The sequence below is a fragment of the Fringilla coelebs genome (assembly GCF_963513975.1).
Source record: "Fringilla coelebs genome assembly, chromosome: Z".
Taxonomy (NCBI): domain Eukaryota; kingdom Metazoa; phylum Chordata; class Aves; order Passeriformes; family Fringillidae; genus Fringilla; species Fringilla coelebs.
This window is the reverse complement of record NC_140031.1, coordinates 53623777-53767955: the sequence shown is the minus strand read 5'-3', so window position 1 is coordinate 53767955 and position 144179 is coordinate 53623777. Positions and strand designations below refer to the sequence as shown.

General features: G+C 39.5%; 1 protein-coding gene across 1 annotated transcript; it reads right to left on the bottom strand.

Moving 5' to 3' along the window:
• Positions 1 to 34156: 34156 nt before the first annotated feature.
• SNCAIP (synuclein alpha interacting protein) lies at positions 34157 to 120156 on the bottom strand. Its single transcript, XM_084225268.1, has 12 exons — positions 120066 to 120156; positions 85621 to 85723; positions 76148 to 76220; positions 64913 to 65775; positions 63086 to 63265; positions 61537 to 61650; positions 56064 to 56189; positions 50606 to 50775; positions 44045 to 44137; positions 40578 to 41646; positions 38763 to 38830; positions 34157 to 34511 (listed from the first exon to the last, which is right to left on the bottom strand). The coding sequence occupies exons 2-12, from the start codon at positions 85675 to 85677 to the stop codon at positions 34433 to 34435; spliced, it is 2892 nt and encodes a 963-aa protein (XP_084081394.1). The 5' UTR covers positions 85678 to 85723; positions 120066 to 120156; the 3' UTR covers positions 34157 to 34432.
• Positions 120157 to 144179: the final 24023 nt, after the last annotated feature.

Sequence of the window (144179 nt, the reverse complement as noted above, 5' to 3'; positions counted from 1 at the left end):
CTGGCTGCATTCCTACTGCTTGCACAAAAGCAGAGTTTATGTTAATGCCCAGATACTTAAAAAGAAAAAAAAAAAAGGAAAAGTGTAGTGATCAGTATCTATCATCTTTCCAACTGCCTTGTCACTACATCAATTAATACAATTGAGCAAAAAATGTCACCAGCCCAGTGGAAAAACCTTTACACAGCCTTTCAGGGGGAAGTTTACTCCCAGCTTTTTTTCCCTTGCATTAGCTCCTGTCATCCACAAAACAACAGAACCCAGTGGTGTCAATTATATTTGATTGACTGAGTAAAGCACACACACAAATAAGCAAAAACAATGGACACAAAAATCTATATATGACTCCCCTTGTCAGTGAGAATGCTTGTCTTCTCCATTTTCATGCTGCACGGTGTCCTGCTGCTACGGGCTTAAATGTTTCCTTCAGCCCCCAAACTATCACCAATTAAGTTAGCAGGGTCTTCAAAGGTGTCAAATGACTCCCTGGGCAATTGGCTGTAACTGCTGTTCAATAAATGAGGTCTAATTTATCAGTTTAACTTCACTTTTAAAAACCTAATGTCTCCTGGTACCATGTGCCATTTGCCCAGTGTGTGAAGGGATGCCTGCCACGTTGCATTTTGAAAGTTGGATGAGCTCATGTTAGCAGTCACGTGTTTTGTCTGTCATGCCTTTTCTCCCAATTTGAAAGACGGATTTGAATAAAATATGCTTGAGTGGTGTGGACTTGTGCAGTATGGTATCCGAATAAATCATTCACAGAAAAATGAATAAAAGGACTTAAATGCAGGCCATTGCTCATTTTGGCATGGGAGGGTTTGATCACACCTTAAAATACAGCCCCACGTTACTTTTTCTGCTACGTTTTTTCATTGACCCTGTGCAGAAACAATGGAATGTGTGTTGAGGTGCAGGAATTCTGTGGCCATCACGGGAGAGGCTCTTTCACAGGATACACTTTTCAAGGAATAAGGTGCAGGGTGGCTTAAAACCAGCACTCTAAAGGTATTAGGCAGTGTTTCAAAAGGTCAGAAAGGCAGGATAAAAATTTTGGATAAAAATATACAGGGAGCAAAACTTTAATGCCAGAAAAGTAGTGACTGTCTGGCACTAAGAAGTAAAATAAGCTTTCACTATAGACAAAGCTTGTGCTAGGAATAAAACTTTTGCTTTCACATGTGTCAGCATTAATATACATCAGTAGTAATGGCAATTCTGGTAACACAGGACAGCTTTAATTGACTATTTAAGTAAAACTGAAGTGATACTATTATGTGTTTTAGGGTTTTTTAATATAGAGAAGCCAAGTTGTTCGGTCAGGCAAAAACATTCTCATGTGAGCTGCTACTTCAATCCTTTTTCTTTTTTATTCAATCCTACCCTACCCAACACAGGATTTGAAACCTTTGGAAAAGATGCCTTGCTGATGAACTAAAACTGAACTAAAAATGACACATACTACATTGTCACATCATCAGATGAGGTGTAATACATTTTTTGTGTTACTTTCTCAATTTGTTAACCTCTTTTTTGATCCAAAGGTATGTGCAACATGCCTACTCCTAGCCTGAAACTGTTCTTTCATACAATGTAAGAGCCTTAAGTTAACATTGAGGTTCATTATACCATATATCATTGATATTAGCATGGCACCAAGGAAACATTTTAGACTTTAAGTCTCTTTAAACTACAACCAAATGTATCTGTATGCATCCACTCTGAAAACCAGCGTGGGAAGACAAACCACGGAAAACCTTAAAATAATAAAGCCAAATAATGAGCTATTTCTAGAATGTAAGCAAGTAGCTACAGGAGCAGGAGCATTTGGTCAATATCAGTTTGGGAATAATTAAAAAAAAAAGACATTCAGAACTATCTATGTGTGGTGAAGTACTTTTTCATCCCTCACCTCTCTGAATATATGTGTCTGACTAATTTCCTGCTGCTTCCTGATCCATTTTTCCTTTCCAGGAAAGGTTTGGTAGGCAGGTATAGCTCTTCCTTATGTCAGGGAGACAAGTGGTGCTAGCATGTCACAATAAACACTGCATAGTCTTTATTTAAAAAATATTGTTTATGGAAGCACAGAAGAATGACAAGCAAATGGACAGCTTCATTTTCCTTCTTGTTTTTGCCCCCGTCTACCTTCTGTCTGTTCAAGGTTTGCTTTGCTGATTGTATGATTAAACTCATGATGGTGCCCATGTGAGATCATTTCTGCCTAGAGCTGGAGAAGAACAAGGAAATCTCTTCTGCATGGTGGGAGAAGAGGCACGGTGCCTCCAGTGACAGGGTGGGCAATACACATCTTGGTGAGGAATTAAAATGACTCCTGGGCTCCAGAAAGTAGCAAATGCCGTGATAGAAGTGATCTTCTGAGAGAAGCTTGAGAGTTCTTTCTGGTATTGCCAGAGACAGCCACAGTTAGAGTGATTTACTGAAAAAATATCTATCGAGTTCTCGTAGTTCAGAGTCAAACATTATGTAGCATTAACAAAGCTGTGCAGGAGTTTTTGAAGCCTGGATGATGCTTGAAAGAATTTCTCTTTTCTTAATGTGTGAAAAGTGCAATGTTAAACAGTAAAATCAGAATAAATAATCATAAGATTTTATACACTTACCACACTCATCTTAACGCTGTTAGTAAACACCCATCAGGACTTATCCAAATTATACAACTCTGACCTATCTTCTCCTCACATGCATCCCATGCTGCTTTTCTTCAAGCATGCACTGAAGTCACATTTGGCATTTTCAGAGGGAAAGTGTCCTTTTTTTCCAAAAAAATCCCGACACTGTGTTGCCTGCTGTGTTTCTGGCAACCCTGGCTGACCTTCTGCACCTACCAGTGCTGGGGGTCTATTGACATGACTCCTGTCCTGCTGGTAGTATCAAGGAAACTATTGGAAATCATATTTTTAATTTTTTTCTTTTTGTTTTGTTGGGTTTTTAGTTTGTTTGTTTTGATTCGTTTTTGTCTTTTTTGTTGTTTTTAGTGAACACATCCCTACATACCCGTCGTGCTGTGGAGTATTGCCCTCTGGAGTTCAATGCTGGGATCAGCGTTTTCTCGGCGTGTCTTTTCTGTTCAGACAGAAGACTGCACTATTTGCCTCTTTTGCCTCGGCTGAGTGAGTTTACAACTAAGCAGGAATTTTTCTGGCTTTCACCGAGCCTGGTTTACCTGCAGACACAGCACTGAAATATTTTCTCCTTGGAATTACATGTTTTTCTTTGGGGTCAAGCCATCAGTGGAGCTAATCCTTGTTCATTACATCATTAATGCTTATCTCAGCCATAGAACTATTTTAAAGATGTTTAGAAGCCTTTGACATTTTTGGACATGAGTGATTTCTTGTTCCCACACATTAGTTATGGAAATTACTGCTCCAGCCTTAATGGACAGCTGCAGTCATCACAGCAGGGTTTGTGTGTGTGTGTGTGTGTGTGTGAAGACAAGAAACTCACATATCCTTTCAAATAATACTTTCAAGAAATAATATATGAAATTAAATATTGAAAAAAACCCAAAAAACCCTTGATGTGCTATTGCATTCTGTGTAAATTTGACTGTACAGAGCCACAGGTTTTTGTTTGTGCCCTGAGTTGTTCACAGAACTTCATCAGTAAACCATTTTCTGGTTTAGAAATACAGGAAAGATCCAGGAAAGAATGACATTTCACTTAGCTTTTTCTGTGTCTTATTGAATCATGTATGTTAGTGTTCACCTGTGTATTCCCTTTTAACAGCATTTGAACCCTTGATTGCTTGGAATTATGGGGGATGCAGCAAGAGTGGTATGAAGCTGAGTTAAATTCCTTCTGGTTTCATGAAAACAGGTGCCAAGACATGGCACAGAGACCATAAATCTGATAGGGGTGGTAACTGTGCCAGATACTTGCCTTCTTGGAATACTAAATAAATTAACCAGGAAACACAAATCCGTAGGAAATCATTCTCCCAACATTCTGGTCACCCTGAAACTAGTTATTTTTAAATCAGGGTTTGGTAGGAAAGTGCCACCCCTAGCTCAGGTTTAAAAACACTTTCAGAATATTTAGAATATACTTAACCATACTGCAGACTGCCCTCCCAGACTTGGGGATATGTTCCCTCTCCTAATTTTCTTCCAGAAATAAACTTTCATTTGCTTTGGTTTAGGTAGGGCTGGCAGGTGGTGAAATTGGCCTGTCCCATCAAGGGTCTGTGGAGGCAAAATGTGTGATGAGATTTCCTCTGGAGGAACAATTTAGGCAGCGATCCTGCCGCCATCAGGACCCGAACGAAACCATTCACAAACAGGCAGCAGGACACTGATATTTAAATGGTGTTGGAATATCTGTTCCTTAAAGTCACTGATAGGGAATACTTCACTTGACAAGAACAACATAATATCATCCCTGCTTTACTGTGGCATCTGAATAAAATCGCAGGCGGACACTGTTGTTAGCGCAGCTCCTAATGAAGATATACAGGACTCTATTTTTGGAGAGCCTGTAGCAGGTCTTGTGACAGCTCATGGAGATTTATACTGCAGGATGTCCTCAGGCATCTGCTGGTTTCCCTCCTGCAAAGGTATTCCATGGTCCTACAGACTTCGTTCTGATGCATCTCAAGAGAGAAGTCTGCTTATTAACTCGTCTAGTGTGGAGTACTAACTGATGGCCTTGCCCCACGTTTTGTCATGCATTAAGCTTTATCCAGTCACTTTAAAAAATCTAATCCATGCCCATGTATTCTGAATTCTTAATAGATATTTTACCAATAGTAACAGGAACATTTCTTGGCTTAACACCAAAAAAATCAGATTTTAAGAAGCTGAAATACTAATCAATGACGCTTCAGGCTGGCTTGTTTTTATACTACATTTAAAAAGTTCTGAAAATGTTTGAATCCCCAAAAGTCTGTGAAAAAAATGAAATCTTCTTCTCCCAGACCACAGTGTGGTGAAATAAATTAGTATAATGATTTATGTTTACGGTTTTAGTCAATTCTGATAGAGATTATAGAGACAAAATGACAAACTGCCTTAGAGGTAAACTTAAATCATGTCAGCCAATCTTTAGTTTTTCCTTACTCTAATTGCTCCTCTTGTTCATTTATCTTCCTAGGCAATCTTTAGAAGAAATACTAGTTTAATCAGTGCATGTGCAAACCACCAGAGATAAAAAGTTTAGTCTAATTTGTCTCACTAAATTGTAATGCCTCTAGTAAACAAATCTTGGCTTGAAAGGAAACCAAGAAATCTAAATAAACACCCTCCACAAAGTGTTTCTCTCCTCTTTGTTACGTATAGTATTGCTGATATTTTATAAACTTTGGCTTTTGATGCAAGCAAAACAAAAACATATACACTGTATGCTTTTGCAGTTACATCAGAGAGCTGCTTTCAAATATTCATGATCGCTTTTAAGCGCAAGTAATTTCATATTATTACAGAAAAGTAATGCAAATAACTAAATGGCAGAATTAAACACTATATTACAACTGTTTGGTTTATGATCAGAAGATATTAATTTAATTTCCTTTTCTATGGTTTTGAAATCAATACAGTTTTGCAGCTCACAGCACGCAGAATTTCTTAGCTTGGTATAGCTTTATTGCTGTTAATCTTATCTTCCTCTCACTCAAGAGAACAGTTTTGCCACTCACTTTGAGAGAAGTAGCTTCAATCCATTAAGCTCTGCTTCCACAAATGTGGAAGTGCTTGGCATGAAAACACATGTAAGTGTGTGAATCTCTGCAGAGTAGAGACGTAAGACAACAAACAATCACTGGCTTGAAAGTGTCCCAGGAATAAATTAATTCAGACCACTCTCTTAATTTCTGCAAAGTTAACGTCCTTGAATGTAGACTGCACTTTCTTAAAAAAATCCACAGGTCTAATGCTCCAACAACATGCAGTGGCTCAATTTTAGAGGACTATTTCAATTGCTACATTTTGGTTGTTTTTCTAAAGAGGCCTATCAATTGGAGAAATCTCAATAAAGGGAATTTTGCCCTTATAAGGATCCAGACTTTCTGGGCAACTCAGATTAGAATCTGATCTCAATAGCTAGGTTTTTCAAAATTCATCTGTGTGTCATTACTCATAAAACTAATCTCAGCAACTTGAATCAGACCTTATATGTGAGAAAATGAGCACATATTTTCAAGTACTGGTTGGATTTGGCCTAACTTTTTTTTTTTTTTAATGTCTAGAATTTTTTGGTACATACACACACACACACACACACACACACATATATATATATATATATACATATACATATATATATATATATATATGCATAAACCTTGATCCATGTCTCCTGATCTACAAGAAGGAGAGACTTTTTAAGTAAAAAGAATACAGCAGTATCTATAATGAGGTCATTGGCTGACATATTTTATTATTACACAGCATCCTTGCCAAATATATATGCAATGGGTGGAAAATATTCTTTCTTCCTAATTAAGAAATTAGAGAGCAAAGATAAAAGTAGACCATCTCCATTTCTGGATAACAGAGACATAACTCATGTCAGATGCTGCAATTCTTATCACTTTCTCATTATGCACATTTATCATGGTCATTCATCTACTTATCAGGTCTGCACGATGGTACAAACATCAAAAAAGCACAAACAGCCATAAGGCCTCTAAAGGAGCATGACTTTGTGCCTGACCTTTGAAAATATATCAAAAACACTTAATGTTCTGCCTCAGAGACAGCAAATTATAAAAATTTCAAAGATTAAAGACAAGCCTGCAGAATATATATATAAAACTCTATTATCAACATATTTATAATGGTCCATGTCTCATTTTCATTGCTTTCCTTGGTAAGCCAGCCTCTCAAGTGTTTTAAATTGTCACTACATTCCCTACAAAATCAAGTCACAGCTTGATCAATCAAACCCATACTCATTTCTGAAAAATAGTCGGGTCTGGATCCTGTTGTTCTATGGCTTCAAGAGAGCCTGACGACACTCTGAGAGCAGCAAAACCCCTCCAGCGATAACGTGGGAGCCGGTCCTCTCCAATCCCCTCAAAACTTCTGTGTGTGGGACCACCACAGCCCTATTCTGTGTGCTGCAGGGCCTCCACTCAGAGGCTTGTAGCCTGGCTGCGTGAGTGACCAGATAAAAATACAGCTTTCTCTCTGTTGGCTTTGTCAAGTGACCAGCAGGTTCAATAAATCAGAACCATATTCTGTAAGAAAACCGAACTCCCCTCCCAGAGCACAGTGACAAGCTGATTTTTATAGCTGTTCTTCATAAGGATGACTGTCAGAAGAGCAGTGCACAGGGTATAATTAGGAAAGACTGGTCTGAGACCTGTTGGTTATTACAACTGGAAGCTGGTGGGAAGCGGAGGAAATAGCTGAGCTTCAGCAAGCTGGTGTCCTTGTATCCATGTTATATATCCCTTGATCAGCTGCTGGGGGAAGTGACAGCTGAGTGAGCGAGGGCATCCTGCCTCCTTACCCTGCAAGGCACAAGCAAGGTAATGTGGAATGGTGGGAATCACTGAAGCAGGCAACTGTCCACCCTCTCTGGATTACTCCTCACATCTCCTCAGGGACTCACCTTGGGAGCTGGCAGCCAGGGGAATGTGCTAGGTACAGGCAGTTCTCACAGACACTCAGAAACTTTCTGATACATTGCTTCTGAGTAACTTTCTACGAGTTTATCTGAATGAGAAAGAAGAAACGGAATACTGTCCAAGCATTCTTCTTATAATTAAATTAAACAAGTATGGATAAGGCACCTGACATGCAGCTCTTTTCTGGTTTTGGTACAGAGACACAGTTGTTACGAGACCTCAGACATAAGTTTAGATTTCTAGGTGCGGATTACAGAGAATTTAACTGACTGTTGAAAATAATCAAACAAATGTAAGCTTTTAAGAATCTATTACAGTTTTGCAAAGTAATGAGTAGTCGAAATTTTGTGGTGAATGGTTAATTTAGTTGATTTAAAATGAAGGTGCATGTTGCCTGCTTGCAGGTTTTGCTGCGAACGTCGTATCTCTTGTCGCGTTGTGTGACACCTTCACTAAACAGCTTCAGCATCACACTCATCATGAGCAGCTAAAACATCACAAGGACTTGGAAGGTGATCAGACAAGAGCAGGCAAAACCTCTTGGCTTAAGCACTGCTTTAACTTCCAGGCACTGCAAAAATACACGTGCCCTGGCTGCTTTAGTCTTGAAGGATGTTGTGCCACAAGTACCTAGATAAAGGAATGGTGGCGTTTGTGGTCCTAAAAGAAATGATTTCAGGTGGAAGCAGTGTCACTGGGAGCTCCAGCTTAGACTCCTTTGATGTGATCTTCTGAAGACATGGTGTGACACAAAGCACACTGTTCTTGGCAGTTCCCCAGCGAGTGTCATTAAATGGTATGGGATGCACAACCCATAACGGAGAGATGAGGATGGAACAATAAACATGAAGGAAAAAAGAAGGTAGACCAGTAGTCTTGGAAGAAGACTTAATCCAAGAATCCCAGAATGGTCCTTGTCAACATCTCCAGCCTAGCAGTGCTGCCCTGCAGAAACAACCTTTGCAAGAAAAGTCATAACCTGTAGAGCTATTAAAATTCAGACCTTAATTTCCTGAAAATTATAGCAAGAGTCCAAATAAAAATGGTCATGTTTTTGCTATAGGGATGATTGACTATGACAATGCTGTTATTATGACGTGTGAAATAGGTCACCACAAACCTACCCTTTGGTACATATCACTGCATAAAGCTTGATCTTGTAGAATAAGGCTATTGGTGGCAAGAGAAGGCCCACAGCAAAAAACCCTTGTGAAAGAAAATCTGTGTTTCTGTTACTGATCCCAAGAGACCACAGAGCACATTGTTTCTGTTTTCACCAAACTCTTGCTGGGGCTCTGCAAGGATTTACAACTTTAGCACAGGATAATCAATTCAAACACTCTGAAAGCTCTGAAACTATTCAATCAAAGCCAAAGTGACAGTGACAAAGAGATACAGCGGGTGTTCGGAAGCTGACATTACCAGAACTGGTGAGAGTGGTGGCATTGCATCACCAGGCAGGGACAAAACGTATGGGCAGGAGACAGGCTACTAATGTGCACAGCAGAAAGAGATTAAAACTGCAACATGACAGGCTGAACATCACTGTTTTACAGGCTGGAGGCCACGCAGATGGTTAAGTACACTGATCCTTCTACACCACTTCCCACACGCATCTAATGGGCCTGATGCGTGATGGGGGAAAAAAGAAACACCCCAACATGGCTGAGATTGTAATACAGCAGTGAGTTTTCCTTTTTGCCCATGTTTGTTGGGTTTTGGCTGTGTTGACAGAGTGCACCATGTACAACCTATTAGCATTTTACAGAAAACGCTGTACGTGTTAACCTAAAGGTCCAATAAGTTTTACACAGAATATTCTGAGACGGTTTAATGAAGAAAAATGTACTTTAAAGTTTAATTCGCAGCAGTTTGTTCATTTGTTTGTTTGTTTTTCTTTTTTTAAGAGAGACTTACGGTCCCAAATGCTTATAAACAGACCATTCAAGCCCCGGAATGGAAAACACAATATAATTGCATGATTGGAAATGCATGTAATTGTGTAATCTTACTTCAGTGATGGTGGTAAGATGACCTGTTGGTATTAAGTATGAAACCTTTCTTGAATCTCAAATCTAACTTGGGGGAATTCATTTACTACTATTTTTGCACTGATGTAAGCATAGGCAATTTCTTTGTTTTCTGCTCCTAAAATATGCACCTTTCTGCAAGGTTAGGTTGCAGGGTAAAATAACTCGTAATCAAGAAGATGGCAATAAGTTATAAATAAGCAATAAATTTAAAAAAAAAAGGGACTGAAAGCTGTCCCTTTGTAGGTATGCAAATCAGAACAATTGAAATAAATGAGTAACCCTGCAGCTTTGTACAGCTACCAACTAAGAGCAGCAGAAGCTCACACTGAGACAAGATTCACAATTCTTCTAGGCAGATCATTGGCAACATTTATTCAATCAGGGCAAGATCTGTGTAAGTATGAAATTTTAAACACACAAAATTAACGCCTTGAGATCACTACAGGAATATATAATACATAGAATTTAAAAGGAAGTGCTGTCTTGGTCAGTGACAGAAGCCCTCAGTTGTGTTGCGGGCTGCAAAATGGTATAAACAGTATAGACAAAGCATGATGGGGCAATAGATCACAGTAATAACATTTGCAATAAACAATAACAGAACAAAGCAGACATCTATAAAAATCCCATGAGGAATTTGCCTTATCCATAATTTTTCTTTACATTTGAGAAACTGTGTCAGGAAAGCCATTACAGCCAATGGCACCAATTAATTTCTGCAACTTTTAATGACATGTTTCTGGGTAAAAACCTCAGATAATACCCCAGGCTCATGATTGATAGAAGCCTATGTTTGATTTGTACCAGACTGTTGATTTTTTAGTATTTTTAGAGTCCCAGTGCAGCCAATCAAGCAATCAACATGAAATACTCAGATCTTCTCTTGTAAAGTACAAGAAAACAGAAAGACAATGGGACTTCCTTCATAAAGTTGACAGAATATTGGTGATTTTATTTCAGTAGCTCTCCAGATGATGGATGAGCCAAATTTTTATTCCAGAAGCAAATGATAGCAAAAAAAGAAACCCTTGATTCTCTTGCCATTCTGGATATTATTTTACATCTAGAAGGGCTGTTGAAATGCAGAGGAGATAAAAATAATTGATTTTGAGGGGTGAAACATCAGCATAAACCGATTTCATATTTGGTTTTTTGGTTTTTAGCTAACCAACAGGTTTCAAGCATATTAAAAAAATCCAGCTCGGATTTTTTTGTTTCTCTCTCATTCATAAACATTGCGGAGAATTTTAGAAAATGTGAGCACTATTGCCTATTATTTTTCAGAAGTGTTCATCAACATCATTCTCTTATACATTGAGATCAGCTACAGAATTAAACTCTGAAAACCTCTGAAAACAGAGGTAAGTGCGTCTTTGCTGTCTAGTGAGCCTCGTACACCCATTGCAACAGATTCTTACATCCCCATCTCTGTCACAGTAAGATGTGGTATGGAAATGACTTAATTATTTAAATCTCTCAGTGGAAATGTGGAAAATCCCGTGTTTGGGAATGGGTTTGACATTTGGTGATGGCTGACTGCAGGTAAATATGCAACAAGAGCATGGATCTCATTCATGAAACTGCCTCAGAGGGCTCCAATAACGCCAATTTAATTTATTTATTTGGAATGTTTTCTGAAATCTGGAAAGTCTTGAAATACTATGAATAAAAACACATGTAACACGAGCAGCAAACAACAGTTCACAGTAATGATTTTTGGTGCATTGTACTTTCAAGATAAGTACTGATACTGGTACCTTACTACTGAGACAGTATTCATTTTATTTCCCTCTCACTGCTGATTAAGATCTCAAATTTCAGCTACAAATGGTAAGAAAAGGGCAATTCTACCAAATTTAGAACATGGTGGGGAGTTCAAAACTGCAAATCCTATGACATGAATATATCTCCTTCCCTCCAAGCCTTGCATGCACAGTAGTAGAATAACTCCTTTTTAAAAGACCCCTCTGTCACATTAAACTGATTTTAATCAGTACTCCCGAGCTCTTGGAAATCAAAATAACTCTCCCTAAAAAAAGTAATTTCCTTTTACAGTGTTTGCTCATTAAAAAAAAAAAAAAAAATTCTTGTCTATCAGTCCCTCCCTGCCTTAAAAAGTTACAGTCTTCCCTCCACAAACAAGCAGATTTTTTCATTTCCTTTGGACAAAACCAGTTTCCATTAAAGTCCTTATTTAATGCTTCTTTCATTACAGGAAATCCTTGTTGTATTATCCATTACAGGGGTCACATCTGCTATCAGGGCCTAAAATAAAACTGTCATATAACTATGATTGCATTTGAGGTTAAAATTTGACTCTCATAATATGTCTTCTATAAGAATTTTCAAGTTCTTCTTGTCCCAAGCATTGTTCCTTTCAATTCCTTAGTGCTTTCTCTTTGAAGAACAATTATCTACCATAGAAAACCAGTATCTGCTCTCATGCTTATCAGATATGACAAATACAAAGTCTGCAAGTAATGATAAATAGCCATGTTTAATTTTATTGTCAGAGTTATGCAAAAGAATTTCCCAGGAACTGCACTTCTGATATTAATTACTGTTTAATGACCAGAAAAGAGATTCTGGAAAAAATGCCACTAGATTTTGGATACAGGCATCCTATTTTTCTTTCTTGTTGCCTTTGTGGCAAGTACTGGGAATACTCAAACTAAATAATGAAATATGTCACAGATGACTCAAGTAAACCTGCATTTGTTTTGTGAAAAGACGAGCGTTTCATCCCAGAGCCTAATTCAGTAGATTTATCTGCTACAATTACAGTGCTTTGATCACTCCAGAATAGGTGGTGTAGTGTGGGGTGTAGCTGTCCTTTTCCAATTCACTCTCCTTATCAGGATACATGTCTGTTGATTTGTGGGAAGCTGGCTGTTTTTCGTTCCTGACAAACTCCAGTGATTAAAATGTAGTGGCTTGCTCTTGTTCCCCTGATAAAGGTGACAGCTGCAGAGTTTCCAGTGTTAGTGGATATGGTCCATGCAGATTGCTTTTTAATGAAAGCAATATATTATCTTACCTAGAGGCCCTGCAGCCTTACCTTGTTAATGTATTCTAGCTTGGCACCACATTCATCTATAAATTAGTTGTATTAAACATGCTTCTTACTATTTATCCAGTCTCTAAAGAGTTGTGGTTCTTTTGGTTGGTTTTTTTTTCTTCTTTTTTTTTTTTTTTTTTGTTTTGTTTTGTTTGGGTTGGTTTTATTTTTTTTAGTTTATTTCGTAACTTTGCTTCATATCTCCTCCAGCAGCACCATCATACGCACAATGAGCACTGGTGAAGAGTTTTCAGGAAAATACCTAGGATGAAATAATACAGTCAGAGATACTGTGTACTCTGTACTTGATGACTTGATAATCCTTCACATTTATCCATGAAAATATGCACCAAAGGATGTGGAATCAACATCACTTGATTATGAAAGTCATATCTGGAAAGGTTTTCCTCTTCAATTTTAAAATCAAGATGATTGGGGTAATTCATAAAATAAAACAAAACACAAGGTTAAGCTAAGCAAAATTGTGCTTCAGTTCTGTAGTTGAAACTCTTTTGAATTGTCTAAAACACAGCAGATTGAAAATTCCAGTTGCATTGTATGCTTTAAGAAAATACTGCAGGTCTCTGAAGCACTCGGATGTCAAATTCATTATCACCAAGAGTAGTCTGTTCTTCAGATATAAGCAGTGTCACTGCTAGTAATTTATATTATTTTCAAAAACCTTCATCTTGAACTAAGTTTCAAAAAAGGACTGGAATAGGGACCAACTTTGTTCTTATATTAGAGTATTTTTCTAGCAAAAGATATAAATATTAGCCAAATTTCTCTCATAAAATGCACATAAAAATAAATAAATTTGAATTACATTTCTGTTACTTCCTAAATTATAATGAGAATTTAGTGCATTGGTATAACCCAAAGGTGATCAATACCTTATCTTTACAAATATTTTGTATTTATCATAATTAAAAAAAGAAGAAGTGATTCAATAATTCCGAAATATGTGAGCTGCTAATGACTCTGAGAATGCTTTATTAATCTTGAAAACTAAGTATGCCTGGGTTAAATCAAAGACTTTTTCAGTGGTGGGCATTCTGCATTTTGTATTTGAAATACTGGAATTTAACTCCTTTAGCATATCTGTGTGCGTCTTTGCTTGGTTCTTTTTTAACAATGCATGTACAGTAGGCAAGATAAGTAAGGGATTAGTAAAGGATTAAAGGAAAGCCTTTGATTTATATCCAGTCTGAACACTGCCTCCACAGTTAATTTTTTTAATTTTTGCATTTTGTTGGAAAGATAACAAAAGGCAGTACCTGTTTATTTCCTCCATCTAAACCAGCGCTCCACTTATCTTCTCATTTCCCTAAAAAATGCCCTTTCGAGATATTTTATTAAAATAAGGATACTTTCAGCAGCGTGAAGTATTTATTTCTTTTCTGTCTTGCTTTTGCTTATGTTGTGAATTTTAAAGTCATCTGCTTCCGTCAAGTTTTCTTGTTTCAAGTGAATAAATTGTCATCTTTTGGTTAAATACCTAGCATCCACTGAGCCTGTGAATGCAGAGATAAAGACAGAGAAAGAAGGCATGTAAACCTGTAATTCTGAGAAGGGCCATAAAGCCCTCTGGTCACTTAACCCGGAAATACCAATTCACAGCTGGGGTAGGGACTGCACTTTCTCATGAGCCCTTTTTTTTTTTTGGGCAAGGTTTCTTTCTAAAAACAGATTCACTTTTTGCCCACGACAAATATGTGAGAGGTATTAAAGATATAAGCACACTTCATTTAGCCTTGCATTCTTTTATATCCTCTGAAATCCACAAAAAGGCTCCACCTTCCTAAGCTACTTCAGGCATGTTCGATCCCTCTCACTAAATACAATTTATTTTTGTTTACTTTGTAACCATCTGAACTCCTTATTATACCATGCTGACTTCTAAATCATATGTAAATAACCGAGGTCCCTGTCAAAAATCAAATGCTTAAACCTGTAAATTAATATCATGGGTGAATTTGAGTCTACAGATGCCAATTTGATTTCTGCTTTTGCTGGGAACAGTGTCATGAATTCATACCGGTACAAACCTGAGCAGCACTAATTTAACACTTTATGCCTTCTGCAGCCATCCAAGCAGGCTGCTTGCATGTACTGTGCATCATCATTCAACTGCTTACCACTCAAGTTGATTTTCTGAAGGAGTGCCTGTCTTAGTAGAATTGGTTCTAATACAATTGAAAACATTATAATTGCGACTTTCTTTTAAGCCTTAACTTACAGATTGCTCTTTCAATTTTGTACAACAGTATTAGTATCCTGCACTGTCATTCCACTGTCATATTTAGAGGAGAGTTCATAGAAAACAGTGTGTTTGACAAGTCTAAAGTGCATTTCATTTCAGTAAATTCTTGCATTTTTTTCTCATGAATAAAGAACTCAGTAAATGATTGGTAAAGAGCTTGTTAAATTTAAAATATTATGAACTGCAAAGCTTGATAATTGTGTAGAAAGCAATCAAATGGAGCACTATCATTCTCATATCACTAGGAGATGTTAAGGACTACAGTTAATGTATTCTACATCTTGCCTTTGGCTTCCTCACATAGCCTCTTGAGCACACAGCCTCGAGCCTTTGGGATGCATTCCATCCTCTTTTTGCTCATCATCTGTGCCTCAGGGGCACACAGCCACCAAACCAGACAAAACCCTCTGGGCCTCCCCAGCCTCCAGCAGGGAAGCACAACAGCCAGGACTCGGATGCACTCCTTCTGTCCCAGACACGGCCAGAAAGATGAGATGTGATGCAGCAAAGACAGAGGATATGACTCCACCACCAGGAAAAAGAAGGCAAAAGTACAAAGGCTCAAAAGGGGAAAAAAAGAGTTTTCATTTTGTGCCCATTAATCATTTAGACAACTGTACAGGTCCACAACACATACACAAGCAAACCCAGAGAGTGCTGATTGCAGCATTTGTTCTTTACATATAACTAACCATTGCTTTGCAAATTGGTTCCTCTGATATATTTTGCCATAAATAATCTGTTTAAAGTAAACATTAGATACACTATATGAGCTTTTCCCCCCTATCTTTTTTGTATATTGCCATCGCACAAAGAGAATTTGATTGACAAAATAACACACGGTTATAAAACAAGCAGAAATGCCATGTCATAAATCACAACAGAAAGAAAAGAGATTATCAAACAGCTAAATAATGCAACCCACAGCAAAACATACCAGTAAATCATACAAAGCAGAGTAAATTAGATAACACTGTCCATATACAATTACACCAGTTGGCTCCCACAACAGCCTTTAAGTGTGACATGTTATTTGACATGTATGCAATTAGGGCTTAAAATCAATTTTTTTCTATTCCATTTAAAATAAAAAATGTACTATTTCCAAATCAAATGCTACCTTTTTAGTCAAGATGGACAAGAAATAGTATCAGGTTAGCAGCAGCATCCCAGCAGCATAATGCAAGGCAGAAAAGGATGGCTTCCTTGAATGCTGTGAAAGACCATATCTCAGATCATTATTCAAGCACCCTATTCATGTTTATTTATTATTTCAACCCCTTTCCCCCCACACAGGGCTTATTGTAAAACCAGGACCCGTTGAAAAGTAAAAACTCTGAAGCACAATTATGTGGGTGACACATAAAATATCAAAGAAGGTTTAGCTCTTTCCAGTAGATGTGCACTGTTAGAGAGCCACAGCATCTCTAGTGTTCAGCTCACAGGAAAGTGACAGAAGTGACACCCTGGTACAGCACTGAGCACGGAGCTGGGAGGAGGAACATTGCTGATGTGATATTTCAGGGCTGTCAGATTCAAAAACTTCTCTGCCACTGTACTTTAATCAGAAACCTCAAAGCAGCAGTGCTTTGCCTCTTTACCCAGTTTAGACAAGCATGAGAAACACGGACTGGTTTCAGTGGAAGTTTGAGCATGAGGTCATTAGAAACTTGCTCAGTGTTCAGCATCACTGGGTGATAATTGCCAGCCTAGTCCCAGCCTCCTTGTGCTTTTTGGCTATCCCCTGACACGTGGCCACATCAAATGGTTCCATGGCTCCAGGCTGACAGATGGGTGACATGATGTCACCTGAAGATTGGAGAGACATGTGGGTACAGGTAAATGGTCTAGGTTTCTGGTTTTTCCTCAATTTAACCTGTTGTCTTTCCAGCCAGAGAGAGAACCTTTAACTCTCCATGTTCACAGTCTACTTGCATGGCTCTTCCAAAAGTAGTCCATTCCCTCCTCCCTGGCTGCTCTGTCTCCTCCTGACTCCACTTCTGCCACGGCTGCCTAAGGAGAGGAAGGTGGACAAACGCGCTTATAGAAGGGGCTGACAGTAGGTAGCAGACCACGCCAAGAAACAAGGGGTGTGCAAGGGCTCCTGAGCTGCAAGGAGCCACAAACCCAGTTTTAGGTCCCAGTCTCTGTGGAGTTTATGTTGTAGGGGCACTCTGGTATACCCATGCTGTGCTGTGGCATGCAGCAGACTCATGGCCCTGCTGGTCATAAGCGAGTTCAACTTGGCGATATCTTCTCGTGCTTTCCCAAAGATGGATTTGCTGCATAGCCCTGGAGAAGACAGGCAACTTTGATCTCAAATTCTTGAGTTGTATTGTTCCTCATTTTTACCTCCCTAGCAGTCGTCTTCCAGCTGGCTTCTCCCTCTTTATCCAAAGCAGGATGTGCTGACAAAACAATTCTGACAGTTTGAGGACTCCATTTGAATCATTAGCATAAAGTCAGCATCATTCTCTCTGTTCTTTCTGTCCTCCCTGTATTTGGCAAAGAAACCAAACCTTTCTAATCCCCAAAAGAGAAAGATGATAAAATTTTTCACACAAAAATTTTTTTAAATATACAGGTATTTCCCTTGTACTTAAAAAGACATACTTCATAAAGATCAGCCGTACACTAATGTTGACATTTCTTGTACATTTTCCTATAAAGTTCTCCAGAAATGCACGCTCTACATAGATTTTAAATAATCCAATGAACTACTTCCAATCTCTCAAACCCAATATTAGCTCCTTTAAGCATAAAAAATATTATTGGAGTAAGATATATATATATGTGTCCTGGTGCTTCTATCACTTTTTTTATTGCAGTCTATTTATTACCCTGATGGTTTTAAAAAAGGTAAAAAGGAAGCAGTTTAGAGTTTCCACACAAATTTTTTTCCAGGTCATCATGAAATTTTTGAGAAATGTTAAACATCTCAAGTAAATAAAAATGGGGGGTTTGCCCTTCATTCTTCCTTCCCTTTCTGTGTCTGTCTTGTCTCTGAATAGTGCGGCTGTTGCATTATTAACTGGTTTTCTTTTATGATCAGGTACATAGCACTTGCGTATTAAATACAAATGGAACAAGTGTGAACTATACATAACAACTCTGTAGAGAAGATGAAATCTCAGGAAATTATAATTACTGAAACAAACTGTCCTGAGGTGATGGCTGTAATCATGATCATATTTTAAGACTAGGTATTACAGTGGCTTCCTCTAGAATGCTTCTGTGCACTATCCTGTTGGCATTAATGCTGTGCTGTGGAATCACAGATAAAATGAATTCTAGTGGTGAGTGATAAATGAATTCCTCGCTGCCTTTCCTTTGATGCTATGTATGATTTAAAAAATGCTGCCTTTTTAGAGAAAGCTCTTTCTGTATCTCTTTTATCATTTTCATGCAATACACTTGATATGCAAAGGACAAATATTCTGGAGAGTCCTCATTTCAAACTCTCGATTTCCGATGTTGCAAACAAATAATTTTCCTGGAAAATCATACTAAAACTTAGAAAATTGCACCGTTTGAGGATGGTTTTCCTAGATACACAGGAAACAATTAAATCTCACTGCATTTCTCTTATTTCCTCTTTGAGGTCTGCCGATTCCAAAAACATGCGGGACCCAACTATGCCTTAGTAAAGGTGGTGAAACCACCAGATGTTCTGGCACAAGTCACTGGCCGTGCTGGGGGAAAGGCGTTTTCTCAGATTGCCTGTTGCAGGGAGGAGGACCGAGGGGAGACCCGGAAAGAGACAGCCGCTCACAGCAACGCATCTCCTGGGTTCCTAAGCCTAATTTTATTTTTGCGGAGGACAAGCACGCTACCTCCGCCGGCAGAAAGGTTCCAGCGCACCCTTTAACTCGGGGACAGCGCTTGGAAATCCCGTCTCCTTCCTCCGCCCCTCCCGGTCCCCGCGGCAGGCGGCAAAGGGGGCGGCGGGCGGGAAGGGTGCCGCGGCTCCGTGGGACGGGGACAGCCCGGGCCTCGCCTCTCCGCGGACCGAGGGCCCCCTCTGCTGCTTTCCTGCTGGAAAAAACGAGCTTCCAGGGAAATGTGCGCTCCCGCACAGGCCGGCGGCGCTGCTTCAGCGCGGAGGCTGGAGACTCGCGTCTCTCCTGCTGGGGGATGCCCGAAGGAAGGTTTGGCACCTCTTCTTTCCCGCTCGGCTAAGTGCGAAGAAAGAAGTGATTAGGTCACCTCACAGGATATTTTCACCTCCTGTGCCCTCAGTTCCCTACCTGACTCAGTCTGATGCTCTGTCATGTGAGATGGCTGGGCATTTTTTCTCCCCCTTCGTAGCTGCTGCCGCAAAAGCCTGAATGTGAAAAGACAAACAGCACTCTTCACGTGTAGGCAATCCCTTTTCTTAGCTATGAAAAAGTAGGCAGTTTTGCAGTCCTTATTTAAGATGTTGGCAGTAAGTCAATATACCATACAATCAATAAAGAATCAATTTTCATAACTGGAGGCAGACAGAAGGGCAGAACTCAGCAGTCATCTTCCCAGTCCTGAAGCGACAAATGGCAGTTCTGCTCATAAAACACTCCTGGCAGATCATATAAAAGATCAAGTCACTCACTTCCTGCATGAGAAGGGACACTGTTCTTACCACACTAAACAATCCTGGGCCAGTCTACCTTCGGTGCTGTGGTGGCAGCTGTATTTACTCAAGGAGTAACACAGCTTCTTATTAAACCTCCTCACTTTGTTGCTGTCGTTTGATAAGTTTTTCTGCTTTCAGACTCTGCATGGGCATCTTATTGCTCATGACTACAGTCAGAAAACCCATAGAAAGGGCTTAGATGAGGCCTTACCCAATACTGGAAATGCACCCACTTCTCACTTTTACTCTGACTGGCAGCTGCAGACAGTCATTGCTGTAGGAAGCTCAGGGGTGGACAGGAATTAGAAGTTCATCGTATCACACTGCAAAAGAGCAAAAACAGAGAGGATTCAAACTCAGAAAAAGAAAAACCATCACAAAACAGAATACCCTCACCTCTCTATCTCCTAGGGCCCACTCCAGGTATTCTCTGGGTCTTACCAAGTGTGCTACTTCAGTCTGATGCATTCATAAAAGTGCAGTAAGCATAACTGGAGGGACAGCCCCATCTGACTAGAAGTATGACAAACAAGCTTGTGAAGTCTTGTGGTCATTGCATAAGCAGAAACAGAGCTGAGAAGAAGTTACTGGGAGAGAAGTTGTTACTATTCTTGTGTCTTTTTCAGGTAGCAATGAAAGAGAAAAGATGTTTTAGTGTAATAAATACGTGGGTTGTCAAGTACTGGTGTAAAAAACAGCCTTAAGAAAATTGTTATCCTTCAAATTGGTTACCCTATAACTAGTGGACATGAAAAAATTCTTCTGGCTAGGAGAAGAAATCAAACCAGAACACTGCCTTTTCCTCCATGGCTGAAAAGGCTGTCTTGCTGCCTGAGAAAGAGGGTTTTTTCCAAAACAGGTTTCCTTTTCAGTCATAGGCAATAAAAACATTCTGCTTCTACTGACATCCTTCGTGGTTTTCATTTTGCAGTAGGTGTGGTTCCACGCTTTAAAATGCTCTGATAAAGATGATAAATTTGGGTGTCATTTTTCTCTGAACCAGACCAAAAGCAGAAAAGCAATTTCATCTCCAGCAGAGGCCAGTGCACATTTCAAAATAAAGCATCTTGCCAAAGGGTGTTTCAGAGACCTGTATAGGCATGTTTCTTGAACTGCTCTCAGCACTCTCTTGCACCAGGCACAGCACCAACATGTGGCACTACCCCTCAGTGCCTTGGTCATAATTTCATAGTCCTCTCTGCCAACTCCTTTCTTTTTCTGCAGTTCTCCTCCACAGTTTCTTTTCTGACACCAAGTTTTGTATTTGTCAGTGCATAAATAGAACCAGGATTGTAAAAATATTCTGCTTGGCAGCCAGGCTTGGCAGTTCCAATCAATTAGGGCTGGAAGTCATGATGGGATGGAGAAGGCAGCCCAGGCCCAGCATGTATAAATGTTCTCATGGCCCAAAAATTCTCTTGGCAACCCCAGCCCCAGGCGATTCAGTCTGCTTAAATTACTGTGCTTTCCAGTGTGCCTGTGCTGGTCCACTTTGTTGGACTCGTAGTTCTCGGGTTAGTGATACCTCCAGGATTGTTTCAGTGGTGCTGACTGGGGAAAAGAGAGGTGGTTGGCAGATCTCTGGTGAGCATTCCCTGTGGATGTGTAAGGGCATCCTGAGGCATTAGACAGCAGTGGGGCTGCAGAAGTGCACAGCATAACCACAGTGGTGTGGTTATGGTCAGTCTTCACAAAAATGGAGCAGGTGGCACTTCCAGCTCAGCTCCACTTGCAGTCTGTTCAGCTTCCACAGTGAGGCATGGTGCAGCCCCAACAAGCCATGGAGAAAAGCCCCATAGGATTTGCAACTGAAGAAAGTAACAGTGGTGGTGGTCCAGCCTGCAACTCGCTCTCACACAATTCCTAGCAAGGATTTTAGTGGCATGTAGTGCAACACGCAGTAAACTAATATTAGTCACTCCTCAGAACTGTGCTGGTATCTATTACACAAGTGACTTACAGTCAAGATAACTTAACTCTACTTTTGCTTACATGCCTTCAACAGATTCAGCCACAGGGATAAATGGTGTTTCCAACAGCTATCTGTCTGTCCACAGCTGAGTGTATGCAACACAGGGCTCTGATAGTCCATCTCAGCTGTCAGGCAGAGCAACAGGGAGAAGCCAGGACCAAAACCAACTACATTACCACTGCAGCTATGGATTTCACTTGGCAGCTGATGCACCTTGCCAAATATAGGTTCAGTTTCTCCCATGGGGACTGCCTTACCTGATACCAGCTCTTGCTGGGGGAAGCAGAGTGCAGTAGTGATTAAGTCAAGAACAGAAGAACTCAAATTCATCAGTTGGCTCAACAAGGAGTTTAGTTTTGAATTTAACATGGTCTATGGGCAGTAAGAAAAAGGAAGCATTGGCTGTCAAATCTCTGTCTGTGCTGCAGCCAGTGGGTACCTGTGTGCAGCTCTGAGTGTACGCTGTACACACAGATTTGTGTGTGTTCCATACTCATCATAAGAACTGCTTCTTTCTGTCAGATCCTAAAATGTTAGTTTTGGAAAACCATTCTGCTGGAAAAGGTGCTCTGGTTTCAGCAGCAATCTTACTCTGTTGAAATGGTGGTTCAGACACTGTTCTTGTGGGCTGATCACTCACAAATCATGGGATTGGCCAGAGGTGACTGCATCCTGATCTTCAGCCTGCCTTTCTCAATCCGGTAATTTCAGACAGGCCTTCTCTGTCCTCAGTACAGCTCCTAGAGTTTCCCCCTCCAAACAAGCCCAAATCTAAAATTATGACCCCAGGATCCGGGCAACAGATTCAGATAATCTCTCAGATTAACTGCAATGGAAGTTCATCCTCTTGGTTGCTGATTGCTGACTGCAGACTACCTTATGGGCATTTCCTGTGAAAATTTGTATCAGACTTGTTCAGTGGAGTGAAGTATTTTCCCAGTTTAGCTTCTTGCCCTCATAAAACATGCTTGAAATTATCTTTTTTTTTTTTTAACTCTGGTACTCTTTGTGTTAAACACAGTCTGTTTTAACACTGGCCTTTTTGGCCTACTCTTAACTTTTTTTATCCTGTAAAGGAAGTCTACGTTGTGTCCTTGTACTGTGAGTATTCAAGTTCTCTCTCTTAGGCCCTGTTTCAGCTTTTTTAAACCCTGTGTTGCTTACTCGCCCAACAAATACATAGGCTTCATTTACCTTTTACAGTAACCAAAACTGAAATTATTGATTACCTGTTTCCTTCAGGACACAGTGTTAAGCTGCTTCACTTCCAAACCAGAGAAACTGCACACAGCAGAAAATCCCCCAGAAAATGTAAAAAGGTCAGTGGTGCATTTGATGACATGAGTGCTTATGAAGCCACATAATTCATCATTTGTTACTGCAGAACTTGTTCCTAGGAGGATTAACATTTGCCAATAAATATACCATATGCTGGATTCTGCATGGAGATTTTTTTAAGCTACTTTACCAAGTCATTATGGATCTCCCATGACAACTATGACTAAAATGGGCCAAACCCACCAGGGTTCCCTAGACCAGTGAAGCATGTAGGTTAAAGGATGAAGTCATGTCTCATTCGTGTACCAATTCTTCAGTGAGACGTTTACAATTAAATAGTTTGGTTGTGACTTGTCTTTTGGGCAGAACTATTACTCCTCTGTGAGGTTGTGGTCTTAACCCTTCCTTCTCTCCAGAAGAAGAATGGAGAAAGAACACAGACAAAAGTAAAGTACAGTTTGAGCAGCTATTAGTGTCTGGTGAGGTTTAGATCCCAACAAGAATTTTATATTGAAGAAAGGCTATTAGTAGTTTCCTATTACAATTAAATTGTAACTTATTTTCTAAGTCAAAGGACCAAATTAAAGAAACACAACTAGTTTTTGGAAGTTGGTCTCTCACAGGAAGCTCTTATAGGTTCCACTTTCATGCTGTCATGGTCCTTCCTTAGCAAAGTTGCCTGAAACTGCAGAGAGAGAAAATGGGCTTTCCAGCAACTGCAGCAGGAAGCTCTGTGAGACAGACACAGGCATGAGCTCACTCACGGTCTGTAGCTGCTTGTACCAACCAGCTGAGAAAAATCCTTTTGCAGATGGTGAAAAAGCATCAAATTGCTCCTTTGGATCCCAGCTATCTTCCTGACTCCTGTGCCAAAATAGTTAATATTTCTGTCAGCCTCCGTGTTACGCTCTGCCAGTAAATGGAACAATGGCTCTTTAAAGCACACAACACGCCTTTGTGCGTCTGCAGACTCAAGCACTCACACAAAACGTGCTTGCTTTTGACGTAAAAACACTATATATACACACCCAACACTGCATGTGCTGAGCTGAAACCTAAATCACGTCACTGGAGACAAATTCTTTGAAGGATTAGGTATGACTGGGGGCAGGTCCACAGCATGTGAGAAACTCCGAAGATCTCTGGAGATGAAAGACATTACTTAATTTTAAACACTGGGAAAAATTCCCAGTATAGCTGGAAATTAATGACAATATTCCCAAGGAACTCCATTAGAAGGAATATTTGGCTCGTGTGACATAGTGCAGATGGTTAAATTTTATCATGATGGATACTGTGTAAATGACTAAATAAAGGAGGAAAAGACATGATGAAATAAAAACAATAGTAGTATATATTTTTTAAAGCAATCTTAAAATGGGTGATCAAAATAGATGTAATTCTAGGCTTTTGCTTTTGTGAAAAAGTCTTTCCCCTGTTTTAAGTTTCTATTTGCATGAACAGAGAGATTTCCTGAAGCAAACCATGCACTAGCAGAGTAAATTCCAGTTCAGGCAATATTCATGTGAGTGCATGTCCTACCTGTAGAAGTATATATGGCTTCTGTCCTTTGGCCGCTGTAGAATTCATTCTGCTAGTGAGAATCAGCACAGACTTGACATATCTGAGAGGAAATAGAGCAAGAGAACAGTATGTGTCTGCTTCTCTATTTCAGCTTATTTTTAAATGTGAAAAACACTCAGTCAAGCCAAAGGCCAGCAATTAACAACCAGGTAATCCTGTTGGCCTGACCGATCAAGAAATGACATTATTTCAGTGTTACAGAAGAAATGGTTCATAGAACTGGCAAGTGGGACACTTTTCCACACTAAATTTAAAACAGTTGCAATAGCCAAAATTAGCCAAGGCCACAGCCATACATGAAGGCACTGTTTTGAACAGAAAAAAATGAGCTATCTGATTTTAAAAAAAAATTTTTTGCTTTGCTGTATTTTGGAAGCTTCAGCTTTCCTTCTTTTCCCCTATTCTTCAAATAACTTTTCATACCAACGTGTTTGAACAGATAAAAGCTGTTTGTACCTGGTAACTTAAAATGGGTGCTGTGTAAGCAATCCATTCCTGCTGCAATCATGGGTGGTGCGCAGAAGAAATGATAGATTTTCTGTGTGTGTTTTGAAAGACAGAATACTTGAGAGTCCACATTATCCTGACCGTTACAGAATGGTTTTGCTCCAACACATGTCAGGGAAATGACACTGAATGGGCTTTCAGGGAAAAACTGTCTGACAGCCCAACTACTTGCAAATCATTAAGTCGCCAGTTTTTTCTTTCCTATCAATAAAGTAAGATAGAAAGCAGAATGAAGTAATTTAGCCACATAGGCAGTTAGCAAATGCAAGTTCTTGAGAGCAGAGGATGTTGATTAGCTATGGGACCTGTGAGAAGCCATCTCATCCAGGTAATTATGAGGCCTCTGAGACCTACTGGTCTATTGCCTGGAGCAGTACTATGATTTTTGGCTGCTAGATTTTTTCCAACAGTCATTGCTACAGCCACTGTAGACTTCTAAATCATTATTTTGGCTGATGAAACAGTAAAGGCTTGAGTTCATCATCCACAGGATGATCTCACTTCTCTGCAGGTGTCAGGCAGAGATCATCTCTGCTGTCTTTTCAGCCTTCTTGTAATACAGGTTAATTACAAGAAATGTAAGGCTATGAAAAAGAATGTGCTTCTCAGTATTCTACCACCAAAATTTGCATCATATTAAGAAGCTTTGAAATATTTAATTATTTCATTGTAGACATGTCCTTTTTAACAACAACATGTTCTCTCTGGTGTGAAAATGGGGTCTCAAGCACCCCTTTTGTTCTCTCTCAACAAGGCAGCACCCCAAAATGCACAGATGCACATGCTTCTGTGCTGATTTCATCAAACCGTTTGTGTTTACATATGTATTTCATTAATTTAGAATAAAACGAAATGATTACAAGTAAGTCTGCCTATATTCAGAAATATTTTGTCCCACGCTGGTATAAAGTTACTCATCTGTCTCCTGCCATATGCATGTCTGCCTGCCCAAAAGGAAACAGAGCAGAGCAGAGAAGTCCCATTATTATTGCTATCTGTCACTGTTTTGGAAACTTGCACGGTCTCATGCTCCCTTTACCTTGAGCACTGCTTGCCACTTCCAGCGCTATCTGGAAATTCCACACGCTCTGTCTCCCTCTGGTGATCAGCGAGGCCACAGGGCAGCCGGCATCCCCGTGATGTGTTTCTGCGCTCTACACACAGGACACTCCTCGTTTGCCACTCAAAATCCAAACTATTGCATGCAAGCAGTATCTGCATCCTTACCCACATACCTTCTATTTTAGCAGCATAGTGCCTGCATTTTGCTGACAGTTTGCTGAAAAATGTTCCTGTAATACTTCAGTGCCTGAAGTTAGAGAAAATGTTAGGCTTTAAAACCTGGAGCATGTTGTGTTGCATAAAAAAAACATCTAGAATACAGAAAACAATACTATGAGGATAGTTACTAATTGGGTAATCCTACTACTGACAAATGATTTTGCAGTTACTGAGTTTCAAATAGAATTCCAATGCAAAAGGTTTGAACTTGTCTCCTGAAAAATTTTGTATCTAAAATCTTTCCAAGCCATGTTGAATCAAATTCTACCTATATCATTAGGAGAACTGTGGCTCCTAAAGAGACTTTATGTGACGTATTTCTTAAAGAGCTCCCTATTGCCTTGCACAACATACTTTCAGTTCTTCAAAGTTACTGTTACTCTGAAGAGGCAGTGTTTGACTGACATATGTTCTGCTCCATAAATCTAGATGAAGATCATAAAATGCCAGAGAAGACCTGTAAGTTTAACCGTAGCTGTCAGGTTATATTTTGTGTTACCCCTGTGTGACATCTTCTGATGTGTATCTATACCTTTACATATAAATGTACGTATAAGAGTGTATATCTATCCACATACTTAGAGGGCAAGCGTAGAAATGAAAAATCAATCTCTGTAGAAAGGGATTTCTCCTGTTTCTGGAATTCTGTACTTTCCTTACTGTCAGAAGAAATTCATTCTCTTCCCCTACCTGACTTAATAGTCCTAAAGGAGGTGGCTTCCATCTGCTTCACAAGGTGAAGTTGCAGGAGAAGTGTGACTGCCAAGCACTTATCTGAGAGACAGCAATGGAAGTCTCCACATGGCATAGCTACTTGGGTTTTAATCAACACCAAACTCTCTTCTCCTTAGTCTCTGCTGGATATGGTCCAGTCTTTGTTTTAAAGGCTGCTCAGAACAAATAACTAACATGTTGAGCACACAGAATCCGGTCTAAAATGTTCATGTGGAAGTGCAAGTCTCTTGTCTTTCAGGAGAAAGGCTGAAATAGGCATTGAAATGCCTTTCTATAGATGCCTACTATTTGATTTGTCATGTGGCAAATTTCTACGCCCAACAAAACCAGAAATTTCGAAAAAGCGAGCTCACTACTTTTTCAGTAGAGGACTTTCACAAACACAACCTCAAATTAAATTAAAACACACATATGCATTTGATGTCCACATGAATACTTTGTCTTTTTAACACTGCCTAATGAAATATGTGCCTATTTAATGTTAGTTTTAAAAGTATAACAAAAAGCAAACCAGGAGAAGGCCTGAGGTTTTTAATTGCTATAGCATAGAAAGTATTTTCTCCCTGTTTCAGCATATGCTTACCTTGTTCATATGAAGACAGCAAAGGCTTTTAAGGTGAATATCTGCAATGGGATTTCTTTGTGGCAATCTTTCTTCTTAATTTCTTTTAATGCTTTGAAGTATGCTTTAAAGCACTTACCTTCAGTATCAAAATATTTGTGAAGACATATAGCTATTCTACTAAAAACTGGCAAAAATTATCCTCTGTGCTGACACTGGATGTCACTGGATGGCAGCTTTCTACCACAGAGTTAGAGCTGCTCATGAATGTTTGTTTTCTGCTCTGTACTGTAGAGGCAAAACAGCTTCAGAAAAGCCACTTAAGAGAGTATGCCCAGGAAAACATATCAGGCAAACACATTCAAGACACTGATGTATCCAAGTGACTTTTAGGTGAGACCAATCAGCACTTTTGCCACAGTGCTGTTTGTACTATTTTAAAAGTAATGCATGTAAATTTATTTATTGCAAATGCATTCCCAGTGGATCCAGAAATTACAGGCTATAGATTTTGAGGATATTTCTTTCTTCTGTTAGGATTTTAGGAAATCCAAGGACAATCGTGATCCGTAACATCACCTGTAAGGGGTACACAAAGGATTTGCTCATTATCAAGTGTCTCAGAAAGTAGTTCACACAAATGCAGCTGCCTCAGCCATGTTTTGGGGGTTTAAATCTTCATGGTAAGAGGAAGTTTATTGTCTCCTCTAGGTCAACTGTCAGATGTCATGCTCCAGGAAATAAAAGAATTGGCTGATTTGATTACTTTTTTACTTGGTAAATAAAGGACCTGGAATAACACAGATCTAATCAGCATCTTATTGTGTACTGCCAAGTGAGTTCTTCTTGAGGAACATCAGTGAATTATTATCCCCTGACACCAGCAGGAAACAGTGAGCACCACACCTTGTGAGTGCACAGCACCATGAGGTACCCAAGAGAGCTGGTAGTACCTGTGGCAAGTTCAACCAGTGACATATGACAAACTCTTCCCTCTGAAAAACAGGAAAAAAACCTGTGAACAGCCTGTTTTACACAGGCACTTCCACAGTGCAGATCTTTCTGCACAGCCCTTGCTCCCATTGCTAGGAAAGCAGACAGTTCATGTACAGTGAAACATGAGACTCCTGTAAAAAACCCTTTGCTTATAGCTCCTGGTGCCCAGTGAAAAGTGGGCATTGCACTGAATAAAAGGATTTCATCTTAAAAGACCAGAAGAATATTTTAGAAGCTGTCACATTTGGGTAGACATTTTCAAGAAAACTTAAAGTTAAGTCACTTATTTGATTCCTTAGCAAACCTGTAGGTGAATCTTACCTGACCACTGCTCTCAAAAAATAAATGCCATGTCATGGACCCCTGGCAGAATAGTTGGTTGTCTTGACAGTGCTATAAAAGTCACATGGTGTGAAGACATCACAGTTTTCTCTTTTAAGTTGATTCTTAAAAGGGCATATTGCAGTAGAATCACAGACCCATTAAAGGAGAGCTGCCTGAAAGGGATCTCAGGAGGTCATCCAAGTCCAGCTGCCTGCCTCATGGCATTTCTGATGGTTGTTGCTGGCATGTAATTTCAGACAGTTGCTTCTCCCACCTGTTCTTAAAATCCTCTGATTATGACTCTCTCCCATCTTCCCCCTGACTATTGTTTCCAGCGCTATCATTACTTGTGGAAAATTTTGCTAACACATGACCTCCGTATCATTTGCTATAGTTCTATATTTACTGCTTCTTGTTCTGCCCCTAGTAGACAATGTGCAGACCAACAAGGAGGGGCATTATTTCCATCCTCCTTTTAAGCTGTGTACTGGAAAAGAGTGGGCTTAATGTTTTCATGCATATGCAAACACATAGGTGTACGGCCAGGCCACAGCTTCTAGAACTGCAAAACCCCTGAATTTGTCCCCAAGCTGCAGTTTTTCCACACCCTATCTAAACATAAGGCTATGTTCATGTTTGAACAGGAAAGAGGGCAAACTCCTTTTGGGCCTTTTCCCTCACTTCCAGACCCACATGATTTTCTTTTCTTGGAGCAGTATTGCCTTCTGAAAACAGAGATAAAAAGCTAGCTCTGTGTTCTAACAACATCAGGATTTCTTATCAGTTTCCCAAATATACCCAGGATAATTATTTTCCTTCTTCCTGTACACTGCTTGCCAGTAAGCACACTGGCAAAACACCTAACTGTTAGACTGGGAAAGGAAGTGACTCTGCAGCTGTCAAAAAATGTTCTCCAGGAAACAGATGGCTAGAGCTATTATTTACAGCTGACCATATATGTTAGACAAAAGCCATCCATGCCGCAAAATCTGGAGTATCTGGAAAAGTGGTGATGCATTACTAAATGTGTGCAAAGAGGAGGGGTGGTTGGTGCTCTGTGCACAGCACCCTTCTTTACTTGGAAGAGGTTGTGTGGAATATTAAGAACCTCTTTAATTCCTCCTGTCCAAAGTCTCTGATAGTTGGATTAAAGTTACATATTGAGTAGCCATTATAATGAAGAAGAGATGGGTACAAATAGTGAGTAGTATGTCTGGTGTATGCAAGAAGGTGATAGGGCAGGGATATTCTACAGAGGCAGAGGATGGGCTGCAGGTAATCCCCTGCCTGGGCATTTACCCTTGGGCATAGAGTGCTCACCGTAGTTCTATGTCTGAAAGATATTTTGGTTGCAATGCCTGTGCTGTACTTCTCCTGCACAACTGTTTGCTTACTTCCAACTTCAAAATGGAGAGATTAAAAGTTATACAAAAGCTAACCAAGTCAAAGCCTATACTTGGGCACAGATGTGCAGTGGGAAAGACATTTCAGAAGAACTTACAATAGGAAATAAAATATATTTTGAGAAATTATCATTCCTATGTCATTGAGAAACCATTTCACGACAGACAATTAAGTCCTGCAGTTTGATGCTGCAAATGCAGGGACTACATTTAAAACAAATATTTCTGTTGATTTTTCATTAACTAGATTTTTAAAAGGCTAAGAAATATTTCAAGTGTATGAAGAGGTGAATCTTAGTCTATAGGCAAAGTTGCCTCACCTTTGAGATCCCTTCACTAATCCGTTAATTCATACCTGGCATATGATGTGCTGACATTTTTACTTTAGTTTTGATTGTGTTGCATGATCATATTCTGATGTTTCTTGTGATGGCAGGTGATGAAACATGCAAGAAATCAGCTCTCAGACAGCATATTTCTGAGACAGTTACCATCTTGTTATAAATTAGTGGATGTTGGGGTATTTTTTTTACTGTTATGCTGTCAGTCATATTTTGTTATGCCATCGATCTTATGCCAGCTTGATGCTACAAAAAGCTTTCTGAGTGACAGTTACAGTGAAGTGAATATTAAATCTAGACTGTCTAAATAGTGTCTTCCATCCACATCATACAACTATAGTTTATTGGTTAATACCTTACTAAACCAATGTATTTGACCTCTCACTTGGACACTGAAAGGCAGACAAATGGAGTATGATGAAAATGCTACTTTACTAATGCAGGACAAAGCACAGCCTACCATTCTGCTGATGAAATTAATGCACCATTCTTGCAGTTTTGATGCTGCATATGTGTCCATATGCTGCTTGTCTCAAATACCAGAACCAAATAAATCAGTCAACCATGAAAAAATCACAAGGTTCTTAGCAAATTATTTTCGTTTTTCCAAAAAGGAGTCAAAGATTACCTGAAATTGGGAATTCACTACAGCTGTCCAGCACCCTGTTTATCACCTTTGGTACAGAACTGCAGGATAAACACTGGGAGGCTTATTCTGACATCTTCTGGGTGACAGATCATGAAAAGTTATTCTTTGTATCTGTGGTGTCCACAGGTACAGTTTTACTAGGACACACATTGGCTCATTAGCAAATCACTGACTTCTTGGATCAAAAACTTCTGAGTGGGTGGAGGAGGATCTTTTGTGTAAGAGCTGTAATCATAAGGGGTTTATGTTCCTGCTAAAAGCTTTGGGTAAATGATATTTTCTGAAGATGTTTGATGGAAATTCCCTGATTATCTCTTCTGCCTCTGGGAAGTGCTTGTGCTTTGCTGACAGAAGCCTGACTTAGACTCATGCCAGAAGGGACATGCAAGGATTATAAACAAAACAAGAGAAGTAACAGCACCTGGATTTTATAGCTACTAAGGATACAAATACACAAAGCACACAGGCATCAGCCAGCTGAAGATCACAGAATCAGCATTTTTCTATAAGGCATGACATCAGATTATACCATGTGCAGGCTTTGGGGCCCTCAGTAGGAAAAAGTCTACAAATAAGGAACAATGAAATCAGCAGTTTATACAATATGAGTTCACCTTAAGCCTTCCAGACACTACTTTTCGTGCTTGCATCAAGCTTACTCTCTTCTGCACTAGCTTGTGCCAAAATATCTTTCTGTTGCAGTGTGCTCAGGAGCCATGGATATCCTTAACCACAGATCCCAAGCATCTCCTGGCATCATATTATCTCATGTAGTAATCTGCATTGTCCTAGCATACTTGCATTATACAGCAGATTCCCCACATGCTGTATAAGAATATACTTTGGAAATTGCTACATTGCAGAGAGCAGATAACTTTTAAATCCTCAGTCTCTAGAGCAGGCAGTTTCTTACTTTCAGATTTTGGTAATATGTACACCTTGTCCACTTCAAATCCTTTCACTGAAATTCAGTTTTACCCCCTGCTTCAGCTAGGTACAACAGACTGTGGCAGACTGTACACATCTCCAGTCAGTCAAGATCATTCAGCAGGACTGCTGCTTCTGCCATTCACGTGAACACGGTCAACCCTCTTCACATTCTCAAAAACTGCCAGTTTGTTTTAAGCCCCTCTACCAGGCACTGAATCTCTCCTTTTTAGCTCTCTTTCACCACCCTGGCAATTGCAGCACATGTGTCTCTTCTCATTTTGCTTTCAGATTTTTCATATGCACACAGATGACAGGAGGCCCAGTTAGAGGTACTGCTGTTCCTGACTCACAGATATTTTTGGAGGTTTGGTTGTTTCTTTAAACAGGTCAGCTAGGCTGCGAGGTTTATCACTTTAGCTAAAAAATTAGAGTCCTGCCAAGTGGCAGATAAGAACTGTGGAAAGAATTTCTGAATTTCATTTCTGCAAGTACAGGCTTTTATTTTTTTATATTGTGTGGGCTTAGGGCTGGGTTTTTAGTGTGTATGTGTGTATTGGACTTTTTGTTGTTTGTTTTGGTTTTTTTGGGGTTTTTGTTTGGTTGGTTGGGTTTTGTTTGTTTGTTTTTCTGATGCCTCAGTTGGCCCTGTGTTTATCCAGTAGTACTCTGTGCTTCCCCAAGGTGCCTGGGGCATTCAGACATCTTGGCCCATGCAAGCTGTGTGGCCAAATGTGACATCATCCCAAAGACTGACACAAAAAAGACATTTATCACACCTAATTAAACACATCCAAATAGTAAGAAACTATTCCTATAACTTTACTATCTCAGCTCCCCTGTAGTAAGTAGGAAGGAATTGGCTGATTCTCTGGGCAAATAAGACATATCTAATAGGCAGAATGAATCATTATCATGAAGTTTCTCTCTCCTCACTGACCATAAATGAAGCCCAACAGTCAAGATAAACACAAAAAAAGGCAAGAGAAACTGCACAGAAATCAACTCCATTGTACTTAATCAAAATCCTCACGTGCCCACATTTTTTTAGTTACTAGTTCTGCATTTGCAGGAATTTAATTATCACAAGATCATAATTTTTATGTCCCTGTCCACTACTGGGAAGTTGGAACTCAATGATCTATAAAAGTCTTGTCCAGCCCAAACCATTTCATGATTCTATGACTGTCTTTGTGACAAAGAAAGAATTTCCTTGGCAAACTTTCTTTGACTGCCCTGTGTTATATTAGAACAGTCAGCACAACAAATCCTCATGACTTTGAATCTTTCTCAGCAAACTGTAGCAGTCTTCAAATGGAAATAAATCAACGTAATCAAAACAAAATAAAGCAAATGTATGCACACATACTTGCTATAAATAAATGTGACAAGTAAAGATTGCCTAGTAGTCTGCTTTTGGATGTTGTGCTGTAGGATGCATTTGAAGAATGTACTCATAGTTTACCAGAAGCAAAGTGAAGGAATTCATTTTCAAAAGTTAAAAGAGCATTCAATAAAGGGATCATGACAGCTTTGAGAGAATGTGGATTAGAGTTTCAGGATATTATGCAGTAACTTCAACAAAGCTGAGCACACTGCCAGTGCTTGGCAAGTAGCAGTAATTGGTAATTTAAAACTGCATTTACACTTTTTTTTTTATTTCTACACGTTTTAAAGCTGATATAAGACTACTAAATATTAAAGCAACTTTTGACACAACTAATTGACTGAAATCCAGAAACTGGATGTTGTCTAATTATCAAATGAACATCAAAAAGAACAAAAATCCATACAGCTCAAAAGAGGAAATGAATTACAGGAAGTATCTGCAAGCAGTGTATCCTATTAACACCGTCTTTATTTCCTTTTTACAAAAAATAGAAATACCAACAGACAAAACATACTAAAAAAAAATATCAATGCTTTTGCCTTGATCTCACGGAGGAGCCGAGCAGGCAGAGTCCTGGATGAAACTTTGACAGTATATGCTGTTGACAAAGGGAAATAAAGATATATGACAATATATCCATGCAAGACACAAAGTACAAAATGTGTTCCGTGGCCTAACAAACATTTTGGAGGTTGCAAGTGTCATAACAATTTTCAAATTGTTACTTCTGCTCACCCATGCCTTTATACAGCACAGCTTACAAACAAGTTACATATACACATATATCATAAAAAAGATTTGTATATGGTCTAACTGATACAAATTAAGGCATCCTAACAGCTGCTGGTGAGGGGTATGTCTCATATTAGTGTTTCAAAAGGCTATATTTCAGGTATTTCAAACAAAGTGAGACATCATGACATGTTTTAGAGGAAGACTTCCTGCAGCTCTGGCTCTTCAATACTCTTTTGACTGTCAGATTTCTGGATTTTCTGGTCATCATGCCTGGAGAAAAAAATGGATAAAATTACTCAGTGGTAACATTAAAAATATAAAGGGGTTGTCAGTATGTTTATTTACCCTGTTTTGTTTTTCCACTCATATGTATTCAAATCTGAATTAACCTTTCTCTCTGGGCTTATTTTTCTAGACATATGCTAAACAAAACACTTTTCATTATTGTAGATTTTTTCTGAGTTCTAAATTCATTCTGAAATCAAATCTGAAAACCAATGGGATGATGAGGAGCTTTTTAAGTCACAGCACTAATTAGTGTGTTGTTGTCATGTTCTGGTGATAAAGCAAAGAATATTTTAAAAATTCCTTGTACTTTAGAGAAAAGTATCACAGTGACAGAAGGATTCACTACAATCAACATCAGACATATCTTATTGGTTTCTGAGTCTGCCTGTAATAGAATTATCACCGTTAATAATCATCAGAGAGAAATGAACCTCTCTATCTATTGTGTAGGAGATTTGAATGACAGCTTGTCAATTAGAGTAGAAAAATTAAGCACAACATATTTGTAGCACTCATTTTCTTCACTTCCTGTCATATGTTCTTGTTCTGAATTCCCAGTATGCTCCCCTTCTCTTCCATTAACTTTCCAACTGATTGTTCACTAAGCATCCAGTCCATGGCAATTTTCAAACCTGTTGAGAGCCTCACTTTTAGTTACTACTACTGAAGAGCAAAACTCCTGCAATACAACCATGACTAGCTGGTTTGCAGCTGCAAAGGACAGACCCTAGAATGAGAGCAAGACTGTGTACGAAGAAGTTTGCCTTTAACTCATAAGCCTTGACTCTTGTAAGCCAGAATAGCTTTATTTCAGTCTACAACTATCCCAAAGAATCAAATATTCCTAAGAAACTTATACTTAGGATGGTTAGTTAACCTGGTGGTTATTTCAGGGTTTAACAGAAGCTGACCTCATAAGTGCATGAGTGATCATTCTATTTTAAATCCCTCTTTATTCATCTAAATTACAGTTGTTACATACCCAAAGCAAGATCAAAAGGCACAGAATTGAGCCAGACAAGACAGATTTTGCAGGACTGAGTCTGAGGAGGTAGAAGAGGAGCTTAACTCTTTGCCATACCTACATGTTGGCATTTCAGGTGCATTGCTGTTATCATAGCATTAACTGTATATCTTTACTAAAGGATGCTTTATAAGGCTAAGACTAACCTGCTGCATTGGCCTAGGCTTGCAGTGTTGAAAGAGCCTGTGGGTGAGTTCCCCATGTAGAGGCTCACTAGGCACACCAAAGAGCCCCTTTGGCAGCTCTACAGCTGCAGTGTCACCTCAAAGAAGAAAATTTTTGGCTAATGCAGATGTGACAACACTGAACAGATATGCTTCTTACAACTGCGCCTCCCAACCTGGAGAAAATGTATTACTAATATTGCTAATTAGTAACCAAATTTCTAATTAGATTTTTAACATATTTTAGTGCCTGTATCACCACTAACACATCCTCTCATGCAACAAACAGTGATGCATGATCACAACAGTTCACAAGAGAACAGAGATAAATCTTCTGCAACAAAGCTAATTTCACATTCATGTTACACTCTACTAGTATAGTTACTAGCTACTGGTTAGTAATTAGTTAATGGTTACTATTTTGTTGGACATATAGAGAAGCATTCTTTTTCTGGAGAATATATTTGAAGTTGTAATTTATCCAGTATTAGGCCTAGCAGTGGGTTATGTATTAGGTTAGATCCACTTGCTGTTTTAGCAGCATGCCCATTTTACTATTTGACAGACATCTGATGATGGATTCTGCTGAGTGCCCCCACGTAAGAAGCAATTTTTGCTGTTCATAACTGTACCTATGTACAGGGTTTTATATTGATATGGTGAATTACTGCTTATTTTAATGTAATGCAGATCTCAGATTATTCAAAGTGTGGGAAAGAACTGTTCATTGGCATACAGGTAAGATGGAAAAAATACTACAAGTATTTGCTTGGAGCTGTAATAAGCAAAAAATTAGCTAATCCTTCCAAAAGAGGAAAAATACCCCAACCCATCTTGCACATCCAAAAATTTCCTCCAAGGCTTTAGGAAAAACAGGGTGTATCAAATTTAAATAGGCCACTAAAAAATTTAGCACAGTCTTGTACTATTAAGCTGTGACCAACATGAAAAAGTAAACTACAAAGCCTTAAAGTACTTTGGGTGTTTTGAATGAAAACAACAACAAGAAAAAAAAAAAGAAAAAAAGAAAAAAAGAAAAGAACAGAAGCTGAAGAAAAAGTGCTGGAAACTAGTTGGCAGGAACACAATCTCACTGAAAGCAGATTTTGTATAATGACTTCAGATTTCAGAAAATGCTAATGAAATCCCCTGTTATAAGGGTATAGTGTCACAATGGGCTTGGGACAGTGTTTACAAATATAAATTCCCAATGTAAAAATCTGTGAAGTTTTTAACCACCAAAGACTGTCCTGTTTTCCAAAAAAGGCTTTTATTTTTTTCAAAATAGTTCTGAAATGCTAATTATGTAGTGTCCCCAGACTTTACAGTGAAAATTCAGTGTCCAGGAGGTTGTAGTGTATACAATGGTGATGTTCTTTAAAGATTCAAGTATCACAACCACTGGGCATCATGTAGTTGACAAATGACAGGCACCCATTTTGCTATTCAAAAATGACAACGTATGCTAAAGGTCATTACAAGGGCTGACTTAGAAGCTCTGAGAACCTTTGGTCTGTGTCCTGCTTTCTGAAAAGCAAAATACAACTTCCATTCTTATGTGATATTTGGAAATCTCATGCCACAGACTCTAGCACATAGTTTGCCCACTTCCTAATTTGTGGGTACTGTAACACCTCCTCAAGATGCGCCATTCATGCACTCTGCTCCTTGCTTCCTACTCCCTGGTTCTCCAAGTGTCCATGGTAATGGAGGCAGCTTTAGGATATGGTGCCTGGACCAGCAGAGCCTGGAGGGATAGCCAGGAGTTTGTGCCCAACCCTCTCCCCCCCAGCAAGTGACTCCACAGCCCTGCAGTGGCAGCCAGACATTCCCTGTCTCTCATTTCTGGGAAAATGCCCCATGGCCATTCTCACACAAGAGCAGTTACACAAGGCAAGTGACAAACTACAACAACTGCCTACACCTAGGAGATGGCTCTAACATAAGGAGGAGATTAAAAATTTTGTATTACTCTACGATCTGGACAGGCAGCTGGATGTTTTGACTGGAAGTTGCCCACTGATGCACCCTCGAACTGCTGCCATACAGTTTTCTGCACAGAAGTTTCCCTCTTTGTTTTCAGGAGAGAATGAAACCTCTTGGAAATCCTGCAGTTTCTGGTTTCACACACACTGTGCCAATGGCTTCTGAACAAGACTCATATTTCCATTACAGAAATTGAGCTTTTAAGTATGGGAAGATCCTGGCAATAGAAAACTAGTGAATGGACCTCCCGTCCTCCTTGCGTTAGATGTTTAGAAAGCACTAACTTGAAAGTGACTGAGGGTCTTGAACTGCAGAATAACTAATATCAAACTAACTTTACATCTCAGTTTAACAGAAAAAGAAAAAAGGAATTTGTGAGTGCTAAGAGTTAAGTGAAAATGACAGGTCATTTTTAGAGAGCATTTGCTTATAAAATAAACATTTTATCAAGTGTTGTTTTTTCCAACATATCTTTATGGAATTGAGGGACTGGTTTTTATCTGCCTGAATAATCCTGATGGAACAGGACTAAATTAAAGAGTTTGAATATGTCAGAGTTATTCTGATATTAAAAAGAGTTAAAAAACAGATTTAACTTCAAAGTCTAAGGGAAAGTAAGAAAAATGTGTGAAAATAGAAGAGCGCTTAGACTTACAGTAAAGCATTCTGCTTCATGTTCTCTGTATTCTCTCTAGAGATGAACTGTGGTCTTTTTGCTCTTCTCATGAGGGGAAATTTAATTTCCATTCTCATCTGGTACTTGACTTTTATTCAACAGAGGCAGAATACTCAGCCAAAGTCTGCTATATACCCTGGTGGATTTATGAGCATGAATACTTTCTGTACTTGCTTGGAACTGAAATCCTGTAGCCAGTTCAATAGTGACATCAGCAGAAATCCATCATACATTTTTGCTTTTCTAGGAATTTAGATGTTCATCTACTTCCCCTCTTGTGAATCAATCAATTCAAGTGCTTCAGTTACAGTGTTAACAAACACATAAAATTTGAGAAAAGAAGGCAACAGAGATGCTAAACATTACCACGCATAAGCACATACCAAGCATAGTTACACAGCTCTTCATTCAACGTGCTAGAAGAAAGACTGCTGTAGCTGAAGGAAGGGTCCTAAAGAAGTACAACATCATAACAATTAGGAGCATGCACAGAACTTCCCACATGCATAACATGGAAATCAACTAAAACATGCAGTCAGATAGCCACAGTAGCATTTAAACAGATTTCTTTTTGCACCTGAATCTGTTACCTCTTTGAGATATGTGCTGTGGTCCTTTGGGTTGCCATGAAAATTCATTCTTTCCACAGTTCTGATGCTGGCAGCAGTGACATGCAAACATGGTCTTTTCACAGAACAAGCATTTTATATTGCAAGCATCAATACTGTTAGAATTACCTCATTCAATCCTTCAAATTTCTTAGGGAACTACAAAAAAATGCTCACGGCCCTGCAACCTATCAGAACATCTTTGAAAACAGACTATCTTTTCCCCTGTCACTATAAAATCTGAATCACCCTTAAAAAAATAAAACCATTGTGTTATAAAAATACTTCTTTGTTAAACAGGCTGTTCAACTAGATGGTGCATGTCTTTAAAGACTTAAATTAGTGGTCCATATTGTGATTCTGAGTAGACTCTAAGAAATGCAGTCCCACTTCCATTTAGCCCTTTAGGTCTCCTTTGAATTTTTCATTCAGTTTCATTTAATTTCATTTCAGTTTGCTATAGCACTACTGGTCTAACAGTACCCACTAATATGGACTATTTACTATTCCCCAGTTCTCTCTTTCCACTCTTTCTTTTGCCTCCTCTTTGCCTAAGATTTTCCTGTATTTTTCTCCCATTAACTTGTCATACTTTTACAGTATATAACTCACTACTGCTGCCCCTCCTCCTATTGGCCTACTTTATGGGTTTTTAAATCTTGAAATTATTGTTTCACCTCATGTCTTTCCATCTACTGCTTCCCTCCCTGCCTGTCTTCCACAGAGGATTAAATCATCAGCAATCCCCTCTCACTCATCTCTATTGTATCTCCAGATGCTCACACTTCTCTCCACTCCACAAACATACTGCACCCACAGTATTTCCTACATCTGTCTCTTCTATTCTGTACAAAATCACAGAATCACAGAATTAACTAGGTTGGAAAAGACCTTTGAGATCATCAAGTCCAACCTATGACCTAAAACCTTGAAAGATGCATTTGCTACAAGTATTTTCTCCTATCTTTTAGACAAGAGGACAAGCCTTTTAAGTGCACACATCCCTCTTTCCCTTAGGTTCCCAGAAAAGGCACTCTGTTCATTGAGGAGAGGGAATGATCTGAGCCCAGTATGTTTTCTGACAGGCCAACCATATGCTCTGACACAAGAAGACTCCGTGCTATGAGAAGAAGGTGGTCAAAGAAGACTTGCTGCCGACAGCTTATTGTTTTTCTTATTCAGTTGGCCTCATCAGTCTTTATAGGACAGGACAGGGCTAGTCCTTCAGTTATTTTCTCCTAAGAAAATGCATGGTTTCAAGACTGGCATTCTCATTGTATGTTTTGTCACTCACTGCAGCACCAAACATAATTTCCATGTGAATCACATCTCTGTGGGAAGCTTTCATCACAGAATACGGGAATCATGTGCCCTAGGAGCACAGACTCTATACATAAGTAATACCTGCCACTTCTTGGAAAATTCTTCCAAAACTGAAAAGTGGATGGGCTTTCTGTAGGTGAAATACAATAAAGTATTTGTGTACATCATTTTGCAATAGAAAGGTAGAAGGAAGAAGCTGTCAAACTTATGCCTTACTTAATGAGAAAATTAAAAAAAAGAGGCCCCTCCTTCCTTCAGTGTACTCACTGGCTTGTTTCTTCCTTTTGAAACAACTGCTGGATTTCCCTTGCTTTCTGTGGTCTTCCTTCCTAGTGAGGTAAAAGGCAGCGTTGAGGAGGTTTTGATAAGGTTTGCTGTTTGACAGTTGTTGTTGTTATTTTGGTTGCCACTCAGTGTCTCCATTATGGAACGAAAGGCTCCAAAAGGCCTTTTCATCTGGTCCCCTGCATGCTCCCCAGAGCTGGCTGGAGCCCGCACGACTCCTTTGCTCCGGTCTTTATCCTTTTCCTCATTTAGTTCTGACTCTGCCAGTTCCACCTGCACCACAGGCTCCTCAAAAGTCACTCGAAGTTTCAAATTTTGAGAGGTTCTGCGCTTTGAGGACGGAGATTTGAGAGCACTCTTTGGGCTGGTGGCAACCTTCTGGGCAGCAGCACTGTCAGCGCTGGATGGAGAGCTGTCTGCACAGAACTGGCTCTGAGGTACTGCCCCAGGCTGATATGGGGCTTCATTATCCACATCGCTGCTCTCCGAAGTCGGGGAAGGACTGTGGCCGTCCACTGACTTAGAGACCCGGATACCGAAAGGGAAGCGCCGTCCTGCTGTGGAAGTGTGCTTCTTAAGCATCATGTTCAAACTCTCTGTGCTCTCAACACTCTCCACTATAGGCTGAGGTCTTGGTTTGTCAGTTCTTTTCACGGGGGTGTTCTTGTGGTCCTCAGAATTAGCTGAATCTGTATCAGACTCGCTGAGAGACCGCTGCATCAGCTGCCTCAGTCGGGCCAGCTTCAACTCCCTTTTCTCTGGCAAAATCTTCTTCACGTTCTTGGAGGATGCGTGAGCATCCTGAAATTCCAAAGTCAGCTTTTCCTGCATACAGACATTTTCAGAGATTTCCTTCCCCAGCAACTGGCGCAAGATTTTATCAGAGTCCTCATCTTTTATCTTAGCCCGAGCACGAGTAGATGTGCTTGTTCCCAAGCTGCCAAGAATCTGAATCCCATCTTGGGCGTTCAATTTACTTTTTGGTGGAGACAATTCATCTGCTTCAGATGGTTTCCACTGAGGTTTGCCAGAAGCAGGAGATGACGGCAAGCTTAAAGAAAAAAAGAGGAAATGTCACAGCAAAATTAAGGCATATCTAAAATGTGAAAGTGGCATTTCCAATATATGTGTCTGTCTCAGTTTATTGTTACTTATCCTTTTCATCTCTACTCAATTCATTACTGTGATGCCACAGCAAAGATTCCATAGAGAAGGATGTAATACTGTTTCTACTCCTATGTAGAATTTGAGTATCTTCACTTTTTCTTACAACAAAAAAAAAACCAACAAACCTCCTTAAAATCAAAACTTAGAATGGTTATTCAAACACCAAATATGACTTTTTGAGGAAAACTCTAGAGAAATGACTCCTATTAGTGAGAGTTGACATGCAAAAAAACTCTGCAAGACCAAATGCCTACTATTCAAGTCACATCATAATACAAAAGTAGTTTATTAAGTCCTGTGAAAGTACCACCTCTCTGTATAGCATTGATTTCATAAATCTAAACTGCATCTGGTATTAATAATAACAACCATACAAGACCTCACAAAAAATCAGGGCAATTTGTACTGAAAACCTTTTCAAATATGAAATACTGAAAAGCAAGAGAAAGGTGACATGAATGTATTTCAATACTAATAGAATAATAAATTAAATTTAGAACTCCAATGGTTTTACAGAAGGAAACAGCAATTTCAACAATGCCTGGTTTGTGAAGAATGTAAATTGCAGAGACCTTTTCTCTTCCTGTGACATACGCTAGAGCTCATGACACTTCACATTCTTACTCCAAATTTCCTCTAAGCAAGGATAAGGTGACAAAATTTAGGTTCTTGTGAGGTTGGCAAGCATCTTCTGCTCTGATGAGTCCATAGTTCTCACAGTGTAAAAAATTCCCATGCCTATACTAAACACCTCATTTACAATTAATTTTATGCTTTTTTTTTTCTTGAGGAAAACCTACACACTCCAAAGAACATGCATTTATCTACAGTGCACATTCCCAATAAAAGGAATATGTTCTCTTAGATCTGCTACTGCCTCCTTGGATGATGAAAATATCTACAAGTAAATTCCAACTAAAAGGAAAAGTAGTAGCCAACTATGAAATAAAATAAATAGAGTGCAATTTTCAGACTTGGTGGCTTAAACAAAATGATATTGAAGCCTACCCTTTTACAGAAATAATGAATGATGACTGATTTGCTTTTGCCTGATTTACCTGATACTGAAAGTAAAACAGTCCTGGTGCACACCAGAACTCAAATGAGAGACCACTTGGAAAGATGAAGCAGCAAAAATCATAGAAACCAAATGAGCTGGAGAACAGCTTTTGGTCCCATCTGTTGAGCTGGCACACAGAGAAGACAAGGATTCCTTAAAAAAAGGCAAACCCCGCTTTTTCCAGTGTGGTTTTCTACTTCAGCAGGAGTTTGGAGTTTACAGCCCCTTCCTAGCTGAAGTTCCTTTACACAAATGCTTCTCCAATCCTAATGTCTTTGTTATCTACAACTGCAACTGTTTGCACTTGTCTGAAATAGTGACATGAAATTCAGGGCCGTGGAGCACTTCTACAAGAAATGCTTAGGATTCTGTGAGAATTGAAAAAAAGCAGTCACTGACCCTACAAGTTCATACTTGATTACCACAGCTCTGATCGTCAATGGCTGCAGAAGTTTTTATGCTGGCTTTACATTTTCACACACATGTAGCCCCCTAACAACCCTGAAAAAGGGAAAAGAACTGTATATGGCTTCCAGAGAGGAAAATAGATTAAAAAATAAGGATAACCCGAGCTCTACTTGCATGTGAGTTACTTTATTGCTTTCAAAATCATCTTCAGATTGCTGTGAGAGTGAAGTCATGCTTGCTTCATCTCCTTCCATGCAGATCTCTCACCATCAGAGAGACCCAGTCCTCTGTCTCCCTCTTTAATGTCTGAAACTTGTGTTTCTGTGACTTCTGTCAGGATATGTAAACAATAGTTTCCAGACTTTTGACTTTTTATACAAGCTACAGCAGGTAAAAGATTTAATGAGTATAAGGAAACTTATTAATATGAAAGCAGAGGTTTTTGACAACTTTTTATTACTTACTGCTAAAAGTAATGTATGAGAGACCAACAAAACATAAAACTTTACGTCTTTCCTAGGGTTTCTAGGATCTACTGCTGTTCATCTAATTCAAAACATACTACATTCCACTGTAAATTGGCTTTCACTCTATTGGGAAGCAGGGACTATCTAGTTTATGCTCAGAAATTTCCAATATTTATCAGCATTACTTACTGTCAAACTCTAGAAGCTCAGCTTCAAGTCCACAAGGTAGCCCCACATTTTCTTTACAGAACACATCTGCCATGTAGCCAGATCACAGCTTTTCCTGACAACTGATACATTATGAAAATGTGCAAATGCAGGCTGCAGTACAGTTCCAGTCTCCTTACCTTGGGGATGTGGGCAGTGACTTGCCCTCTGAGCGCTGGGCTTCTAAAAGCTGCTGGAGCTGGTTCTGTAATGTCACACGTTCCACAGTCTGCCTGCAAGAAAATGTAAGACTGTTTACCTCCAATTGTAGAACTGACTGCTAAGTAAGTTAAGAGGAAACCTGATACTACCCTTTCAACTCTGAATTAGAGAAAGAAGTCCCCCTCACCTGTACTTTATAAACTGGATAGAGAACTTATAAATATGAACATAGACAGTTTGTGCTTCTGTCTGAATCTCAGCTGACATTTTGTGATCACTGTGCAAGAACAACTGAGAAAAACTTATTTGTCAGATTAATTATTATACTTCATATAAGGACAAGGGTATGATCATAAGCATCAGTGAATTGAAACTGACAGACAAAAAATATGGTAAATTTAGGGCATTTGTTTCTTGCTTGTTTATGGAAAAGAATAGAAAGCACACAGATTAAGCAGTCACTTCCTACATTTGGTGGATGGCCTTCATCACCTGAGCAACAGCTCAGGGAACTGCTCTCTCCCTTTCTACTTGCAAATGAGCTCAGAGAAAAGTTTCTGCCCACTGGAGAGGATTGGTCCAAACTACAGCTGCAGGATGGAGTTGAGTATTTGATGTCTGTACCACATCTGCTTGTGGTGCAACCTTTTCAAAGGTCCTACCTGGGCTCTGCATCCACCTTATCCCTGTACCATACCTACCAAAGTGTGTCACTTTCAGTGTGGTGTTGTGATTTGCATTGTTTTTCAAATAACTTTAGAGACCAGAACTTTAAAAATTGCAATAATACCTAAAAATTGTTAATGAGAGTGATATCCACACTACAAACTCCATTTTCCATTTGTGACCTGTAATCACATCTGTTTGTCCTGCAACATACCTACTTCCCTTGGATGGTCTCAGTTGAGCATTATAACCTGCAAAGGCTGAAGTACAATAATCGCAGATTAATTTGTCACAAAAAGATCATCTTTTTCCTGCTTCCATACAATTCTGACATTCCATTCTTACATCAAAACATCCCTTTTTGTTGAAAACCACAGGTAACATCTGTTTAGTGATCTGTAATTTTCAATGTATCTAAACATTGCACTGACAGAATTATTTGAAAACTTCTAGAAAATTAGAGATTTGGAGATTTTTATTCCCTGGTCCTAACCAAATGATCATGGGAAAATTACTTTTTATCAGGTTCCCCCAGGCTGTGTTTCTGTTGCTGTCTATGTTTTTAGTACTTTTATTCTTGTTGGATTTGCAGAACTAAGGCAGTTTTCTACCAATGAGCTGGATATTTTCCTAGCTCACACTCCATCAGCAAAAGATTTAGCTGTGTTCCAAATGCAGTCCTTATAACTGGAAATGTCAAGGCCAGAAAAAATCCAGATCACTTTTTAGAGGTTGTACTTACAGAGCTCACAGAAAAAAGGTTTTACTTTTAATATATCAAAGTGAGTTTGAAAAATGAAATAGAAATAAAGGTGTGATCTTGACATACTGCCTTGCATTTTACAACACAGCCATGCTTTATGTAGATCCTTTCTTCCTTTAATTTTCCATCTTTCTTCCTCTGGCCTACACACTTCCTTAGACTATTTTAAAATTACTTCTTCCATCTGTCAACATTAGCTTATATTGCAGTTCCCCAGATACTCTCCTATAAGAGCCAGTGAAATTCTGTTTAGGTTGTGATGCAATTAATCTGTTTTCTTTTCCTTTTATCATTCCTTCAATTTCTTTTTCTAAATAATGCAGCTAACAGTTTTTTATGTTTTTAGCTTCAGTGGAGATCTATGTCTACCTCTTGAGGTAGTGCTCATTGCACTTAAACAATTTATTGTGCTAAAAGAGTTGAAGTTTACTCCATTTTCACAGTTTAACTAGTTAGTGCATAAGTCACAGACACCCACACTTCTTGCCAGCACTATCCCTAAAGATAAATAACATGTACATATATATTCCAAGATAACAATGGCAACAGGGGATCACAACTTCTTGGAATAGCAATAGTGCAAAGTATTAAAGCCAGACTGATCTGGCTTTAGGAGATAAGATCACTGTAGCTTCAGAGGTAAGAGGCTGTACTCGTTTTATTACAATTGATGGTCAAATTCTGGGGATCTTAGCTTAGCCAACATTCCCAGTGAGTAATATGTAAGGATTCTTTGGTGTCTAAGTTAGACATCTGGGGACCCCAAATACCTCCTTATGGAATCAGGGAGCTCAGTAACTGCAGAAGGAATAGGCTGAGGCACTGGGCTCTGCAGGAGTATCTCTCATAGCATGTTTTTTCATTTCTCAGGTTTTGGTTTTTTTTTTTTTCCAAATAACACAAGAATGACTGCGTTACAAAGCAGAACATAAAGTGGCTTAACTAAGTGAAAAAGAGATGAACATTTCCAAGTTTATATTTGGTTTCTTACTATATGTCTATATAACATGATCTACCCCAGGAAAAACCCCACACAACGAAAAATCAGACCAACCTGCACACACTTTACCATAATACTACGGAAATATTTATTCAGTTATTTTTACAGCTGCTCCTAAGATGTTCCAGAAAATAATGGATTTCTTTCTTACAACACAAAAAAGTGCCTACAACAGAGAATATTAAATCATTTTCTCAACCTCATCTTTTGACTCATGGTTTGTGTTGATCTCCATCTTGCCAGAGATTTTGGCTTGAGAGCATATCAGATGAATCAGTAGGTGTCTCACTCATTAATTGATTTGCCCATCCAGGTCCATAAATGTAGGACAGTACCATCTGGAAATGCAGGTCCATTTTCAGGCAGCATTGCAAAAGAAGTCTATAGAAGCACTCACTTTATGTCATTAATTCTGACATGCTTTTTTCAGATCAGGAAAGCCCAAATAATACAAGTTATACTGCAAGTAAGAATTTTCTACACTGGCAACTATGGATTTTTTTGGGCAGGTGAAATCAGTGAGAGAATAACGAGGATTGTAAGACCTGTGAAGATCTCAGGAAGTAAAATGAAAGCAAATTACTTTGTATAGCCTCTATAGGAAACATTTGTGACTGTTCTAAGTATTCTGTTTAGCTCAGGAAGTCATACTGGATTGAAAAAAATCTGTAATTAGCAAGAGATTTAAAGCAAAGCTGGCGTTTTGAAGCCAGTAACACCAGGCCTTTGTGGGCCACTTTCTACCTATGGAAAGAATTGCTTGTTTTTTTCCCTCTTAGTGGAAACCCTCAGCTAATCCTCCTGTGAAGATTTGATGGAACATTTGTAATTTCCACTTATTTACTTTTTCCAAATATAAAGGCTTTTGCCCCTGAAGGGAGACTTAGCTCAGAATATTTTTCTATACTCCTCTGAACTTGTCCTCTGAGCTACTTTGGTTCAAAGAGCTGAAAGATGTGAAAACTGGGAAAAAAATGATGATATTGTTTTGATTTTATGTCTTCTGTTAATAAATGGCTCCAAACAGTATGATGGCTTGGAATAACTTCTCTCTAGAACTCCTCTTTGTTGCTTGGTGGCTGGAAGAATTCATAAAAAGAGAATGGAGGATGATACATCCTTCCTTGGGTTAAAACCTTTGAAGATTCAGGTCTTGATAAGTACTTGTCTAAGAGAGTTTCTGCATTGTTTTTCTTCCTGCAGAATATCAACCATTCCAGTCTTTCTCAGGTTGGGGAAATAGTATTACCAGATGAGGCTCCTATATTTCATCAATAAGGCACTCAGAAAAAAGAAGATTGCATTATCAGCTCGTGCTTATGGAAGCTGAGGGAAGGCTGGGAAACACACAAGAGCCCTCAGTGTTTTGACCATTCAGATAATCCATTGTGACACAGTCATACCTCTTCTGTCTCTAGAGCAGTGTTCATTAACCCTGGGAGAAGTACTGGTGAAAATCCAGGAAAGCCAGCTCAACTGCCCAGGTTGCAGTTATTCCTACGAAACAGCTATGTTAAGAACATTTCAAAGAATGAGACAGCAAACTTGACTCCTATCTGTTGACATCTAATGTCTTCAGGATATTCTTAACTTCTTTCAGGATTTTCAGAGGTGTTGCAGACAGTGAATTCTCCTGCTGTGAATAAGGCCCCCTTGACAAGCTGCTCCATGGATGCACTTTGTACCATCCTTGGATTTTTCAGAAGGATGACAACTGCAAAACAGGGCAAGAGTCTTCTTCCATCATCCCTTCTGGCCCCTGAGCATGAGCCTCTGAACATGGTCCATTTATCAAAACCTCTTGTGGCCTGAGGCCTGCAGCCCAAATAGCCATGCAGAAGCTGCTCCTTCAAGCAGAAAATAGATAGTAAACTGCAACAGGGTTCCACAAGAGACACATCTCTGTAGAAGAGGGAGAAAAGGCTGCTGCTGCACTTACTGAAACTGATCTGAAGCCTGAAAAATAGGCTGCTGAAGGGAAGGAGATTTAAGTTGAGCTGAAACAAACTAAGAAACTCATCAGGAGCCAGATAAGAATAATTTCAATTACTACCTATGGATGCAGTCTGTGAGACAACAGGGATACTTCGTTAAGTGTTAATGCTTTTGTCCTGAAAGTCACAACTAGACTATTTCTCTGGGAGTAAGCAGCCTGCTGACTCAGATAACAACTCCTTTCTTTCCAAACGAGAGGGAAAATTTTATCAAGTACTGTGTGAGAACAGAAAAGAACTGAAATATGGGTATTCTGTGGTCGCCACTTCTACTTCCTGGTTTTTTTGAGTTTTTTCCTACTGAATTATGGAGAAAATATATTTCGTTATATTACTCATGATAGGAGTCAGCTGCTAATTCTGTCTTCTAGGGAAATGCCCTATGTTTATTTTTTTCCTTTATGTCAGAGGATATTATTTTTCAACAAATGGACAAAGTACAATGAGGTACATTGACATAACCAGGGAACATTGTCAGGGTATAAAATTATGAAAATGGTATATGCTATAATGATGCTCAGTTCAGTGTTTGTATTTTTGACATTATAAATGTAAAAGCATGAAAATATTGCAAAGGCAAAAAGTAAACATAAAGACAGAGTTCACTTCCTTGCTACTGTCATGGACAAAAGAGATTCGACATGGGGAACTTAAGTTAATTCATGGTTTTTTAGCATAAATATTTCATTACTGGTTCAGGTACTGGGAAACAAAGAAGGAATACATTTAAATTATCTATCCTCCCCTTTTCAAAGCTCAATTTCTCTCCCAGATTCACCTGCACACCTAGCTCCTCTTCACCATTCCCAGGCTTCGCTCCAGGAACCTCTCTTGCCCTCTTGTCATTGCCGCAGGTTACCCCCAGTCTTTTCAGCGAGCCAACATGCAGCACAGGTCAGGGTTCATATGCAGAACTTTCTCTCTGTTGCTCCTTTCTTCCCACCCTTTCCTATTCTCTAGGGTGGGTCTTTGACAGGCTGAATTCCAGTCAGGATATCCCTGGCTCTGGGCTTCTCCATGGGCTGCAGCCCTTTCAAGGGATGCACCTGTTCTACCATGGGTACTCTAGGGAGCATTTGGGAGTACGCCTTCTCCACCTTGGTGAACCTCCAGCCCCTCTGGCCTTGCTGTTCCCTCTGATTGTCACTCTTTTGTTTCCTTTGTCTCTCTGTCATTTTCTGCTCTTTTTTAGGTATGTTTATGACCAGTGGGGCTTAGCTGTGTCCTACAGTGGGTCTGTTTCAGAGAGTTCTGCCTAGCAAAAAGAAGCTCCTCACTCATTCTCACTGAGGCCACTTTGCAGCTCCCCTGCTAGTAGTGTATTCTAATTCAGACCAAATACAATTAGCTACACGTTTATCACCATAAAATGATATGGTGTCCTTGAAACATGTGGTAATTAGAAGTAATTTTCATGTACTGTGATAGCTGACATCTTGATCACATATCTGTGCTGGAACAACGTCAGGTCAGTGCTGATGGTTTCTAAGAGTCTTATGAGGATACTGACATGTTAAGCCACAGTAACGGTATCTACAAGTAAAGCAAGCAACTAGAATCACTTGTGTTTCAAAATAATAGGCTCTTTACAGAATATTTAATAAAAACCATACCAAAATATTAAAATCAGTTCATATGAAGAAATATAGAACAGAAAATATTTTCTGCGTAGCCTTTGTACGTTTTGGTGACTTTCCAAGACCAAAAAATATTCCTTGCATTTACTGTCTCTACTATTCCTCCCAACATCAACACCCAGCACTGTAACATATAGATAAAAGCATGCTATATGAGCAGAAATGATGATCTGTAATGATGTGATTGCCAGATATACAAAGGGAAAAGGGACTGGATTTCTTCATACATACCCCTTTCAGCTGCCATTCCCTTCATGTATGTCCACAGCAAACTGCCACAAAAAGAACTTCTGAAAAACTGAGCTGCTAAAGGTGAAGGGACAAATACTCGAGAGCAGGAAAGAGTGGAGAAATAAGGTAGAAATCCAACTTTAAAATGTCATATATAAGAAGAGGAAAATAGAGACTGCTCATAAACTGAAGATGAATTAGGGTACTGTTTTAAGATCAACCCCTCTTGCTAACAATGAAACACTTACTCCTTCAGCTGCTTAGTCAGCTTGACAACCTGAGAGGCCAGTGACATGCATGTCTCCACAACTACTAAGTAGCGGGAACACATGGTGTGCCCATGTCGCTCAGCACTCTGAGAGGGTTTCTCTCCCACGTGGTTTTGCATGGTGACATTTGCTCCATATTCAACCAATGTCTGTAAAAACATAAAAGGGAACAGTGACATCTGTAAGTGTAAATCTCTGCTGTGACTTTTGATCAGCACAAGAATGGCTGGACAAAAAGCACTCCTGAATAAAATCTTGAAATACAGTAGTCTAAGCCTGTAATTTTTGAAATTCAGTCACTGACAAATCTGTTTGCAGCTTGAATTCAAACCACATACCAATAAAATCTACCAGTCAGGTTCAACAGCAACATAGACGTGTGAGCTGCAGTTCAGAAGAGCTATAAAGAGACTATATTGTATATGTTATTCCTTCCTCTCCCCTTCAAGTTCTACTAAATGAATTTGTTTTCTGTTCATTCATTTGTACAGCATAGCATCACTTGTAGAATTCATACAGTGTGTGGGACTACCAAATGAAAACAGAGGACTTTTGTTTGGCCACCTATTGATTCTCTCCTGCACCACAGTAACAAACTTTTGCAGATGCACCTATCTATGCATTACAGATCATTGTGATAACTTTACACATAGCAGACCTAGAAAAGAAGACAAAGGACATCTGTTCTAGATGGCATCTGGGTCCAGAGCAGCAGCAGCATGAACGCATTGCTAGCCAGTTTATAGTGGGTAGTGATGAGCTGTAATAGCTTACCAGGTCTTTTCTTGGGATCTCCACACTGCAAAGAATTGCAACATACCCTTAGAATCTCATTTTAGTAATGTCTTTGCTACAGCATTTGCTTACTCCTTTTTTTTGTTTAACTCTCCATTTCCTACTACAGCAGAATCCCTATGTTTAAAACACTCCATAGGGAAGTCCAGTGTCCTGTCTCCTTACCTAAGCAATGCTTAGATATGAAAGACAGGGCGGACACTTTAGGTCAGATAGGCACAAATTTCTTACTGCACATAAAGAAATGTACAATGACTATACCAACCTAGTTGATTTTTTGGGGGGGGGGGCGAGGTTAGGGCACTGTGGCTTTTTAATGCTGAGAGAATCTTTTGAAGACATACTGAAATATGTGTCAGCTTTTAGACTTCAAGAAAAATAAGATCTTATACTCTTATGTATATCCCTGTGTTACTCACAGTGCCAGTAGAGAACCTTAGCTTGCTGCTGGAGAACCATCCAGGTTGTAAGCATGATGTTTGAGTTTTTCTGCAACTAGAATAAAGAGTGTTCTATGTGCAAAAAAAGTTCTGTCTGGCTGACCTCAAGATATCCAATAACTGAAGCAAGATTTGAGACCAAGTCTTCCCTCTTTATGATCTGTTTGTGATAATCAGGGTTAGGAGCTATTTGCATTGATGGATAGGTAAAATAGGACCTAAATATGCAATGCATTGATATGCACTGATACCAACCACTAGGAAACCTGTGATCCTGTACAGCCATCATTAACTTTAGGCATACACATGCAGAGGAGGAATTGCATGGCTGAGCTCTTAGTTGACTTATCCAAGCAGAGCTAGTAAACCACTGAGGGCTGGAGTGACTTGGCTGACCACAAACAGCAGACACAGAGACCTCAACATCTGCTGAGAGAGAAGTGGAATGAGTGATTTGTCTGATCTGCTAAAACCATAGAGAAAGGAAAGTTACAAGCTCTTGCACTGCATCTCATATCAATAGGTTGGGCTTAATTTATCAAGAAAGAAAAGAAAGGAGAGTTATGACCTTGCAGAAACCAATCATATAGTTTGAAACATGATAGGATCATCATATGGTCATAAACACAGTGAGTAAGCAGGCCAGGGAATCACTGACAGCCTGTGATTCTTCATTTTTTTATGCTGCTGCCTATAGTTCCTCTGTTTCTTTTATCACTTCTTTCTTCTTACCAGATTATTCACAGTACATTATTTTAAATTAGACTTCAAGCTTACTGGGCACAGAGCTTATTTTGTTTCACAGCCCAAAATATCAACTACATGTAAAACTGTGAGGTGTTAGTGAAGTGATACTACTGACATTGTGTACTTTTATCACCACTAGATATTTTCATAACTTATTTCTCATGGCCTCACTTCAATAAACAGCACTTGTTGAATTGCATATTTACCTAAAATAAAATAATCTTTAGAATCCTAAGCCATTATTATATAAATTCTAATCACTGTGTATTAAGATTCATTCTTCACAGGGAAAGCAGAGCTAATCTCTTCTTTGTTTAGTTTTATCCATGAAAACAGCCTGCAGATGTCACCACTCTGTTCAAAGTAATCTATACCCATTTCTCCTTCAATTAGTTAAACAAATGCACTGCACATCTTGATGAGGCACTGTTGAGATAGCAACCCTAAACACACACTCCATAGGAACCCTAAGCACCCCCTCTACCACAACAGTGCCCCCCACTAACAAATCATAAACATTTCTTCTATCCATTTTTTCCAACTGATCATAGCAATTGGCTAAATACAATAGTAAACCCACCAGATTCAGCATGGATGTGATGGTTTGTTTATTTTATTCTCGTATGAGTTTTTACAGGATCCATTCCTCATGTCTTTAAGAAAAAAGACATGTTCCCTCAACAAGAAAATGCAGAGATGGTCATGTCCTCCAAATCTATTCGACTGTCTTCTTTTCAAGTCTATTCACTCAGCTAAACCTGTTCTCCTCTTTATATTACGTGATACTCTCAAACTGGCTTTTACAGTGTTAAGTCTTCTGGGTGACCAAATATATAACTAGACTGTAAAAATAACAATAGTAGTAATAATAGTAGTAATAATATTATTACTACTACTACTACTATTATTATTATTAATATTAATAACAACAACAACAACAATAATAATAGCTTTGCAGCTGTAGATCCAACATAACAGTGTGCACAAATATACTTAGATCTCTGGAAAGGTTAGCTAATGAAAATTAACTCTCCTATTTCTTTTCGGGCTGGACTAACACAAATGTTCTGTATTTGCAGTGGCCTGAAGAGTGATGTGGATTGGTTCATGCATGGTTACAGGAATAGCATGTTTACTGATACATATCTGAGTCCCTGGAGAACTACTGCTCTTTCTTAGATATGTTTTCCTCCCTAACTTGACTTAATAACTTTAATTTTTATTTCTTGCCTTTCTGCCAAGAGATTATTTATTTTTTTATCTGTTCTTCTGCAATGTCTCGTTTATTTATGAAATACCCCTCTGCAATTTCCTGGAATAATTTTATTATTATTTCTTCTCCAAAAAGCTTTTGCTCAAAGTGCCGACAACACAAACACTGAAATGTACTCCTGTGACTCATGGTTCTAGCAAATTTGATGGACAGAGGGTACATCTGCAATTAACACAAAGTTAGCTGCTTCACCTTCAATAATTTACCAGAAGTGCTGATCAACCAAGGAGGTTCCAGTGACTGGAAGTTGCCAAACTTGGCACCCATGTATAAAAAGGGTTTGAAGAAGGAAGGATCCAGGGAAGAACAGGTCTGTCAGCCTGATCTCAGTGCCAGGCAAGTTCATAGAGCAGATCATCTTCACCATCCTCATGTAACAAGTACAGGACAACCAGGGGATCTCACCCATAGCATGGTTTTAAGAAAGGCAGGTTCTGCTTGACCAACCTGATCTCATTCTATGACTAAGTGACCTGCCTAATGGATGAGGAAAAGGTTGTGGATGTGTTGACCCAGATTTTAGTAAAGCCTTTAATATGGTTTCCAGCAGTATTCTCCTGGAGAATCTGGCTGCCTATGGTGTTCGCTGAGTGAAAAACTGGGTGGGTGGCAGACCTCTGAGAGCAGTGGTGAGTGTATTTACCTCCAGATTGTGGCTGGTCAGTGCTGGTGTTACCCAGGGCTCAGGGTTGGGGCCAGTCCTGTTTAATGTAATCAACAACATGGACAAGGGGATCAAGCGCATCATCACTAAATTCACAGATATATCAAGTTCGGCAGGGGTGTCGATCTGCTGGAGGGCAGGAAAGCTCTACAGAGGGATCTACACAGACTAGATCAAAGGACTGAGGCCAACTAGATGAGATTCAACTGCACTTGAAAGCCAAGGACATTGGCTTGTCTCCACAACAGTGTGGTCAGCAGGACCAGGGCAGTGACCATACTCCTGTACTGGGCACCAGTGAGGCCACACCTCAGGCCCTGTGACCAGTTCTGGGCCCCTCACAAGAAGAAATTGAGGTGCTGGAGCAAATCCAGGGAAGGGCAGCAGAGCTGGGAAAAGTCTGGAGCAAAAGCCCTGTGAGGCTGAGGGAGCTGGGATTGTTTAGCCTGGAAAAAAGGACAGCGAAGAGGAACATTGCTCTCTACAATTGCCTGGTAAGAGGCTGTAGACATGTAGGAATTGGCCTCTTCTTGCAGGTAACAAGTTCGTGATATGAGAGGAAGTGACCTCAAGTTGTGCCAGGAGAAGTTTAGAACAGCTATTAGGAAAACAAAATTTCACAGAAAGGGTTGTTAAGCACTGGAACCGACTGACCAGTTGAAGTGGTGGAGTCATTGTTACAGGAAGTGGACAAAAAAACCAGTGTGGATGTGGCATTTGAAGACAGGCTTTAATGGTGAACATGGTGGTGGTGCTAGTTTGGTCAGACTGGATGATTGAGGTCTTTTCCAACCTTAACATTCAATGGTTCTATGACTCTCTGACCAGCCATCCAATTCAACTCCACGACTTTTTTGGTGTATCTGCACTGAACACAGGTATCCAAACTGGTTTATTCTGGCTCTTTTAAGCACTGTAGATGTGTAAGCCTTCTCAGCTGGACAAATTACCATTTTTAGCCCCTCAATAAATAGAACTATATTTTTTTCAGTGGCCAAGATGATTTACTGAAAATTAGTTAGAAATCAGCATCATTCTTATTGTATAGCACAGATTCATTCCAGGATTATAAGTCTGAGAAGGATGGCTTATTCAAGGTGTAAATCATTCAACAAATATATCTTTTATATTTCCCCTGAGTGCAACAGCTACAATAATCGTTTTTCAATGGAAAAAGAAACAGAAGGAAAATATCAGAGAAATGAGAAAAGTATGCATATCTGCACTGGCTGCCCTTTTGTAACACAAAAACATACACACTAGCTGCTTATATATAAACAATATAATCATGCTTTCATCTTGCAATACAAGTTAGCTTAGGCTCACAACAGCATGCTCGAAAATAGAATCAAAACCCAGAGCTTTTCAGTATTTCAGTCTGACTCCTACTAGTTTAAAGTTCTTCCTTCTGATATATTTTAATGTATCAATAATTATTCCCACTTAAGATTTCTAATTTTTTTTTTTTTGTCATTCAAGCTTGAGGTTTAGAGGTTTCTGCTGTAGCTATCACTCTACCTGTATGCATCCTAGATAGCCATGTTGAGCAGCTATGTGAACAGCAGTATTTCCATCCTGGTCAACTTCATCCAGCGAAATCCCTTGTTCTTGCATAAACTGAAGAAGCCACAGAAGGATTTTCTCCTAAGGGCAAAGAAATGTCACAAAAGATAAGAAATAATGAAAAGGAATGCTGGTGCTGTCATTTATTACCAATACTATCCAATAGTTCCTAGTTTTCATCTCTCTTAACTTTGTAGGCTTAGTGCATCGTGGAACTGGTTTGTCTTTTTGGGGGTTCTGGGTTTCTTTTTTCACCCCAAGGAAAAAAGCTGAAATACTTTATTTTATAAAAAGAAATAATAGGAAAAATACGAGTACTGTAACACATTCTGAGAAATTGTACATGAAGATTGTGTGAGCCTCTGGGTTGTTGATGAAACCTGAGGAAGAATGACACCCTATATATCAAACTGAAAATCAGGCTGAGAAATTTGGTCAGACTTCACAAAAGCCTCTCTGGAAAATTAAAATAGGATTATGCTCAGATGACAGAGCTGAGCAGTTAGATTCTTCAAATCTATAATCATTCCCCATCTCTTTGTGGTTGGGCTAAAGAAGAAGCAATACAACTAAAACCAGAAAATATAGCTACCCTAAGAACTCGAGGTATTGACTCATGGACCTGTACGCCCTGCATGCTGGGAAGGATGGGAAGACTTGGACTGTAAAAACTTGTTACTGAAGGTCTGGAAGCTGAAACTGCAGTAGAAACATTTTTTTTTTAATACAATTTTTTTTGTGTGTGTATATAGGTGCAATACACATTTATTAGAGTATTCTTTTCTAACAGTGGAGAGTTACATATGTGCACTAAACTTTTTTGGTTTCTTATTTTCCCCGGGGAGTTTATTTGGAAAAAAATTTCTTCTGTCTAGGAACTTCCGATGCCATTCCAGATTAAATTTCATTTTGCCATGATGAATACAATACATATTGAAAATCTAGAATAAATCTACAGATTGCATATAAAAGTGGGGTCCATGAAAACTGACTACAGTTGCTTTCCCAGTTTTTCTATCTGAAAAGATGAAAAGACTAAATTACTTTCTAGCATAAAACTTTTTTTTTTAAACATGTATTTTTTAATGTCTTGCTTTGATATCTAGCATGTTATACTAACTCAGAACTCCAGTTCAAAGGGGCTTTGGGGATTCTAGTGTTGCTGAGGAAAACGCTGATCCACAGACTTAACCTGCAGCACCTCAGTCGCTTCAGTGATACATAAGCACACAATCACCCAAAATTAGAAATGTGGAAAACTGAAGTAGACCTAAATGAAACAGTACTGAAAGCACATATAGAACTCTGAGCAGTAATTAAGTAGAAAAGAGAAAGAATAAAAATGAAGGAAAAAAATTCTAAAAAGGTTGTATACAAACCTGCATTTTTTGTGTAAAAGTACTACAGAAATTTTAATCACAATGAAAAGGAGAGGATGCTTCTAGAGCTGCTCCAGGATGATTCTGCCCATTCATGAATCTGGGTCTCTGCTTACTGCTTCAGAGAACTACTCTGTCTGATGCTTATCTTCTTCATATCTTCACTTTAGCAGCAATTTTGTTCTTACTACAGGGTGAAGGCATAGGTATTTTGACTTCTCTTTGGCTGAATGATCAACACAGCTGACAGCCAGCATGGAGAGATGACTACAGATCACAGATCCCTTTAAAAATACTTTTGAGCATTTCTCAATATGCCAGTAGTGTGGGCCAGAAAGGAAGAAGGATTATACTACTCCTATGAAATGCCCCTATGTTTTAATAATGAAAAGAAAAATATTTTAGCAAAACTTATCTGCAGAATTGGAAGACAACTATAGCTTTGAAATCATATATTTCTTTGGAATGTCTTGGGAACGAGAATGTTAAGCATGTTCTGTAATTTTATTATCACAATCAGCATGGACCAAATGATGCTTTCTAGTAATTTATGTTATCAACAAGGAAATCAAGAGGCTGGGTGGCCCACTGATTGGCCACTACATGCAGGACTCTCTGTGCACTAAGTGATCACAGGCACAACATAGGTCAACTCAAACAGTTTGTGTTTCAACAAATTTATCCTTGACCAAAAAAAACCCAAGAAAACAAACATTTTTTTCACTTAAAACTAGAGAAAACAAAACCATCATATATCAAAATATGCCGCATTTCACTTTATTAACACTGATGTATGTGCAGGAAAAATATTTTTGGGAATAGATTTATAGTCTTTAATTTATTCAAAAAAAAGGAAAGATAGTAAGAAAATTCATCAGATGAAGACAATGAAAAATAATCACTTTTTTGTGAAGTAATAGAAACTGATAAATACTGATAAATTATTCAGTACATCTTTTACTTTTAAGACCTACAAATGCCTATGCTCTAGCAGTTATTAACACCTCTCTGGCATATTCTAGACCTACAATAATTGAAATCTCTCTCTGAAGAGATTTCAGGAAAATTTGGGAGGGGCTGCTGACTTTGGTCCCATCAGATGATTTTTGGAGAAGAAAGTACAATAACATGGAGCACTTAAATCATTACACGGCCTACAGAAGGAAAGGTTAGCATGCTGAAGAGTACTGACTCTATAGCTAATCCCAGCCCCATCACCTGATATTAATTAAATGAGCTGGCCTTCCCAGTATCTCTTCACAGTAGAGGAGCAGGAGTGAGTTAAAACAACACATTGCCTTTGTAAAAATGACATTAGACAGGAAAGCAAATATCCTGAGGTGTAAAACAAAGGTGTTTTGTTAGGTATTTGCATATCTGAATGTCGTACACTCCCTCCCACTGTGCTCTCCAGAATTGCACTACCATCCAGGTGTGCACAGGATCCCTTCTAGATCCTCAGCCATGCTTTAGGCTGGTTGCTCAAAGTCTCCCTAGATTCCCTGGAGTTCAGAAACCACAAATCCTTGGCATTCCCCACCCTCTGCCTCTTACCTGTGCAGTCCATACTACCACAACATCCCTGATGGAAAGAAGCTCTAAGTCGGGACCAGGACAATGTGCACCCAGGACAGCACCCCCACCTTCCTGTGGCTGGTGAACTGGGTCAGACACAGCAGGCATGCCCTATACTCATGACTTATGCCCAGTGTGAAAAAGCCTGCCAGCCATCATGGTTTCTCTTGCATAATCTCATGCTTAAAGAAAACCTTGCTAGGAGCTAAGCTGAGCAGGCTACAGGTTGACTTAGAGCTTTTGTTCTCCAGTCAGATTAACTTATACAGTCCCCTCTCCCACTGGAAAAATAAAATGTTGCTGACTTGTCCTTGGAGGCAGGCCATGACTGTAGTTTGATGACCTTTAACATAGGAACTTTGCTATGAACTCCCTTCTGCTGCCCATTCTAAATTATAATTCTTGAAGAAAAATATGGTGTGCATGTCTAATGCCTGGAGAAACAATGGATGGACTGACTCTCTTAGAAAAGGATTCAATAACAGGTCTTCCTTGTAAAAATATTACTCTTGTAATTCTGCCAAGACCAGTGTTTATATGGATTATCTCTCATGTAAGTAATGGTAAAATAAATTAAAGCTTCCAGGACAGTGCCAAGTAAGCATTTAAATTTCTCAAAGTTTTTTTCTTTTCTTAACACAGTTGGGTAAGATAGTCTGACACCCCTTCAGCCTTAATATTCCCTCATGTTTGGCGGCTGTTTATGGATTATAAGAAAAAAAGATAATCAGCATCACATATGAACTTTGTTTGGCATTCAGCTAACTAGGAAAATTTGGCAGCAATTTATCTATCACCTTTTCAAATTTCATGTGTGGCTGACTGTAGCTGGTGATTCTTAAGTGGTAGAGCTTCCGTTCTCCTTTGAAAAGAATCTAGATAAAGTGTGCCAGATCTGTTCCTGGCAATAGATAGCATAGCTCACTAAAAAAACCCCAAAACTTTATTGTCTTTAGTTTATATAAATATCTTTAGAGATGAGGACAAAATCAGGTTAATCAAGTGAAGATATGAATTTAAGTTCACATGCAACTTTCTCTTCCAAACTTTTTCTTCCCAGTAGCAAGCACTCTTTTCTCTAATCCAGTTGTGATCTGGCTCACATATTCTCTATCCTCAGTGCTGGGTTTACAACAAACTTGCTAACACCAGCAATCCATATATCCAGCAGGGTCCTATCTCTCACCAGGAACACCTGTATAGTAGGAAAGTGCAGAAAAAAGGAGATCTTTGCACAGCATGAAAACAAGGGCGTCTCTGTGCCTATGGAAACAGCAGGAGAAAAGGTAGATTCTCTGCTCCATAGACATCCAAATCTGCCTCCTCTCCTCCCCTACCCCAACAGTAAATTCATGCTTGGACAGAAGCAGTTAGCAACAGAAATATGCCATAATAATTGGCATTGAATGAGACAACCACACACAGCAAAGAATTATTTTCTTAGTGGTTATATTTTGTTTGCTGTCTCTTAAGCAGAGTAGAAAGCATTAGCACAAAATCAGTGAGGTTTGGTGTCCATGCCAATGTCTGGGGAGTTGGAACTGGATGATCTTTAAGGTACCAACCCAAACCAGACTATGATTCTGTGATTCTGTGATTAATCTAAAATGTCTGTCAAAGGAACTGTGGGAAAAAATGGTCCATCTGCCAAAGAGATTAGAGAAGAATAACTGATCACTATTTCTTTCACAGTAGATCCTGGAGAAGTCCCTTGAAGATGGGTTATTGCAAGACATTGTGGGAAGAGAATGTATTGTAAGTAAGTGGCATATATGTTCCTCCAGATATTAGCAAAGCACTGGACTGCTGTATTTCAGTGTGTCTCATTGTTATATTAACAGACAAGTTAGGTGTGAAACAGGATTGATTTACAATTAGCTCAGCTGGCTGGAGCACGGTACTAATAACAGCAATCTTATGGGATCAAGCCCTATATGGGCCATTTATTTAAGAGTTGGACTAGATAATCCTTGTGGGTCCCTTCCAAATCAAAATATTCTGTGAATCTACAACTTACTTTTCTATGTAGTTTTCAACTAAAGTGGCTAAAGCTAGACAGATGATGTTCAAGTTACACCATACTTCACTGCCAATACAATGAATTCTTAAATTGCAAAATTTTGTTGCTCTTCTGATGTATCCTATAGGTCCTCTGGATGACAGCTAATCTCAGTAGACATTTTTAGGATTTATTGGTTGACCTAATATGTCAGCTAATCTTCTTTTTACCATTATTCAGACCTTGTAAAAAAAAACCTGAACAACAAAAAACAATTAATGAAACAAAAACCCAAACAACTTTAGAGGGGAAAATGCTGAAAAAATTACACAGGTTAAGTTAGGAAAGATTTTGCTATACTTCAACTAATTCAGAACACCTAAATTAAAAGCCACAAAATGACACACACACTTTAATTCGAATTCTTGTACAAGCATCTAAGTAATCTATTTGAAGAAGTAAAAGAAAGTCATACCTGGCCATAGCAACCTGCATAATGAATAAGGCTTGGGTGGTCTTTTGAGCAACTGAGTTCTGCAATAGCTTCTGTTTCGCTCACCATCCACCGAACACACTCCAGCTGACCATTCTAAACAAGCAAAAAAAAAAAGTCTAGATTCCATTCTAAATCTAGCTGTTTCCCTTCTAAACACATCTACTAGAGAGCAAAAAGTTAATGAGAATTATTAGAAATTTCCAGTTTGCTTAAGAATTTAAAGAATAAGCCAATAACACCTTTTGTCTTTTTCTGCAGAAAGGCTGGTTTATTTAACAATTGTTTCCTTTACTTCCAATAATACTTGAGCATTTTTTGTCATTCACAGAAAAGAGTGTGAATATGCTGAAGTTCTTCCTGCAAGTGAGGGTGCCCCAGCACGAGTATTTCTAATGATGACCTACATAACTGGACTTGTCCTGGGTCATTGCAAAGTTCTGTAAGAGCCTTTAAGTCATCTGGCTTAACTAAATCTTGTGACTCTTGATTCTTACTTCCAGAGTGGTTTTCAACACTGATGCAATGATATTTATTTTTCTTGCCCTTCCTTTATACCACTGTAACTCCCATAATGTTGTACTATGTCAGGTGTACACCTCATTTCCACAACACATTATATACCTACCTTGAATAAACAAGAAAGAAAAATTGCAAAGATTTTCTGAGACTTTAAATTGGCAGACTGTAAATATACAGTTTGACACAGGCCAAGATTTCAGAGCGTTTCATTAGTACAACTAGGATCAGTTTAATTTTCTAATCATATGGCTTGGCCCAGAAAAATAAAAAACCCAACCCTGCCACCTGCACTAGGGCCCTAGGTCATTGAAATGATGCCTCAAACATACAAAACTGCAGGTTTGAATCCACCATTCTTCTCAGCTTCCAAACCTTACCCAGGAAGCAAGCAACAATAAACCCCCCCAAAGAAACAGAAACTCTAGTATTATGTTTCACTTTTTCCCTTCTTTGTCCTTAAGGTATTTAGAAGATAAAAGGAATAACATTTAACCATTCACTCTCACTAAGGAACCAGAACTACTATGGTTAAATCATCAACTGCTTTAGACAACTGGGAATTTTTTTGATGCAACTGCTTTAGACAACAGGGAATTTTCACCTCAAGGTGCTTTTATGCTTTGTAAACTTGTCCTCACACTTGTTTTACAAGATTATACCAGTACTTGTAAAAAAACAAGAAACTGTTATTCTCCCTAAAAAAACAAGTGAATCCAAGTTAAGTGAAAGCTGCTTGAAATATAACAAATGGTCTTTAGATTCTGTAGACTGGTTTAAAAATTAATGCATATGCATTGATAACAATGTAAAAATTGTCATTATTATACAGTGGATATTATCTTGTGTAATCCATTTTACTTTGCTTATATAGTACCAGCCAACAGGGTTTTTTCCCCCTCACTTATAAAGCTTGAAAAATAACATCCTGCTGGATGCATTTCTTACTGCCATCACAGGAGGAAACTAAACGACCTTTATGTCACTTTACAGTAGAGAAAGGGCCCCTTACCTTTATTGCCAGGCCAGCTGGAGTTAGCTGCTCAATGTTTCGCTCATTCAAACAGTCTTCACCCATCAAAGAAGTGAGATGCTGCAGGCATTCTGCATGTCCCTTTGATGCTGCTACATGCAACAGATTGTTGTCACATTCATCATGGATCTTATCCAGATTATCTGCCGCTAAATGTGGCTGTTAAAAAAAGCAGTATGTTAGTTACAACTAAGGATGAAAAGATACATTTATCCTCACAGCCCCAGACACAAGCCAAACACAAGGAGGTCTCCCAATAGGCATGTTCTTTTACAAGTCAAAATCCAGAGGTTTTCACTTCACTCTACAGAACCTGGGTACTATTAGCATAAGGACAGAAGTGGGATGTTCAGTAGCTTGATTAATTGTGAAGTTTCTCTCCTTCTCATGCAATTGTCATGCAACAGTGCAAGATCTTAAGTGCCATTAAGTCTTTGCAGTAGTCTAATCAACAAGTTAACTGCAAAAATACCCATATATTAATAATTCCTGTCTATTTTGCGTTTTCTCTCGTTTTTAATTTTTTTTTTGGCATTATATTGATAAGTAATTGAAGAGAAAATATTCATGACTTCTGAAAGACATTCCTGATTAATTTTGCTCATCACAAAAGTGGTGGTAGCTTATGCTAAGCACTATTTAAAACGTAGTTAAAGCACATGATAGAAGAATTTTGTATGATAGCTTGTTTCCATGAAAAAATTTGCGATATTTACTCAAAGTTCATCACCACTATGATGTAATGCATAATTTCTGCCCAATTCTAATTTAAAGACAAAACAATTGGATTGAGAAACTCCAAAAGAAAATCAGAAGATTGAAGACAGAGTCAAGAAGTAGCAATAACAAAGTTCCTAGAGTTATGTAGTCTTGCCAGAGTATTGTTCCGTACGTGTAATTTATGAAGAGGTTTCAACCAGTTTGGAAAAAACACATATTTTCTTACCTATTATGCCCTCTTTTTACCCCCCAATTTCTATTCCAGGATGAATTTAACTTGCTTTTATTTCTTAATGAGTAATCTAATATTCTCTTCTGCCTCTGTCTAGTTTTGAATATCTTCCTTTGTCCCTGTTTCTATGTTAATGGCAGGCCTTTGTGCTTGAGCTAGACTGCTAAACAGAGAAGCCAAACAAAAATCTAATAAAAACAGTTTTTATACATACACTGTGCCTTCACCAGCTGTTGCATGTGGAGATCACATGCCCTGCATCATTGTGCTAACTTGCAGCCAGTTACTTTGGAAACCATCATTGACAGTGCCTGATCACAGTGCTTGAATTTACTAAAAAACCTTCATATGGGTCAGAGGCCAACAAAGCTTTACAGAAAGCTCCTCCCTGAGAATGCTGCTGCAACAAGACAGCATAAACACTCCTGAATAATAATCAGAATACAACAGAAGCCTCTCTGTTCCCATCATCAACCTCTACATAACAACAATGCTAAACTAGCAATAATTGAGCACAGTGACCCACAAATGTGAAAGGCAAAACTCAGTTAGGATTTCAATTTGATATTTAAGTGATCCTATTAGTTAAAATGTCCGTCTTCTTTATCATTTCAGTGTACTGCATAAAACAGCAATCTTGGCCATGCATACATAAACCTAGTATCTTGGTTTTGCTATATATTTAATTTAAATATCAATACTTTCCATTTGGGAGCCCACAGGCTTAATTTCTAAGGAGCCTACAAGATAAAAAGGGCGGTGGTTCAAAATACAAACATCAGCTTAACTAGCCTCATAAACCGCATCACAGATCACTTTTATTCTATGTTTTTTACGAAAAAGATGATACTTACCAGTAAAGATATTTGGCCTTCCTTTACAATGTTTAAGATGCTCTTAATTTTTTTCAGCTCTTCGCTCCTCTCTTCTGGGCCCCCTGCACTGCTCCAGTTCATACTCAGCTCCTCTAGCTGCTTGCTTTCTGCCACTGCTGTCTGCAGGTGGAAAGTCCTCCGGTGGCAGTTCGGCATAGTCTTTTCAGCTTTGTGAGCAAGAGGATCAGCAAGTGTCCTGCTGAAGAAGCCCTTGCCTTGGGCTTCAGATTCATGGGCTGAGCTACACTTAACTAAAGGCTGGGAAAGCTCTAATTCTTCTGCTGAATGCTTGTGCTGATCCAGGACAATGGGCTGCGTTTTTCTCAGCTGAGCGCCTTTCACAGGAGACAGCACACAGAACTGCGTCCCGCCAGCAGGCGAGCTCTCTGTGCTCCCTGCAGGACAGGTCTTGACACTTAGACCGTTCACAGTTGAACACACACTTAAAAGTTTTTTCTCAGGAGCTACCTTTGTAAAAGAAACAGGCTGCTGACTTGATTTAATATAAGGCACGTCCAAAATTTCATCCATGTCCAGGTCATAGTGCTCCAGCTCCCCAAGCAGAACAGCAGGGTCTGTACTTTTGCTTTTAAGGCTCTCTCCTTCTCCTGGACTCTGGTCATCATTTGGAGGTGCAGATTGAGAATCACTGCCTTTCTGGTATTCTCCCTTCTGGTTCTTCTGATCATCACTTTCATTGTTCTCAGAGCTTTCTGGCTGGTGCTTTAATGGAGAAACCCTCTTCACTGGTCTGAATTTATTGCACACATCTGCAATTCCTGTTGGTTTCTGTGCATTTCCAAGAAGAGTTGAGACCCCACAGTTCCAGCTGCTGCTGGAAACTAGAGAAATAAAGGAATTTGATTTAGCAGTGAGTGCTACCTGACATGTGACATGATAGCATGCTTTTAAGATACACCTGGCCAAACACCGGAAACAAGAATTGTGTGATAACATGCCAGATTCATATCTAAACAGATTTAATGGCATCTCTATCAAAACTGAAGAAATTTACACTCCTAAAAGAAACTTTCTTCAATGATGCATAGTGTAATAATTACAAATAATTACTTCTAATCAAGTTCTAAGCAAGAACTCAAGTTGCCCGTGAGCCAACCACGTGTGCTTGTGCCCAAGAAGGCCAATGGCATTCTGGCATGCATCAGGAAAGGTGTTGCCAGCACTGATCTAGAGGTGTTCCTCACCCTAACTTGGCCCAGATGAGGCCACATCTGGAGGGCTGTGTCCTCAGTTCTGAAGTTCTGAGCTCCTCAGTACAAGAGAGACACGGAGCTCCTGGACTGGGTCCAAGCTGTTACTAGGAAGGGACAGGACCATCTCTCTTATCAGGAAAGGCTGAGGGAGCTGTGCCTGCTCAGTCAGCCTTGAGAAGAGACAACTGGGGCAGGACCTCATCAATGTCTATGAGTATCTGAAGGGAAGGCCTCATGAGGAGGGACCAGGCTCTGCTCAGTGGTGCCCAGCAATAGTGAGAGAGGCAATGGGCAGACACTGATGCACAGGAAGTGCCACCCAAACACAAGGAAGAACTCCTTTACTGTGCGGGTGACTGAGTACTGGAACAGGTAACCCAGAGAGGTTCTGGAATCTCCTTCACTGTAGATATTCAAGAATAGTCTGGACACAATCCTATGCCATGTGCTCTGGGATGGCCCTGTTTGAGCAGGGAGATTGGACCACATAACCTGCTGTGGTCCCTTCCAACCTGACCCATTCCATGAGTTACAGCCTAGTGGCATTTACAGGGGTCCTGTCCAACTATGTCAGTTTGTACTCTGCTCTGCATTGAGAGGCACCATAAGAGTAGGGTGATTTTCTGAGAGGGCAACAAAAGAGTTAGCCAAAGCTTTTTAGTGGATTTGTTTTAGCATCAATAACAACAACTCAGTTTTTAAGGTCTGTTTCCTCTGGAAGATGTATTTTTTTTTCTACAAGAACAAGAAATTCATGAACATCAGCTGAGAGGTGGGACTGTTCAGCTTGGGGAAGGAAAGGGTCAGGAGGAATCTCAGCATTAAGAAGCGGTAACAAGGCTCTTCTCCATGACAGGACAAGAGGAAACTAGCACCAAGTGAAATAGAAGAAATTCTATCTAAATTAACAAGAAAATATTTTTTAAATTGTGTGACTGGTCAAACACTGGCATAGTTGCTCAGAGACTTTTTGAAATTGCCATCATTAGAGGTAGAATTCAACTGGACACAGACATGGCTTAACCTGCTCTAGCCAACCTAAACAATTCTGTGATTCTCTGATCTAAAAATTAAGCCTACTTATTGAAAAGTGATGCTCCTTCTGAACTTCTCCTCTCTGTGCTGGGCTTCCCTGCCAAACTTTCCATCCCGTATATGTATAACCTGTGTACACTCCACATCCACATCCACATCCACATCCACATCCACATCCACACCTATAGCTCTGGACCTTCCAGACAATTATTTCAGTGCACTGCAGGATAGTTTGACCAGTGAATCTGACTTGAGAGAAGGGAAGGAGCTCAAGTCAACTAAACTCTTAATCCTACTGAACTTGAACTCAATCCTACTGAATTTGTACTCTTTCAGAAATAGTCCCATCTGGTAATATTGATGATCTTCATAATAAGTGGAATTCTGCCATATAGTTTTCTTTCTCTTGTTATTTTCAGTTGAGGGACAGCACTAAAACCATAAAAGCATTTAGGCAGTTACTACGCCCCTTTCAATGTACACTAAGAGTTAATGCAGTCTAAAAGTAAAGAATACTGTTTAAACAAAGCAGATTTATAACATGTGCTAACTGCATATCAGTGGGATCTAATTTGTGGTCAAAACACACAATTTGCCATGAACACCTTCCTAAGGAAACAGATATATACACTTACAGTGCAACATTAATATCTGAAGCAAAAGATTAGTATGGCTTAGTAGTTATGGATTTCTGAAAATTACATTAATACTTTTGGAAGTGCTTAAGAAAACATTTCCGAAGAAGAAATAAAAATAATAATAATCAAAAGGCATGTAACTTAGTGGGCCAATACAAAGAACGCACTGTACTGACTTATTTATGTATTGTATAAGATTCTAGGTTCAAAGGCCTACACTTTTATGTTGGTTTTATTTACATGTGAAATTTTTTCCAAGTGATACAGGGAAATGGATACCATATGTTTCCCAGCTGTTTTGTTCTGACAGGAACTATTAAGCACTCAGTATGGAAATGAATTCTGTCTGAGTTTTATGAAAACAGTGCTTTCAACACAGGGGTCTAGACAGAGGAAAAGGCATCAACATTTTGTTTGTCGTCACTTTATTTAAGTTTACATTTATTTTGTTGCTTCACTTTCTCCACTTTTTAACTTTAATAACATGCATTTACATAAACCACTGTAAAATCAAGCACTGAGAAGAAGCAATGATGTTTGTTACAAATCTGCCTCAGATAATTGTGAAGTCATGTACTTCTCCTTTTTTTCATTAAAGTTAGAGCAGAGTAAGGTACTTTCATTTTTCATTGTTTTTTTTACCAGCAACTCCTTAAAACACAGCTTTTCCAGGGAAAACTGAAACACCAAATACTGCTAATGTCAGTTAGCAATATTTTTACTGACTTAAAAACATTCTCTTCACTTAACTGAGATGACGAATTTCCACTGTTTTTAATAAAGGATTAGAACATAGCATTTAACCATATAGTTGAAGGGACAAAGGCAAGTCAGACTAGCAGACACAGTATTTTCTTTGTGCCATTTCCTCCTGGGGAGCTGCATCAGCCCTTAGGCAGTTAGAGCATGATTTCCCTCTACTTGACACTGCAGCCATAGCCCAGAGCGGACCAGGACACGGCTTGAATCTCTTTCTTTCTGCTTTCAGATGCTTGTTTTCTGAAGAAGCAAAATCAAGTGTTGCCTATAGCTCCCAAAGCACCAGCACCACAGGAGTTATGCTGAGTAGTCTTAAACAGCTGCTCCAGAGGAAAAGCCTCTTGCTCATCTCTCCATACTTATGAACTCAGACAGGGGCCATTAAAAGTCTGGGTCAAATAAATACTGTGTGATTATTTTATAAACAACAGTAAAAGATGGCCTGAGTTTAAGGCAGGGGGCTAGAATGTGGAGCAGCTAGTTTGATTCCAGAATCTGACAAATAATTCTGGTAGACTAAAAGATGATGAAATTTTTTTTTTCCTAACTATGTGTCAAACTTTTCCCAAACTTTTACTCATTCAATAAGAGCCTTGGATAATTCTACTGTTGTATTACTGAGGCAAAAAGAGTGAGGAACACAAAAATCAGACTTCTTTTGCATTGGTAAGGAAGTGTTAGTTGCCTGATAGACCTGAGGTGTCAAAATATTTCTTTGGCACAAAAAAAACCTTTATCTGACAAAGACCTGCAAGGGCCAGATTTGCAGATATAGTTCCTCACCAAATATTGTGCTCTATTTTTTGTTTTTCTTTTTTTGAGGAACACAAAATGCAAATGAGTCCAGAGGCCTGCAGGCTTATTAACAGGTTTCCTTATATATTTATTTACTTAGAGATGTCCTAGAACTACTGGGGGCAAATAAGCAGAAAAGGGGACAACTAGGAAGCAACTTATCTTTCAATATAATCCCCACCTGATTCTATTTTCAGGGATAAAAATTGATCCTTATAACCTGTTTCCAGTTGGAAGCATCTGTTGACTTTAAGGTATTTTTCAATAATCTCTGTGTCTAGAGGATGGTGAGAGGTGGAGTTTTATCTGGCCTACAAGCATCTGTAGAACTACAGGGTAACTGAGTTTTCTCCAAACATCAAGATAACTCATGCACAGATGAAATTTTACACTTGTGACAGGCAGTTTCTGTGATACTTGAGTCCAGTGCCAAACACCAAAATGCCTCTAAATTGTCCTAGGTATAATGAAAACATGAGCATCATGTTTTACTTTAAGAAAGTTTGTGAATAGCATTGACAACTGCCTATACTTTTTTAAATGCGGTATTTCAACACATTGCTCACACAATATTAGGAGGGGACCTGCAGCAAATCTATGCAGTTTCATATTTGGGGTTTTACTGTCATCTGAAAGAAATGCCTGAGCTTCTCCCTTGTGATATGCCTTCAGCAGAGACTTGAATCAAATAAGACCCACATTAATTCCAGGTCCAGATAAAGCACTGTGATTCTGACTTTGTATACAGGTGCTGAGGTGCTGACCACACTAGGGAAACTTTCCAAAAACTCATTTTTGTTATCACCAATTTTTTGCCAACGCTTACAGAAGTACGTGGGCTCCATGTGATAGAGGAAGGGATGTCTCTTACAAATCAGTGGATAATCAGAGCGAGATCTGAGTATCTATTTACTCCTTTATTAATATCACAAAATTCATATTTAACTGAATTCATTTTGACTGAAGGTGGCACTGTTTTACAGTTTTAATGTATCAATAACCTGTACCAGGAATATATACTGGAGTTCTTTAACATAAACTCTTATAGCATGAGAACCTCAATTGGACAACCCTGCACAGATAAAAATGGAGAGGGTTTGCTCCCATTCAAGTGGAATTTCAAGTCACTCTAAAGAAGAAAGGAAGAGTAAAGAGTATACAGGGTAAATAATAATTAATGGTTTTAAATAACAGTGCATCTTTTCCAGGTAATTCAAACATTTTGTGTCTCAGTGAATGAATATTTTTTTCTTATCTTGGCTTGAGTAAGAATAATACAAAAGCTGTCATTCTCAAATAGATAATAAAGGAAAGGCAAAGAAAATTTGGATATTAATAAATTTAGTTTACTCTTGTATAGAGTGATCTATGGATGTAAAAGGAAGATAGCAAACAAAGGTCTAATGAAAAATCAGAAGAGATCATTCTGGCACAAAATGTGTGAAAAAAGAAGAGGGAGGATGCAAAAATTTGGTAGGAAAAGTAGTTATATGTAGCCAGCACAATTGTTTTTTAACTAAGAAAATTCTTCAGTATTCTACCAAGGAATGATCCAACCAGTATTTTATTGTTTCAGACATATTTACCTGGGAGATATTTGGAGAGTATATCTCGAATATAGAATACAAGTCTGTGAAACTGTTGGTTTTTAACACTGCTTCCAAATGAAGTTTTACTTTATTTTCTCATACAACTAAAAACTACCAAGAGCTTGAGACAAAAATTGAAATTTTGTGCTCATTCATTTATTTTTCTCAATTAGGAAACTAATACTTTGAATAATTTTTCAAATGGCAGTTTCTTTGGGAATGAACCAAGCAGTGTAGAAGGATAACTGCTGGGCATTAAAAGTGAATTTGTTTTTACCAACCAGTGAATAAAGATCCAGAGTAGTATATTGCCTTCATTTGAAACAGCCATTTAATGACAACTGAAAGTTGTCACAGATGACAGAATATACTATGAATGACATGGTTCAGTGAAGCTTGTTGAACACTGTTGTCTTGAATCATTTGTTCAAGTGTCCTTACAAAATTTGCCCAGAAAGAATGCAACCAATTTCATGCTTAATAACAAAAGCATAAAGGACTGATTTCTGTTTCAGTTCATCAGTCTATATTAAACAATGCTGGAAATCAATGGGCACTCTGGCTAACACTTCATTTCAGGAAAAATGTGCTAGTTTGGTCCATTTCTAAACCACACTCTTAAATTTTTTATCTTTGAAGATAAAGAAAATTACAGAATCACAGAATATTCTGAGTTGGAAGGGATCCACGTGGATCATTGAGTCCAGTTCTTAAGTGAATGGCCTGTACAAGGCTTAAATCCAGAGTCTTGGAGTTAATGAGTACCTTGCTCTAAACAGCTGAGACAATGTTCACCTTAGTGATTATTACGCTACCTAAAAAATCGTTATATTGATGCGTGATTGTAGGAAAAACTATTACAGTCCCTTAATCACAGTTTTATTGTGGATAAATAATGATTTTCCCTGCAATTTTTTGCCAATACTCTATCTCTTTCCTTGGGGTACTGACACATATATATCTGCTCCAAGGATCCCTTGAAACTTTCCTGAGTCAGAATTCCGTAAATCCAAGGACTCAGAGAAGTCATAAGAGACTTGGATGCAGGACTTGAAGGAATACTAAGGAAGCTTGCAGATGATACAAAATTAGGAGTAGCTGGTTACTCCCTCTGAAGACAGAGAGGCACTGCAGAGAGACCTTGACAGATCAGAGGCAACCACCAACTGTATGAAGCTTAAGAAGGGAAAGTGCTGCATTCTGCTCCTCAGATAGGGTAACCCTGGATGAACGGACAGACAGGGGAATGAGAGGCTGGAGAGCAGAGCCATGGAGAGGGACCTGGGGGTCCTGGGGTTGATGACAAGGTGAACCTGAGCCCGCAGTGCCCTGGCAGCCAGGAGGGCCCCGTGCCCTGGGGGCATCAGGCACAGCATCACAGCCGGGCAAGGGAGGGGATTGTCCTGCCCTGCTCTGCTCTGGGGCAGCCTCACCTCGAGGGCTGGGGGCAGCTCTGGGTGCCACAACACAAAAAGACATTGAGCTGCCAGAGAGTGTCCAAAGGAGCCACGAGGATGGGGAAGGGCCTTGGGGTGAAGCCGTGTGGGGGTGGCTGAGGTGACCTGGTCTGCTCAGCCTGGAGGAGACTGAGGGCAGAGCTCATTCCAATTCTGCAGTTTCCTCATGAGGGAAAGCAGAGAGGAGGCACTGATCTCTTCTCTGTGGCGACCAGTGACAGGATCCAGGAGAATGGCATGAAACTCTGCCAGGGGAGGTTTAGGTTTGATTCTAGGAAAAGTTCTTCACCCAGAGGGTGGCTGGGCACTGGAACAGGCTCCCCAGAGAAGTGGTCAAAGCACTAACCCAACAGAGTTCAAGAAGTGTTTGGTCAATGCTCTCAGACACATAGGGTGTCTCTTGGGGTGTCCTGCGCAGGACCAGGAGTTGGATTTTGATGATCCTTGTGGGTACCTTCCAACTCAGCATGTTCTGTGATTCTGTGATTCTGAGACTATGCTGCTTCATGGCTGTCATGCACATCTTGCAAAAGAGCGAGGCAGGAGCAGGACCTTCCTAACAATACACTCCACCTGCCAGTGCTCCCCAGTAAAGGGAGGCTATGATGGCATTTCAAGGAGGAAAAACTACACATTGGGAAAACTTTCTAATACCTCCCTTTCCAAAAGAACACATAATCTGAGCAAAAGTTACAAGCCATCAGAAATAGTTAAATAGTTAGAAAAACCCAAAAAGTCTGCTGAAGGAATTATGTGAAATACTAGAGAAAACACACTGACTTCTAAACATCAGTACTTGCCCAGGATTAAAAGTGCTTGGAGTAATCTGAAAACAATGTAACCAAATACTTTCATATGTTACTAACTTATTATTCAACATTTACATGATAGGGGGAAAGAAAATTGGGGTGACAGGGCTATTTACCAAACTTATCTGCAAGCAATGAATAGTAACACTTCCATATTATTAGCCATATAGTTAGGAAACATAATACCATAACAAGGAACTGGTCTGGTTTACATCTGTTCTAACAATTCTGCTGGTGAAAATAGTTGCCTATACATATATATACATATACATATACATAATTATTTTTTCAAGTATAAATCCTAATCTTACTTCCTCTACAATTTTGTCTTAACTGTATTAGTGAACTAAATATTTTCCTGAGACAAAGATAACAGACAATTGCTTTTTAGATTATGACATGTCTTATCTATGGTCAACATTTGCTTAACTTTTAGTTCTTTTGAAAAAAAATTATTGGATAGCTACTTTCATAGTCCTCTCTTTTTTAAAGGAGAAATCCAACCTCTAACTAAGCAGGAGTCAGTATGAGGTAAAAAGCTGGATGAGCACTTTGTAAAACCTCTGAGTTTTTTTAGTTGTAATTACTTGAATTAACAGTGGAATGCAGATATAAATTAGCATGAATGCTTCATGCTATAGTATGAAAGATTTATTATATAATCAATTTTCATAAAAAATAGCACACATGATCAATGCTTTGGCAACCTTATTTTAATGATCTACGGTATAGGGAAGGCAAAAAACTGTGTCAAAAGCAACTGTGAAAAGTTATCAAATGGAGCTTTATATAACGTTGACTAATCCAGCCCTGTTGATATTTCAAGATACTTGAAATACTGAAGTCTGTACAGACATGTAAACTGATACAGTCCTGTTCAGCACAGTATTATTGCTCAGTAAATAAAGAGAGTAAAAATAAAAATATATCAGTACTATCTCCTATTCACCAAAATAAGTGGTAAGTAGCAAGAAAACGCAGCTTTTAGTACTGTTTCCCCTTTGCCAATACGACTATCAGCACAAAGGATCTCTTTTTTACTCAATACTATTAACCAATCTGCAATTAACTTCTAGCGGCGGACTCCCCAGAGCTACTACTGTCTTCCAGCAATCCCTGTATTTGCTTCTGTCCACTCCTTTTTAAGGGAATACATGAGTACTGATGTAGTTAAAATCATAATCAAACAATGTCCATCTGCAGAGGTAACCACAGAACAGGAGATACACACAGTGTGCTGCCAGCATCCCACAATCTAAAGGAAGAGCTCATACCAGTATTTCATCCTTACTATTGGACTACAATTCTCTTCATGACTACTACCTTAATTTTAAATGGAGAAAGAAGAATGGGAGGAGGAATATGGGAGAGAATGGTGGGAGCAATGAGGGATTAAATGCTATGGAGTATGGCAGGGAAGAAGGATGAGCAGAAGGGGGAAGAAGTGTGTGAAAATGAGGAAGGAGGAGAGAAGGAGGCAAGAGGAATGATAGAAGAGTGGGAGAAGAATAGTGTGGAGCAATAGTGTGACAATAGGAAAACAGGGAGAGTGGCAGTAAGAATGGGTAAGAAAGGAAGAAGACAGGAAGAAAGCGGGAAGGAAATGGAAAAAAGGGGGAAGATGGTAGGATGCAAGGGATGAGGAAGGGGGGAAGAACCAGCAAGAAGGAAGGAAGAAGACAGAAGAAAAGGGATAGGGATGAGACAGGGGAGAGATAGAAGGGTGGAAAGGAGTAGGATGGGAAGAAAGAGGGGAATATGCAGGGGAGGATGGAGGGGAGGATGGGGGGAGATTGGAGTAGGAGATAGGGCAGTTTGAGGGGGGTGCATCAGGAGTCTTCACCCACGACACTTCTGCCCTGCTCTTGCTTGCAACAAGTAATACTGTGTGTGCAATCACTGCTGTGCCCTGCGTAGGCAAGCAAGTATTGTGAAAGTGATATGCAAGTAAGTATTGTAAGGAGAGCTTTGCTTCTCTTTGTTGCCAAGGACAGTGACATGTGGTGACCTGGCCTCTAATAACTCTGTAAGAAGAAGTAGCAATCAGAAAGTTTCCACTTAAGTTAAACACAGTAGAAATTTTTAAAAGTCTGAAAGGAAATATAGACATTGAAGTTGCTGAAGTATAGCATGGTTCTTAAGTCCTTGTATCATCCCATCAATTCCAGATCCCCTGTTTCTGTTATAAAAGTACTTGATGAAACAACATTAACAAAAGTTCAATTAAAAGATCAAAAAAGCACAATAAACTTTTCATAGCTCGACAAAAATGCTTCTCTTACCAATTCATTTCTCCTCCATCAGGAAGAGAAAAATAAAAGCAGATTAATCTGATTTACAGAGTGAAAAACAATGCTGAATGCACTTTTTGTCAGGGGGCAGGGGGAAGGTCTCCAGCTGGTTCTCATCTATATGCCATGATTCTTCATTTAGTTTACACTATTAAACTAAAAAACTCTGCTTTAATCTTAACTATTACAGTATGCCTTAGAGTAGATTCTATCATGTAGCATCCTTGATACAGTTTCAGACTCTGGCAAAACATCATCCCTCAGACTGGTCGTGGCCATATGGGTAGTAAATGTATCCAACATTTTTTCATTGGCGCCTACATTATTACGTCTTGTCACCAATGGTTTCTCGGGTTTTCAAGTAAATTGTTGCACATACTGTGGTTTGGAGCTGCTGAGATGAAGCCCTACATTTATCTGTATACAGCCAAATCCTTTTTTGGAACTTTCTTTCCTTCTAATGAACTAACATCTGTTGAAAAAAAAGAAACTCATGTTTCCAGAACACTGTACATAAATGAGAAAAAACAAAACAACAGGACACTGCCAAGAAGTTATTGTTGCCAAATTGTACATGATTAAAACAAAGCCTAGAATATTATGGGTGGACAAAAACGGGCATCATACCTGATCTGTCTTCATTTTGTGAATCACACCTTCTACATAATTCTGGGATGGTCTTGAGAGAAGTTACAGAATACTGTAAAAAAGGAGAAAAAAATGTATAGAGGTAATAATTAAAAAAGACAAAAAGTAAGATTTTCAAGAGGTTCAAGGGTCATGGACACTAACTAAATCTACAAACCAAGGCTGCTTCTGGCAGTCTGATGCTCTTAGGTTGCATGAGAAAAGCAGATGGCCCCTGCTTTTGTCTCCCACCTGGAGACATATGAAACAGATTTTCAAAGCCAGAGCAAAGCACCTCCTCACCTCAGATTTCTCCTTCCTGCAGGTCACCATTACTCAAGGCACAAACACAATGTGAGACACATTGGGAGGTCAAACCACATTCAGGCTTCAAGGGACTCACTTTGCCCATCTGTGCACCTTTATGGTGCTGCACTGCAACAATTAATATGCTTAAAAATTACAATTCAAGCTGTCACAAACCAATATGTAAAAGGGATGTAGAATATCTGTGCTGCAGAGATTTTATTTCAGAGCGGGGGTGTGTACCCACACATATCAGACAACAGGCTCACTTCTCTAATCTGGGCTTTATTAAAGTAAACTTGCACTATTATTTTGATGTAAATAAAATATTTACAAAATAAAACACGTCTAATATGAATCAGCATGCTATTCTCCACATTAACAATTCAAAAATGGGGATAAAAAACCAACGTGCCATAGGTATTTTACTAAACAGAATTTTTTAGTTTATATATTTGTGTAATACCTTTAGAAAGACATAGGATCCAATGTTAAAAACCATTCTGACATGCACTTGTTTTATAGCAAGTCTTTCTTAATCAAATGCTTAAATGTTACAGGAATCTCCATTTAAACAAATTAAAATCATTATGTTTGTGAAACAAATATCAATTACTCTGCTTATACAAAAAAAGACCCTGTAAAAACAGTATTTTGGAAACTTAAATAGAAAAAAAAAGCATTTAGGATTAGCACAACTGAAATTTTTCTAAGAATACAAAAATGCCATATGTTTGCAAAGAAGCAGATATTTTTAGTTGGTGTGCTGTTGACCAATGAAGCAAAACAACTACATATAAAACCATATAAACTTTCCACACAAAAAAAAAGAAATGGTGATACTTTGTCTTGGGTTTTGCTGACAGTTTGTCATTCGGTGTTTGACATGTTTTTAAAGCACAGCTGGCAATCTCCTTCAAAATAATCTAAATTCAAGCCCATGTGACCAATTGCAGAGTAATGTACTTTCCTGGTGCAAGTTTAAGACTGTTACTCAAATGACTGTAGTTACTTCATTAAGCCTAGAAAACCTCCCAGGCCCGACTTCTTCCCTTGCCGACCTAATTCAGCGATGTATTGAGAAACCTCAACCACAAGAAGAAATCCTCGTAAGTATTCCCAGGATCAACAGTGAACTTATTAATTAAAATGTGTAGCAGCACGCCAGAACTACCCAGTGATTCCAATCCCCATTACACAAGGGGCTGTCTATAAGGCTGTGACTGCTTCAGGATATGACAGCCTAAAGCAAAAAAGAACAGAGCTGAGACAGAGAGAAAGATGCTACTAAAGACAAATTAATACATGGAAAAACACCATGTGCTCTGCTTCACTTTAGTTATTGTTTAATAAAGCCTGAGCTGTTAAGCTATACATCTTGCTATTTCAGCACAAAGACTTAGAATGCAATGTTGAACTGGTCTAGTAAGACTCTTAAAAGAATCCAAGGAGCATGTCTCCAAGGAATATGGTAGCTTCACAAGACCAGCTGTTGCAGTTTAAACTATTACACAGTTTGTAATTCAATTAGAAAGAGGCCTTTTGTATTCTATTGCTATGTATTTTGTCAGGCAACTTCAAAAACAGAAAGCTGTCTTTCTTTTCGTCTTTTTCCTGTTCTTTCTTGGAAAACAAGATTTTTTTCTGTTTCAACATTGCTCCAAAATGTATTCGGTTAGTCATCCCACCACCAAAAATCTATTGAATGTTTATAAATTAGTTATTCATTTTAATAATATTGGTTTGATTTTATTAACAGATTTCCTCCCACTGACCTCTGTTCTCAAGAATACTTCTGCAATTTACATTTCTGCCTTTTGTATTTTGTGGTTAAAATGTAAAGAATCAGCTTTTTGGTCCACGAAAAAAATAAAATTACTTTTTCAAGTGGACCTTTCCCAACCAAAAAAAACAATCCATTCCCAGCTCTCCCAACTAGAACTGATTTCTCACATACCTAGCTACAGTTCTAATAATCAGTAATGCTTTCTAGCTTTTCTTCAACTGTAAATTTCAAGGTTACACAGGACATCACAAGAAGTTGAGATTGCAACCCTTCCTTGGAACAGAATTTAAGACGTAATGCTTATTCAACTGCATTTAAAATTAATTACTTCCAACTCTTCATTCAATAATTTCAAAAAATTTTTTGCATGCAAAATTAAACACCACTTCTCATGTTTCACCATGGGAGTAACCACTTCAGCCAGAGCTGAGGGCCATGCCCAAGGGCATGACTGACAGTGTAAGAGAAGAACACATCCTGTTACTTCCTCAGTCAATGCTTTCAGTGATCTTTGGTATTTAATTAAAGTCTCTTGTGGTTGATGGTGACATTCAGTAGTGAACCAAGAGCTTGTTCCTAAGATAACACATGTAATGGAATTTTTGATTACTGTTTGAGGTCTGGGTTCCTCAAAGGCCTGCTGAAATAGTGAATCCTAATAAGCCCCAAAAGAACTTTGTAAGATGGAAGAGCAGCAGCAACAGCTAATGAGACAAGAAGCAGCAGCAAGCATTCCATACAAATGCAACATATTCCCAGATATTTTTCCAACAGACACCGCTAAGTCAGGGAAAAATGGGACTTCCTGATAATACAATAACATTTGTTCATTATGTAACACTGCACTACAGAATCTGAATTAATGCCAATGTCAACCTTTCAAATTTCACATAGTTTTCAAATTTTAATACAATGAATTTTAAATAAAACACATGAGAAAAAATATCTTTAATAGGGCTGTTCTGCTCTGTGCCACTTGTCCACCACTTGCACATGCACATATGTTCTAGAAGTACCAGAAAGAAGAAATAACTGATTATGAGTAGTAGCAGAGAAATATTACAGAAAATAGTAAAAACCTCAAGTAAATTAGAATCAAAAGTTACTTTTCAACATTCTGCTGTATCCAAAATGGAGCCAAAGTTCAAAGTTGTATGCATAGTGTGACTCTCAGACTACATTGTGATAACCATGACACCCCCAAAGCATGAAGGACCACGTCCAACTGTTTGCAGTATCAGAACTCAAATAATTTACTGCCACCAATGACTCTGTCCTGATCCTAAAGGCAGAGCTCTTTGTTTCCATTTTGTTACTGAAAACAGACACCTTCCCCCATTGCAGCAGTTTTTTCCAAGTGTGTCCAAGTCAATAGTCTCACTGCAGTTTATTTGTGATAGTGGAAAAAAAAAGTGTCATTGATAAAAAAAACCTATTAAATTAATGACTTTACAATGCATTTTCTTAATAATTTATTAACTGCGCAATGCCATCATATTTCTGAGACATTTATTTGAAAATAGCAAGATATATTGAGAAAAGTAAAGGAACAATACTTGGCTTGATGTTGCAGGAAGATTTTTCTCAAGAGTAGTGTCAATTTAAGCAGCTTCCAAACAAAAAAACAGGGAAGGAAAGAGATTAGACTGGTATGGTGCATGTGGGAAATATCACCTCCTCAAACTAAATGTCTTTCTTACACCTGTGATGAACACTGGAGCACTAGTTAAGTTATTTGTGCTACATGTTGTGCATTTTATATAGACACTCATGTTATTCTTCCCTTTAGCTTAAAAGGGGACCTATGGAGACCCCTACTAACACTGTCAGGGGTACAAAATGTCTGAAACTAACACTTCCTATGAACAACCTAGTGGACATCTGCATTTTGCTTCATTCTGAAATGGGAGACAGGAAGAAAAGAGAGATGCAAGAGGGAGCTTCAGCTGGATGGTAAATGAATCAATCTGCTGCAGCTAATGATTGTGCCTGCACAGCAATGTAGGACCCTACACACTGAGCCCAGCAGGACTGGTGGCTGGGTAGGCAAAGTCTGGTTGTGTGTAAGCCTGAGGGGTGACCCAGCTCTTCCTGTGGGCAAGGAAGAGTGCTCTCTGTTGAATATAGGGGAAGCTAGCAACTTGGGCATACTCCTGACCACACATAGCCTACGTCTTCCCTGCCAGGCAAGGATTCACAAGAAGTTTTTAAAGCTGTTCCAAAATTCTTGATGATTCAACAGCTGTTTACTTGGATTTGAACTCAATTACTGCACTTGCATTTCACAAACCTTTAAATCAGGCGCAGTCTCACACTGGAACAACTGAGCCTGCCTTTCATTCATACAGAGCTGAGAAAATGATCAGAGCAATTCTCTAAGCACTCAATCTCTAACAGTTTACAAGTGTCTTAGCATAAGGAACTCTGGTTACGATGAGGTTATCTTGTACTATTTCTGTAAACCAAAAAATAAAATTGTTTCAATTTCCTCAATTTGCTAGTGCACTATAAATCCTGCATTCCAACCAAAGGGTTAGGAAACCTTCAGGTAACCATACCAACAGCATAAAAGTTCAGGGCAGGAATAAATTTATAGTCAAAATCAGGTGAAATAGCAAAAAGGTGAAACATAGCAAAGAGCATAAAACATACACTTGACAATGTACTATCGTTTAATGAATCCTAAAGAGCTTTTATTTCCCCTTTCCCTTCTGTAAGCAGTTAATAATGAAGAAATAAATGAAAATATTCAGCTGGGTTGCTTAATGTTACTGCACACAGAATATTACTTTTGTTTAATGTAAACAAGAGCCCCAGAAACCTATTCTGCTGTGTGAACTACAGTCAATTATACTATACCATTTAGATCAGGAATGGAACCATCTTAGTTTACAAAATGAGCATCATATTTACATTCCAGAACCCTGAGGGAGTTGGTAGATGTAGCGGCTAAGCCACTCTCAATAACATCTTAACAGTCATAGCAGTCAGTCTCCAATGACAGGATAAAACTGATATCACATTCTCCTTTAACAAGGTTGGAAAGAAGGCCCCCAGGAACTACTAGCAGGTCAGCCACGCCTCAGTGCCCACTAAGAGCATGGAAGAGATGCTCCTGGAAGTTATGCTGAAAGTATGGATGATGGAGAGGTGGTTAGAGACAGCCAGCATGGCTTCACAAAGGGAAAATTGTGCCTAAGATATGGCCTCCTACAATGGAGTGAGAGAGCTACAGAGAGAGCCTCAGCTTCTGTAACGCCTTTGGCACATTGTATACAAGAACAACCTCCTTGTCTCTAATTTGGAGAGATAAGGGTTTGACAGATAGATGGAGAAGGAATTGGCCATGTCCAATGAGTTACAATCAGCAGCTCAGTCTCCAAGTGAAATTCAACAATGAGTGGCGTCCCTCAAGGATGCATACTGCAACCAATAGCATTTAATATCTTTGTCAAGGACATACATGACGGGATTGGGTGCAAGTTTTCACATGACAGCAAGCTGAGTGGTTGATTTGCTGCAGGGATGGAATGCCATCCAGAGGGACCCTGGGACAGGTTGTGGTGTGGGCCCATGTGAACACTGTAAAGTTCAACAAGGTCAAGATCCTGTGTTCAAGTGTCAGAGCAATGCCCAGTATCCATACAGACTTGGATATTGTGAGCAGCCCTGCAGGGAAGGACTTGGCATACTGGAGGATGAACAATTTGACATAAACTGGCAATGCTCACTTGCAGACCAGAAAGTCAGTCATATCCTGGGGTGCACAAAAAGTCTGGCCAGCAGGGTAAGGGAGGTGATTCTCCCACGGACTTCATTCTTGGGAGAATCCACCCGGAGTACTGTCTCCACTGGGACAAAAATGACATGGACCTGTTCAGTGCATCCAGAAAAAGATCATGAAAATAGCCAGGGGCCAGGGCCACCTCTTCTGTGAAGTAAGGGTGAGAGAGAGTTTGGATTCTTCATCCTGGAGGACAGATGGATGCAGGGAGATTTTCTTATGGACTTCCAATATATGCCGGAGGCTTATAAGAAAAATACAGAAAGACTGTTTTCCAGGGCTTATAGTGACAGGACAAGGGGCAAATGAGAAAACACCAATTTAGATTGAACACAACAAGGACATTTTTTACAATGAGGGTAATGAGACACTGCAACAGGTTGCCCAAAGAATTTGTGGATGCCCACCACATGACTGTATTTGGTCTATGTGGCAAACTACGAATGGAGGCTGCCTCTATGTAGGTCTGGCTGCTGGCAAAGGCTGAGCCTGTCAGAGATGTTGGTAGCACCTCTGGGATAACAGACTTATGAAAGGGTAAAAACCACTGCATAAAAGCAGCTGGGAGAGAGGAACAATAAAACGTGAGATACCAAGGTCAGTGAAGAAGTAGGGGAAGGCAGAGTTCCAGATGCTGTAGCAGACATTCCCCTGCAGTCACAGGAGAATACTATAGTAGAGCAGATATGCAGCCTTCAGGCAACAGAGGACCTCACACTGGAATGTGTGATGTGCCCTGAAGAAACCTGCAGCTTGCGGAAAGGCAGCACTGGAACAGGGTTCCTGGCAGGAACTAATTCTTGTGGAGAGGAGACCACATTGGAGCAGTTTTCCAGGCAGGAACCGTGACCCTGTGTGAAACCCATGCTGGAGCAGTCTTCTCCTGAAGGATTCTATCTCATGGAAAGGATGCATGCTGGTGCAGTTCATGAAGAATGCTGGTCTCTGAGAAGAACTCACACTGGAGAAGTTCACAGAGGATTGCCTTCCGTGGGTGGGACCCCACACTAGTGCAGGCATGAAGAGGATGAGGAGGGAACAGTAGAGACACTCTACTGTGATAACCTGTCTTAGATTACAATGTAAGATGTACCAAAAGTATGTATTCTATCACCATCTTCATAAGCTGTTAAAACCAGGTGGGGCAGTGCTCCTTATCTACTTCATGACTCATCCCTAACTCCAGGGGATATCTTCTGCTAATGGGCTATCAACTTTCACTGCAAGACTGATAAAATTGCATCATCCATTGTAAGATGCTCCACCCAGGAGGAGGATCCAAGCATTCCTACCTGGATATGATTGGATGTTTGGAACATAGCTTTATCCACTGAATTCCCAGAGGACAAGAGCTCCAAAACTACCACTGGATCTTCGGAGGAAGATCAAACCCTTCTACAGGATCACTGCTTCAACAGTGCCACATCTATCACTTCAAGAAGACTGCAGCCACCATTTAATCAGAATGCTACCAACACCCTGACCCACAGGGTGTCAGGTCGTATTCAGACTATGTCAGTGTTTCTGTATTATTGCATTGACTTTAATTTTCCTATTAAATTATATTTCTAACTTGGGATCTCCCACTGGTTTGCTTTTAAACCTAACCTGAATGCAAACCCATCCTCCCCCATCCCCCTGTGCTTATCGAGGTGACAACGCAAAGCACTCAGGAGTGAAGCTGAGACATGACCTTCCAATGTCCCTTCCGTCAAAAACCACTCTAGCATTCCATGATATTGGAGAAATGTAGTTTCCTTTTCTCATGTACAAATGTAACATAAAAACAAACCAACAAAAAACCCAAAAAGCAAAAAAAAAAAAAAAAAACCCAAACAAAACCCAACAAAACAAAGAAAAATAATGTAAGAACCCAAAAACACTCCCCACCACCCCCTTTCTTTTACTTACTTATATATTTGCCTTTTAAATAAAATTCCTGTCTTTCTGTCTATCTTTTTGATTATCACATTTTGGTCAGTTTCGCTGAAATGGATGACAAGGGTCTGGACTACAAACAGCAGCTTTCTAAATGAGTTACATTTGTAAGTGCATCATTTTAACAGCCTTCTTGCTGCCATTATTATTAGTCACTTTTCTGCACTGGATTAAAACCAGAGGGCTAACATGAATAATATAATTTGCTAATACAGATGCTATGCAGCTGCTCTTACCAGAGCAGGCTAATGATAAAATGTGAAGGTCAGGTATTTCTAAACTGTGTATGATGAGATATGAGTAGAGCACTAGGGTAACCATGAATTCTCTTGTTGATCTGGGTTCTGGCAACAAATCCTTTGTCCTCTTACTTGTTAAAGCAGGGAGTAAAACTGCTACCTCAATCACTTGTGATGGTTTTTTATTTAATGTTCAGCATCCACTGAAAGAACAGCCTATGAAAGCAGGCAGCCTGAACTGTTCAGCAGAAAAGTGAGTAACCTAACCCACCAGTATGCAGCAACAGCCACAGTGGGAGGGACATGGAAAGGTTACATCTATTATGTCTTACAGTTTTACTAAACTGAGTATAGAAACAGATACCAGGACATAATCTGGCATCTAACAGGAATATAAAGAAAGTTGCCCATAATAAGGTATTCACTCAAGATTGGCTGATTGTCTTGTAATATTTTGGGCATTTGCCATATTCTGCTTTAATAAAAATTCAACAGTACAATAGGTAGAAAAAACCCATTCTCTTCAAAAGGAATTTGTCAGTGAATAAAGCATCTGGAATGTTTTAAAATGAATCAGGAGTCCCAAATGCTAACGGGAAAACCAGGACCTTTGTGAAAAAAAAAACCCAAAAAAACTATAAAACCATGAAACATGTGGAAGGAGATGGTGGCATACTTTAATCTGAAAATTGAATTAATAAATTCTCTTCCAGGAGATTTATGTATTCAAGTTTATTTTTTATGAAACATTGAACATATGAACAACTCCACTGCACAAAAAGCAGAAACACTGGTAGTAGGAGTAGTATTATGAGTAATAGAGAAATATACAGTACCAGCGCCTCCTATAAAAACACTGAAAATGTAGAAAGTATTTTTGTTTGCAATTAGGGCTGATTTATTTGTGACACTAGGGATCACTGCTGCCTATGAATCCCTCAAAGTCCTTGTTTCTGTACACTACCACATCACACCTATTGATAAAATTGAGCTGTACTGGGAAATGGCTACTCATGAAAAAGGCAAAGTGAGGGAAACAGGTTTTCTACAACTGAAATACATTTGATTAAAAAAAAAGTAAATTTATAATGTTGGTGTCTAAGGCTAGCACTACAGCACATATAGCTCATTCAGGACAAAACAGGAGAGAAGCATCCCAGAAATTAAAATAATTTATTAATTTTGTCTACAAGTAATTTTTACTGCCTGAAGGAGAGGAATCAAGTTTTCATTCCAAGCTTTTTAGAGAGATTTCCTTTACAAAACATCTGATTTTTATTCTATATTTAACCTATCTAAACATTTTCTTAAATAAAATAAAAAGAAGTGTGGCTTCTAACATGAGCATTGATTTTTACATCAGGACTGAGATATCTAAGGTTGTCTCAACTTGAACAAATAAAATAAGACTTGTACTTACCGATATATCATCACTAAAATCTATTTCATCCAAATCAAGGTATTCAGGAGCTTCCATTATTCTCTTATGGACATTTTGGGTGAGTCAGCACATTAGTAAAGACCTAATTAAGAAAAGAGAAATGTGTTGTCTTTAGAGAGCCAAAATCACACACAAGAGTTTTCATATAGTTGTAACAACAGTAAACATTTAACTTGAATAGTAAAGCGTTTCATAACTTAATCTTAGAAGATAAATACAATTTACCACCTCTACTCTGCATACTGTAAATTTTCTGGGAGAACAGCTAAGTGCTACTTGAAATAGAAGTAAAAAATACTTGGTTCAGCATCACTCCGTCCCTCCAGAAGTTCAAGACAGGTATAAAGACCTAAGCTGTTGAACACCCTCATGACATTGCAACCATAGCTGTGTTAATGATGTGCCTTCTCATAAGGATGAGATTTACTCACAGCAACTCCATTACTGTAGTTTTCCTCTGCCCAAGATGGCAGGAAAGAGCTGAGATTCCTGTTCTGCACAGACAACAAAGTCCTATCACACCTTATCTCTGCTTACAAGCAGACTCACACACAATGCAGCCAGCGCTTTAAAGATTAATGGTTTACCACCCCTCAGGCTCTGAGTGCACATCTCCCAGAACAGCAACAAATTCAACACCAGAATTATATCACGTGCACTAATTATCAGGGGCATTAACCATTTTCTTACAGCAAGAGGAAAAGAAGAGCAAATTGTCTTGCAAAGCAAGAAGTTTGTCTGGAAAAGTCAATATTAGGTCTGAATAAATTGAAGCTTCAACAATCAGAAGACCAAAGACAATAAACCTCTCATTGTCAATCCTAACTACAATGAAGGTGTGTTATCAGTACAGACAAGTACCACAGAAGTAGAAAAGTATTTTAAAGGAAGCTAAAAAACAAAATCACAATGCATTTTTAAATAATGCGAGTCACCACGTAAGTAATTATTATTATAGAAGAAAATTAAATTCTTCAGTACTTGTACATACCAAAGGAAACACCTTAAGGAAAAAAAAAGACACAAACCCAATTTATTCATATGACAACTACCAAGAAATATGTTTATGAAAAACGAAATCAGCTGTGTAGGCCTAAATAAAATCACTGTGTGAAACTTTCACATGCATTTTAAAATGTCCTTAGGATACAAGGTCTGAAAAATAAAAAGCTTTTCTGTAAGTGTCAGACAAAAAAAAAACCTCAGTAATTTATCTCCCTAATAATACACTATCCAAGCACAAAGCTGACCTTAATACACCTGTTCTTGAGAACCTATTAAAAAGAGAACTGGTAGGCAAAACTCCAGTAATATGCTGAAATAGATGGAAAAGCAAATTTTTGTTTCTCACCAAGTTACCGAAGCTCTATCAGCATCATTTTCTCATTAAGTGAATTTTCCAGTTTTGGCTGGGGTGGAGTTAATTTTCTTCACAGCAGAGAGTATGGGGCTGGGAGTGGAACTTGTGCTGGAAACAGAGTTGATAATTCAGGGATGCTTTCATTGCTGCTGAGCAGGGCTTACATAGAGCTAAAGACTTTTCTGCTCCTTACCCCTTCCCACCTGTGAGCAGGCTGGGGGTGCAAAAGGAGTCGGGACAGCCAGGACAGATGATCCCAACTAACTCAATGAGATACTCCACAGCAGATGACATTATCATCTGCATAGAAAGCAGCAGGAAAGGAAAAGGAGGGTGTTTGGAGTGATGGAGTTTGTGTCTTCCCGTCAGCACTACGCATGATAGGGCCCTGCTCTCCTGGAGATCCCTAGCCTGCTCATGTAAAATGGTGAATTAATTCCTTGTTTTTCTCTGCTTGCATGCACAGCTTTTGCCCTTCCCTACTAAATGGTCTTGACCTCAACCCAAGGGTTTTCTCACTTCTACTCTCCAAGTGTGTGGTGACACTGTGGAGGACAGCAGCATGTAAGAACACCCTCAACTATGTACAGTTTTCTCTCACTGTGACTGTTAGACTTGAGTGAAGCAGTGGGAAAAGGCTACAAAAGGTAAAACCAGAAGTGTCTCTATTGTGAAACTCATCAGAAGCTTTTTATTTTGCACATTCCCAAATGCTAAGTTTATACTCAGAGGGACCCACTAAAATCAGACAAAAGCCTGACAATGAAAGGAAACAGCTATTGTAAAAAGGCATGACACATTCAAGTCTACAAATTTCTGCACTGCAGATTTTCCTTTACAGAAACACGAAGTGTTGGTATACTTCTTAAAGGTTTATGTATTTCATAGACATTACAGCTAAATTGTGCACTGGTAATGTCTTGCAGTAATTGGCAAGGCAAGGTTTTGGCAGTGGGAGAGTTACAGGGTTGGTGTGACTCTTGGGGCTTTCTGTGTAGAAAGCTGGATTCTACAATCTTTTTTTGGTCCCCTTCCAACTCAGAATATTTGCGTGATTCTATATGTACTGTCCTAGACAAATGAAAGGACTGTGTTACTACATAGGGTGATAAATGTATGAAGAAGGAAAGAGCATTAAAATATAAGTTCAAAGGTTGAAAACATATATGGACCATATAATATAGAAACAGTCTGAAATCAAACCAAAGTTCCAGTGAATTTCTTTTTTTCACTGGAATAAAATTGATTAAAAGCTGCCCACCCACTATATTTAAAAGTCAACAGAAGAGATAAAATAAAGCTACTTTAAACATATCACATAAGGAAGAATCAAGAAGTGATCCAGAGTTTTTATTTTCAGGTAAAACTGAAGTTTTTCACTTAAAATTAAATAACAAATTTTTTTAAAATAAAATTTTGAAATATTTTTTCAAAAGTAAAATTAAAATAGTCACTTTAATTTTAAAAACTCCAGAAGTAGTCACTAGAAACTCCAGTTAAAAAAACTCCACAGCTTTAGTAATACAACTATTATTCCTGGTTACCACATATCTCAAGATTTAGAGTGGAAAGATTTCAACCTTTCCAACTCATTTTTTCACTCCAAATTGGAAGAAGCCATTGTAGCAAAAGAAATTCACTGTATCCATACACAGCTGATAAAAGGACTTCATTCCACCTAGTGATGTAAAAACCCCATTAAGTCAGTCCACAGTCCTGCATCATTACTTCCCCGAAATGTTATTTTCTGTCTTCAAAACTTAAAGACTATGAAACACACAAAGGCTGACAAGGAGGTCAATAACCAAAACAAAGACTTTCTGTCTTTGGAAAGGTTTCTGAAAACAGTATTCAGTTATAAGAAAAGAAAGGGGAAGAGATTAATGAATTCACTTTGCTACAAGATTTTAATTTTTCCTCAACAAAGAAAAATTGAACAGCACCTCAATCCAATTATTACAACTAAATAAGATTTCTCATGACTATACTTGGAGTTTTATGCAAAAGGTATACTTTTTGGATACAATTTACACAGTAGAACCCCACCATGTATAATCTAAAGCATATGGTAAAGATGGTACTCAGAGCTGTGACTATTTTGAGAGCTTTGTGATGGCTGAATCCAGCAGAACACCAGAAGCAGAAACAATCTGAATAGGATTCAGAGGAGGATCATAAGCACAACTGGTCAAAATCAAGGTAGAAATAATTGCAACCAAAATTACAGCTGCTAGCAGCGGCTGACATGAGATGAATAATGTGTTTCCAGTACCAACATCAAAGCAATGCAGATCACTGTCTCTAGCTTGTCAGCAGAAATGTCTGACATTTAACCTATAAATGTTCCTAACTGTATTTTGGAAGCTAGTAATTTAATATTCCACAAAATTTTAACCCCAAAAAGGGCATTTCCTGTCTAGCAATTTGACTTGCAGAGAGACATATGCACACACATGTATGTTTTATACAGGTTAATGAAATCCGGTTGGCTCTCAGAATTCACAACTAAAAGAAGAAAACCACATAAACATCACCCATATGTACTCGGGAAAAAAAGTATCTTTTTACAATTTTGTGAATCAGTTCACCAGGAGAAATAAAGCGAAAAACTACTACAAAGAAATGGGGTAATACGTAATACTAGGATTATCAGTACAATAACATACTGGATATGTTGCATCGTAACAGGTAGTAGTAGAATTTGGAACCAAACTTATCTTTCTCCTTTTCAAACACTTTTTTCAAAACAGATTTCTTTTGCTGTTTTCCTTCTCAGCTAAAACTAGACACCTGAGCTCAAATCCTGCTGCTAACATTCGGTACAATCAGATGAATTAGGGAAAAAAGGGATAAAAAGAGAAATTTCTAGAATAATACTAGTAATACAGTAATATTATTAATATTACTGATAATAGTAGCAATGAAGTATTAGACACAGTGAATGAATCCATCAACTGCTCCAAATACAAAAAACCCACTCTGGGTTGATGGCACATATTACCAAGATATAATGCTTACAATTATTCACAGATTTAGTTTCTAAGATAGTCCAATCCTTGGATTTTTCTCTTCACACAGTCTCAAACAGTCACACCATCAGCAATCCCTAGGGCCTGGTGTGCCTTTTGAGGATGAAATGGACAAAATGCAGGAATGGCAGGAATGCTTTAAGAGTCAGATCAGCCCCATCACATAACCCATACTAGTGCTCATAGGCAAGAACAAGGCCCTACAGGTGCACATCTGGGTCAGGCAATTAACTGAGTGAATAAGGAGACTGACATAGGAGGCAGGATATGTGCAAACATCAGGTTCAGGCTCTTGTTCTGACTGCTCAGTGCAAAACTGTGGAACTGTGGAAAATCAGCGTAACTGATTTGTAGCGGTGCCTTTGCCACACGGCTGCAGCGAATTCAGTAGCTTCGAAAGCAAACTGATCCTTTCAGACAAAAGCAGTCCCAGTGTAGCATGTGAAAGGCTAAATCCAAGAGGGAGCACAGGGAAAATGTCCTTTACTGAGCCAAAATAAAACATGTAATTGAAAATACATAATTTAAATTATTTATGGATACATGAAAACCAAGAACAAATAACAATAAAAGATCTGCTGTCAATTAAATCTTTATTTCAGTTGTAACTCAAAGAAATCCTGCTAAATGCCATATGGGATTTTATTTTCCACAAGTCAGAACTACTTCAACAAAATATTTGGGGATTTACTTAAACTTTTAATCAAATATAAAGTGCATCAGATGTAAAATACTTCTAAGTTTCCTTTAGCACAGTTAATATTAAAGATTTAGGCTTTAAATGCCAGAATGCCATGACAGTTGCCTTTTAATTAGGGGATAAAGTTACATTTTTCAATTATAGGTATAAGATAACAAAATAAACGTATGGTCGTTTCCTAAGCATCGGGAGCTCTAGTAGCTCAGGATGAACAAAATCTGTGGGCTGAAATGAAAGACACTACATCTTTAATTTAAGCACACAGTATGCGTTTCAACTAATGCTTGAAATCTGGTAAGCATCTGACTTTTGTTCCCTACCATTAAGAAATACCAAGATCATAACCCCAAATTTCTTCACTTTCAAACAAACACAATAGTGTAACATTACATTATGTTAAATCTATTCAGCATGAAATGAAAAGCCCAGCACACAATTAAAATCTACTGTTGAGGAAGGGACGTCAGCACTAGGAAATGCCTAAAACTGAATTCAGTTCTTCCATCCTCATATTCTGCTGTAACACGCAAGTTCTATCAAAAATTCATTTGGCCTTCCACCTCTATTTAATACACAATGTGCAGAAAGCAGTACAGTAAATCCACGAGCACTGCCACAGCTGGGGGATGTGAGAACTGGATTGCTGAAGGCAGGCAAGAAAGCTTAGCTACTCTGGGCTACACCACCACCTCTCTAGCTATGCCATCACTTCTTATACTCCCTGGTACCTGGCTGTGTGTTGTCTCCTAAAAAAGACTACATGTTCTTTGAGACAGGGATTGCATGGTCATTCCACATTTGTCTGGCTTTTCATATAGCTGGTGTCCTTGTCCATTTACAGAGCCTCGTGGTGCAAGAGTAATCCAGTTAAATACAAACATAATGCAAATACAGTAGAAGAGGACACTTTTGAAGCTTTGTAGGCAACATGCAATATTTTATTCACTAAATACAGATGGTGCCTTTGCAGGTGATAAATGCCAAAGTCAAGGAGCAAGCACCAAAGACATAGAAAACATCAAACACAGAGGAAGCATACAGTTTCATTAGAATAGAAGAGCTGAGTTGGAATGGACCTACCATGATCATCCAGGCATGAGTAACTGTTTAAATTTAACACTACACATACACTCTTAGAAGACCCCAGCTTCCAACTCATATTTCTATTATCTCCATCACCTCTGAAGGGGAAAATACTTGGATATAATCAATAAGTTTTTAAGTAGTGATTTTAGAAATATATTAGACAATGAATAGACAAATTCATTAGACAATGAAGCTCAAATGGAGGTTGATTTCCTTTGCGAGCATACTACTTTATCATCATGCATTCAAATAAAATGGCAAAATGATACATGGTTAGACTACGTTGGTATTTTAAAGTCATATAAAGGTTTGTGATAATATAATGTACTCTGAACTTCATTGTGCAACCAATTTTTCTTACCCCTAGATGTCCCAGAGTATTTTTTCTGATTATGCGATGTAGTATTTTTTCTACAATTTGTCACTGAAATTATCTATCAAGTTAGATCTTAAACATAAAAATATAAAGGGAAGGCTCAATAGGAGTGGTAGGAGATATTAAAGAGTTAAGATGAGATTTAAATAACAATTTATTGGAAAAAAAAAAGAAGTAACAGTGAAGCTGAAAAATTACGTGATTTATTTCAGTGAAGGAATGTATTCTGCAACTAAGATTACCTAATCCCTTATCACATTTATTCAGAAAAACTCCTGAGTTTAAAAGTTCACAACAGCAATTCATAATAGTATGATACCTCTAAGGCAAGTAAAAATAAAAGCACTGCTTTTAATCACCACTCAAGTACTATCAGTGCACAAGCTACACAGATAGAACAGGAAGACAGAACTCAGCAAAGCACAATTTTCCAAGACCAAAAGATGCTGTTTGCAAAATTTTACTTCAGAAAAATTCTGTATTCCAGACAAATGGAACCAATCCACCTACAGCCCTGAACAGTCCCAAACATTGAGCCCAGTTCTGTTCCTAATGAAGCCAGCGTACATAGAGGGCTGGTTTGAGATAAGAACAAATGTATTTATTCCTGGCCAAATGTAGTTGAACTTCTCCTGGTTATTATACCCAGACCCTGACAACCCGTGTTCTTCCATATTGGCTGCACATAAAGGGCAGGACTGTCCCACCCTGCTCTGCACTGGGAAGACCTCACCCTGAGGCTTGTGCACAATCTTGGGCACCACAATATAAGAAGGATCTAAAGCTATTAGAAAGCATTCAAAGGAGAGGTATGAAGATGGTGAAGGGCCTTGAGAGGAAGCCACGGGAGATGCAGCTGAGGTCACTTGGTCTGTTCAGCCTGGAGAAGAGGAGACTGAGGGAAGATTTTCCAGTTCTGCAGTTTCCCTGTGAGGGGAAGCAGAGAGGCAGACATTGATCTCTTCTCTGTAGTGACCAGTGACAGCACTCGAGTGAATGGCATGAAACTCTGCCAGGGGAGGCTTAGGTTCAATATCAAGAAAAGGTTTTTCAACCAGAGGGTGGTTGGGCACTGAACAGGCTCCCCAGGGACATGGTCACAGCACCAAGCCTGACAGAGCTCAAGAAGTGTTTGGACAGTGCTCTCAGACACAGGCTGCAATTCTTAGGGCTGTCCTGTGGAACTGGATTTTGATTATGCTTATCTACTGACACGGGATTTTCTACACTTCTATGATTCTATTATTCAATCCCATGGAGCCTTAAGAGAGATGCACAACTTGCACAATTTCTGCAGCCCAGAAAGCCAAACATGTCCAAACCAAAAGTAGAGCGACCACCAGGTCAAGGGAGAAGATTCTGCCCCTCTGCCCTGCTCTCATGAGATTTCAGCTCAAACGGTGTGACCTGTTCTAGGATCCTCAGCACAGGAAAAGACCTGTTGGAGTGGGTCTACAGGAGAGCCACAAAAATAACTAGAGGGAGGGAAAAACTTCCTTACAAGGAAAGGCTGAGAGAGTCAGGGGTGTTCAATCTGTAGAAGAGAAGGTCCAAGGAGACCTTACTGCAGCTTTTCAATACTTCAGAGGGGACTTACAAGAAAGATGGGGAAGGATTTTTAGTAGGGACTGTAGAGATAGAACAAAACTTAATAGTTGGTTAGTTTAAACTAGATATAGGGAATAATTTTTTTGCAGTGTGGGTGGTGAAACACTGGAACAAGCTGAGAACTTGTCATCTGCCAACTACCCCTGCAACATTCAAGGTCAGGTTCGACTGGGGTCTCAGCAGCATGATCTGGTTGTCACTGCTTATTGCAAGGGATTTAGCCTAGATGACCTTTCAAAATTGCTGATTCTATGATTTTGAAGAAGTCATGTGGAAATAGGTAATAATATATGGTTCACCTACTCTTCTACTTCCATGAAATGAATGGAAAATTCATCACAACCTCAGGCATTTTAACATCAAATATATTTAATATATTTCTACAAAGACTGACATCTGTAGGATGTGTGTCAGCATACACAGAGTGAAGATAAAGCACGCCTATTAAGATACAGTTCCTCATGTTTTTGGGTTTTTTTTAAACAAGTTGAATATTACTTCAGATAACCTCCTGCAAGTATTACCCTAATGATGACATCTGAGCTGCAGTAGAACACAAGCAAGCTCTGCCATTGATATCTGTGTGTCAGATTTCTTATTTAAAAACCATTCTTCCCACTCAATAGTTATATATTACTTCAATATTCAAGCATAAAGAAATGGGGACTCCAAGCATTCAGCCAGAAATATGCACTTGAGCATTTTGGAGTGAGGCTTAGAAAAATTAAGTTGTTTGTTTCACTTTGCCCTGAAAGAGAAACCTTAGGAGTTGAAAATTAATAGCTTTTATTTCCAAACTGCCACAGCATATGATTCAAGCACTGTAAAAAAGCTAATACACTGTCTGCTTAACTTTGATGACAGGATCAAAACAAATAAGAGGTCAACTGATCTGTTCAAGAATATTTAATTGGCTGTAGTTGATTAATTTATGGTTTTATTCCCTTTGAAGTACTACATGGTTATTTGTTCTTAATTTGAAATATGCCACAGTCATGCAAAATTAATATGCTTATCTCATTGCAATCTTGCTTATATGGCAACTGTTTCAGTATCTTCAGACCAGCTAACTCTTTCTATATGCATGAGGATTGGCTGACATGCAGATCAAATCCAGATCAAACCACCTCCCTTTGTAAATCATGTATGTACATATATGTGTAAAAGCAGGGAAAGACAGGGCAAAAACCTCACCAGAAGACAGAGCACGAATAAACGCTACTCCATTATCACAACTGCTTCTACAATGCCACTGTTGGTAGTGATCCCCAGTGGGACAGTGGCCACACTGACACCCCGTGTTTGGAGTGAAACACACAGCTGCTGCCTCGGATGTAGCCCCAGACAAACTGTAAGAAAAGCAGGTGGTGGGATTTACTTTAACTTCTGACGTCTTGACTTTTGCACTAGCAGTGGAATCGGGTCTGGGTTTGCCGCTTTCCAGTCGTCAACTGATGCCAGTAGGAAAAGCATTCCTTTATCCAGGTAGCACACAGAGAGGAACAGCTTCTGCTGAGTGTGCTGCAGCAGCATCCTCTCCTCTTCACTGTGACATGCTGTTATATTTGCACACGGGGACCACAGAGTAACTTTAACCATTAATGTAGTTTCTTTTTTAGTAATTTTCCATATTAAAAAAAGAGGCTCTACCTGTGAGGGGAGATTAAATGAAACAATGCACTATTCATTCTTAGCCATTTTTTTGTTAATGGCCACTAAACTAGTCAAGCATGGAAAATAGCCTGTAGTTGTACTTATTTCTAGTGCTGCTTTCATGATACTTTCCTAAGATGGGGAGTACTACTTCCTGCCAGCCACTAACCCTACTTGGGCTTGAGGGCTGCTCCCTTCACTTGTTTAAAAATGGTCTTTAAATGGTAATGAACTTCTGCTTCTTCCTTTACACTGCTCTGTGAATATGTATTTATTGTCATGTTATCTTCAGTTATTATTTGTTCTCAATTGGATTTGTTCAGTCTTCCCATTAAACATATTTGTGACAGCATGACTCTAAAATAAGTGTTTCTGCTTAGCACAGAAAATAACAATTCTCAAATCTCTATTACAAGAAAAATAATAATGTCCACTTTAAATTACCTACATGTAAATTTAAAAACCTGTCACCCAGAGGCATAAGAAATAGTTGCAAATAAAGCAATCTACTTAAAGTGTGAAATTCTTATCATTCATGTATGAAATGGCTACTTGCCACAAAAAAGACCAGTATCATCTCCATGAAATATAATTTATTTCTCAAATGAAATGTTCCTGTAATTTCAAAAAGGACACTTGAGGTAAATGCTGCATTTACAAGAAAAAACTGTAACAACAAAAACTCAATTAAAAATTATTTTCCATCAACAAAAATCAATTTTTATAAAAGAGAAAATTCATTCTCAAAGAAAAAATCCTAGAACCTAGCAAAGACATTTTTAATAGCTTTTTATATCCTCAAAAGTAAATAGCTTTATATATCCTCAAAAGTAACCAACATTATCACCCAAAACAGCAGCATGAAAAAGGCTGAAAGGGTTTGCCTGAGTTCATTTAGTTTAACCCCTCTGCCCACACACGGTCAGGTTTAAATCCAGGACTGCACCCACCTGGTTTCTGAATATTTCTAAGAATGGACACTCCAAAATTTCCCTGGGCAACCTGGTCCAGTGTGTGTCCAGCCTCAATGAAAAGCACTTCCTTGTGCTTAGATGGAATTCCATGTGTTTCACTTTGTGGCAACGGCCTCTTGTTCTGTCAGTGTGCACTGGAGAAGTCTCCATGGAAAAGAGCCTCACTGCTCCTCACTCTATCCCAGTCTGGAAAAGAGAGGGCTTAGGGATTGCCTTATTGTGGCCTTCTAGTTCCTGAAGGGAGCCTACAGGAATGATGGAGAGGGACTATTAATAAGTTAGTGACAGGAGAAGAGCCATGGTTTCAAACTGAAGGAGGGTAGGCTTAGATTAGATATTAGGAAGAAATTCTTCACTATGAGGGTGGTGAAGCACTAGAACAGGTTGTGAAAAGAAGTGGTGGATGCCCCATCCCTGGAATGCTCAAGGCCTGGTTGGATGGGAAGAATCTCAGGTAGTGAAAGTTATCCCTCTCCATCACTGGGGGCAGAGAACCATCAACATGGGAAGAGACCTTTAGGATCATGAAGTACAACCATCAACCCAGCAGCACCACTGCAATCCCCAAACCACCAAACCACATGATCCAGTGCCTATTCCAGATCACCTCCAGGGATGATGACTGCACTACCGCCCTGGGCAACTTATCCCAATGCCTGACCCTGACAACAGGGAAACAAATTTCTAATATCTAAGCTAAATCTCCTATCTAAGCTAAATCTCAAACTTTTGTCTCAGTTTAAGGCCGTTTCCTCTCACTGGAGGCAGAGGAAGGGACCAGGCCCACCTCACCACAACCTACAGGGAGTTCTAGAGACCCATGAGGTTTCCTTCTCTCCTTGAGACTACACAAACCCATCTCCCTCAGGAGTTTCTCATAAGACATGTTTTCCAGACCTTCCAAGATCCTCACCCCTGTTACTAGATGTGCTCCAGCACTTCCAAGTCCTTTTCAAGGTGAGGGGCCCAGGTGTGGCCTCATCACTGCTGAGAACAGGGGCTGAGCACACCCTGGCTCATCAACCAGCACCCAAGGTCCCTTTCTGCTGAGCACTTCCAAGACTCCTCCGCCCAAGTCTGTGGTTTTGCAGGGGATTACTGCAATCCCAATGCAGAGTCTGGCACTGGGGTTGCAGCTGAACATCCTGCAGCATCCTCAGCCCACTGACCAAGCCTGTTCAGGTCTCTCTACAGAGCCTTCTAACCTACACTAGATCAACAAGCCCACACAACTTGGGTGCCATCTGCAAATTCACAGAGACTACCCCCAATCCCCATGTCCAGATCATCAATAAAGATGTTAAACAGGACTGGCGCTAAAACTGAGCCCTGGGGAACACTGCTAGGGACAAAGTGACAACTGGATTTGCTCCATTCACCACAGCTCTCTGGGGCCTGGCATCCAGCCCGTTTTTCAGTTGTTGAAGAATCACCATCCAAGCCAGCTTGTCTAGGAGGATACTGTGGGAGATGGAGAATGCTTTACTGAACTCTAGATAGAAGACATCCACAGCATCCCCTTCAACTACTAAGCAAGACACTTTGTCACAGAAGGTGAATCAGGCTGGCCAAGCAGGAGCTTCTTTTCATAACTCCATGCTGGCTGGGCTCGAGTCTCTGCTTGTCCTGCATGCGCCATGCAAGAGCACTCAGGACGACCTCTTCCATGACCTGGCCCAGGACCAAAGTTAGGATGTGTAGCAGGATGCTCTGCCCTGGAATGTGGTCCAGCCACTGGACAATGTCCTATTTGCAAGGCTCTCAGTAGCAGATTGAGAGGGGGAATCATGTGCTGCTTTTGTTGTTGAGTTCTGCTAAAACCAGTCTGGTTCACTAAACCCGAATTAACATCCTGATTACTGAGGCAACTGGAAATATGTGACTGGAAATCAATCACTTTATACTAAAAAGTCCGGTCCACTCTCATGTGGTTCAGTTCTTCTAACACACTCCTTCTTGCAGTATGTATGAAGTTTCCTCCTCTGAAGTGGGAATGCCCCTTCAAGGGTACTCCTCGAGGCTGAAAGAGATCTGCCCACAAGCATTGGTATGGTGAGTTACATCAATCTCTACTTAATAATTGTTTCTTTTTGCTAGCTTTAATATAACTCCTTTGATATAGTGCAGTATCCTATCTTATACTATATGCTACTAGTAGTTTTAGATTTTATACTATGTAGTAAGTGATTCTGATTAAGATACTTTGTTGAATCACTTTTCATCATAAATAATACATTTTATCCATATACATCTGATGTGCCACATTTAATTCTGTGAGACAAAGTTATTTAAACTGTGGACAAATGTCCGGGGCTAAGATTGGATTGAGCTGCACTCAGGCCCTTCTTATGAGGATTTTAGAAACCAAGGAGTTCCTTTCTGAACCTCATGACCCAATGGGACAACTTCTCTAATAAACTTCATCTGCAATTCCCACTCCCACCCGTGACAGGCTCACAGGGCTATAGTTCTCTGGATTATCTTGTAAATGGGTACTATATTTGCTAATTTCCAGTCAGCTGGAACTTCTCCACTAAAACAGGACTGCTGTTAAATGATTGAGAGTGATTTGGCAAGTTCTTTTGCCAGTTCCCTCATTATTCTGGGGTGTATCCCACCATGGCCCATGTTCCTTAAGGTCCCTCCCAATGCAGACCTTTCTATGATTCTATGATCAACAAGTGCTTTCCAAGTCTTCTTTCCAGGGCTGTACCCAAGGGATTCTTTCAAGCAGGTCTCTGAAGTTTTGTATGGAACAGTACTGGTGGCTTTTATACTAACAATAACTAAATGCTCCCTCTAAGCATTTATTTTCTATTAGTTTGCTAGTTTGTAAATGTGTGTGAAACTCACAATAGTTGTTTGCTAGTTTGTAAATGTGTGTGAAACAAGTAATAGGAAATCTATATTTCAAACACAGGATATCATAACATGAGTAATGTAAGATATCCAACACTGAGAACTAAATCCAAGGCAGAAATGAGGACTAATTTTGCATTTTTTCAGGCTGGCAGTGTTTCAATGCTTTTTCATTCTCATGTCCTTTTTATATATTGAAGTATTTAGCAGAGATAGGAACAAAAAAGAGATAATGCTGTTTAAAGGCCTTTTAGCAGATGTAGAAACAGAAATACCTATCAAAAGAATTGTTTGCATAATCATGACATAAATAAGCTGCAATTAGACTGTACTTATAATTTCATTATGCTGCTCATTATGACCAAGATATCCTGTTTGTTCTGCCTGTTCAAACAGAGAAAAACCCAACCCTTCATGAAAGCCATTCTTTAATAGCCTTTCAGAAGGAAGCTGTAGCTGGTAAACACATGTTCTTATGGGAAATTGCCATAATCCTGACTATATCCCAGCAGGCTCTGAAAATATTTCTCACAAAGTCTCTTACATAAAATCTACAACATATGTAGAGCAGACTGTGCTTCACATCCTTTTAAGGAACTTGCAAGATTAATGAAGAAGGCATTACTCTTGCTTTTCCTTTCAAATGTCTACCTCTTGCAACAGGTATTCTGTAATATTTATTTTCACTCCTATTTTCATGGTTTCTGCACTACCATGAATCTGTAAAAGAGGATGTGAAAGTTTACAACTAGACCTCCTATTGACAGTGTCTTACTGTCGGCTTCTTATGAAGCCTATCCAACAGACAGACTATTGATAAATGCATTTCATTACGTTTGTACCACTAAGTTCCAACCATTCTTCTGGGGCAATTATCAGAGAAATCAATACAGTGGCTATTTTTTATGTGGCTGCTAAGAGGTTTTGAAAATCAATACAGTAGTTATTTTTTATATGGTTGCTAAGAAGTTTTGAAATTGAATTCACTTTTTTTTCTTTTTTTTTTTAAACTACTATTGACTGATACGTCAAAAAGAACACAAACAGACCAATACCGCTCCCTTACTAATTGTCATTCAGCTAGATATCTATAAGCCATTAGAGACATTTAAAAGTCACAAATTTCTGGATGAGGAACAGTAACATTGATGAAAATTTTAATAAACTTCACCATTTGAAAAATGTAGATTACTCTTCACAATCTAAACCAAACAGAATTGTTTTTTCAACTATTTTTTCTTCACTACTTCTTAACTGAGTTTTTGCCCTCTTGCATCAAACAAGACAATTTAGTTAGAGAAAATGAGACCACATTATAGACATGGAAAAATTCTCAGTGCAACCAGAGAAAAATTCAAGAAGTATTTGGGGATTTTTATTTTAAATACAGTTTCTTTGATACTCCAAATCAGAAACCTAGCAATTAGTCTTTCTGAAAAGCTTTGTGATCCAGTATCACCTACTGTAATTATCTATTTTTATCAAAACCAGAATCAGTAGCAATGAGAAGTCTGCCAGGAATACTGTGTACATTGTCTCATGCCTCATCTTCTTTTTCAACTGTTGTTTTTTCGGGAATTGTTTACCAGACAGATGAACAGTCATGCCTCATTGTCTTCTACTCACTGGAACAAAATTGACCTTTACAATTTGTGCAACTTGAAATTATGTGTTCAAAAGACAGCACGGATAAGAAAGGGGGTGGTACACTTCTGATCTGTGTAATTTACTAAATATGTAAAAAATGGATTTACAGCCCCTCTATTCTGATTTACCAGCATTATGCTCACACTTAGGCTGCATTTGTAGAAATAGCTGCAGAAAATGCAGGAGGGAAAGAAAAAAGTCAGACCTTTCATGAACATACAGAAACTCATAACCAATGTCCCCTCCACGCTGAAATATCACAGATGGTAAGACTAATTTTTAAACAACTGTGCTTTCCTTTACCACATGCAAAAATATTGCAATATTATTTTTAACTTTTTGGATGTTAGTTGGCCACAATGACTTGCTACTACAGTTGGAAACCAGACCACAAATGTTCTACCACTAAAGTTTAAATCTAGCTCTTGGTTTTGACTCCACACTATAAATTACTAAAATAAACAGGAAAACTTTTCATTTGCACTTCTGCTACTTTCCATCCAGGACTCTACTCTCCAGATACAATTCAGACTTCTCTTCTCTGTGTTACTTGTTACTCTTTACAGCCCAAAGTTTTAAGTGCCCTGCCTAGAGGACTCTAGCTACTTCTGCGGGTGTCACTGTTAATCAACGGCACATGGAAAGGAAATGAAGGAGCCAAAAAGCAGCCTTGTTGTCTGGAAAAAACCTCAGAATACATGGACATGGGTGACAACGGTAGGAAAAATCAGAGCTGGATAACAGGAAACGTTTGCAGCTTACTGAAACTGTTTAATTAGAGCCTCATTTTAAAGCATATGAAAATTTCGCTGCAAATTAATGGAAAATTGGGGCAATGGCCTCAAAGTTACAAATGTATCCAAACCCCTCAAGACATTATAAGGATGAGCCTATTACAATTGTTAAAAAAATTTTATTTACTTTTTACACAGTCTGTGCAAATTAAACCATATTCTGTTTTCTTTTATATGTCCTACTCAAACTTCACTAAACCTGTTGTCATTTGCAAACCCACCAAAACACATATTCAGCTATAAAGAGTGAATTAGGATGTTAAAAGCTAAAGATGATCAGATAGGCCCTTGCAGTAGACCATTAGGGAGTAACAGAGACACACTTACTTACTTACTGACTCATTTGAAATTAAGCTTTTTCCTCTGCGGTAGCCTTATTTTTGATCCACACAAACTTCATTTCTGTTCACAGCAACAAGAAAAGCATGCCAAAAGCATGCCAAAACCGGGCAATTCTGATCTTTGGTTGTATTAACAAATACCCCATTATGGTTTCTAGCTGCTGCCTTTCACAAGTGAAACAAACATATAGCTTAGGATGACCTCTGAGGAGGACTGCAATTTAAAATACATAAGCTGTATGCCAAAACTGCTTATCATACATAGCAAAGAGCTGACCTTCCACCACTGAACTATCATCTTCATTTCCAGACCCCCTCAAGTCCTCCACCTCCACTGTGATGGCCTGACAAACTCTTTCCTAGTCATGGCTCTTGGGCCCACCAAGAACAGCTGTTGCATTTAGCACAATCTACTGATTTGAAAGATTTGAATTTGAAAGATTGTATGGTCAAATACCACACTCTCTTGTTTTTTCACTCAAAAATTATGCCAACCAACAGGTCTACTCCTAGTTCTAGGAGGATGCAAAAGAATAAAAATAAAAACTGAGAATGGAAGAAACCCCCATCCCAAATTGACAATATTTGGCAAACAGCAGCATAGCATGACAAGTAAGTATTTAGTTGCCTGCAACTGAGAAGTAAGCAGAAACACTGATTGGCTAGACTTGGTTCAAAAATCTACGCAAACAACTAAGAATCAATGTTAGAGTGTTTAGTTTTCCAGTAAACAATATTGTCATAGGAAAGCTTGTGCTCATGGATTACTATACTACACTCTAATTTGTAGTTTTATTAACGCAACTTTCAGCATCTATAAACCAAATCATTAGTCTTGGCATGTGACCAAGGTACAAGTGTAGTCACTTCATTGGGAATAAACGCAGTTGGCTAGGCAGTGTTGTAAGATTGTTATTCCATTTTTTCCCAACAGAGGAGTACCTCTTTTCTACCTCTTTTTCACACACATATACACTGAAACAAGCAACCAGTTAGGATCTCTCCCAGTTTCAGGAAGGGAAAACAGCTTTAACACTACTTAGAGAAAATCAGCACCAGTTGCAACTTTTTAAGAGATTATTCCTTTTAAACAAGCTCCAATCCTTTCCATTCACTTGTTGCAAGGTAAAGGGGCATTACATCTGGTGAGAAAGAGGAACACGGATTTCCTGCTCTGTATATCCTACTACACAAAAGCAAGCGTTGCCAATCCCAGAAACTGAATTTTGGAATACTGACAAAGTTATGAACCTTATGTGGTCCAGGATGTTCATATGGTGTTTCAATTACACAGATGATTCACTGATATTTATCATAGCCATACGGTCTGAAAAGGAACTTTGGATGCCTATGTCAGTGAAGCAGTTAGCTGCTACTGATGAATATGATCTTATGCTGCTTGTTATCTAGCAAATCTGCCTTTGAAAAAGTATAGTCTTGCTATTTGAAAGTCAGTTGTTATTCTCACAAATGCTCTTAGGAGATAAGAGATGATGCCTTACAATTCCACCAGAACCATGCTGGGCAAAGAAAAGAGAGTATATAGTCTGCAGCTGTCAGAGTCCAATCTGTCTGAAATCCTGGATCCAACTGTTTCCAGCCCTCAGAGCCAAGTTCTCAAAGTTCTGACCATTAATGAAGAATTTCACCTTCTTTGGCTGTTCAAATGCTCACAGATTCAGCACTGTCACAAGTGCAGACCCGCAAAACTTAGTTCTGTACCATTCTTTGAGGATTTGTAGAAATGCATGCAGAGCCATAAAGTGCTGGAGAGTCACACAAAGAAACTACTAAATGGCTTATGACAGAGTTTCCACAAGAGATCAGGCACATCTGTAGAACTGCAAGCGATAAAGACACTAATCTCTCCCTTAACTGATAGATCCAAAGAGCCTATCACCAAAATACTTAGGAAGCTACATTCTTCCCTGCAAGATCACAGCACTTTCCTTCTGCCTGTAAGTTGGTTAATGTTTGTACAAATTCTTTAAAGCCCTAGCAGGACCTTTTAAGCAAGAAATGCTTAATCCTTTAATGCTGAGGAGAGTGGGTATTTCCTTAAGGAAAGCCAGGTCTAAGTAAGATCTTTCAGAATCAGCTGGCAGTCTCACTAGGACAGAAAATACACTGTTGCATACTTCTGTACATACAGAAACCAGGACTGAATATACTAAGCAATTCTACAGAATATCCCACTCTACCTAATCTACCACAAAACCTAAAATTCAGATTTACACTGAACAAGAAGGCAGGAATTGCTCTTAAGGTAAAAGTTTCATCCACCCACCTGAAATCCAGAGTTGCGGCATCAGCCAGTCTCCAAAAATGAACTTAAGTGAACTTGTAACATACACGTAGTTTTCAATTCAGATATTTGAAAAGCTCCTTTTGAGTCTAGAAAAGCACTGATTACCCTTCTACTTTCACCAGTGAATGATGTAGAAGTTCTATAAGCAGCTGTGCTGACTCCAAACCATCACCACTTCCATCAACCAGGACAGGGAACCTTAAAGTAAGCCACAGGGTTTGAGTGAGGGATGCAAAACAATTATTACTGATTTTTTTTTTAAGGTACATTAGATTTAGTTTACAAAGCAAGAAAGATATTTACTTCCTTTGCTCTGCAGAATTACAGTGATGTAAATACCAGCATTGGAGATTTTTTCACTTTCTCAATTTCATGGAAGCCACCTCTCACAAAACAGTATATGTATTACATTTTCATTCTGGAAGCCCCTGTCTAGAAAAATTGTAACTGTAAATATTTTTAAAATATTTTGCAAGTGCTGTAATTTTTCAAGCATTTTGATTGGTTTAAACCACTCCATTTATGGGAAAAGAATATTTATTTCTGTTGGTCCCGGTGAAATTTGTATTTTCCATGTTGTAGTTGGAGATCTAAAATACACTTAGGGAACATTTTATTACCTGATACCTGTAATTAAAACATTGGTTTTGCTTTCTTCCCCATCACAACCATGAGCCTTAACAAGTTTTAAAATATTAATAAAATAAGAAAAAAAAGCCTTCTTTTTTTTTTTAATATGAATTCCAAACTGTTTCAAGAGCAAATATTACAGCAATTAATTGATAGTGCAATATTTTCTTATGGAGGTTCCAGTAAGATTGAATTTATGATTTATCACACTGTACTACCCCATAATCAACAGAACCTCTGAAACTGCAAGATCTCAGCGACATGTAAAAAGCAGTTCTGTCAGGGTCTATGAAAGGGCTTTTTCCTTTGCTTTTGAATGGTGAAAACCATAAAAGATATCATATCAATGAGTGGACTAAACCAAAACAAAAGCAACTGAAACAAAATGAAAAAAATTACATTTCCTATCAAGCCATGAATAACATTAAATTAGACCAAAAGCAGAATCTGGAACAACCAGTAATAAAACAGAACATACACAACACTGGAAAACCTGCCACTGATATATTTTGTAGCACCGAATGTACAAAGGCTCAAGTATAAATTGTGCAGCTTGTAACTAGTTCATTGTACTTCCTCTGAGCTTTAAAAATATTTTCTTAAGCAGAACTAGCCAAAGAGTCTTCAAATACATTTGTTTTGAGTACTGGTAATTCAATGCTAACACCAAAGCCAGGTTAAAATAATACATTCACATATAGATCTGGAGATTATGTATGACATAATTTTCCATGGAAAATTATGATTGAGCAGAACATCAGGAATTTAACAAATCTGTTCTTCAGTCATTTTAGAAGTGAAATCTGACCATAAAAGCTTTCTTTACAAACTAATCTTAAAAGACATTCATCTTTTTTCTCTACTTCCTGCAAAATTTCAGGGAAAACCCCCACTGCTATTCCAAAGTGTGACTCCCTGGAGAAAATGTACATACAATGTTTGCAATTACTAGGAAAAGTCCACTGCAAATTGAATTTATTACTTTACTAGTGGAAATTCAGCAGCTGAACTAACAAAATCCGGTTGAGTGTTGATTCTTTTTAATAACTGCCTCTTATATCACTAAATTCTATGGCAGAAATAAATTTTATTTCAGGTTACCTCTCTGTTCTGCCAATGCCAATGCAGGAAGTTCATAAATGTGAATCCTCAGGAGGCCTACACGCATCACTGAGAACAGTAAAATGAATGGTTACACATCTGCAGTCTGAACTTTGAGATGAATACAAGCAAATAGTGAATGTGCATTTTTCAAATGATTGCACCCGCTATTTTCCACTGACTCATGACTGTTGGCAGAAATGAATAATACATTTTAATATGCAGAGGTTCAAATATCACAAGTACAGAGAGTATGTATGTGTATATATCCATCTTCTCTGCATACATAATATTAAAGCTATAGGTTTTCATCTGTTTTTTATACTTAAACATCAAATAATTTATAATGCAGAACTGTAAAATATATATAGAACACTGCATCAATCATGTGAAAATACAAGTGCTGTTCAGCATTTCTGTAAATCCTTCATTAAACCCAGATTTGAGACCGAACCAAGGACTTACATGGATCAAGTCATGGTCACTTGGAACACTGAGAAACATAAAATGCTGTGTTATTTCATGTCAAGATTATTTGCAGCTCTCTTCATTATTTCAAAGAATATTAGTGACAAATACAGTGCTTTCCACAATACAGCCAGGGCTTATGCCCTTAAATTCAGGAGGCAACTGCTAAACAAGGACTGGGACATCAGCTGACCCGAGTCCTGAGATGTTTTACACAACCAGTACACTGCTAATGTACACACAGAAAACACAGACATGTAACTAACTTTCAGTAACATCGTCAAATAAGAAGGAATTAACTATGTGATTACTGAAAACATCCTGCTCTGCATCTCTACATTCCCCATCAGACTTTGTAACATACCACATGCCACTTCTCAAGACATCAACCATTACACGTCCTGCATGGAAATACACAGAAAAAACGAAAATTCAACCAGTATATCCTAAATGGTAGCTGAAAGCATAAAGCACATGTGTCACCTAGAATCACTGCAAAGCAGCACAATACTTTACTAAAGTGAATAAACAGCATAGAAGAAAATGTGCGTGTACATAGCCCTCATACTTACTTGAGCAAGATTTTGGAGATGTACATTTGAGGAGAATTACGCAGAACATTCAAGAAATTAATGGTTCGATATTGTTCCAAATCAACTCGAGAAGAAACTGATACATAAAAATATGCATGATATTTTGATTTAACTTTTTACTCCAGGTACAATTTGGAAAGCACTGCGCTGTCAAAGCACTCACAACTTCTATTCTTTTGGCAAAGGCAATGAATATTGAACATCTGCAGGGCTGTTGTGAGTTCATGAACTACAGAAATAAAAAATATGCCTTCTTTTGGTAGCCTAGTTCTTATGTAAAAATCCAAAAATAACACACCCTCGTAACCACATCCACAAGGAACCAGATACCTGGCCCCAAAGTAAGACAGAGCAACAGAGGGCTTATGGCAACTACCACTGCTAATGTAGGCTCCAGCACTTATGTTAGGATGAAATCAAGCATAGCAGAACTCAGCCTTTCCAAATCATGCCTTGGTTTAGGGGGAGGTGGAGGATTCTGTGTCAACATCTTTAATAAAGCAGATGTGACTCACTGCACTCTTGTTTCAAACCATTAACTGAGGTTTCTCTTCTTTCTCTGAACTAGGGGCAGCAGCACTGTGGGCAGTAGTACTGAGGCAGCAATCCTTCGTAAGTTTGTGCTCAGTACAATAATTTAAAGTAAATTATATTATTTAAAGTAAATTATTATTATTATAATCCTGACTTCAATTTCTCTCCTTAGTAATTTGCATCCTTATTCACCTTATCTTCTTCAGGTACTGATCATAGAAAATTATGGAACAATTTAATCAGTATATCATCCCCATAAATCTTCCTATTCTGCATTTTCTTTTAGAAGAACACATTTAATTTGTAAGTGTTGTTTCAATAAAACCAAGCAATTGAAAATGTCTTTGTTTAGCATACTCTTAATGTTGAAAGCATCTGTTAGGTCATGTTAGGGTTTGAGGTTATTTTAATTATTATTATTTTTTACACAGATGAGTAAAGGAACTTTTCACACACTTCCTTACATCTTTCTTTTTCCCATTTAAATTACTCAGCCTAAATTCAATAATAGTCCAGTCAAATTTCAACACCTTGTAGCCCCATTGTGGCCTGCTGAATTATTTCTAGAAATATCCTGGAAAAGAATTAATGCCAAACACTGCTCTTAAGTTTGCAATATTCAAATGCTGTACTTGAAGTTAGAAATTTAGGACTTGCCTTATTTACATTTCCCTGAAAAAATCCTGCATTCAGTCCCATGATGATTTTTGCTTCATGTGAGCTTTAATTATAAAGTCAAGGGAAAACTCCTATATCAGTAGATTCTCTGCTTCAAGGATACACATGCCAAGTGTATCCAACATGTGTGAAGCCTATGCACTGTCCTGCTCTCTTGTGGGAGGCCTGTTTTCTCTGCAACAACTTTCCTGTGGTTCCAGTCTTCCAACTAAAGCCATTTTATTCCCTCCTTTTATATTTTTGGGCTGTCAATTCCACTGCCCCATCCTTGGTGCCCTGAAACTGACTAGAACATCTAAGAGCTACACTCTAGCAAATTCTGATACTCCAAATTCCAAAGCTGAATTTTCCATTGATACAAGGTGAATTCCACTAGCAGTCAGGTGAGGGGCAGCAGTGGGTAACCAGCATTAGACTTCAATTTGGGATGTGAGCCAGCCTCATGCAGGGCACATCACACAGAGCATATATCTGTGCACATGGTGCCTATGGACCAAAAGAACCAAACCTAAAACTCAAAAAACCCTAACCTTGAACTCAAAAAACTCAGAATGCACACTTCTTGTCACTCAGAGCAACCCACTTTCATTTGACACTACTTGATGAATAAATTTGACAAATATTATATGCATGTATTACAGGTTTTACTTTTACGATATTTACTTTTAAAGCAAAAACCATCGAAAATAATTTTAAAAAATATTATAATTTCTACTGCAAACATCAACTTTCCTCTGACTTAGAAATGACACTTGACCACTAACATCTATGCAAATATTTTCATTTTGATAAAATTAAAATTAGGACAGTAGAGAAACTGCAGAGTTTTTCATACTTTATTCCATAGACATAGACTATGATGTTGTTTGCAAAACTTCTTAAAGATTAAACAGTGCAAACTACTGTATATTTAAGCACTGTCAAAAAAGAACCTTTTATTTTCATTATAGTTTGGTGGAAATTGGAATATTCAGTGAAAAACAACTAAATTATTCCTGAGAGACATCTATGCCCCTAAAATCAGAATGCTGTCTTCTGAAACTCTCATTATTTTTGCATTTGAGAAATAGACTACAACTGCAGCTCTGCAGCTATACAATGCTAATCTACATAGAACACTGCAATTCAATATTATTTGTTTAAAATGTTACGGGCAGTAGACACAACCAGCACTAGCGCTCAGCTGTGCAGCTATTAGTGCTGTAATAAACTGTGGGATGAGGTGGCAGAAATGCCAATTAGGAGTCGTACTTTTATTTTAAGCTGAAATTTTGTAACATCTTCAGAGATTCCTAGAACCCTTCATTAAAAAAAATGAAACTATGTTAAAGAAATGTTAAACTATGTTAAAGAGCCTCACTACCCCACTACATCAAAGCCCACAATGTTACAAAATTTTCGCATGAGCACATTTCTTTGCTTGTACTGATTTTGATGTTGGGACTAACTGAAGGATCCCACTTCAGTGCTTTGCAAAAGGTGATCAGAGCACACCCAAACTACTCAGAAATATCAGGTGTGCATTTTCACTTCCTGTGTTCCCCCATCCAGCACTTAACTAGTCTAAATTTATTTAAAATTTTAGACTGCCAAGGCCCTACAGCAAGCAGAAGATATCCTTGCAGCTTTTTTTATGGATACTCATCAGTAATGTCCAAGTGTTTCACAAACTTTCCTCAATTCATTCACAGTCTTACAGTATTAGGATAAGAAAGCATTATTATCCCCATCCAGAGGCTGGAACCAAAGGGGCTTACAGGAAGCCACAGAAAACCACAGCAGAAGGGCCAGAACGAGAAGCATGGGAGCACACAGGTGTTCCCGTGTGTCCATCCACATCTCCAGCCTGTACTGATCACTGCCAAAAGTGGGAGGTGGCTCTCACTGCAGTTCACTTCCCCCACACACCTGACCCCAAAAGGCCCAATGAACAGAACCTAAATAAGAAAGCACACATCCTTCCTGGCCACAGCCATGCCATGTTTTGGGTTGTGCGTACAAGGCTACCTATCACAGAGCCAGAGACACAGGCTATTTATATCCCTGTAGCCTTGTGTGTGTTAGTTATAACAAGGTTTCTTCTTTTCACAGTGCTTCACAGAAACACAAAACAGCTGAGGATGGAAAGGAGTTCTGGAGATCAACCAGTCCAACCCCTTGCCTATGCCTCAGCTAGAGCCTCTTGCCCAGGTCTGCATCCATGTGGATTTCAAGTATCTCCAAGGATGGAGAGAGACTCCACCACCTCTGAGAAACCTGTGCCAGCTCTTGACCACCGTGATAAACTGTTTCCTCAGCAAGGCTACTAATGCCATCAAGCTGACAGTGCAGCTGACACTCCTGAAGGGTGGGATACCATCCAAAGGGACCTGAACAGGCTCAAGATGAGGGCACAGGGGCTCCAGATGAGGTTCAAAAAGGTCAAGTGCAAGGTGCTGCACCTGGATTGGGGCAATTCCCAGTTGCAATCCAGGCTGGAGAATGAAGGGATTGAAAGCAGCACTGCTGGAAGGACTTGGGAGTGCTGGTGGGTGAGAGGCTGGACATGACCCAGCCATGGGCACACACAGCCCAGAAAGCCAAATGTGTGCTGGGCTGCATCCAAAGCAGTGTGGGCAGCAGGGTGGAGGAGGGGATTCTGCCCCTCTGCTCTGCTCTGGTGAGACCCCACTGCAGCATCCAGCTCTGGGGTTCCATCACAGGAAGGATATGGACCTCCTGTATCAAGCACAGAAGGGAGCCACGAAAATTATAAAAGGGATAGAACATGTCTCCTGAGAGAATTGGGCTTGTTCACCTTGGAGAAGGCTCTGAGGAGACCTCCTTGTGGTCTTTGGTACCTGAAGAAGGCCTACAACAAAGCTGGAGAGGCATTTTATACCATGACTTGTGGAAATAAAACCAGAAGCAATAGTTTCAAACTAAAAAACAGCCAGTTTAGTTTGGGTATTAGGAACAAATCCTAATTTGTGGGACTGGTAAGGCACTGGAAGTGGTTATCCAGAGAAGTGGTGGATGTCCAACTCTGTCCCACACTCTGAACCTCACAATTTGAAGGTGCTGGAGCTGTTCAACATAAAGTATTAATCCTTTTCATAACAAAAATATTAGGCACTGATTGCCACATTACAAAAAAAAAAAAGATGTTGCTACTGTCAATTTGCAGTTCTCTACTGTATTTTCTTCTTGTAAGTGAAAAGAGTTAGATAATTTATTCAGCCTGGCAGAAACCAGGCTTAGCTTGCATTCTTGTGCAGCATCCAGTGAACTAAGGCTGTTCTTTTTCCTCAGAAAGGTGTCAAGGACAGGAGTAAGAAACACTACTTTTAAAGAATTGTTTGATGAAAGATAAAAGAATGTTTTATTTATTTCAGTTTAACCATTTATCTAGAAACAAAATATTTTCTTGGCAGACAAGTAAGCTGCAGCATCCCACCAGGCTGAAAAGCTCAGTTTCACCTTATTCCTCTACAGCATATCTCATGTCACAGTAACAAATGAGAGTCTATTTTGTATTCCTTTTTGTCTGACAGTACTGATTTTATGTGAAATATTTTTTTGGCATGAAAAAAAACATTGCACTAACTAATCCTTTTATGTTCTAATTTTTAGGCCTTTTTTCTCCCTTGTCTTTGTAAATAGCATGGAAAGTGCACAGTGAAAGAATTAGACACCTGACAGATCCTTTCAGACTATATCCTTAGATACAGATCAGTTTTGGTTTTTTTTTTAATGCATAAAGAAAATCAATTTCCACATAAAAAATTTACTAAAATCTGATGTGCAACTATACCTGTGGTCAAACTTCACTCATGCAATATAGTACCTTAATAAGAAGGTTCACTGACTTAATTTTCAAGCAGATGGAGTAACTTAACAATTAATCTGACAAACCAAAAATAACCCTTACTACATAAACTAAAAAAAAAAAAAAATTTAAAAAATCCCCAACCAACAATAAAACCCCAACAAACCAAAACAACAAACTTTTAGGAGTGCAAGGATGTTCCTGAAAACATACACATTCCTTCTCTTAAAAATAATTCCAAATCCTTTTAAGAGTTGGGTTGTGTTTTATATATTATAGTGACCTTACTGTTATTGTTGATATTTCTTATAATTTATACAATTTCACTTTTTTTTCCCTCCATAACTGTGCTCTAGATTCAACAGAACATTTTAAAATGCTCACTTTTTAACACTGCTACTTTGACCCGGTCTCTCATCTGGATTCAACACTTGCAAAAATGTATGGCCTGGATATGATGGTTCTGTAAGGCTGAATTTAACAATCAAATTCGGAATAGGGACTATAAAGTTAATTTTCGGAATAGAAATTTGCCAGAAGTCTCTCTGACACTCTAATGCCCTTTCTATAACTCCTTACAGAGGGTAATTAAATAGTGAGACAGTTAAACTCCATAGAAAAGCAGACTATCCCAATACAAAGAATAAGGGATATGTACCCAGATGCAGAGCATCCACCAACAAAGCTACAGGAGGATGAAGTGGGCATGCAGTCCTGAGTTTATGTCAGCATTTGTAGGCGTATCCACAACAGCGCAAATCTAGAGAAGACAGTTAAAAATAGCAGTGGAGAGAGATGAAAGCAGACTTCAGCATGGTTTAATAATCTGTCCAGAAGGCTTGGAAAGCCCTCTCTTAAGTCTAAACTGGCATGTCTTCACATCACATACAAAGCAATTACAGAGCTGTCTGCATGTCCTGCAGTCATACTACTCGATTGCAGTGTAGACACATCCAGAAATAGTGCTACTGTAGATATGCTCATCTAAAAACTCCATTTGCAAAAAGAAAAGCCTGGAAGCATACTGTAAAGCATATGGGACCTGATGAGGAACATATGCTGGAGAGAGTGTCCATTTTGCTAAATTCCATTCACTGGAATTGTGGAGGACCTCCCTTATACTCCTGTATCATGTGTTGGTTGGCCTCTCCTGTGGGAATTCACAGAGTCAGGCCAGATTAACTTGAACCTTCAAGGACAGCAGTTCACCCAGCTTTGCCATCTACAGAAGAGACACCATACACTCTACAGGCAGCTGGGAGAAACCTTGTGACATGTGAACAGCACTCATTCCTCTCCATTCCAACGCAGTGCCAACGCTGGGTTCTGAACTCCGAAGCCAAGCAGGCATATTAGCTACCTACTGATTCAAGGACATCAAGACACCAACACCTTTATCTATCAGTACTGCTAACAAGGGCAGAACTTATTGTGATGCAGCAACCCAAAGCTGATAAAATCCTTCAAATTCAGGACCTCCTCTCCCCCAACAGTGGTTCTCTGCATGGCAGCAACACTACTGCCTCTAGCCTCTACTGGCTACAAAAAACAAACCATGACATCCTCTCAAGGATGGCTTACTATCTTTTGTCCAGCAAGTGACCAAAGGGATCCACGCGTGTTCTTAAACTGACTGCACAGTGAATTATTCACTCTGAGGAGATTTTGTGTGCATTTTGCTAAATCACAAGATGGAATGCAGTTATCCAGCATATTTTGCTGCCTTACCAGGAGAGTATAAAGACACACAAAACCAAATGTTGACTCAGACAATTAAAGACCTGGGAGGAATTGGATCACAGCAGCGGGGATTACTTACAGGCCAATTTACCATGGGAAGAAGCAAGCTAGTAAAATACATAAAGTTTTGGGTGCAGCAGCACATTCTGCGCTGCTGTCTGTCTCTTTGTGGAAACCCTAAGCACATGCACAATTGTGCTCAAACTAGTTGTCTGGACCTGAGCATCTCAGCACTCAAACAGAGCAAAACCTCCAGTCACCAGGCAGCACCATTCCAGCAGACACCACTAAACTGGGAGAAGCTGCTGACTCCATTGAAGAGACGCCCTGCAGACACCTTGACAAATGATAAGGCTGAGCAATCAACATCCATATGAAGCATAACAAGGGCAAGAGCCATGTTCTGCACCTGGGACAGGGCGCTCCTGGCTGTAAGGACAGACTGAGAGGCTGGAAAAGGAATGAAAGGCCCCATGGAAGAGGATCTGGTGGTTCTGATCAAGAGCAAGTTAACTATGAGTCAACAGTATGCCCTGGCAGTCAAAAGGCCCAACCATATCTTGGAGTGCATCAAGCACATGAAAGAATTCCTCTACCTTATCAATGTGAATTTGGTAACTGCATGAGCACTGCTCTCAATTCTTCTCAACAAAAGACCAACACCCCACATCCTGGGGTGCATCAGGCACAGCATCACAGCCGGGCAAGGGAGGGGATTGTCCTGCCCTGCTCTGCTCTGGGCCAGCCTCACCTCGAGGGCTGGGGGCAGCTCTGGGTGCCACAACACAAAAAGACATTGAGCTGCCAGAGAGTGTCCAAAGGAGCCACGAGGATGGGGAAGGGCTTGGGGTGAAGCCGTGTGGGGGTGGCTGAGGTGACCTGGTCTGCTCAGGCTGGAGGAGAGGAGACGGAGGGCAGAGCTCACTGCAGGTACAACTTCTTGTGAGGGGAAGAGCAGGGGCAGGCACTGAGCTCTTCTATGTGGTGACAGTGACAGGGCCCAAGGAAATGGCTTGAAGTTGTGTTAGGGGAAGTTTAGACTGGATATTAGGAAAAAGTTCTTTACACAGAGGGTGAAGGTTCTTCATCCAGGGAAGTGGTCACAGCACTAAGGCTGTCAGAGTTTCAGTGTTAATGAGAAGCAAATAATTAATGATGTAAGTGTAGCTCACTTTCCTGGTGATTCCATTCTGTAACTCAAGGTAAATTTTTGTCCATGTCCTAGCAACAACCACAAATATTGTGCTTTATCCAGAGCTCAGTATATGAGCTTGCAAAATGGTAGTATCCTAGACATTAACATAATTTGGACACATAACTGAAGACTCTCTCCATGTAACAAGAGGAGAAATGAGTACACTTAGCACAGTAGAATGTGGGTCAGGGAATATGACACAGCTTATTTACCTTACTAGCACTCTTCTGCTTCTGTGTGTGGTATATTTCCAAAAACTATTTTGCTTCATTTTGTTTGGCCCTTTTTGTTTCTTTGCTTTTAAAAGCATCTTGGAGACCGCTTTTACAAATATTCAAATAAGTGTTTCAACAGGCTGACACCTTCAATATTTAAAATCTTGAGCCCATTCAAAAGCAGCTCATGGGATCTTCATAAATTTACTACTGTGGCTTAACTGGAACTGACAGCATAGCATACAAAAGGCAGAATATTTACATCCAAATTTTAGTTAAAGAGAACATGAGGAATGTACATGCACATATAAGCAGTTAAAGGTATTTCCTAATTCTATAAGAAAAAGAGGCCAGTATGGCAAGATCCTGCAAAAGAACTACGTGGATGAATAACCCGCAGAGCACCACAGCTCCAAATCACAATCACATGCATGCCCCTGTCATGCACATCACAGATTCACTGCATGGCAGGGGTTGGAAAGGACCTCTGGAGATCATTGAATCCAACCCCCCTGATAAAGCAGGCTCACCCAGAGCAGGCTGCACAGGATCATGTCCAGGCTGGTCCAGGAAGGAGACTTCACAACCTCTCTGGGCAGCCTGTTCCAAGAAAGCTATGCAGCACAGCCTGAGTTTTAGTCACAGATGTAAACAAGTTGGTTAAAATGGGGGAGGGGGGGTTGAAGGGAAGTGCTAAGTTCCTGATTAGAATTTCATTTTAAATGGAAAGCTCCAGATTGATTCAGTAACAATAAAACAGAAGGGGGGAGAAGGGGGAGGATTTATATATAAGAAGAGGTCATGTAGTACACTGTATTGAGTTTAAAAGATAAGTAAGACAATGCTTTTTTATCTGGTATAAACAAAAATAATGCCAGCAGTTTGACTGCAAACAAGAACTGAGGAGGAAATTGAACCAAAAAGGAAATAATTACAGCAAACCTCACAAACCTAATGCTACGTTTTAACCAGAAAAAATACACTTTATGAAGCACTGCTTCATAATTCTTTATGAAGTGCAAATCAGCCATATTCATATTCAAAATAGGCTTTTGTAAACACTCCTTAACACACAACAAAACATACCTAATGAAGGATTGCCCCGATTGCCAAACTGTGGCGGCTGAATTGTACTTTTCTTTGATAACTCTAAGACCTTCAGACCTCTGAATCACTTGGTGGTAGAAGATGAAATCATGGTTCCACCTTAGACAGGTAAATAGTAGACAATATTTCTACCACAAAAATTTTTTAATTATTTTCCCCCCTCAGTTTAGAACTCTCTTAGGGGACTTAAATCAATAAAGTATCTGATGCATATGTTCTATCTTCTTCTTTCCAATGGTTCCACTGTGCATATAAATCTATTGTAGAACCACATTTGCATTTAAAGAGAAATTCCCTTGTGTTTACTATGCACCTGCTTCATGTAAGGCTGTCTTTTCTATCTCCTTTGAGAAACAACAGATCTGCCAGAAAAAGAGGAAGCTCAGACACAATGCTACTCCAAGTCCTCCTGCCAATTATCTAAGCACCATTTCCTTCAGTTTAGTTTAGTTATGGTCCTGTTCAGAAAAGCGCTGAAAAGAATTACTATTTGCCCTTCCAAAATCCAATGTTTCTCAACTTTTTCTAACATATTTTTAATTTTGACAGTGATCATATGGATTTCAACTGTAAAAAAAACACTGCATTTGCTAAGCAACACACAGGAAACCACTGGCAAATAGATTACTTACAGAGTTGCACATGAAAAATATAAACTTTATCTTACTCGGCATTAATTTTAATTATCATGGCTGCATAAGGAAGGATGAGAATATTCTCCTCTTGACATCTACCTGAAAAGAGATGCAAGTTTATTCTAAAATTGAAATAAAAATAATTGTTCCCTGCCTCCTTAGTCATGGGCTACCTCTGGAGATACGCACACACAATCAGAGACAGATAAGGGTGCTGATAAAGCTCTGTTACACACCTCATCTAGTCAGCTGAAACATTTAAACAGATGAGGGAGATAACTTGCTGCATCCCACAAAGGCTGCTGAACTATTGTCTTTGTGCTCATGAGGTGCAGCATCACCACTTCAAGACACCAAACTATGTCACAAGGACCATCATCTCTGCACCACTGCCAACAGGACTTTTGTGCTGCTGTCTGTGACAGACGAGTCACCCCACGGGGCTGCCTCTGGCTGTCTACTCCCCCTTTCTTGCTGGCATATCCGGCATGCGGAGGCTCGTGTGTCTCCATTTCAGAGGAGAGAAGCTACAGCAGCTGCAGTGGGGCTGTCATGCTTTCCCCTTCCTGCTTCTAATCAGCCAAGTGTCCAAGGACAGAGCTGCTGTGGAATTAGGTACAGATCTGAGACATCCTGGAACACGACTGTGAGAAAGAGAGCTGTGCCAGTGCAGGTGGTATTCAACCTCAGGTGTGTGTGGGATGAACACTTCTTGCACCTATGGAGTCCACATGGGAACAGATTTCAGCTGCCAGGAAAAATGGACAATTGGAAAGCAGAAGGACACCTCATAGTTTTTCAAGCTCTGTTGATGCCCAGTCAAGAAACAGTTAAAAAATACCTATGATTTGGGATTGTGGTTTTACAATTATGAAAAAAATGACATATCATTGATTCACAGTACTCTGTGAAGGGACTGAATCTTCAAGGGCACCTTCAGTCACCTTGTCCAAGCAGTCTAATTTTACATGCAGCTCTTTGTAAACTCGGAAGCTGGCCCCAAAGAACTCATGACATACTTACTTTCCACGTTGCTGTAATTAGAGAAAAAGATATTAAGACAAGCAGCTTCTAGCTAATGTAAGCTACTATCTTCTACAGAACTTCCTTACCTGAAAGACTGCCCAGCTCCTTGTTCCAAAGTGACACTTAAAAGCATTTTGAGAAGCCTGCACTGGACTGCTTGCTCAAAAAAGAAGGAGATTTTTTTTTAACCAGTCTCCTTGAATTTGGAGGTAACTCTACCCTGGGCCAGTACTCTGATGTAGTTTTATTTTACTCATGGTTTCAAGAAGCTGCAAATCACACATGCGCTTTCTGCAGCACTCTGAACCAATGACACAGACCAGAAATCACCAACACCTGAAAAATAAGTGAACTGCCAGTTTAAGACAGTGTAAGTGACCGTATTAAGCAGAATGGTCAGTCTGCACAAGTCAGTCTTATACCACATACCCCTTGGGAGCCTTTCCATTACAGGCCTTTTCACAAATGGGCTATAGTGATGAGGCAAGTGTCTCTTTGACTACTAAAGAGGTCTAATTCTAATTGTTTCATTCAGATGAAAAGTGTTTCTCACTGTGTTTGAACTACCTCTTGAGCAATCCCCCAAGCCTGCGCCTGCAACCAGTTTTTCAGCTTACCTGCTAAATCTTCAAAATATGGCTCCAGGATTCCACAAGACATATTTGCAGGCTTAACAGTATGAAGACTGAAGTGGTTTACCAAGTTCACTGACCATGAGCTCACACATGAGCAAGCTGCAGAGGACTTTAGGGTGAAGAATCTCATGTTTATGGGTGGTAGTAAGGCAACAGGTCATGCTTTTTATGGCCTGCTGGAAGCACATGCAGTGCACATAACTCCTAAATTCAGTAAGGGCAGGACACCATTAAAAGTCTGCTACAGCATGCTACACAAGGCTAAAGGCATGCATCTCATTCAATATAATTTCTGGCTGCAGGATCAGTGCTATTTGCACAAAATGTGAAATTATTTTGATTTCCAAATGGTATGATTGTGTATCTTTCTTCAGTCATTTAAATAACAGAAAAGGGTCCAACAGTCAAGTGATATGCTTCAGAGCAATTTTTTTAAAACATTTTTTTCAGCTACCTTTTGTTGGAATGCTGAGGTATAAAACGAGGCTAAGATGATAAGATTTTCCATGGAAAACACAGGCACTAGCAGTTTTTTGGTGGGTTTTGGGGTGAGGGGACTTTTTGAGGACCAGTTGTGAATGATTAATATCTCTGTGAGATGTGGCTTTAAGCCAACCATCTTCTTTATATATATCCAGTACCATCGGAACCTGATCCTCGAGCTCTTCTTTATATAAATTACATCTGCTCACATAAAGCACTCATTGATGCGGGTATGAAAAAGGTTTGGTCCCCGCTGCTGCAAAAACACGATTCTGGATTGACCAAAGTATAAGGCTTTGGAGCATGTTTCTACCAGACGACTTGGCATTTGTTTCCCCGCAGTTACAAACATGCAACTCCTACTTGATTTTCTTCCAGATTTCGGCTTGCCCGGCGGGACAGGAGGGTGCTGACGGCCGGGTGCCCGCCCGGACGCCCGGCTCCGAGCAGATCTGCGGCGGGGGCGAGTGTCAGCGGCTCACACTGCGCTAGCAGGGCTTCGCGGCGGCACTTGGCGCGGCTGACATCACGTATGTGCTCAGCCCCAGCGAAACCCCCCGCGCTCAGCCCTGATTTCATGCGGAAAGCACTTCCCCGGGGCGGGCTGGCGGGGCCGGGGCTCGCCCCCCGCCGCCGCTCGCTCCCGCCCGCCGCCCGCGTCTCCCGCCGCCCGGCAGCCCCGCTCCGGCGCCCCCGGGGACACCTCGGCGGGGGAAGAGCTTCCAGCGCCAGCCGCGCCCCCGCGGGGCATCCCGGGCTCGGCTCCGCGCCCCCTCTCCCGCCGCCCTGGGGGCAGCGCTGTCAGCGGCAACAAAGCCCCCGTCCACTCCGCTCTGCTCACCTCACCCCTGCGCTTCGCTCGGCCGCGGCCGTTCCACGGCGGCCGGGGTGATGGAGACGGGGGAAGGACCCAGGTGCCGCCTCTCGGCTGCCGCCCCCCGCCACTCCCCGTCGGTGCAGGCAGCGCTCCGGCAGCGGCCCGGCTCCCGCCGCCCCGCCCTCCGCCCCTGCCCTGCCACCGGGCAGCGGCCGGCAGGAGCGGGAGGAGGTGGAGGAGGAGGAGGAGAGGGAAAGCGAAGGAAGGAGCGAGGGACGGAGGGGGCGGCTCCGCCCGGCCCCGCTGCGTCACAATGCGGGGGGCGCTGCCACGTGACCGGCGGGGCGGGGGCGCGGGGCCCGTGCGGGACCCTACGGTGGAGCGGCGGGAGCGGCCGGGGCGGCGGGAGCGGCGGGCCGGGCACACACACGGCCGCAGCCCACAGCCCGCAGCTGCCCCGGAGCTGCCGCCGCCCCACGGGTCCCGCGCGCGTCGGGAGCGATTGCCCGCGGTGTCTGAAAACGCTGCTCCGGCGTGACCAATGCGAAGCGCGTGGCACGCCGCTGCGCTAAAAATAATGGAAATGCAGTGCTCGAGCCTGAAAATGCCGAGTTCAATCCGCTCGCATCTGTTTGAAATAAAACTCCGTGGGTTTGGGGTGGATTTTTTTTTTTTTTTATCTGCTATAAAACCTGGAAAGCCTCACTGCTTCACTCTTGTTCACGAGGACAGAGGCGGTGGCATCCTTGTACGCCTTCCCATCGAGCTGGTCTCTCCTGCCTTGGCAAGAAACCAGCGTCTTCTCAGACAGTGCTGCTAACTAAAGGTGCTTCTGCAGGTGCTCGATGAGCCGGGCAGAAGCCCGCCGGCTGTCCCTCAGACACTGCAGGGGTGCGCGAAGAAAGGATCCAGCACAGGGGGTAGCCCAAGTAAAGCCCTGCCACCTAGGCATCTGATGGCAGCACGAAGAGAGCAGGAAAGTGAACACTTTGGCTGGGTTTTCCTCTTTGTGATTTAGCCTGTTTTGCTTCCCCCTTACTTTTCATAGGCACATTTTCCATCCTGTGTCTTAAAGTGTATCCCTTTATATACCGTTCCACCTTCCATTGCTTTTGCGTGCAAAAACTTTTCAAACACAGAACATCTTAAATTTCATTTGCTCGGATGAGTGAGGAGTGCAAATGCCCGAGAGATTCACATAGGAAATTTAAGTGAATTTATGCTAGTTTGGCATTGTGGAAAACTGCTGCCCACAGAGCACACTCAGCACTGCCACAAGCATGCCCACATCAGTCAGCACGTAGCACTGCTCTGGACGAGTGTCTCTGGAAATGGAGAAAATGCTCTAGTCTCCAGCTAAGTAGGTCTCTGTTCTTCCTGCAGGGATTTCTAGTGAAAGTGCCTAAACTCCCCTCCTCCCCTGCTTTTAATTCTGCTTAGTTCTGAGACAAAGTCATCAGACAGTAACAACCTTGAGAAGTTTGTCATCTGAACCCAGCAACTCGGACATGAAAGGAAATACAGTCCTCCATGATACATTACTTGAGCTATCTAGAAGCTGCAGCCTTATGCATTTTCAGATTATTTAACATACTTGCCAGAAGAGGAAAGCTATTATATTTCTTTCTTTTTAAATTACATTTTTAAGATGTGTAGAAAAAAAAACTTGAATATTAATTACACTGATGGATTCTATTGTTTGTGTGCAAATACAACTATGTGGTGCAATAGTATCTTAACTACCTGTGCATATTGAACGTGGAGAAAGGAGTGCTTTGGACAGGTCTTCTGCTTTTATGTAATTCACTTTTAGGAAAAGGACATTTGGATACTGCACATTTCACACTTGTACGTATATGGAGATTAGTAACCATTTGGGGCATTTGTAATGCACTTGATTAGGTGGTTTTATCCAGGAATGTTTGTCAGCTGTGTGTGATTAAGTGGTTTGAAAGGAATGCAGGTCAGCTCCAGAATACAATGTCATGTAGGAGTATGACCTGCCTGGCAAACACTGTTGATGAAAAAACAAAACCAAAAAAAAATCTTATTTTAATTTAGAGTCCATAAATACCATTCATATGCAAATACAATTTGTAAGATAAAAACTTGCCAAATGTCTTTGTATGTGTTATATATTAGTGTCTCAATTACTGATAACCCTCTTTGTGTATGTACTTCTGAAATCATTGCTGAAAATACTGTTTAAATAAGAAATGCTGATTAGGCTGAATGACTGTAAAAAACCCTTCAATTATGATACCCAGCTTCAGTTCTTGTAAGAACTTCAGGACAGGTTTTACTGCCAGTTATATGGCCCCATCATTATTTTTTGTCCAAAGTAAAATCACAGAATGTTAGCTCTCTATGCTGTGTGTGCAGATAACAAACATTTGCTGAAACGGTAAAAAGCTTGTCATTGATAATCCTATTCCCAGTGGAGTAAAGTGATTAAAAAATATGTTGCCTGTTGTTTTTCTAGTATGTCTCTGCAGGATAATTTAGCGGCTTGTTGAACCTCAGTGGTGAAGCCAAGGACAGTATTTGTGTCAACTGCAGAGCATGGCTGGATGCACGTGAGAACAGACTGATCTGTGGCCCACATCTAGGGCCCACGGCAGTCAGCAGCAATCACAGCTTCCATCATGGTCACATACATTGACTTTAATGAACACCAGACAAAACCCTCCATTACTCTTGAAATTCTTCTAATAGATGAGTTTGAGACAGATTTAAAAGTGTAGTGCTTGCTGACACTGCTCATGAAGACATGACCATATTATACTTAAGGCACAAAGCCCATGGAGATGTGTCCTGCAGGAGATTTTTCTATTCCTGTGCAGGAGCAATGGTAGTATCTCTATATTTGCTCCTGGATATATGCAACAGTGTTGTGAAGGCAGGAACAGAAAGGAGGCAGCAGAAGCCTGGAAGAGATGAGCCCAGCAACATAAAGTACGTTGTCATTTTTTCCAGAGCATTAAGGTTGGGAATCAGTGTTGTACAGGTAACTCCAACAGTTGGTAACCTTAGGGACTTTGTGTAATTAACACATACAGGCAAACGGTAAACTTCCACATGGTGACCTAGGACTGCTGATGTGTAATATCTCCACCAGGGAACATCACCAACAGTATCATATTAGCAAAACCTAGCAATTACAGTGTAAGAGTATCTCCTGAAATAACAAAGAACAAGCTTTAGTTCAGGCAAATGATGAACCATGGTGACTCGCAGTCATTCAAGGCAGTCATCGGGGCACTTTGATGTTCTCTTAAAAAAAATTAAAAATATTAAAAACATATTTAGCTTTGAGAATCAGTAAGATCAAATACCATTTTTGGAGCATGACAGAATTTATCTACTGATTTCAAAGGAGTGAGTCCAAACCAGGTGAATTGTTTCTGGCTTCACCTTTCAGATTCTGAGTGGATCCTGAGTAAACAGGACAGAGATCAAGTCAACCTTGCATCTAACTCTCAAAAAGCATCATTCCCAATTTTTCCCACCTTCAGTCTACCCTGGCATAAATATATAAAAGATTTTGCTCAATTTGAAAAAAAAAAAATAATTCTTAGAAGCACATAAGAATATTGCAAATAATGGTATAGGCACAATTCTCTTAGGCTGAGAAAATGATGACAATATTTCATAGACTGCTAGAAGTAATGACTTAGTGTTTCACCTTGATTATGACAAACACATATACACATATGCTGATGAGTAGTAAGTCGACCATTTGAGACTCATGGAAGTGCTACATCTGGAGGAAAATTGAGGCTACATAGCTAGCACTGTGATAAAACAATTGTTTTTCTGCTGTGTTTTTGCATTGTTTTCAGTGCTTGTAATGCCTGAACCTGATCTGCAAGCCCACAGTGGGCCAATCTCACATCAGCAGAATTCAGAAAGCAAGAGTTTGCATTGAATAGAATGCAGATCAGTTCCTCATCCATAAGAAGAGAGAGGCTTACAAAACCAGAAATAATTAGTTCAAAACCATCTTTCAGTGCATATAGCTTTATTTCTGGGATTGGGCAGAAAGTATTTTCTGCAGTCTTAAGAGGCCATTTAGTTGGCAGCATCGTGGGCGGAGAAGAGACTCAAGCCTGGGCTTTATTAAATGCTTATTTATTTGATCTATTCTGCTGGATAAATCACACAGAGAATTTCACAATGTGGCATCCAAGGTCCTGCTCGCACATTTGGCGCAGCTGTGCAGAAGAACTGAACACAGTATGTATGGTTGGAAAGCTAGTACATGGCATTACTGCATCAAAAGGTCAGGGACAATTACCATAATCAGCTACTATGATTTCTGGCATAACGCCCCACAATTGCTGGTTGAGCTAGAGAATGTTTTTCAGAAAGTGATCTAATCTTGATTCCTATACTCCTAACAACAGTGTTGTAATAGATCATTACACTTCACTGTTAAATTATGTATGCTTTGTCCATCTTCTCATTCAGCTTGTTTGAGCTTTGATATTCTGACTTTGCCCAATATAAACAGGAAGCTGTCCATTCTCATAGGTTTTCTTACCATCTATGTATTTACAGTATGTTTTCAAGCCCCCTTCCAAAAGTTTTTTGGATTGATTATAAAGGATTTCTTAAAACTTCCCTGATATTTTGACAGTAATCAAGCCCACAACTTTGAATTTGTGATATATGACATCACAGATTTTCATTCTGAAAATTAATTTTGTCAAATTGGAAAGCTTCTAAGTGTGATCCTCATGACAAATTACAGATAATAATAAATATTTCTCTTTTTCTTTTCTGTCATTATTCCTCTGCTTTGCGTACCAAGACCACCTTTGAATATGGCCACAATAGCAAGTTGCCACAAGGCAAGACAGAATTTGAAGCAAGGGATTACGTGTCTGCTCCATAACTGCCCTGGTGTAACTCCTCCTCCCTCCCGTGCTGAAGCCAGCTCACTTGCTAGGGGAATGCTCCCGTTTAAGGGCTGGGTGAATTTGCACTCTTCAGATGATGAGAGCATACCCAGAAGCAGATCCCACAAAGCAGCTGAACCCGACTGGTTTTTGCATTATCTTACAGCATTAGAGCTTTGTGGGATTACTTGGCTACTGTTTTATACTGGGAATACATGGGGTTGGCTGTCCAGAATTACACTCCAGTTTTCTCCCATCCTGCATATATGACACGCATTCTCTGATGTGACCTCATTAGGCAAGAAAAACAAGGAAAAAGAGTTGTTTTTTTAATGTGATTAGAATATAAAGATGTTGGATGGTGCCAATCCAGAGATAAGATAAAAAGTCAAAAGCCTTGGAGTTTAGGTTCAATGTCAATTTACACATATCCTTTTCAATTCTTTAGGGGTATGAATGAGTCATTAGAGGAAATCCTGACTGGGGAACACATTAACTTGGATTAAGACCAAATATTATGTTTCACTTGAGCCTCAAGCAAAATCTGTACCGCCATAAACTTATTGTAAGAGCCAGAAGTGAATTCCGGTCACAGCAACCCTGTGATTTAATAAAAAACTTTATAGCTGTAACCAGTACACCACTACTGATTTGACTGTTTTGAAGGTGCCCCAATTAATAACATTACTTTGAGAAAGTTTAAATCTGTGCTTACTGTCAATCCCTTGGCAGAAGACTCTATGTCCTGAATTAGATCAAAGCAAGACATTTCAAACAGTCTTTAAGTAATTGCTAAAATAATGATTTAAAAAACACTCTAGAGAAAACACTCTGTAAACCAGCTGACTGTAATAAAGACCTAAAAGGAAGGCAAATTCCCATTAAAAAGTTAGGGCAGAAAAGCTTCAACTTTGGGGGTTGACCAGTGTATTGGGGCCTGTTACTTCTCTGCTGAATTAAAGAGTTCTACAATAACTCTCTCTGGGGGAACTCGGGGACACAGAGGAAAACAAAGTGTTTCTAAGCAGTTAGAGAGGTGGCTGCTTCCTGCTCTCTTGTCTTACTGAATCTCAGGCAACACGTGCGGACATGCAGTTGCACACAGACACACACATCTATCTGCATGTCTGCCTATATGAAAAGAACTCATCACAATGACAGCTAAAACCAGCCCTGAAATTATCCCTTCGAAAGTAAACATCAGTTCTTCATCCTTCTTAGTTCACATAGAAGAGAGGGTTCATTTGCTGGGTTAGTCAACAAATGAGAATATATAAGTGGTCTGCTTTGGTTCTTAGAAAAGTAAAGGTGCAAACAGTGGCCACACTATTCCCATTACAGACCACTCTCATTGTGACGCCTTCTTAACCTCTCAGAAGACTTTTTGCATTATCAAAGGCACTATTTTGGGTAAAAATAGTATGAGAGTTTCAATATATGTAGAGATATGACAGCAAAAACAAGTGGCATTTACCCAGAAGGCTGAGTACAGGCATTCTGTGTGTAAGTGTCAACACAAGGATACAGCCACCTTTAGAAAAGGTGCTGCTTTGTCCTGGAAGAAGACCAGTTCACCTGTAGCATCTGATCATTGCTGTGATCAGATGTTGAGAGTTTCCACCTTCTCAGTTGCTGACAAGATGCTTCGTAACACTAATGTTCACATAAGGAATAAAAATTCCCATTCCCATGACTTCTTATTTGGCAAATCTGTGTTTACTAGAGCTTACTAAAACCACCTGTCTGCCTGAGCTTCCATCTGTAAGATTGGAAATAGTTCTGTGAACAAAGAAAGACATGGCAGAATTCTGCTTTCCTTTACCATAATTAACATTTAGAGTTAAAGATTTTTACATATTTGTATACATTCCTACTGGAAAAGGGGAGATGTCTTGGGAATCTTCAAGCTGACTTAACCGGACTGCTTTAAGGTTAAGGTATCAGGCTTCAGGCTGATTTCTGTACAATCACAGAATCATAGAATGGACTGGGTTTTGAGGAAAGGACCTCAAAGATCCTCTAATTTCTTCCATGGGCAGGGACACCTCCCACTAGACCATGCTGCTCAGGGCCATCTGGCCCAAGCTTGAGCATTTCCAGGCACAGGGCATCCACAGCTCCTTTGAGCAGCCTTCCAGTGCCTCACCGTCCTCACAGCAAAGAGTTTCTTCCTAATACCTAAACCAAACCTGTTCTCTTTCAATCTGAAACCATTATCCCTTCTCCTGTCGATACATGTTCTTGGAAAAAATTCCTCTCCATCGGGCTCTCTTCAGGTAAGGGAAGGCTGCAGTTCAGGTCAACCTGAAGCCTTCTCTCCTTCAGGCTGAACAAACACAATTCTCTCAGCCTTTCTGTGTGGGAGGGGTGCTGCACCCCTCTGATCAACCTGGTGGCCTTGCATTGGACTCACTCCAACTGGTTGATGTGCTGGGGACCCCAGAGCTGGATGCAGCATGCCAGGGAGTCTCACCAGAGCAGAGCAGAGGGCAGAACCACAGGAAAACCTGCTTTTCTTACTTTGTTTAGAGGTAGTTCCAAACAAGCTTATTTCAGACAGCATTTTCCTTTGGCTCTTATGTGTTCTATTCCACTGTTTTCTTCCACTGTTATTATTACCTATCTCTTTGCCATCTTTGATATCTAACGGATACCTATATAAAGTGTTGGCAACTAAAGAAGAAACAATTTATGTTTTTTTTTCTGTACTACTATGCTGTTGCTAGTAATGTTGGTAATTATCATTTGAAGGCATCGTTTAGTTTCTTGATACCAAACAGGGTTTTTGCCAAAGAAAACTTTGTTAGTTATTCAAGTAGCATTGTATTAAGCATTCAGAAGACTTTGAAAACTTGAAACAGCAGTCATGTCCCATGGCATTCACAGTTCGTATTGTCCATCCATCCTCTGTCCCGTGATCATCGCTGTGATTTACAAAAATAAGACCAGGAAAAAAGTCTAAAAACAATATGGGCCAAATAACAGCTGTTCTAAATTGTCATAACTTGTCTAATCAAAGAAGAATGATGTTGATTTACACCCGTGAAGATTCCAACTCTGATCTTTTATTTTCTTCCTTCCAATATGTCATAAGGAGGATAATAGTAGCCAATGACAACACATCTTGCATGGTATTCTCTTTGTATTTGTCCTACTAGTATTGTATTCAACACTAGTGTTATTTTTCTCTTTCCTCCAGCTGTTTCTGTTTCTCCTCCTCTTTCTTTTGTGTCCTTTCCCTTGATATATTATTGTTATTTGAAATGTCAAAAAAACAGGTTCCATTTTTTTTCTCCAGAAGAAAATGGACTTATTTGAATCTCTCTTGGCAGCATGTTCCCCGTTCATGGGCCACCATGCAAGTACCAGCCTCTGTGCTTTCTGACAATTCCATTGTTCTAGATACTGGTTGTTACTGTGGTGTGCCTGCATAATGAGAAAAAAATCCAGAATACTTAGCCTCTTGAGAGGAAAATTAAGATGTGAAATTATATTACCTCCTTCTACACACAATGTGAGAGGATTACCAAGGGGTTTGGTAATACTAAATAATACTGTTTATAATCTACCAGATTATAAGTAGTATTATTTAGTAATACTATTTATAATCTACCAAATACTACTAATCTACCAGTAATACTACCTATAATCTACCAAACAATACGATTTATAATCTACCAGAACAGAATTTCCTAATTTCCAAGGAAGACTTATATTAGTATCTAGGTGGATCCTAGGCAAATGTTTCCTCCAGAGCTACTATCAGCTGGTATAGTTTAGAAATGCCTTTTGGTCACTTAAAGTGGTTTGGGAGCTGGCCTTGGGTCAACAAGAGAACCAATCTATTCTTCAGCCCTCCTTCCCCCACACCCCTTTGTGTGGTTGACAAGACCAAATTGAACATCTCAGACAATCTGAGCCAAAAATTAGAGTTTAACCCAGAAACCTACTTAGTCGGACGCTTTGTCTGTACTATCAGGATTTGTACAGCAATAGGCTATCACATCCCTCAGTCTTTGGGAGATTAGCCCAGGCCAGGTATGGTACATTGCAGTTATGTACCTGCAGCTGAAGTCTCACAGGGTCATCATCTTCCATTACCAAAACATGCTGTCTCCTGGCCAGCCAAAAATCCCACGGTTGTTTTTGGGTTTTTTTGCCAGCTACTTCTTTTGGAGGTCTGTTTGAAATAGTGAAGCATGAACAGGCAAAGTTTAGAACCAGACCTAAGGGTGTGAAGTTAGTTCTTTCACTTAAGGATGATATCAGCAAAAATAAAATATAAGGGGAAGTTTGATCAGTGGAGATCATGGAGGTAACTGACTTAGCGAAAGGGGATTTGTGAACTTAAAGGATAAAACAGACAAAACAAGAGCAATTGTCATCTGACACTGATGTGTGCCAAAATCCTGCATCTCAATTTGAAGACACACAATTTAAGAAAAGCTGTGGAATTTGCACTCTCAGCACCTGTCAAGATTACAGGCTGACTTCACAATTTTTTTCCAAGTACAGGTTAAAACAAGAAAGTGGAAGGATTTCTGAAAGCAGGAAAAGGAAGGCACAATTTGAAATATACAAAACATTTAAGAAAATATTTTCCTGGGTCCAGTCTGACTGGGTGAGAATTTGATTACAGCACGTAGGAGGGTTGGGAACACAGTCAGCAGAGTCAGAGAGAAAATAGGTCAAAGCAGTGTTAACTGCAACAGAAATTCCTTTAAGGAATTTCAGGCCATATGGAGTAATTATAAAATGTATTCACAGAATTATAGAATATCATGAGTTGAAAGGAATCCATAAGGATAGTGAAATCCAGGTGCTAGGGCTGCACAGGATAACCCCCAAAATCACACCATGTGCCTGAGAATATTGTGCAAACCCTCTTAAACTCTGTCGGGTTAGTGCTGTGACCACTTGTATGGGGAGCCTGTTCCAGTGCCCAGCCACCCTCTGCGGGAAAAACCTTTTCCTGATACTGAACCTAAACCTCCCCTGGCAGAGTTGTCACTGTCACCACAGAGAAGAGAACAGTGTCTGCCTCTCTGCTTCCCCTCGCAGGGAAACTGCAGAATTAGAATGAGCTCTGCCCTCAGTCTCCTCCAGGCTGAGCAGACCAGGTCACCTCAGCCACCCCCACACGGCTTCACCCCAGACCCTTCCCCATCCTCGTGGCTCCTTTGGACACTCTCTGGCAGCTCAATGTCTTTTTGTGTTGTGGCACCCAGAGCTGCCCCCAGCCCTCGAGGTGAGGCTGGCCCTCACCTTGAGTAGAATTCTTCTTCCACGTTTCTTTGGTTTTTTCTCTATACAAAAATCCAAAACTGTTGCCGGTGTCAGATTGTTCTCAACTGTCTGCTGTGACATTGCATAGAAATAGCAGATTGTTCCTGCATTGATGGATGACTTTTCAATGTCTTATTGACTTAAAGGAAGTGGTAAAATATTTCATGCAGTTGAATATGAAGTAATCCTGACCCAGCAGTGAGATGCCTATCTCTGGCATTGCTCTTCTCCTTGCCAAACATTGTCTCAGCCAGCTGCTATATTAGATTTAATATCCTTGACTTGACATACCCCTTCTGTTTGCATTATTTTTTTCTTCTTTTTTTTCTAGTTTATGTCATTTTCTAGTTTATGTCATGGAATAAATCATTAAAAAAAAAAACAACAAAAAAACCACCCCAAACTCAACAAGACTATTATCAGGAAAAAGATAATGAGCAGAATAACCTCATCTGACCCAATTTAACTATGGAGATAGCTGCTGTTGAAACGAAACAAAAATTTATTTGCCACAAGTGATTTTCATGATAATTTCCCTAATAGACATGATCTATTTATCACTCATCTTGAATCTCCTTCTCCTACTTTAGCTTCTTTCATTTTGATGTATAATTTATGGAATCCTGCCTTTCCATACTTTCCATATTTATCCTGCATTTTCCTTCACGGTCAGAATCACAAACACTCTGGCAAGAAATGACAACATCGACAAGCCACTTAGAGCTGAGTTTCTACTCCATTCTGATTGCAGAATGGCTTAGGCTAAATGTGCTAGCGAAGCATAGTGTGTTTGCTGGGCATCCTGCAGAAGAATTAATTTAATTTCCAACCAACTTCAAGTATTCCATCAACTACTCCATCAAAAACAGACAAGACAAATTCATTATATGCTTAGATAGTCACATTCATTAAAAATCACTGTATATCAGAGTTAGAGTCAAACTAGATTTCCAACACAAGGAGTCAGAAATACAGAAGGTATTATATGTATTGTGAACATATACATCATGTTACACTGAAAACCTTTCCCACTAGCTATGTGGATGAAGGTTTATAGTCAAAGTTGGTTGGCTACAGAGACCTCAAAATCCACAATTAAGAGAAGTAGCTTACCTAAGTTAAAATAATCCTTTTTAGCATGCTTCTCTCTCTCATATAATATATTTTAAGAAGATGTACAGGACTCAAAGTAATTTGCTGAAGTGTTGAAAGATCCCACACAGAATGTAATTCTGGGTCCAGTGAAAAGAAAAAAACCAAAATCTCCACTGGCTTCACTGGGATCAGCATTTTGAAAGATGTCATGTTGCCATATTGCAAAAGTCAACTCATTTGGCCCTTAATCTGTGCTTGCTTTTTGTATATTCTGTGAAACAGACCCATAAAGTTCTGCTCTTTTTGAGGGATTCAGAGTGTGCAAAACCTGCTAAAATTAAAAAAAAATATTTTATAAAGTTCTACACTTCGAAAATTAAGCTTTTGCCACTGTTTAAAATAAGATACATTTAAGTTTGTAGTAATGGGGTTAGATTTGAGGTTACTCCAGTAGTATCAGGTCTCTCAGTTCTGCTATCCAGATAGTCTTAAAAACAATGCTTTATTTCAGAGTGGAATAAGCCTAGGCTTGTTTATTTTTTTTTTAGATTTATGGAGGAAATTATGTGGAAAGACAAAAAAATGCAGATAGTTGATGGGAATACACACTTATTTCTTCCACTAATGTGTCATTATTGAAAACCAAGGAATAAGTTCATCACCACTGGTTTTTTTTTTTGGTTTTTTTTGTGGTGGCTTTGTGGTTGGTTTGGTTTTGGTTTTATTTTTTTTCATGTTTGTGACATTAGGGCACATTTTCAATCTACATAAAGCAGCGTACAATCCCACACAACTAGAGGTATAAATACCTATGTGCCTCGTTTAGTCAAGGCAGATTATTTAAAACACGTATCCTTATGAAATTTAAGAGGGCATAAAGGAATAGGTGGGTGCTGCTCAGTGAGATGAGTGTTGGAGAAATGCTGACCAATTTTTAGCTACAGAAGTATTAGGGACCCAGGTCATGGTAATAGTTTAAGCTGTGCAAAGAGAGGATTAAGCTGGATAAACCTTTCTCCTTATGCATGAAAGAACACCTTTGTAAGTCAGTGTTTTTCTCAGTTGTTATAATCCTTGAAGTCTAATTCATGAAAAGTTTATCACATAAGATTTTCAGTCAAGGAGATTAACAGTCTGAAAAGTAGGGCAGGAGTTAGATCTACCAGCTCATGTTTGAACATGCAAGTACATTTATCTGCTTTAAAAAGGAATTTTTGTGGTAAATAAAGGACAATACATCAGGCCAATCTTCTCTTTACTGGAATGATTTTTGCTTTTACATTAGAAGAGCAAATGCAAGCATCTGTACTCTACAATGAGCTGAAAATTTGAAGACCCTAATGGTTGGGTGCATTGCACATGTTGTTACTGGAGGTGACTACAAATGGCAAAGAAAGATACTCACTCTCCCAGCTTCCCTCCTGAAACATTGATAAACCTCAGTGTATTAAGGGATTGCAAGCACAGAATTTTCATGCTTTCTAGTCGGCTGTAACAATCACAGCAAACTGGTCTACCTCAGGAAAACAAAAACACCATGCAAATACCATGGAAAGTTCACCTGTCCTTTGCATCTACCTTTTCTGAAATTATAAATATCCAGCAACATGATCCAAAAAGTCACCCATATCTTTCACTATATTCTTAGTGAAATTTGATTCAAAGTGAGAAATCCATGGAGAAAGCAGTAACAAGGAGATTGCTTTAGACTACAGAAGAAGGACTCTATGCACAGGATGGTAGAGAAGACTGAAGGGGTAACCAGCCAAAGTCAGCAGGCCACAGGCAAAATGGGCAGCAAAATGAAGGAAAAGATACCAAATTAGAAACGCATTATAGAAGAACTTGAACCAAGGTTGGACAGTATGGAGATAAAAATATCCACATTGCTGTTTCTGTGCTACCTTTTGGCATGGGGAATAAGTCTTAACTGAGGCATGGAGATTTATTCTCTTTTTCTGCCACCTAGCTTTGCTTGATGCCTGCAACTGGAATGAGTAAAGCTCTTCCATATATCAGAACCAAAATATATTGTCTTCTAAGAGTCTTTGACAACAAATTTTCTTTGTAAATTAAGTCTCTTGTGTTACTTCACCATTTACAACTGCAGATTTAATGTGATTTTTTTTCCTGTAAAAATTGTCATGCTACCTCCATTATATCCATGAAGAAAAGATGATGAAGTTTGTCTTCTGCTGCTGCTGGATACTCTCCATTATTTATTTATTACAAATAACCATCAAACTGAACTCTTTTTTGTTGCTGTAATCTCCCATTAAAAACAGTACATGGGAAAAATCTGTGATGGAATTAGTTAAAATTTCTTAAATATATCAAAAGAACTGCAAAATTAGAGCTCAGTTTCTGAGCTTGACTCTGAGAGCATGCCTGTGTGAACAATATTTAAAACCTACTGTGCAGTCTGACTACTGTGTTTCCGGTCATAATAGTCATTAAAGATAATTTTTTATGGTAAAAGCGAAGTTATTTTGAAGGAGTCAGTGTTTCAGCTAATATCATTTAATGAATTATGAGGACCATGAAGAAGGAAGTGGCAGAAAAGCATAAGAGCAAGCAACTGATCCAGCTATTACTGACTCTTTCCAAAATGTCGATCCTGAAATAATTTTGTTATTTAGGAGTGATGTTAAGAATTCTTATTTAACTCTTAAACCTGAAATTCTCAAATTATTCTTTCTCAACACAGGGCTGCACTGTTAGCTTAGTTTTCTTCTATTGCTGTAATACTTAATTTCAGGTATTCCAGTTTGGAATATGTTATTGCTAAAGTAAGTAGGTCAACACACGGGATGAAAGTAACAGTGTATTTCACTTCCTAACGTCCAGTATAGTACCAAAAATCTGATTTCTTTTAAAAAATTGAAGAGCTGACTTAGAACAAGAGACACAAAATCAGTGACTGGTTGATCTATGTAAGACAGAATTCACAGTTTCACTCTTTAAGCCATATTTTGAGGGCTAGTCCTGTGGTCACAGGTGATGGGTACATTTCAGTCTTACATGAGTGACACAACAAGTGTATAAAGTGAACCGTAAAGACAAAGGCCTCCATTTTCTGCTGACTAGTCTCTGCCAAAGTCTTTTTACTTGGCACAGAGAAAGCAATGAGTGCCTGGACTCTGATGCTTGCAAAGGTGGCAAGGCTTTCTACAGTAGGGTTTATACAGCCAGGTGGTGTCTATGAGCTATTCCCAATGGCTGTAAGGTCTCCTTGTTGACCTCTTGCCTTCTCTGCAGAGACCATCATTACAAAAGTGGACAACCCCTGTCACTAAGAGTATCATGTAAGAAACAACTGACCAGCTTCAGCTTGGGTTACACAAAGCCATGGATGCTTTGGTGCCATGGATTCTGAAGGAAGGAAAACATTCAGACCCAGACTACATCCAGAAATAACATGCTTTTTTTGAGTTCCTGGAGAAAGGGGACGTGGGGGGAAACCATGACCTCCTGCTTTGCCTGCTTTTGTACAACCTAAATTCAATCTATAAGAAGGAATGAAACAGTCAGCATTTCAGAAGCTTACCAAATAAATTACTAGTGCTGTGTCTATTTGTAATTATAGGTCAGTTCTTAATACTGCTGTAAACCACACATTCCAGGGCTTTGCAGGCACTTAAGAGCATATTTTAATCTCTTTGGATAAAAGAAGCAGCCATTGGCAACAATAAAAGACTAAGTCCCTTGGTTCTTACTACAAAATTATGCTTTTCACTACTTTAAACAGCTCCCCCAGCACACAAGCTGCATGCCCTCACATACCACCCATGCTAAGCTATTTCTTGTGACAGCTTCAGCTACATGATGGAAAAACTTTGTGGCATACTGTATCAGAGCACCACACTGCCAGTGCTCTTGTGATATAATGTCTGGGGAGTATGATAAAAATATCAGAGGCAATGTCTCATAAAAGGCACTCACTGCTAATGGCTACACAGATGTGTCAGATCCAAATGTATCAGGTTCAAAGAAATTGCAGGCAAGTGTCAGTGGCAGAGGCTTTGCTTCCTATGGATATAATTGATCCTTTTGGATTTTGGAAGGTGTACAAGGACAGTAAGATTTGTCGTTTTCAACTGTATGCGCACTGTTCAAAATTAAGGAAAAACTACATAAATTATCCTTTGCATCAGATGGTATGGGAAGCATGCAAGAACAGCAACAAATTCCTGCTGTTACACTGAGACATTCCTTTGCCCTGGGATCCCTTACCTCCCAAAACGAGGTTCAGGAGGCGACAAGGAAGACTTGTTCTGGCTTCTCTCTGTCGGATGCAGTTGTTACTGGCAGGGAGGGAAGGGTGGAAGCTGCTCCTTGGGCCCACCAGCTTAATGAGGGCTCAGGATCCACAGTGCAGCTCCTCCCGATGCTCAGGCTCCTGCCTTGCCCAGAAGCTCTGTGCTGTGCTCTGTGTCTGTCACCAGGGCTTTCAGCTGTCCCACTAATCGTGGTGTGATTCAGCCTCCCAAATGGGCATGGCTGGCAGGCAGGCCTTAATCAAGACCCTAAATATTCTCCTTTGTGTTGAGAGAAAGAAGCGCTAAGCTGATGTTCTGGCTCTTATGTCAGACCTGCTGAAGCACTGGCCTCAGGAAATAAAAGAGAAGTCAGACCTTAATATTTTAAACATCCTCTTTATCTGGTCAGTCTATATTTCATAATAAAAATTAAAAAGAGAAAACACACATTTTCAACTGTGTCTGAGTTAATGCCAAACCAGAAGGAAAAAAAAACCCAAAGTATTTTTCTTCCCTTTGTTCATTCCCCATTTCCAACGTTTGCTGTCCTGCTGATGAACATCCAGCATCCTGCTGATGTTAATGACTAGTAGGCCAAATTTTTAAGATTTCATCAGTGGTTGCAGTGTCACAATCTAAATGGTGTGGCATTAAGTGAGCAGTGCTATCCTTTTCCATCAAATATGGTAATATGATAGAGCTCATCCCGAAATGATTGACAAGTTCAGCTTGACACTATTCAGGCTGCAAATAGATTTGAATTTCAGGGCACTTCAGAAAGTATTAGACAAGCAAGAAAGTTCCTCTAAAAGTTCCTCTACTTCTAAGAGAGATTATTCATGTTGCATGAAATGCTTTTTTTTTCCAGACGAGGATGCAGCTGCTCTTTGCATCGATGAATGCCTTTGACATTCTCTTAGGAGGAAAAACTTGTGTCTTCCAAGAACTATTTTGTTCATTATACAAAGTGGAAGACTTTAAAACAAAACAGCTCACAAGCCCGTTTCTAGACTTCCCAGGTATTGGATTGCCTGGTGGCTGGAATACACTAAAGGAACTGTTAACATCCCCAAATGCAGGCAATGTGACTGAATCTGGAACTGGCAAGTCTTGGTATATTTTCTCATAACTGAATTGCCATGAAAAGTGTTGCTATCAGCCTGCCCAGCCTGTCATATCTTTTCCTGTTTTATTATTTTTTAAAAGTACTCCAAAATGAAAGTACATTGTTTCTGACAAGTGTCAGAAACAGGCATGCCCTGATTTGGTTTTAAGCATGAAACAGGCTCTGAAATATTAAATGCCAAGAATGAAGGTGTTTTTGTTTGCTTGTTTTACTGCAAGAAAACTCAATATATATTTGTCCTCTTTTTAGTTGAATTTATTTTAGGCTCATACAGGCTGTGATGATCGAGTCTTGACTATTATTTTGAACTACTAGAATTTTTTAATAAGCTATAGCAGCTTTAGAGGTATTTTGTGTCAATACTTTGATACACAGAAGCTGCAGGACAGGTTTTACTGTCTTGTGCAGCAAGCCAGATTCTGTTCACACAAAATGGCATTGCTTCTCAAGGATAAGCCAGTAGCTGGGGTAAAGGTAGCTGCCTATGTTTTGTAGCTTAATTAGGGTCACAGCAATAATGTAAATTTTCATCTAGCATTATTGGAACTGCTTTCAAAGTCCAAAAACCGTAATTTATTTCTGTGAATTATTTTCCATAACATTCTTTTTGAAAGTTTTCAACATGCAGACATTAGTAACAATTACAAAACCTTTTATTCGTACACTGTAAATTAGGTGTTTGATTTACAGTGATCTAAATGTGGTGAACAATACTGTGTGTGAAAATGTGTAGGTGAACAATACTGCATATAGAGAAAAAGGATGTTGTGACTTCTGCTGTGGTGATGTTTGCTGGTGGGTTGGTGTGGAAACACATGCAGACGACTGCAGAACTGAGGTCTCAGTGGGCACAAATTCAGATCAGAAGAAACATTGAGTCAGAAGGACTGAACAGCGAAAGCGGGTACTTTCCACATGATGTTTGTATTTTTATTTTTGTTGCTGCTGCTTCCTTGAAAAATGATGTTTAGTTTGCCTCCTTCATTGAGGGAAGGGCCTAGTGCCATAATCCTTTGGAAACAAGTATGCTTTGGAGAAACATCCCAAGACAGTGTAAACACTGTATAAGCATAAAAAGAAAACAAGAAAAAACATCTTTTCTTTTCCAAACCTTTAATGAAAGCAGTTCCTATATGCACTGGCAAATTAAAAATACTAAAAAAACCCAATTAAAAAGATAAAATCAGAGCTCCATTTTATAGGTTGGCATGAGTTATAGGGGGTACTGGTGCATTAGGAGAATGATGAGATAATCTTTCACCACCTCTTTTCTTGTTTGGCCTTTGAAGAATGTTCCTTTTGAAACATCTTACTGTGCTACAAAACAGTATTTATACAGACCAGTATTTTACATTTATTTCACACATCAGCGACTCTTTTTTTTTGTGTTTTCCTACAAAGCACCTAAGGGATTATAACTGTGCAGCATCACCAGTTGTTTTATTCCTCTGCCATGAAGGAGAGAAAACTAATGCACATTAAATACATTAGGCAATAAAGAGAAGAAATAAAGAATGATCAAAGGTACTGAAAAACCTCTTGTATAGAAGGCCAGTGAATAATTAGTGGAACTCATAATTTTCTAATAGAGAAAAAAGTATGAAATTTGATTTGATTTGATTTGATTTGATTTGATTTGATTTGAAAAGTATAGGTGAATTTATGCTGTTAAAATTTGAAATCATGGCTCAAAGGAATTAATTATTTACTTATTAATACCACTTAGATTAAAAAAAATTACAGCAAGCCATCCATCAATCTAAATAAATTGTCTTTTAGAGGTCAGAAAACTACAGCAATTTTTTAAAAGGTTGAAAAAATATAGTAAGAAATTTGGATCTACAGGAAAAAGCAGAATTTTCAAAACCACCCAGATTATGGGTATTGTTTTGAAATCTAAAGTTGCTTCATTTAAGCATTTATTACTAACACATCATAACTTTTTGTGTGTGTGTAATGAGCCAAGACTGTTTTGCAACTCTGTGCCACAGAAAAAAATAATGGCTACTTCCCTGATAAAAAGGCAGAAAATTCTACCATTCAGAGGATAATCAATTAATATAATTCAACCCATTTAAAGAACTATGTCAGGTAAAAGTCCCAGAATTTTTTGCCTGCACCAAAATCAATGGCAATTTTTTGGTTTTGTCTTCCGGGGTCAGGATTTTAGCTTTAGGGCCTTCTTGCTACAAAGACTTCACCCAAATTTACACAAAGGCACAGCAGACACAAAGATAAAATCCAAGGCCCTAAAGAAAGGAAAAGGTCATTTCAGTGGCACAAGAAAGCAGTTAGTCTTTAGTTTGTTATGCTTTGTGACTAACAACAGCAGCACTGTAAACTGAACCTCTGCAATCCCCTCACTGAAGTGCATGCCTGAGACAGAGAAACAGCATTCCTGGGAAAGCTAAGTAGCAGTATCCCACTTGGAAACTGAAGTACTCCATGGGTGTGCATGGCACCCTAGTGATAGAGCTGGGATCAGACCCTCTGGAGCGCTCCAGACATCAGCAAATAGTCTTCTGCTGCTTGTCACAAGAATTTGTCCTCGTTTTTAAAGCAGTGTCTTCTTCCAGCAACAGCATATAGCTTGGGTTCCAACAGAGCAAAAATAAAATGGAGCTGGTATTGTAAAAATGAAACCACCAGGGAATGATAATCTTCTGGCTACTGATACCTTTCAGCTTGCCAGGTTCGCCCAGCCCATTTTTTGATAAAATCCATCCCTGTGGTGCTTCCTGGTACTCTACATCAACTTTTAAACAATGACACATTTGCTTTGCACCCAGAATTGTGAACAAATTTCACACTTTGTGAAAATGCAGTAAATGAACTATACAATAACAACCTTGGACATGAAACAAAAAAAGCCTTCCATACGTATTTCATCTCCTTAGATCACTTCTGAAGTAGTCTTTGATTCTTCCTGTTCTTTGCCTAATTTTTTTCCACAAACACACAGAGGCACACTACTATTGGCTTGTTTGCAGAGATATAACTATAAAGTCTGGAAGTTGGGTGATTTTCTCTTTAAATATTTAGTAACTAATAAAAATAAATATTTTTTTTAAATTTGTAAAACTAAAAATTTTAAATATTTTTCAGGCCTGCAATAGAGAACAGAAAATAATACTTGCAAGAATTTCTAAGTATTTCGTGTTAATTTTTCCATATACTTGTCAGGCATTAATTACATTAGTGATGCACAGTACTTGCACTTTTTTATTATTGTTCCTAGAACAATTTATAGATACAGAGATTGGAATTCAGAGCTTGTGATATGAACAAAGATAAAAGACAAGTGTTTGGCAAAAGCTAACCCATAATTCAGATTCTTAATATCCGGTCTCCCTCTCAGTTGACCCTTTGTAAAATATTTAACTGCTTATCACTTGTAAAACCCTGACATTGTCCAGTATATTTGTAGCTGTGATTTTCTTCAGGACTTCTGATGAGTTGAGTTAGAAGTATTCCTCTCCACATTAGATGACAGGTTTTGTTCTCAAATGTATTTTGTACTGATTAAGTCACGTATAGTTAATTCTTCTGGAGGAAAATGATTTCATTTTATGAAATCACTTTCAGATTTTATAGCCTTTTCTTTTGTCTCCACCTCTCAGCCTGACCTAGAGGCTCTGTTCCCATGCTGGGCTATCACAAGAACACATGGATAGTGACTGCTGGAGATTGTTCCTGACAGAGCCTGGTGAGGAAAGAAACCCAGCTGAAACTGAGGTACTGGTTGATGCAGCAGATCAAGGAGGATGTTAGTTCTTCAGACACCTGGTGAGCAAGGGAAACATCATTCCCCCTACGGAAGACTCTGGCACAGAGACAGAGGCTGGCCATTCTTGCTGTTGAAAACTGGGATGGATCTCAGAAGTGGAGTTGGTTAACACATCTGCCTCCAAAAGCTGCAGCTGCTCCTCCCGGCATCCTGAGATACTGCAGAGGAAGGGAATACTGAGGGATTGTTGGCATTCACTGCTAACATACCATCTAGCAGTTACTTTTTCAATGTAGGTAATCATCCAGGATCTAGCATGTTCTTCTCCACAACCAGGTTCAGGGGTTCATTCTTTGTAAATGCTCAGCATTTTAAGAAATCTGAGTCTATATGCTTGGAAGCAGCATGTGTGGGGACCTTCACTCACCCCACCTTGTTCTAATACACCACAGGAACCCCATCTTCATCTCCCCTCTTCAATAAGGAAATGGGGTAGAAATCAGGAAGGCTGTCTTTTAAATGTAGCTTTTCTCCACCCTTTAAAATAATACTCAGCTTGGGGTTTCCTGTAGGTATTTAGGTGAATTGTATTACCAGGATAAGAATCTGTACTCTTCTGTACAATGCAAGCCTTTTCTCTTTGTCATTGCTGCAGAAAATGTGCTGTGTTTCTAGTAGCAACTGAGACCTTGTAGAAGCAAATATCTGGTGCATGTAAGAAACAGCTGAAATTGGGTCATCTTTGATTCTACCCAGTTACTAAAAGAGGAGGTAATTCTTTAAATGCAATTTTGTACTGGCTTGCATCAAGCTGCAGTATGTCACATCAGATATTTACAGTAGTTTATGTACTGAAAAAGGATGAGGTGAATTCAAGGTCATGAGGATTCTGTAAATGCTATTCCTGCTGTTCTCTGTAATCCTACATGCATGTGCGGGGAATAGTCCAATTTCTTTTTACACTTGTGTGTACTCGCACTGGGCCCTACGTAAGTGGGTGCTGAGCACCTGCAGGCACTGGCAGATGCCTAACACCTTGCCCCAGTCCATTACTTCTCCATAGTAAGTAGATGAAACCTTATAACCCTATCTTCCAGCCCAGCCACAGCTCCTACAATGATCCAGTCTTGATTTGACTTCTGTGGCTCATGGCTGATTTTGACCATTAATTTCTTCCTTGTTACAAAACACTTCATAAAGGCTGGGAAGTCTGCAGATCTAGTAAGTTAGATACTCAGGGAGGAAAAACACATGATATAACAATGCACCACCTGCACCGGAAAGACAGCCCGGTGGTTATAATTAATCAATATCCCAAAGGTGACCGTGGTCTTCTGCCTTTGACAAAATACATGGCTTCAGCCAAAGTCTGATCTCAATTACATGCACAGAAATCAAAAACAATTTCACTGCATTCTCTGATAAAAACAAGACCAAAGTTCAGGCTGCAGTTTCTTTCCTTTTTTTTTTTTTTCTCTCCAAAACATAACATTCCACCAAGTTTCTGATCCACAGAAAGACTGAGTCTGTGTCATACGCAGACATACATAATGAAATTCTACCCACTGAGATTTGGCAACATTTAAAGTATACCTGCTGAAACTTAAAGCAGGATAATATAGACATGGTCAGATATATAGACAACAAATGAAAATAGGAGGGAGGGGAAAAAAAGAGATGAAACAGAAGGGCTTGAAGAAAATAAAATGCTAGAATCCAAAAGGCTCACCTTTTCACCTTCATGGCTAGTATGTCTTTTATTTTTGACACCCTGGTTTTAAAACAAATGTAGCTTGGGCAGCAAGAGACTTGAGCCTTCTTGACACTACACTGATGAGCATGATGTGTACTTCCCCGCCTTAGGAAAAGTAACCTAAGGACCATTATAATCCGTTGATATATTTCAAAACTTGGGAATCCAAATCATTTAGAGATGTTCCTCTAGTCCTTTGTGACTGGTCACTGTGAATCTCCCACCTGTGCCAGGTCAGCAGCAGGCTGTGGACACCTGGCAGGGCTGTCAGGGAGACCTGCACGCAATGGAAATCACTTCTGTCACCATGTGCATTACTCAGTGGGGAGGGCAGCCAAGTGGCGACACAGTGGTGGCAATTCTGGGCATGGGAAGCCGCCACTAAGCCAATGAGCTCCTCTGTGAAGCCTGTGGGTGGTACACAGCAGGGAGGAGTGATGTGGGAAAGGGCTGGAAGCTGCTGACAGTTCCCATGTTCCACCCAGCAATTCCCAAATGTGCCCCTTCTCCCAGCCACCTCCCACGTCTCTTTCCCCAGGTCGAAGCACGTCAGCCAAGACGCATCCTCCCAGGCACAGGGCTCCATGTAATGTTGAATAACGGGGGAGAGGGTGGTACTAGTGCCCAATGCTTAACAGGTGGCCTTGCCTCCGAGTTGTTTTCATCAAACCCAGATGCTGATGGTGTGCCACAGTCCTGGTGCTTTTTTTCCACATGGGTCTGTGTCTGAAGGCTGGGCCCCAAGGCTAGGGAGTCACAGACCACAAGTAGCACTGTGACACAGCGCTGAGACGGGCTTGTCCGACTGCGGTCTCTTCTCATGAGAGTCTGTCAGGCAGTCTGACTTAGAAAGGAAATGGTCTTCATCTCTCTCACTGACAGTGCTTCAGCTCCTGTCACAGCCAGCAGAAGAAACCTGCTAAGGCTCCTGGTGTTGCCTCTGGGAACAAATCTTGAAAATCACAAGTCCTCTCGAGGTACAGCCTGGTCAGAAGGCAGACAGTGACTTCCTGAGCCCCTAGCGTGTGACAAGGACTGTGACTGGGCCTGAGAGAGCACATTTTGTGGGGTTTATGTCCTTCTTTTTATCTTTTGAAAATTAATTTATATTGTTATTTTTTGAAAACAAAAGAGCAAAATAGGAAACAAAACCAAAAACATAATTAGAGCCAAAAGTGCAAATAGTATACCAGAAAGCTAAGTTCCTAAATGTTAAGAAAATACTGTGCAGCATATCAGATGAGTGTGTTATAGCATCCTGTGAATTGTTCTCATACAGCATAAGGATCCTGGCACATGAGAAATTACTGAAGGGGTCTCTCTTGAGCAGGGGCCTCTGGGAGCCAGGAGTCCCCTGCTTCTCCTTCATGCAATGCTGGTCTGTGGTGTGTGCATCTTTCACTACAGATGTGTGACAGAAGCGTGAGTAGCAGGTATTAGACATATATTATTGAGGAATAAAAGACCTGGGATTGAGCATGTTGCTCAACAGATTTCTCAAGCAACAGTAGTTCTATGAGCAGAAGCAACCAGTTCTGTCCTCCCTAACCCCTGTTTGGGAATGCATTTGCAAAGACCTGTTTCTCATCATCATTTCAGAAAATGCCAAAGATTTTACATAGCCATATTGGTCTATCTGCATCTGACTTATTCGAGAACTGGTTTGCAACATTAAATATTAATTTTAGCTTCTACATTGTCTGCTACAGTTCAGAAGATCAGGCTTCCAGCCAACTTCAAGTTCCTAGCAAACCACCGACTCAGGTTAGCGTGAACCATTTCTTGGAGGTCAGAGTGGGCAGAGGAAAACAGGGCTGAGCTGTAACGTTGCACTCCAGCACCCAGTTTCATCAGCTGTAGAGTGCTGGTAATGAGCCTTGCCTGGCAAAGGCTCTAAGCCTGAAGTAATGGCTGGTTTTAAAGTACCTGGGGAGCCCTGAAGAGAAGGTGCAGTGCTAGTGCAGAGTATTACTCTTCTTAGAGGCTGTCAG

Coding starts and splice junctions, on each gene's coding strand:
- SNCAIP (XM_084225268.1), bottom strand. CDS start 85,677: ATGGAAGCTCCTGAATACCTTGATTTGGATGAAATAGATTTTAGTGAT. Junction 76,221..85,620: donor ATTTTAGTGATGATATATCG/GTAAGTACAAGT, acceptor CCTTTTTTACAG/TATTCTGTAACTTCTCTCAA. Junction 38,831..40,577: donor CAAAAGGAAGAAACAAGCCA/GTGAGTACACTG, acceptor GTACTTCTTTAG/GACCCTTCCTTCAGCTACAG.